At 39.0% G+C, this 144,179-nt stretch overlaps 1 protein-coding gene across 2 annotated transcripts; it reads right to left on the bottom strand.

Annotated features, from left to right (window-relative positions):
• Positions 1-63,293: 63,293 nt before the first annotated feature.
• On the bottom strand, positions 63,294-143,558 carry HIBADH (3-hydroxyisobutyrate dehydrogenase; the record flags this gene model as incomplete). 2 transcript variants are annotated; one of them, XM_079538572.1, is made up of 8 exons in its annotated part: positions 63,294-63,452; positions 67,785-67,941; positions 74,959-75,035; positions 75,834-75,967; positions 127,665-127,786; positions 131,643-131,752; positions 136,176-136,336; positions 143,477-143,558. In XM_079538572.1, 8 exons carry the CDS (start codon positions 143,556-143,558, stop codon positions 63,294-63,296), a joined length of 1,002 nt encoding a protein of 333 aa, XP_079394698.1. The 2 variants fall into 2 exon arrangements, with proteins under 2 accessions (XP_079394698.1, XP_079394699.1); XM_079538573.1 differs by having other exon boundaries at positions 143,498-143,558.
• Positions 143,559-144,179: the final 621 nt, after the last annotated feature.

Raw genomic sequence — 144,179 nt, 5'->3', positions numbered from 1 at the left:
CCAGCCCCAGAGTCTTGCCCTGTTGCTGAGCCACCGCACAGCAGCTGCGGAGAAGAGGGAAGAAGAAGAACCAGCTTTGTGTATTTAGTTACAGTTAATTATAAGTTTATGACCTTATGATGTAATTGTTGTATCCCTTGCTCAATACACTTTTTGGGCAGAGCATGCTGAGCCTACAAAGCGGGTGTATTTTATGGCTGCAGTGTTTGCTTGAGCTGCGTAGATAAGAGTTGTAGAGAGGTCCCTTGCAGGACAAGGCAAAGACATTCCAGCCTTGTGTTGGCAAGGTTTGAGTTTTTCTGCCAAAGGAGAACAGAGTTTTGATTTCATTCCTGTGCTTTCAGAAGCAAGGAAAGCTGAGGAAGGGAGTAGGTATCAATAATGTGTAAGGAAAATGAAATAGGTTTTAAGGGAGCTTTGGCATTTGACATTTGTTTCACTCAAAGATTTTCAAATACTGCACTGTTTTGTTTTTTTTCTTCCCCCACACACTTCAACATATGATGCCCATTTTATGGATAAGTTAACTCAACCAGAAGGTGAACAATCAATAGAGTCACTGCAGGCCTATGAATAGATTCAAAGACTTCTGAAACCTTAATCCACTTGATTCCGCTTAATGCTTTCAAGATGTATTAATAGGACAAAAAGATGTGCAATAAAAAAATATCAAACTCATTTTAGGAACTGTAGCTCTTCTGCTTACAAAACTATCCCACATAATGAAAAATAAGGAAGCATTAGTTTGAATTTCCTTGGAAAAAAAATGGAAGCAGGAATTTGTGCCACATCCTGGCTGGCATTTTAATCCCATCAAAGCCGAGCTTTAAAAATGGCTGTTCTTTGCTTATCGTGCTTTCCTAGATGCACAGCACAAATGTGCTGCGAACACTACAGAACTAATTGAACAATCACAGCATAGGAGGTCAAAACCCAGCAAACAGTGTAGCATCTAAAATGACTCTAGAGGATTTTAACAGATGGACACTTGTAAATCTAACAGGATTTCCTACTGGTGAGAATGCCTTAGGTAAAATTCAGAATGTCTCATTAAATTGTCAGCCAGCTAAGAGGCATTGCTCATGTGAATATGAACAGCTATGCAGCTTTACTATAAACACACACAGCCATACGTTAACGTAGGCAAGAAAAGCAACACTTGGACGTGTGTTAGGTTAGAAAACCCTTTCAAAACTGTAGGAGGATCAGATGTAATGTTTCTGGCTGGGGTCCACTGGAGATACAGGTGGGAAATGAAGCCAGAGGTCAGGGTTTTTGTCCATTCTTGAAGTTGCACAGCTTTACCACTGCATGCCCTTCCATTCAAATCTGCAAATCAGTGCAGCTTAGATTTCTCTAATCCCTTTTGCTATGGCTTTCTTGTAACCTTCAGCAATCTTATGCTGTTGGTGAAATGTGTTACCAGACCCGACATAGGTATAATAGTGCTCTCTGTCTCCCAGGTAGATGCCCTTGTGCCAAGAATTTGAGGGCAGGTTTGCACAATGCAACGACACAGTGGTTACACATTTCCATTTTTACATGTCTGTTTTACACAGTGCCAGTGATCTGGATAAGAGCAATTAGTCTGCTTCTCACCGAAACACTGCGTGTGCCCCTTTACCTCATCCAGTAACCCCACTGCTCACGGGATCTGTGTGGCTGTTGTTCAAATCCACATTCCTGTACAGCCCCACTTTCTCGGTAAGAAATAGTCTCTGCTAGGTTTATTGGCATTTCTCACAGTATCTGAGTTCAAAGAAAATGATTACAAGTTAAGGCAGAGCTCTGTTCTTTAAAGCTCCACAGTGTATAGATTTGTTGAGTGATATATAACATAGAACAACTTCCAACTGGGGAAAGCTTAACACAGCTCGGGCTAGCTTGCTGATAGCTGCTCAGCTCCTAGAATTACTGCTTACAAATCATAAAGGCCCCAGCTTGAGTTTCATGGCGGGTGGGGGTGCGATGTGTGCTGCGCACACCACAAATAGAGCCACAGGGTGGGTAACCCACCAGGTCCCAAACCCCAGCCAAAAAATCTGGCCACTGCCTGACAGGCAGAGTGCATGCATTCACTATCAGTGGCAGCAAAAGAGCTTCGAGTCAAAAAAGAATCGTGTGAAACCACTGAGTTCAGTCATGGGAGTGTTCATCTGCCAAATCAACAGGCTCAGGATCTGTTAAAACTGCCCTTCATTGCTGTGATATTTTTGGCAAGGGAACAGCCCATAAATATAAACAGATCACTTCTCTCCTCGCTGAAAAGCAAGCACCTCAGAGGGAGGAAGCACAGTGCATGTTTATCAGAACTATAAATTCTGCACATGATTTTAGAACTAGCACATGGGCAAACTGCATGATGGGGAGAAGAGATTTGAGGAAGGACAAGTCAGCTATGAGAGGAAAATACATGTAGTGTAACCCACAAACCACAGAATACACCTCTGTTGGGGACTGTTTGCTCTAATGTGAGCAGGGAAACTGTGCCAGGACAGGACACACAGCTCTGTGATTATCGATCCAGTCCTTCAGCAGAGAATAGGCACAGCAGCTGTAGGCTGAAGCAATAATCTCAGAGCTGCATTGCCACGCAGCATCCAGTCCAGTAGCCATCATCACCAGCTTGAGAGCCTTTATTTAGTAAAGCACTGGAACAGGTTGCCCAGAGAGGTAGTGGATACCCCATCATTGGAGACATTCAGGGTCAGTCTGGATGGGGCTCTGAACAACATGATCTGGCTGTAGCTGCCCCTGCTCATTGCAGGGCTGTTGGAATAGATTGCCCTTAAAGTTCCCTTCCAACTAAAGCGATTCTACGATTCTATGATCTGCCCCACCATCCCTTGCCCACTCTAAGGGCTCTTGCATTTGGTCTGGCTCTGGAAAAAGAGGACATGATATGTACGCAAGAGAAGGGGTCAGGTGCCTAAACCAGTACAAAAACTGTGCGTGATGTCACTGTAATTCAAGGGGAAATAGTGTGTAGCATATTCCTACACTAAAGAAAGCAAACGTAATCTTGATTAGAGCTTCAACAAAGTGGAGCGACCACAAATGCCATGCAAGATACATCATATTATGTCATATGAATACTTCATATTTAATACAGTTGATCAGAAGTACAAATTATTTTTAATAGAAAATTGTAAAAGACTGCAAATTGCAATTTTTTTTAAAAAAGGATTTTGATTGAAAAAATGAGTAAGTTATTAAATCCATTGTTTAAGGACTAATTTCTGTTAGAGGCTGCTATTTTTTTCCTCATGTTTAATTTTTTTCCCCCAGTTTTCCCCATCTTAACTGCCCATCTTTGTTTGAATTCTGCCATCATCAAGCATACACTTGTACTTTAACTTCTATCAGAAACTTGGTGTCTTCAGGCAATCTACAGTCACTCTTTTTGTATTTCAACACCCTTCTCCTTTCTTCATAATTTAAAAATATCTTTTTTTTTTTTTTCTCATGTCTAGCCTGAGCCTGAAGGAGAGAAGGAAAATCAATAGAGTGTTAATGACAGAAGATACGCTAAATCTTCCAAGTAAATAGGTCCTGAAAACATACATAAACATGGAGTTCCTATATTTGTTTATCCCTGCCCAGTATGTACTAACTGCTCTTCTTCAGGAAAATCTCTTCGACTGGATTCCTCTACTCTGCTGTTTCGAGGCTCCATGTGGAGTACTTTGTCCAGGCCTGTAGCTCTTGGCACAAGAAAGATTTAGAGCTGTTGGAGTGGGTGGCCATGCAGATGATTAGAGGGCTGGAGCACCTCTCCTTCAAAGACAGGCTGAGGGAGCTGGGCTTGATCAGCCTGGAGAAGAGAAAGCTCCAGGGAGACCTCATTATAGCCTTCCAGTAGCTAAAAGGAACTTGTAAACAGGAGGGACACCAACAATCTAATAGTTACAAAAACAAGGCAGAAAGGTTTTAAATGAAAAGAGGGGAGATTTAAGTTTGAAATTAGGAGGAAATTTTTTACTCTGAGGGCAGTGAGGCACTGGCACAGGCTGCCCTGTGAGAAGCCCCAGAGAAGCTGTGGATACCCTATCCCTGGAGATGCTCAAGGCCAGGTTGTACAAGGCCCTGGGCAGCCTGAGCTGGTGGGTGGCAGCCCTGGACACAGCAGGGAGTTGGAACTAGATGATCTTTAAAGTCCCTTCCAACATAAGCCTTTCTATGATTCTATAATTCTAATCTTTAATAGGGTGCGTAGCAGATAAAGTCAGACTCACTAACCTGTAATTTCCACGATCTATCCAACAGTCCTTCCTAACATCACATTTATGACCTTGATGCCATCTGGCATCAAGTCATGTGTAATCAGTAAGTTACCTGTATAATAATTATTAAAGCAGTTTTCATACTGAAGTTCATTTAGACCTCCTGTGTGAATATTGTCTGACTTTGGCAATTTCTTGCTGCTCAATTTATTGAGTTTCCTGTAGCCTGGGTCATTAACTCCAGAATGTAAAAATAATCTTTAAATTCATAGAACAACTTTATTATAAGAACATCACTGATCTCCAATTAGTGAATGCAAGTGCAAAGGATTCATTTATATTATCTTCTGATTGTTCCTTTTGTAGTTTGTAAATGTTTTCACTATGCCAGGTCTCTGGAAGGCATCTTGTTTCCAATGACTTTGTTATTATTAGTCTTTTATGGCTGTAACATAAAATCTGAATCCAGATTTGAACTTTCCCAGATTTTAGATGGTCAGATTTGGATTGTTAGAAAAATTGAATCAAGATGTGGGGCCTGAGGGATAGCTGTGAGCCTAACATTTCTTGCATACATGGCTGTGCTTTGCAAGGTGTGTCAGCATGGCGTGGCTACAGGTGCTCATTTTCAGAAACCTTCTACATTTGATTGCACGTAAGAAAGAATTGCAAATGAAAGGTGGGAATGGAGGTATTTGCTTTTTAGGTGTAACCATCATAGGGTTACACACACACACACACACACACACACACACACAGAATAGAAGGCCTCAAAGTTCTTTACTGTTGATGATCATGTAAGAGAAAGAAAGGATCCACCTCTGAGATAAAGCCTGTGTGTTTATCCCTTGCAAGTCTGTTGGCTGTCAGATCTTGGAACATCTACAGGAAGCACCTACACGTTTCTCTGTTGTGTTACAAGCCATTGTCAGCTCATTCTGAACAGCTTCTGAGCTGACTGCCAGCCAGGTAGCTGCAGGGAGGGTAGTCCCCTAGCTAATTAAATCCTTCTGAGAGAAAGGTATATTACCACTAAGTTGTGGTGACACCGCTTTTGACTATCTTGTGGTGTAGAATTATAGCTGTTGGGCTTATACCACTTACTACCTTCTGCAGACAAATTTAAGGTTCCACCTTTAAAGTATACTGAGGCTTCTGAGTCTCCTCCAAACCAGCAACTTTGCATTAGTATTCTATGAGCTGCTAAAAGTAAAGATTACTTCTCAGACAAGTGTCCGTCTTTTTAATTTGCTGTCTTCTCCTTCACTGTTATGTCCCATGTGACTGCCCTCACTGTGCCTTCATATTCTGTCACTGAAACAAGACACCAAAGTATTGTGTGCTTTTTCTGTGGTATCATTTCACACAAGGGAGGAAGATAAGAACAACCTAGATTTCCTTCTAGGAAGCTGGCTTAAAAAAAAATATCAAAGCAGTGGGAAAGGCTAAATGTTGAGCTAGTTTTTTCTTCCTAACCACATATCTCAGTTAAGTAAACAGTAAATAAACCCAACAACAAATTCTCATTGAGTGATGTTTCCCTTACTTGTCCTATTATTAACTGTCAGAGAGATAAGAAAGAAGGGAACAAAGAAAAGAGGATAGAAACTGGTCCAAGAGGCTTATCCAGGGGGGAAAAAAAGCTAATTTGCAACTTCTGCTTTTATGTTTTCAGAAAACTCATGGCTTAAACTTAAGTATAGCAGTACTGAAGACCTGATTGACTGCACGTCAAATGCAGTGAATAACTCTCCTCTGTAAAGAAAAAAAGCTTTTCTGTAATTGAACTCTCACCAAGAAGGAAGTTGAGAAGATAGGGAGAGACACAACTCCTAACATAATTCATGTATACCCAAGTTTAAAAGATTATTCAGCTAAAGAACCAATTTTTTTTGTCTTTGTGTTCGTAGAGAAAGGAGACATTATTTTGGTGGAAAGGTTTTACAAAGAGGCAAACTCTGAAGAAAGCCATTGCACTTTTCAGTAATGGTATTTCTTACAACTAGTTAAAGACAGTAAGATTTATGTTTTAAGAGAAACAGAATGTAGAAGCAATAGAAACTATATGAAGCAGAAGAATGCTTAGATTGGGGTAAAAACTGGCATTAAAAAAGTCAGCTGCAATTGAAGAGAAGCTTCAACATATATTCAGACATGTTTTTTCCTGAGCACGTCCAGTGCAGCCAGCAAGGGCTGTCAGCAATAATGCCCTTCCCTTTTGCTCAGGAACCCAACTTTTCTCTGAGAAGTGAAAGACTTTGGACAAAAGCCTTTCTCTGATCCCTGGGCCATGCATATCTATCCTCTCTGAAAATCCCTACTGACCCAGACTATGAGGGAAATTCATCCACTTCTGTTGAAGCTGTTTTGATGTGCATAGGTTGGTCAAATCTGCATGGTGAGGAAGGAAGGAGAAAGACTGTTCTACTCTACCTCAACAGCCTCTCCAGCCCAAGGTGTTTACAGGTGATTACAGCTTTTACTGGTAAGGAGAAGACTGAAGCTTATTACCCTAAATAATGTTTAATGCAAATGCAATGTAAATCAACCCCAACAGGAGAAAGAGCAGCTTTCCCACTCTAGAGACCTGTAAGAGTCAATGGACAGATAGGAAATGACCTTGTACAGTATGTATTCAGAACCTCTTGAAGCACTGGAGGCACCTAATATAGCTGTGGCAACTAAATCCTCTTGCAGAACCAGCTGTAATTCCCTACTAACTGAAAAACAAACCCGTTTCAAGTAATTATACATGTATTTACAGCTTCCAAAGGGAAAATAAATACAGCAATTAATGTAATTTACAAAAACAAAGTGCCTTGCTCACATTAGGAATGACTCACTCGGCAAAAAATATTTTCTGAAGTGATCAATTTCCTAGCAGTTTAGAAAACATAGAAAGAATGAAGTAAATAATGATATTATGTTTTTAAAAAGGTGCAAAATTACTTAATGCAATTAGGATAACAAAAGTACTTCAGATAAAACCACATGCTGAGTTTCTACTCTAGGAAGGTTTTGCCTTTGTTTCTGAAATCAGTAGACAATATAGCACATCCAAGATCTGTGGGCTGTGGCACATGCATCCATAATAGAGATCACACACAATGTATGTACTGAATCTCACACTCTAATCTTGCATCAAGGGAAATGCTCTCTTTGACTTCAGTGGGAATTGGAAACACCCTTAAGGAATAAAGAGTACACCAAAACAGAAACCAAGCTTAGTTTAGATGTAAATCACAATCCTGCCATAGAGTTTATGCTCAGTTTAACCTATTAAACAATGTAAGATGAGCAAAAATTACTAATTTACATACTGCTGATTTTGCAGGCTTCAGAAGCCCTGAGTATGAAATAAATAACTTGCTCTTAATAAATGTCTACTTTCAGTGTGTATTTAAATGTAGGAAGATGTAAATGATGTATTTTTATTGTGTTGCTGGTTACCTTTCTATTTCAATATAGATAAATGCAGAAGTTTAAAATTACAATGAACTGCCTAAATTATTTTCTCTGCTCATCACAAGTAATACATCGTGTAGACTATGCTATTATGGAAAATTCTGAAGATCGAATCAACTGTATCAATACAATCAGTACTTTATTTCCCGAATAAATGGCCTGGTTGTGTAGCTATGCCTGTATCATAAAAAATGCAATGATAAAATTGCACAGAGGAAAAGAGTGGAAGCCACAGTACACAAGTTTAAGTAATATTTTTCTACACTGTTCTTCATTAGATGGATTTCCTGTGTCAGTACACCACGCTTATACCTAAAAAGAGCACTCTGAAAAGAGAAGATCATTCTGAAGAGCCATTAGCACTTGGGAAGTGTGCAGCTGATGGATGCTTTTTTCTTTAAATAAAATGAACATTTCTTAGAACCAGTGCTTCCTGAGTTAAAAAGATAAATTATTCACGTTGCAAGACAGGATGTAAAGGACTAATTTATCTGACATACTAGGGAGCATTTGGGAAATTGGTGATTATGAAATTTGTTTGCTTTTCTGCTGGCTAATTTGCTGATATGATAAATTTTTATGAAATGTTCCTTATGTTTAGTAGGTAAACTGTGGTCATTTTCTGCATAGCTGCTTGCTGTTGTGAGTTTTCATCTCTCTTTCTCTACTGGACCCAGACTGTGACACTTTTCACTGCCAAATCTCAATTCCATGTACAAAACTGATCAAATAATTGAGTACACAAAAGCCTCTAATCTATTCTCATTCCTATCATTAGCCTTATTTTGTTTTCTCCCTCTTACTATGTTTTCTTCCCAATTACTTTTCCTGTATGTGTTTTTCTTGCCCTGACCATGAAGAGCTGAGGGAGTCAAAGATGTGCTCAGTACCCACAAATCCATTATCTCTATGCAGGGCTGAGTTCATTGCACCCATAGCCATCTTGCCCCAGAATCATAGAATAATTTGAGTTGGAAAAGACTTTAAAGACCATAAACTCCCAAATCCTCAGCTTTAGGTCACTAAATCAGGTTGTTCCGAAACCCATCTGACCTGGCCTTGAACATCTGGCATATCCTCAATTTTTCTGGACAGCCTGTTTCAGTGCTTCTCCACCTTCATAGTAAGGAATCTCCTTCCACTACCTAAGCAAAACCTACCCTCCTTCAGTTTAAAAGTGTTACTCCTTGTCATTACGTTATGCTCCCTGACAGAGCCCCTCCCCAAAATCTTTCCTTTGTAATGTTCCCCATGACTGTAGCTGCCTCAGGAGAGCAAACATGGGTTGTCAGGTCCTTAGAAAGCATTTCATAAACAGTCAAAACTGTTAGGGGACTATTAGTATTACTGGGGGCCATTAAAATGTATGAGACTATAGTCTGATGTTCTTCTGAATACCTGTCATGCTTAGAAATGGAACTACAGTAGTTGCTCAAGTTTTCACATATCTTCCTTCAGTAATCCTAATGGTCACGTATTTCTTTTTTCTGAGCTCCTGCACCACTGGATTTTTGCCTTCTTCCAGGATTGTTCTCTTTGGCTCTGCCTTACTAGAAAAATGAATAATTTCTAGCAACAGGAGCTGGCAGTGGGGTCAGCTGCAACAGCGCTGTGGCCTCTCTTGAGTGCAGACAGAGAGATTCAAATCTGAGAGAAACACAAAACCCATCTGTGAGACACTGGAAACCACCACCTTGTTTCACGTGGGTAAAAAAGCTTTTGGGAAAACAGTGACTTCCACATCTCTGAAAATGTGTAACTACTTTTTTTTTTTCTTTTTTTTTTTCCTCCCCCTGAGGTCAGGGCACAGCAATCCCCTGAGCTGAAAGTGATCTGTTCCTGAATATGAGCTTCTGCAGTTCTTTGCCACTGTGCAGGAGATGAGCTCATGCATAGTGACTCATTCTGCATGACCTATTATTTTGAAAAAGTCAGCATTCAGAGGGTTGAGAGAAATACCATAACTGATAAATAGCAAGTGAAAAAAATACATAATGCATTTGGGATTTGGATCTCACTGAAAATGAGAGAAAAAAGGAGAGAGGAACAGCGGGAAAGAGGAACGCATATTTGTTAGTCTAAAAGAATTAAAGTTCTCCTAAGCTTTTAAAATCTCCCCTCTCAATATGATCTCATCTTATTTATTTTTTTATTTTCTTACAACAAAAAATACTGGACATATAATATGGATTATACTATGTATGCCAACCCATAAACATTTTAAAAATATCATACATGGGACACCTTATACTGAATCCAGTTATCTGGATCATTGCTGTAATCTACTTGGGTATGGATTCAGTTATTTAGGAAACAGATGTTGATTTTATTTCAGATATAGCTCTGGAATTATTGCTCCTTGTTTAAAAATAAGAAGTTAAATTAGGTTTGAAGATACAGTATGTTTCGTTGCGATTTCCATTATAAATCCTGTAGAAAGCATTTTAATTCCTGCATTCTTACTTGCAGAGAGATTTTTTTTTCTTTAATATAGAGAAAAACATTTTGTGCTTTTAAAGCAATGTCTATGAATTAAACTTGTAATCACCTTTCAGATTAAGTTGGTAAACTGGAATGGATTAAATGGATGGCAGCACATCTGCAAAAGTGTGTCTGGAAGCAAGCTCAGTAAGACCACAAACTACATAGCCTTTTTATTAGTGGTGACTAATATTTTTTGGAATGGACAAAGGCCTGATTTTTAGCAATTAAACTCCTAATAGATATAACCTCATTAGGCAAATTTGTGTGCAAAGAACACTTGGCTTTAGCTGTTTTTTCCTTAAAGTTCATTTTGTTTTCCATCAGCTTTTTATCTGATCAGCAACTGCATGATGAAAATGGCTGTGTGAAAGGCACCTAGCAGAAGTTTCCCTACTTTCCTGAGAAGAGTCAGTAAGTGGGGCTGACTGTATTGGGCTCTCTTAACGTTTTCAGCATTGCATGTTGTTATTTTCAAAATCACCATTTCCAGATTGCCTTCCTGAGCTGATTCACAGAGACAGGCAGATGCTGGCTTTAGCCTTCATTACCGAAGTGTCACAAGGAACTAAGACATTGAAAGTATCTACCTGAAGATCCTCCCTGAGACAAATTCTAGCGTGTTTGAAATAACAGCACTTTCAACTTGGCATTACCAGTTCTTTACATTGTTTCAACATAACCCAATATTTATGTCTATACTTTATATGCAAAATCTGTCATTTACTAGATATTTGAAAGTCTCTTCATGCTACCAGTCCTTATTATTTTTCTGAAGCAGACAGGCGAAGTAGACAAGACTTTAAAGAGGAAAATTGCATCAAGCAACAGAAGATGGAGTTCTCTAGGGTAACATACCCTACGTTTCTTGCTGCTGCAATTGCCACAGAAACAGAAACGCCACTTACACTGTTCCACCTTGTCTGTGATGAAATATTACCACCTGAGGAGATTTAGGGGGTCAGATGCAAAGGCCTTGATCTCACCAGGTGCTGAACACCTGTAGTGAGGTCTGGGACCCAGATCCCCAATGTATTTAGACATATCACATCCACCAATTTCCAAAATCACTGTGAGCTCGATGCAGAAAGATTGCTGAAGATTTTAGTGCTACTGGTGGCAATGGTGATGAGGAGACAGTTGGACTAAATGATCTTGTAGGTTGTTTCCAACCTTGTGATTCTATGACTCTATGTGAGCTCTGTGTGTCTTTAAACTCTTGCTGAAAGGGCTGATGGTCTAGAACTTAACTTGTATTCCACTGATACGGTATGGAACATTTGCTGTTTAAATGATAGTAAGTCTGGGCCCTTTCTAAGTCTACATGGTAATTTTCTGAGGTTAGATGCGTTTGTCTGAGGCTGCTGAGGCAATACATATGTCAGCACAGCCCCAGGCACATTGGTTTAACTTGCCCAGTTCTCACTGTTCTCGTATCCTTACTTCAGAACTACCACTCGGGTGGCTGAGGAATGATATAACTCTCATTTGACACTGAAGCTAGCAGAAACTATCCAAACCAATTGGTCAGATAACTGTCTACATCTTAAATAAAATTTGGGATTGCTTTTAGATCTGTTAAGGGATTTCATTTTTTACAGAGAAAGCAGACTGGGGCAATAATGATCAAAGTAATATTTACCCCTTAATAACTACCTATTTTTACACCAGTGCTAGAGGTTAATAGCACTGTTATTTACTCCTCTGCCAAAAAGTACCGAAGGATGTGAAATGTAGCAGTCAATAAAGCTGAGCCGTCAGATAAATAACATTCATATTACTCCCTGACAAATTCTTTTGCTATTCAGGGATATAAATAACACTAAGAAAGCGATTCCTACATTACAAGTTTACTGATGTGTAAAATGTAATTTTAAAAAGAGCCCAAAGCACCAGGAGTGTGGCTCACCGTAACATGATATATAGAAGGTGATACATGGCATATCTAGCACCTGTAAGGAGAAGAAACTGGGAGAGTGAGATATCTTTGTGAAGGTGGGATGGAGCTGTAAGGCAGGAGAGAAAGAAAGAGAGCAACTCCCATTTAGAGCAGTGAAGATAGTTTTGTGTAAAATAGTACTGTTTGCACTTATACATGGGGTTTTTGAGTGACTCAGTAAGGAGAGAGCTATAGGTAGGTAGGGACAAAGGGAGGAAAAGAGGGAGGGAAATAAACAGAAAGATGGATAGGTAGACAGGCAGACAGAGGAAGGTAGATAGATAGACAGACAGAGGAACGTGATTCCTAAACTAACCAGGTACACAATATTGACATTAGAAAAGATGGATGAGGAAAACATACATGAAATGAGCTGGGGTGAGAAATAAACGTGGGAATTGTTTTCAGTGCTGTAAGTGTTTCATGTGAACATGTATCCCTTGGCAGAGATGGAGAAAGATGGAATCACTTCATCCAGGGGAAAGATACAATTCCTTTAAATTGGTCTACCTCCTGTTTCTGTACCATTTGTTCTTTCAAAAAGCTTTTTTCTTTTTACAGTTCTTTGGATTCAAAACTACCCTGGCATAGCAACTTCCATGAAGTATGCTGAAAATCAGTGAAATCTTTGGCTTCATACAACATAGCTTGTGAAATTATGGACATATGTTTAGGATGGAGAGGCCCTGAAGCCCTGCCTGGAGGATGGCTTCCTGCCTGTGCTCTAAGTGCTGTATAACATGGCCTACTGGGTGACTGCTCCCAAAAGGTTTTATTTTAGAGCTTATTGAATAATTACTTCCCACCCCACAGTCTATGAATCAGGTGTTTACAGGAGTCTCTTGTCCTGCAAATAGCTGCATTGTATTCAAAGCTGCTTTATGTCATTAAAGAGAGTTCCTACACTCTGCTACCCATCAATATGTGCAAATTATAAAACTTTCAACTTTCTGAAAATCTGGTTTGGAAAAATGTCAGTCTTGCCTAATGTTTGGTGCACTAAATCCAACAAAGACTCCAGTGATATTGGCCTTTTGTAAGATAAAGAAGAGAAAGAAGGACAGAGAGAAAAAAGTGTGGACTGCCTGCTATCAACTGTAAAGCTGCTCTTGGCAAGTGCTGAGATAGCAATTCTGGAGTAGCACTAGATTTCTTTTTTTTCCCCCCCCCCCCTTTTTTTTTTTTAATGAGAGATAATAAAAAGATAATCTAGGCTTATTGTCCATGATATTAATATTTTGATATTTCTTGGAAATATTATGTTGGCATTTTAAGGTCTGTGTTTCTGGAACAATTGTACGTGTCTCCTGAATTCCAAATGATCAGCCTCAGAGTATTAACAAGCACTCAAAGAAGTGAGAATAAGAAAACCATTTTTAAAATGTCGGTAATGTCTTTATCCCACTAAGAAAATTTATAGCACAAAATAGAGGAGTGTTTAAACCAAAGCAGAGTAATGATAAAAATCAGCAAGTGTACTCATAGTGTGCAAATAAATATTTAAGCAGCACATTTCAATCAGATCTTGATACTGTGGGACTATTTAGATGAGAGTGGAAAGATCTCTTCAGACTTTTCCCTAACAATTGGAAAAGCATTTTCGTAATTCAAATAACTTCATATTCTCTCTTCTTCCAAGAAAATAAATAAATTACTCGAATTAATATTAATTAATGCTATATGGAAAAGTAGTTTGCAGCAGAGGAGTGAGACCTCTCTAATTCCTTTTAAAATGTGTTTCAGACATGGTAGCTGGCATAACCAAAAGGATAAATATTGTAGACTTTAGGAACACATCCCTATGAGAAGTCAAAACAAATATAACGTAGACCAGGCTTTTGTCATAGATAAATAGTTCTTTTTGTAGCAAGCCCTAGAGTATTTAGAGCAACCCAGCAAAGTCCAATGAAGTGTCAGCTCAAGCCAGGAGCATTATTATTTTTTGTCAATTAGGACCTTCATCACTTTCAGACATCACTGAAAATATTACCGGTGATTGATACTGATGGCAATGATGATTACTCTTGCAATAAGCTTAATTAAAATAATGAAGTACTGTTGCACAGAACTTGGTTGCTGCACAGGCAGGATAATGTATAAGCAGCACAAGGAAGCCATCAGCTCCGAGAGTGCTTCATATTTCAAGTGTGACACAGCTAGGGAAGCAAAGAGGCATAGCATATTGTTTGACCAATATCCCTGCTTCATCTCCTACATATATGCATACACAAATAATTGCAGGAGTAAACACTGCAGTGATTGCCTCAGATATTAATCCTGGCTATCATAATGGAGTACATATACTGGTCACACTGGTTGTACTGCTGTTTTTATAATATACCGTGTGCATCCAAGAAACATTTTTTGTCATTATTCTTCAGGGATCTTTTCTCTCTGACCTCTTGGTTATGGCACTTTAATTGATCTTTGTCTGCCACAGTAAGTAACCCACACAACCAAAGGTTGTAGGAGACCTGGAGGGAGGAGAGTCATTTCCGACCTCTCTTGTTCTAGGTACCTGATGTTACAAAAAACAAGCAGTAAGGTGTAATATCTTCTCATTACTCTTAGATAATCCACTGAAGCTACTTGCTGTACAGTTAGGAGCTCAGAATGTATAAATGTAAGCTCTGAACTATCCAGGCTGGCTGAGATGGTTGCAGGCACAGATCTCCCACAGCATGGGGAGCAGCTATAGATCATGGGCAGCTGCAATCTCAGAACAGAAAGATATGGGGATAGTGTTATTTACAAATGCATATTCTTTTTGAATTGGGTTAGTTAAATAGTAAGCTATAGTAAAAATTCAAGGTCAAATTTTATTGTAAGGGGTTGCCTAAGAAAATTTGTATTTTCAGCTAGTGTAGCCTAATAATTCAAAGTGAAGGAGAAATAATTTAGAAATGATTTAAAGAATGCCACATACATTTTATTAGCTAAATCTAGGATACACAGTTAGAAGGAAATCTCATAAAAGACTAAGAAAAAGCCTTTTGTGAACAGAGGAAATGCAACTGTGCGATCCAATCAGGAGCTAAGTCTAGAGTTGTCACCACATTTTGACTCTGAGACATTCTAGTTTTGAACATTCTGTCAGTGGCCCTTCCTTTTTCTAGGTCAAAGACTGATGATGTTCACTATTGTTTTGCATGGAAGCTTGCACCTTGTCCCTTTGTAGCTCATGAAACATGCCAAATGTTCTATTTCTTCCGTTACTTTCAACTTACTAAAATTCATTACACACTTTCCATTCACACCAAAGTTTTGAATATAACCTTCCTCTTCAATGAGAAAATACTGTAATGCTAAGCAGTATGTTGTATAAATTACACACACTGTATGTGAAAAGAAAGAGACAGATGATGTTCCGGAAGGGCACGACATGGGCATTTGTGTTACTTGCACAGACTTGAAGAGATTCCTCAGGCACGGGGGATGAACCACCCTCCCCAAAACTGGTCCTGTTCCAATACTCCCAGTGTACTCTCTCAACTGATACCAGTAAATGATCTTGCCCCAATAAATTACCTTTTCACATTAGTTAAGCCTGGATTCTGTGTAAGTTAAGAGGAATGGAACTACAAAAGAGATATGCAATCAGTTGAACACTGATGGCTGTAAAACTGGTTTCACAAAAGATGGTATCAGGGTTCAAATTATCTTGTGCATACCAAGAAAGTATATTTGGCTTTGCAATGAGATGCTTTGCCTATTAAACACAAGATAAAGTGCCAGTTGCGAAGAGGGAAACCACCTCAAACCTCTCTGTTGTTAGAGACAATCACACACATTGTGGTCTAATACTTCTTAACGAAAAGATAAATGGTTCAGCTAAGACAGATGTGGTTGGCTAAGCTCCTGGTCTCATCAGAAAGCAGGGTGACATTTTCAAAAGGTAAATGTGAACCAATTCTACAGTAGGTAAGATCTCTGTGTTTTTGCATCTTGATAAACCATAAAGATTCTGAAGAAGAGGTTGCCTCATTTAGGCCATTTGAAAAAATGGGAGAGAAATACATTAAGCAGGAGTGGAGCAGCAAAGAGAGACAAGAATCATGGAATCATAGAATATTCCAATATGGAAGGGACCCACAAGAATCACTGAGTCCAACTCATGGTTCCACACAGGACCACCCAAAAGAGAAAGAGCAGTGGAGTGTGGGTGTGCATGCCCAGGTGTATGCTTGAGAAGCAGGAATGCTGGCCATACTGCTCTTCCTCACTTATTCCAGAAGGGAGAAGACTTATGCAAGTGAAAGTATTCAGAGTACAGGCACAAGAGAAACAAGAAATTTATTCAGTGAAAATAATAATAATAAAAAAATCTGTTGAGTAAATCAATACTTAAAGGTAGTACAGGGAAGGAGTAGGAAAAAAAAAAAAAGAGAGAAGAAAAGCATCTAAAACACTCAAGACTATATAAATTCAGTGACAATACAAAGCCAGACAGCTTTAGTCATAAAACAAACAGGAGCTAAACTTTAAATAGGCGTATTCCATACCACATAGTGTAATGGTGAACAGTAAAGTTGGAGGGGGCTGGCGGGGGGCTGCTACTGCTTAGGGACTGGCTGGGCCTTCTTTTGCTGGTAGTGAGCTGTGTAGTTATTTTTAATCCTCTTTTTTTTTTTCCTCTTTCTTATTAAACCAACTTTATCTCAACCAATAAATTTTTATTATTGTATCTTTTCTGATTCTCTCCTCCCATTCCAGCCTTTTAAAAATTATATATATATTTTTACCTCTTTGATACAGGCCATCCACATTTCTTGCAGTCTTGACATTTGAAAGCAGATCTCGTGTTAAATATTATGTAACTGTTTTATCTCAAAGTAGAAATTTAAATAAATTACAGAGAACACATGAGAGCATTTCTGGCAGAGTTCTGTGGGAATTGGGTGTATGCTAAAAAGTTGTGTTTTTAATTTAATGCAGAAAGTACTATTGTGAAGCATCTTTGATAAGGATGGAGGAATTCATTTACTATGACACGGGCAGGTCAGGTAGTTTTGTGATCCTGATAATGTGATGAATTGGAAACAGTGCAAAAGTATGCAGTTTAACAGTCATTTACAAGGTCGTATATGTAGGAAGAAATCACAGAGAGAAAATATGCTCTAAGCACTGGGAAACGTGGTTTTGGAGAGGACTGAGAGGTCACAGCAGACAGATAATTAAATGTGATTTCTCAGTATAAACTATCAGTAAAAGATTGTGCTGTTTTGATATATAACTGAGAATAAGAGTGTGATATTGTCTATAAATACAGTATCAGTTCAGTCATATTACGCCATGTTTCTTTTTTAGTGTCTTTCCTCAATAAGGATACTAAAGCATTGGTTACAAGAACATCTTCAAGAACAATTTGAAGCTGGAAACATTGATTTATAAAGGAAATTCATTGTATTTAGTTTATAAAGGTAAAAAATTAAATTCTAACCTGATTTTTATTTATAAATATCCATCAAAAGAAAGAATTTCTAAGTAATTATATAACACCTATCAATTGAAAAATGCACACTGAGATCCAGGCAGCAGAGGCCAAAAGTAGAACAAAAACTTAGAAATGTGCAGATTTGGAGGTGAACAAGTTCGTTCCTATAGCAGGCTAACAATAGAGGAAGAAGTTTCCTGCCACCTGATGTTTCTAAATTGAGATCAGATTGTCCACTAAAATTTGTGCTTCAGATGAACCAAAACAACCTATCACCATCTGAGGATCTACAGTCTGCACAAACAGCTCATTAAGATGATGTTTTATTGCTCCAATCTTCACTGTTTATCGATATATCAAAAGAGAACCAGGAGGGCACATAATGGATCAGGCTTTGTCAGCATTTATTTGAGGAAACTGATCTTATCAAGTACGAAACCAAAGAGAAGGTAGAATACCATATTTCCCTACATATGATATTATACAGAGGTAGGGGAGGAAGAAATGTCACTCTTTGTAAGGGTGAAGATCAAAGTAGCAATGCTGCAGAAATGACAGCAAGATTTAGGAACAAGAGATAAGATCCTACCCAAATCAGATGAAAAAGCAATATGCTGATAATAATTCTAAATGATAAAATATGAAGTAATGCATATAGGAAAGATTAATTTGAACTACCCAAACTTATCTGGTTCTGATCTTACTGTAGCTACTCTGTAATACCAAGTTAGCACCACCTGAAGTAGAAGAACAAAACCAACAAAAATGATAGAGACTGAGCCTGGAACTATGGCATGATATAAATCTTACCGGGCTTCTTTTGTTTTCCTATTTCAAAGATGACATAACAGAAATTGGAGAGCTTAGAAACAGCTAAGGATGATAAGAACAATAAGTAAAAGCTTCTTATTTTGAGAGGCTTTATCATAGAATGGCCTGAGTTGAAAAGGACCACAATGATCATCTAGTTTCAACTCCCCTGCTATGTGCAGGGTCACCAGCCACCAGACCAGGCTGCCCGGAGCCACATCCAGCCTGGCCTTGAATGCCTCCAGGGATGGGGCATCCTCAACCTCCTTGGGCAACCTGTTCCAGTGTATCACCACTCTCTGAGTGGAGAAGATGAATTTAACAACTTATAATAGGATATAGCATCATGTCTAGTATAAAGACGATGGGATACTTTGTACTTTTGTCTACCATCGGTCTTAATTCAAAAATGAAAGGTAGTCAATAAAATTAAAGGGCAGCTTTGTGTGTGTGTATGTATACAAGGCATGGACACATATTTTAGCCAAGAAGGGAGAATATATATTGCCTAAAAGAATGGCAAGCATCACCTTAAACCAGAAAAAAAATATTTTTTTCTTAAGCATGCAAATAAAACTTAATACCCGAGGGCAAAAGCAAGCCAGCCAGCCAGCCCCTAGATGACAGATGTCTAACAAGCATTTTCTCTATTGTAGCAGTTACTCTGTAAGCCCAGCAGTTCATCGCTCTTTAGGAGAACATGTTGAGAGGAAGGGGTAGAGAACAACAAGGTGTGTAACTCCCATTCAAAGCCATGGGGAGGGGAGGAGGAGAGGTGAACGCCAGACTTACAGATTGTTGAAAATCTTCCCACGCCTGAAGTTAAGCACGTGCTTAAAGGCCTTGGACTTTCATGGTACAGACAGGAGCCTGGCTTAAACAGCTTGTGGAGTGGATGGAGTGTAGGGAGCCCTATGCTGCTGTACAATAAATCTGAAGTCTCTTTTCCGGTTGTTAATCTCTTTCCTGTCTGTTAGCCTCAAGGCACAGTGAAGAGTTAATTGATTTTCATCCAGGAAAAGAGGACTTCACTGAGAAGTGCAGTCATGGAATTTTTTATTTTATTTTAAGCACCAGGCACACCTGCCAGGCCTCCAATTATTCCTCAGGAGGAGAAAGTCTACTGTTTTTCCTGTGAGGAAACCCTCTGATCCAAGCACTTGTCAGAGGTTTGTACTTCATCTATGCACTGTGTTAATCTGTCTTCCCTTTTAAAACCCAGCTGCTGGTGGAGGAATGGGGGTGCCTGTCTTTTTGTATAGATGTTTGGTAGCTAGAGCGTTTAACCAGAGAAAGAGAAAGCCAGAGCTGGTTTCCTCCTCAGCTGGGGATGCTAAAAGCCCTGCTGGCTGCTAAGGCTCTTTTCAGTTTTACTTATTGCCAGAACAAGGGGCAGTGGGCACAAACTAGAACACATCTTCCGCCTGACCATGAGGAAACACTTCTGTGCTATGCAGGTGACAGAGCACAGAGGCTGTGATTTCCTCCCCGGAAATCTCCAAGAGCCATCTGGACACCTTGCTCTGGGCATCCCTGCTTGAGCAGAGGTTGGACCTGCTGGACCCAGAAGTTTCTTCCTACTTTGACCAAATCTGTGATTCAATGAAGTGATGGGGGTGATGATGTTTCCTGACCTGCTAATGAAGATTAGGAATCTGGAAATGCCTATCGGGCCGTCTCCTTATTAATTTAGCAAGCAGAGTTGGTGCTAACACAGCATTAGGGCAGAGACAATCTCAGAATTATTCTGTGTTTCTGAGGAGAGTTGTAATCTGATGATTAGGAAGCACCAATAGAGCCAGGGAACTGAAGAGAGACATTTTGCCTCACTTTTCCCAGGATCATTACCATGATGTTCAACTTCTAAAGGAGCTGCTGAGGCATCAGGGTGCTGCGTCATTACAAAACATGGATCATTTTTGGTGAAATCAAACCAAACATTCTCCTGCATAGACCACAGAGTACTCTGATGAATCACAGAAATCTACTGCAGAGGAGAGGTGCTGGTCTGAGGTTTCTCGATTTGTTTCTTGTTTTGACAACACCAATTGCTGCCTCTGCTGCACTACCTTACACATAGATTAAGCCTTAGGTGTTCAAAACCAGTGGAATTCTTATTTCTGGCATCTCTTTACTTTTTGTTTGGTTTTCATCAGCCATGGTCTGAGTTGCTACTGAAGTACTCTGCCAGAATAATTTTGACAGTATTATACAGGGAAATTAGACTCACTTTGCTGAGGTTCAAGAAAATAAAAATAACCAAAAAAAAAGTGCAAAATATTTGTAATATAGTCAACATTGCACAAGAGACTATAATGGCTCTACCTTTTTTTTTTTTTTTTTTTTTTTTTTTTTTTTTAAATACCAGCATGAGTTCTGTTGTGTGTCTTGTACCCACTAATGGATTTTAACTTTATTACTATCCAGTTTTATTGGAACTAATCAGAAGACTGTAGGAATGAAAGGACTCCCACATTACTGAAACAGTTAATTTTTTTTAAAGCCAGGCTACTGAAGCACAAGTTAAAAGGGAAGAGCAGATGAAATCCATGTGCAGGTCATTTAAGAGCTCAGTCTCATTTTTGAGATATAGATTATCCAGGACAACATGAATTCAGCTTTTCTATGTAATGTTGTTTCATTGATTGATCCCTTAGGCCAACAGGATTTGGCTGCAGATAGATATCTAAAAATGAGTTTTAAAACTTTACCATCTTTTAATATTTGTACAACCTGACAAAAAAAAAAAAAAAAAAAAAAAAAAAAAAAACCTGTCAGAGGATCTGTCTTTTCTCAGGTTCTGATATCATGGCAGCAGATCCTTAGCAGAAATGAGTTTTTTTTTTTTTTTTTTCTCTCCATACAGCTGAATGGTAGTTGCCACAACAGCACACAGTGAGTCATGACTCGTAAGAAATTCCTGGATGAACAGTTGCAAAGGTGAAATGAATGGCTAACACCTGCCAAAACCTGCATGTAGAGTGCTGATGTCATCAGCAGGGCCATCATTTCACAGGCAAAGCCTCCGCTCAGGTCTTGACAGGTAAGGGTAGGAGGCTATGACCTTCAAATGGTCTATTTTAAGATGCATTTTTCTGTGTGGTCCTTTTTAAGTCTTGCTGAAGCCTGGGCAGGGCCCAGCCTTTTACTCATCAAGTCCTTATTTATGTTTATTTATAAGCTTTTCTATGGAGGTCATACTAGTAGTACGCGAGTGCATTATGTATATTAATGGCCTTGTCCTCAAGCTATGCTGGGAGTGATGAAAGTGTGGTGCCTCCTTTTAACCGCAGGGAACTGATGCATAGAGGGGTGAGGTGATGGGCCAAGGTCACACAGTATCTGAGACAGCAGCTCCTGCACCCCAGCCTCAGCCTTAACTGCTGTTCTCATTGTGTTAAGTTGCAGCTGTTCAGTTCTGTTGGAGCTGATGGCATTCATAACACTTCCCAGGGACCAGTCTAAAGTGGTTGCAATGTACCAGTAATGAAGTAGATGAACAGACAGACACACAAGCACGCCATACTATTTGCTAGGATCAAAGCCTCATGAAGAGTTTCACAGACAACCTTTAAGCTCTTCTGGCACGTTCCCTAAGCAGAATGGAGACATTGTCATCTAACAAGCAGAACTGAGGATGAATCTCTGCCTTTCCTTAGGCTCAGCACAGAAGCATTGGCAAGTTGTTTAATTTCACAGCACCATACTGTAAAACAGACATCCTGACACTGAAGCCAACCCGCCATAGTCTTTTTGAACAACATATTCAGATTAAAAGCAAGCAGCAGCATCCCAAACATTTGTTATCCTAAAATACCAAAATGTGTGTTAAAAAACCATCCAGCCAAGCACTGGGAATACCCAGTTAGCATCACAATGATACTTAATGCAGTATCAGGAGCAGCTACAACAGCAAAGTATAGTATTTGCTCACTCGCCAAGGCCACCATTTCAGGACAGCCCTGCACATGGAACTAGTTACCTACATGATAGTAAAACACTAGCAATTTTTATTATATTGACCTTAGTAACTAATCAAGAAAATGAGAGCACACAAAGGAAAACCTGCTCTGATACTGCAAAAAGTATCTCTCATCTCTTAAAAGCCTATTGTGTTGCAGCATCAGAACAGATAGCTCAGGCTAACCAGCAACAGATTTAAGGTTTCAGAACACACAGCAGCTGAAAATGAAAGTAATGTGAAGGAAGGCGATGTGTTTAGCCTCAGGAAGCATGGAATTAAACTGTCTGCTGGTAGGAGGTGAGAGGGGGAAAGGCTGGGAACACAGCAGTCCCTCATTTCAGCAACAGCAACACACAGGAAGGTGGGAGGGGGGAGGAAAGAGGGGGATGAAACCACAGCAAGTTTTCCCTTCGGTGCACCTAGCAGGAGATTAACAAAGAATATGCTTAATTATTGCTTCCTGCCCACCTGCCTAGTTCCTTCAAGAACCAGAGCTCTCTCACTCAAATAACATACACTTCCTTGGCAAATGCCCTCTTAATGGAAGCAGTTACAAATTGACCAGGTCAGTTCACTTCTTTTAACTAAAGAGAATTCCAGTTACTATCCTTTTTTTTATTTTTAAACATACTTGCTGATAGATTTTCAGTTTTCAAGGATCACAATCCAGAAGCCACGCTGGGGTAAATCAGCGTAACTTTTGTTCAAGGCAGCGATATCATATCCATTTAGACCAGTCAGTCATCTATCAGTTCTGGATGATCAAACTCACTGTCCTAGTTACTGCCTTCAGTAATTGTGTTATCCTAGTGGTGCTAGATTTATTTGGTTAATAATTCATGTGTTGCCTTCAGCTTACGACTCAGCGTTACACAAGTGATGTGCAGTAATTAACTACCTTTAAAGCACCTTGAGTGCTGTTGGAAGGAACAATAGCAAATATTTAAAAGAATATTTAATATCACGCACTGCCGGCACGCATGCTGGGAAACAAACTCGCATCCCAGAGCCTACCCTAGGCCAATCACAGGAGAATGGCTTAATTGGTTAATCATATAAATTGCAGTCACTTAATCATTTTAATCACCATCAGCCAATTAGCTCAGAGTTATGGGCTCTGAGGTAACAGTTATGCAAATGTTTGTTCCACTGCAAGCTATTAGCAGCCATATTTTCTATATCAAGCTGACAGTGACTGATGTGAAGAGAGAAGAGAAGAGCATTTATTTCATATAAACTTCTCTCCACCTAGAACAGAGCAAATTATGGGAATGACCTTAAAGTGGAGCCGTTGTCTTTTCAGCATAGAACATAGTCTCTGTAGATCATGCTGGTGCAGGCTTGCTGATGTGCCCACCTCATTTTTTGTGGAACACTACAGTGATTGTCTCAGTGTCCTAGCATCACTATCACAGTTACTGAACTGTTTCACTACTAGGATAGAAATACATGTTAGCATTCAGCTACTAGAAATCTACAATAATGAGTAGTTCAACAACACTGGACAATTTTCTGAGACAGGGGCACAAGACTTTCATTGTGTAAGTTTGGGTTCCACCTGCTCCATTTCTACCAAAGTGACTCCAAGGTCTCATCTTCATTAGTGCAGTGGCACTATGCTGGCTTGAGTAGAAACACTTACTACGCATGATGAGGATAAAAAGTTAGACACAGGCCTTTTTCAGAGGTGAAAATGGTATGGATGAGATTTTTCAATATAATAGGGTTCATTTGCACTGTCTGGATAAAAGTGGGTGACACTGCAAGAACTCAGGCACAGGACTTACAGAACAAAAGGAGCACGAGTGGTACAAGGGGACCCATGGTGCATCAGAGCTGGGACACGCAAGGCATACTTGTGATCCAAAGATCAGCAGTATTAGCTGTTCAGGTAATACACTATCAGTCTGTACTGTTGCTAACTCTGTCTCACTTGATACACATGCAGAAGTTTCAGAAATACACTGCAGCAATTAAATTGATAGGTAGAAGGAGAAAGTCCAGTGATACTATTTCTTACAGTATATATTTATATATATAATACGTATATGATACGTATAGATAACTATGGTGCAACTAACACGATTCTCTGAGGAAACTGGAAGTCTCAGCCTGATTTGCCATCGAAGGAGTGACACATCTCTCGGAGAAACACTACACAGCTGGAAAGTTTCATACAAAACTCTACAGTTAAACTGCACAGTTAGAAGAGCGGCATGGTTAGGATGGTATTTTACAGGCTTATAGTTGAAAAGATTATCACGGTGGAAAGAGACAAAATAAATAAATGAAATACTCACCCACATCCTAGGCTCACAGCAGAAAACTCCACAGAAAAAGGATCTCTAGAAAGAGAACCTTCCTAGTGGCAGTCAGCCCTTAAATGGGGTCTAGGAGAGGTGCAGCCAGGCTCCAGCCCTTCTGGTCACACAGCTGAATCGCCTTCATCTGTGCTCCATGGCTGACTCAGTGCTTGCCTCAGGTGGTCAATCAGTGGTTCAGGCCGTGACTCAACAGTTCCTATACAAAAATGCACTTATTATACTTGATGTGAGAAGCCACAAGCAGCCCATTTAAAAAAAAAATGCCATGCTACAGTCAAGAAACTGAGCTAAAAGTTTAAGGGCAAGTTTTCCATGAAGCTTCACTAGCTTCATCGCAACCATACCATTTTGGTTTGATTTTTGTTGTTTCAAAACATTCTGGGTAGTAAAGTTCCATAACTGAGAGACTAAAAATAGTGATTACATATGTATGTGTATCACACATACCAGTTACATATTATGGCTTAAAGTAAATATGTGTTCGATGGATATGGACAGAAAAGATTATAAACAGATCTAAGCCAAGGTTATTTGAAACCAATTAACCTGTTGGTCTTTATAATTCAAATTGTAACAACCCTTATTAGCCATTTATTAGTCCTTTTATTACTCATTAAAAGAACCTCAATGTAAAGCGTTATCATTTTGGCCATTTAGATTAACAGCCCATTTGGAGAGTCCTGGCAGAGCAAAGGGCCAACTGCACTCTGGGGTGCCTCAGACCCAGCACTGCCTCCGGGTGAGGGAGGGCTGTCCCACTCTGCTCTGTGCTCTGCAGCCTCATCTTGAGCACTGGGTGTGTGTTTGGGTTCCACAATGTAAGAAGGGCGTAAAACTACTAGAGGTCATCTTGGGTACAAAGGTGGTGAAGGGTCTAGAGGGCAAGATGTATGAAGAGCGGCTGAGCCCTTTGTTTGGTCAGCCCAGAGCAGAGATCAGCTGTGACAGCGAAAGGGCCCGAGGGAACGGCGTGGAGCTGCATCAGCGGAGGGGCAGGTTGGGTGTCAGGAAAAGATTGTTCACCAGGAGGCGGTGGAGATGGAACTGGATCCACAAGGCAGTGGCCATGGCACCGAGCTGCTGGAGCTCAGGAAGCACTTGCACAGTGCTCTCAGGCATAGAGTTTGAATTTTGGGTGGTGGTGTGCAGAGCCAGGAGCTGGACTTGATCCTTGTGTGTCCCTTCCAACTCAGGGTAATCTATGAGATGATGTATGAGTTAAGGGTAACTTATTTCTGGACTGAGGGGCTCATCTTGTCAGATACAGAGAAGAAAAATCAAACTCTCCATTGATCACTAACCAACACAGGAACAACTAGTGACTGGAAGCGCTTTGCATGGAGTGTTTCCTCTTGGGTGCAAGGGAAAAGGAAAGAAATATATTTCAGAGTGTCAGTGATGCTGCAAATAAAGGTGCTATGCACGCATTTGAAATACCTCGAAGAACAAAGCTCTGCAGATAGGCTGCCACCTCTGACATGCAAAAGTATATGGCAAAGCTGGGGAAAAAATGGCCGATACCATTGCAGACAAGTCTATACATGCAAAACAACTCTGATGCCAACCAGTAAAATCTACAGAACAGGCAGCCAAGCTGAATGGCAACCACCCAGAGGGCAATCCCATTCATAATAGCTCTGTGAGCTGGGAAAATATTTGCATACAAGTTTTATGGAGGAAATTGAAATTGAGATTAAAGCCTTGATCTAATAAAAAGACTAGGCCAAACAGTGTTCTGTGCCTGAGGAGACGAGATACATTTGTGGCACTGCACACACAAACACGGCCTGAGTGTCTGGGGAATCAGAGCTGCAGGAAAGCCCAGACCTGAGGCTCAATCCCAAATAAAACCAAGTTGGTAATGACACTTCCTTTCCTTGCAAAGGAATGACATGGCTTATTTCATTCTTACAGTGCCCCAGTGTTATTGCATTTTTTTATAATATCATTTAGGAGAAATCAGGTACTTAAGTAATACTTCTACATTTCTGTCTTTAAGCAAAATCTTACCTTTCTGTAGCACCAAAGATGTTACCATTGCTGGCATTACCTTTCAGCTGTGTTGACAGGGTCCCCTGGTCTTTGCCATGCCCTCAGCAGAGAGACTTATGCCTGATAAGCACTGCTTCCCGTCAAGGTTATTCTGCAGTTTCGCAGACACACTGCCCGAAATAAATTAATAACAGAACACACCTATCAATATTTATTACAATTACTTAGCAAGAATATAAAACAAAGGCTTCATACACCGACAATGTCTTGTCAGACTAGTACAGTGACTCCAGGACCAGGCTCCCAAAAACTCCACCCCCCTCCTATCCCCTTGCAAACTATGTCATGTCCCATCAGAAGGTTGAGGTTGCTCTTCTGCTTCCATAAGGAAAATGGAGCACAGTCTAAACATGAGATCTTCCCACAGAGGAATGAGAAAGCTGATAGGACTCTAGTTTGCCTTACGATAAAATATTTCCTGGTGCCAAAGGGGACTGTTGTCAAGGATATTCATTTATTCTATCAGAGTGAAATACTCTAAAATCTTTCTAAGGCCATAACTCGTATACCAAAGCATATGTTCAAGATAGCAGTTGTACAAAACCACTGCAATTGATAAGTAAGTGGTCACATTACAGAACATTGCTTTTCAGATATAAAAAAAATAGGTACAGCTGTGATTTTGGGTGTGTGATTTCTCTCTTTAACAACATTAAGGGGAAGAAGAGTTGTGTTATTTTTTTCCTAGTGTGTCAAATGACCATTACGTTTCATATTTTGTGGCTGCTACTGAAAAAACATATTTTTGTGTTTAAAAGGTGTCTTAGTGTCTCTTATTTTTCTTCTTTTTTCCTCATTTCTTTATAAGCTTTATTGTTTCCCTGGTTCTTCATTCACTTCACAATCAAGCAGTGTGCAAGAAGTGCCAGATCAGGCTTCCTGAAAATTAAACTCAATTAAGCCAGGTGGCCTTTGATTGCTAACGATTGATTAGAAAGGAAAAGACAGATCTACAGCAAGCTCAGTCAATAACCGAAGATTTTTTTTCCTTGGTAAAAGAGACTCCCTTACTACCTATTGTTATTTTAGGTATTCTATTAAGATGCCTCTATTCATGTTGCTATGACTAGATAAGAAAGGCTTTTTTATTCTCTTGGCAAACCTGTCACTTAGAAAAGAACATAATGCTGCTGGTGGTTTTACTGATTAGTGGTAATGTTGACTATATTAAATACAGTAGTGATGTTAATATATTGCTGTTTAGGTGATGCTTGCTTTCTGCATGTGGGGAGGTCACACTCTACCACACTATTTGTTTTGATTAGTGTGGTGAGGGCGGAGAAGTACATCAGTGTGTAACCCCAGAGCAGGAGTAATCTGCAGGTAGGAACAGCACTGCACAAATGTTTTCTTTTTGATATTTCTAGCCTTACAAAGAGTATGATGAATCTTTGACCTGACTTAAGCAACAGTGTGCCTAAGGAGTGGCTTGCATCACAAACTCAATCAATATTTGTTTCAGGCATTTTATTCCAGACAGACAAGTTTTCTGAGGTTGTGAATAGCAGAAAATACAGCAGGCGGATGGCTAACTCCAGGAAAGGGCTGTGGCAGCAATGCACAGCACCAGTGGAAGTGTAGTACCTCAGGGAACAGTGTCTTAATTTTCTGAATTGTAATTTTGGCCTGAACTCCTATTTGGATGCTGCTATATTCACTAGCCTTAGTATCAGTCATAATTTAAGTTGCAAAGTACCTCTGAGAAAAATGATAGTCACTTCTAGTTTTAGAAGCCCAAATACTTTTGAAAATCTGATAATCAGCTGCACAGTAGAACATCTTGCAACCCACCACCAAAGCTCAGGGAACAGGCATGAACAGGGTTTTCTCTTTTCCTTCCTCTCAGTCTGATCTCTCTGTCAGACATCCTCACCAGGCTGTGGGAAACAATGAGCAGCTGAATCACATCCAAAAGCAAGGGAGGGATGCATGGAAGCAGATAAAGTAATAGGTAAAGAAAACCATTGGGAAGGTGTTTTATGATGAGAGTGAGTACCAAAACTCAAAACTCTCTATCAAGCACCAGTATGGCCTGCGTTTATCCAGGGCATGTCACTTTGCTACAGTGCAAAGGCAGTGTACAACAGCAGTTTTATTGAGGGCACAGGGAACCACAAATTCCCTACTGACTTTCTCCCTCTGCAGTGACTGAAAATATGGAAGTCTAAGGGTGACAGGGAAATTAAGACAAAATCACAGCTGTACTGCTTAAGAAACTTAGGAATAGAAATGACACGGTCAAATTAATGGAGGTGTTCTGTTGTTCAGATCTGGGAGCATGGAATACAAGCCAGGTCTGGGCAATGGATGTTAAAGAAGCAGTAAAATGAGTAGCATTAAAAGTATAAAAGGACTATTATAAACTCCTGATGTAGCCTTCTTAATAAAATCTGAAAACTGGCATTGCTTCCAGTAAGGGCTACTGAAAGTGTGACTGTGTTAGTTCAGGTGGGGCCAAGAAGAGGGAAAGGAAGAGAAAACAGAGCATCAGGAGAAAGTGTTTTTCTTGTCTGATTTTGGTTTTTATTAGCAGAGTTTGTAATGGAAAAAAAAAAAAAAAAAGAGTAGCTGGATTCCTCCACTTCATGTAATGAAGGGGAGCCTGAAGAGTTCCCACAAAGAAGGACCTTGTTTTTCTGACATGAGACCTTTTCCACCTTTGATTCCAGAGGTTTCAGGCCCCAATTAACAGTCAAGACAGAAGTTAAACTAAGAAGACAGAAGAGCTTCTCTCCTTATCTTTATGCTGGCAGTAGTGAGACATCATCTGACTTCTCAAAAAACTCTTAGCTCATTGAGGCAAAGAAAGTGACCTTGCTTTGGCTATGGACTAGAAAAAAGCAAGCTACTGTTACCTCACAAAAGTCTGACTCACTCATCCTCTGGAAAGGTCCTTGCCTTTTTCCCCACTGACTGCATCAGGGGCCTGAGCAACATGCCCAACTAAGGTGCTGTGTACCTGGAGGCACTTTGTGACAAAACATGATCTCTCAGTATGCTGTGGATCATTCTTGCCTGTGCCACTTCCATCAAAGATAATTACTTCTTATTGTTGTGTGCTAGGTTTCTGGAAATGTGTTACCAGTCCAAAATTCAATTCTGGAGGCCTGTCCCTGTCCCAGACTAGGTGCTAGCGGCTTTAGTCTTTGGTTATTACCAAGAGAACCCTGTTCTGTCTGTTCTTTTCTCATAAACTGTATTTTTAATTAACTAATGAATTTTCCTCTGAAAAACTCCATCTTCTTTCATCACTCTTACTCCTTTAGCCCTTCAATATAAGAAGTAAAATGATTGAGAACTAGAAATAAAATAGATAAAAATGAAACAGCTGTTGACCCTGATCTTTCAACTGTTCTTTTCAATTTTCAGTTACTCTGGTAAAGACCTTTAATGAAGAAAACAGAGTAGTTTTATTATCTTAACTAATTCCAGTCATTTTCTTAGCTGTGTAATGTAATGTTCTGTTATTATGTTACTGCAGATTGTTTTCTTAGAAAGAAGTAGGGTAGATACATTTGTGACTGGTCAAGAGATTTGGTTTACTGTTGTTCTCTCTAATTGAGAAAGTAAAGTAGAGAAATGATTGAAAGACCATTTCACACCAAGTTTGAGTTGGATAGTGGATTCACGTTGACCTAAGTCCGCAATAATACAAGTGTGAATTAGGAGCACTGTGTTTAATTAATTTCTGCTTCTTCAATGAATGATAAAACATATTTGTCTGCATATATTTATCCATTTACAAGATGTAACTTCATGAACTGTCAGATCAGCTTCAGAGAAATCACATGATCTGATGACATAAAGAATGAGGTTGGTGGCACTGAGTACGTCCCCTCCTGCTCAGTGTGCAGCATCTTGCAGGATTAATCCCAAACTGAGGGGAGTTATGGTTCACATTTATTAGAGTGAGCTGGTCGTTATAAGAAACAAGACGCATTTCAAATTTTGATTGAAACTAAATTGGCTGCTGGTCAATTAAACAGAAATTAGATCATCACTCACTAGGCCAAAGGCATCAACAGTAGGTTGATGCATTTCTCAATAGCAATTTCTTGAAATCATTCTCAGCTGTAATCAGAGAAAGAAAGAGGTTAATTTCTCTGCTTTCTTGTAGCTCTATCCCCTGTGAGTCCAAGATGTGGCAGCTGTGGTCACACTCTGGTGCATGAAAGCTCAGAAGATTTGAGGCTGTGCACAAGGAAGCCACACAATGAATGGAAGGAATGAGATGACAATTTGCAAATTGTGGTTCCTGAAGATACACACAGGGTCTCATGCCTCCCAGACTGGGAAGAAAAGAAATGTTTTAAATAGACAAACAAACAAACAAAATAATCTCACCAACGATGAGGTAGAGTATAGAATAAGAGTAGGAGTTTCTGTGGATTTAGCCCCATGGAGATGAAAAGAATGTGGTAAGACATTACAGGACAAAATATCCTAATCATTGCTTGAATTTTAACAAGTAACTATGGAAAGAGATGAGGAATCAGCATCAAGGTCACTAGTGCAGTAAATACAGTAATTGTTCACTGAGGAATATAGTTATGTCAAGAGCACTTTGTAAAAGTCAGGAAAAGCAGCTGTTTGATCCTGTGTTCATGAGTAATACGTGTCTTACAGGTCTGTGACTGCTTACTATGCATCATACTCCCTGTATTTCCATTTTTATTTTATTTTATTCCACATAATTACAAATGGCTAATATTCCCACAAGTACAAAGCTACAGGGATGTACTTTCATCTCGTTCTGAGGGCTTTGTGTCATTTTAAGAATAAGAAAACCTCCCACAACTGGATCAAGTGTTTGCTCTGGAATAAAATTATATCCATAACTATAAGAGAATGTCTCCCAGTCCAAAGGCTGTCTGAAGATACCTCTCAAAGATCAAAGGACTGTGCAAAGCACTGTATGTGGGAATCTATGTGCACTTTATACTCTCTGCTGGATAACAAATGCTGTGAGCACTGTTGCAAAAACTTAAAGATTTTCCTTTTGATTGTGTTAACCTGGTTTGTGTCTCCATCATCACCATCTTTCCTTTACTTTCAAATGAAATGACATGAATCAGAGGTAGAAAAAATAATACTAGAAAATTGTTCATTTTAACAATCCATTTCAGTAACATAGTAAGTGCCTTGAAGATTCAAAACAACTTACCAGCATATTTACAAAAAAAAAATCCTACCTCTAGGCTGGTGTTGGTCAGGTACCAAGGACGAAGGTTAAGCCAGCATAGTTCAACAGCAGAAACTGTCATTTTTGAATTTATGGAGGATGAAGGAAGGTGGACCAGTGTTTTCAGTGAATATGGCATTGGAGGCCAGCAAGGAAATATGGAAAAGTACCCATGAAGACAATACAGTACAGAAGGTAACAAGTTGTGCAAGGAGCCAGGGTGTGCAGACTGAGAAGGAATCGTGGGATGAGAGAAAGGAGACATCACATTGGTTGCAACACTGATGTCAACAGGCAATGAAACAACAGGCAGATGACAGAGGTTGCCCAGTGCAGTGAAGGTTCTGTGGCAGGAGGATTCTGAAGTCTAACAGAGAGGCTGCAGGAGTCCTGACCAAGAACCATGCTTTAGAAGGGAAGAAGATGTCTCAAGAGTCATAAATGGAACACAAGATCCTCTGCCAGCACATATCTATGAGTACTGGTAAATATTCCTAGTACTGGTCTCGCAAAAGGATGAGTGCTTATTACTACCATTGATTACTCCATGAGCTCACCTACTAGAGGTCGAAGGGTTCAGCTCTGCTGATGGCCCATAGAAGCATCAGTGTGTTGCCATGTGATGAAGTTTGTTTTTCCATGAGCTTTCCTGAAAGCCCTAGGAAATTACTCTCACAAAACTGTATTTAAAGGACTTTATGAATACAGCACAGCTAATCAGAGGATAAGCTAGGAAATGCCAGAAGTGCCACAACCAGTTGACTGTTACTCCTCTGAGTGTCACAGTGCCCACTAATAAAATGTCACAACCAAAATTATAATAAAAAAAGCAATCAGATTTGTTTTAGTCAATCATGCTTTGAAAATGACTGTATGGCAAGGCAAGATGTTAAAAATTCCAAACAGAAGCAATTGAGTAGGAAAAAGAAAATATAGCTATTTGCAAATATGCCTTCTTCTCCTTCACTCTCCAGAGCAAGAGTGCTCCTAAGGGACCAGTTAACTTCAGCATGTGTATGTACTGTTCTTTAGGTCACAGTACAGCAGACTGAGACATAGAAGTTCAAGCCAAAACTGTTTTGCAATTAAGGAAGTGTTGCAAGGTGAAGTTGTGAGGGGAAATAATAAAAAGGAGGTCTTAAGTATCATATATATATATTTTTACTTCAGTGGGTCTAAAGCATATGTTTTATTCTAAAGTACATGCTCGAGAAATATTGTGTTGAATGAGGCCAGATGCAGGTGTTTAAGAGAATTCATGAACAAAGAGCAAAGCCATGTATGCTACACATTGTTCAGTACTGCAGTGCCTTTAAAGTTCTCTGGCTATCTGAGGGCAAAACTGATATAAATCACATCAGACACATGAAATAGGAATAAAACTTGAGAAAGGACTGAGTGAGGAGCAGCTCTCACTGCAGGCACCTTACAACTAATGGAGGGAGACCCTGCTTTATTACAAGGAATTGCTTTCCAGCAGGCCAGTGAGATACCAGCAGAAATTAAGAGACTTTTCCACAGTCTCAGAGAACACTTTGGATTGAACTGTTGTCTTCCAAGCTTTAGCCCAAACTTCACAGTCCTAAGCAGTTGTACGTAAACCCCTCCATCCTAACTATAAATAGGCTTAATGCATTTTAAATGGAAAGATTTTGAGAATTGTGTTTTCTGAACAATACAGAACAAAGCAGAGTCCAAGTATTAATCGCTCCAGCCTTGTAATTAAATGCAGACATACTGTACTCTGACTGTGATTCTTGAAAGCTTGCCCACTTGATTTTTTTTCAGTGCAATAAAAAAGAACACCAAATTTTTGAGTAAATGCAGTTTGCAATAGCTGATGTGACAATAGGTCATTGGCATCATTACAATTAGAAATGCTTTCATGCATTAGCTGCAAATGATAATAAAAAAAAAGTCGGTAGTCAAACCACTGCAAATTATTCTGCTTATTAACATCCAGTATTCTTTAAAAAGCAGTTAATGCTCATCTGTTTATTTTGTGGTTCTGTTGGGGAACAGCCCTGGGATCTGCTTTGGCACATGCCTGCCCACATGAGCCCGTGCTCATAGTTGGATGGATGTAAGCCTGTCTGGCCCAGAAGCCAAACCCTCCAATCAGAGTAGTATCATGAGCAATGGTGTGTCTTCATCAGTCTGGAACAAAAGCCAGGCTATTTGCTCCCAAATCAAAGTGTCTGCAGCCAGAACCATTGTCAGTCTTCTTCCATTCATGTCCCATGATTAGTTTTTCCCCAGCTGAAAGCAGGTAGGTGCTATTGTCCCTCTCCAGACCTGACCTTCACTGTTGGCTTCATCTAGGAATTAAATGCATGCTGAATATTTATGATTTAGCTGTGCCAAGATCAAGCCTTTACTTCCCACTAAAAATGAGGTGGATGGTTTAATAAACAAGAAATCAGTTCCAAAAACTGAATCAACACATTACATGCCTTCAGGGCTTGGACCCCCTAGGCTACCTTCTGCTTTTCTTTTATTTGCAACCTGCACATTTTCTTTGCAGACCTAAGGCATTCAGTTACAAACAAAGATTTGCAAACAAACAAACAAAAGCTGAGATTTTCTTGCAACAGCTTATGTATTCTTAAATCAGATATCAGATTTGATGGGCCACAGTAGATTAAGGGCAATAATTTCCATTTTCAGGGCATTGCTTCCATGACCACCTATAGGTCGATGAGTCCGCTGGGACAGCAAAGGAGCCACAGTGCTCCTATTTTTGCTGTGGGGACCCTCTGGTGATCCCTGGGAAGCCCTGTCCAGCACTGAACCAAATTTCTACACTGTCAGGTAGTGATAGAAGAAAGGAGAACAGTTTTAAACTAAAAGAAGGGAGATTTAAATTAGATATGAGGAGGAAATATTTTATTTAGGGAATGGCAGGATGCTGAAACAGATTGCCCAGAGAAGCTGTGGGTTTCCCATCGCTGGAGATGTTCAAGCACACATTGGATGGGGTCCTGCGCAGCCCCAGGACTACAATAAGCTGCATCTGAGTAACAGCCAAGATCAGGCCAAGAGTTGGTAGGTGTAGATCAGGGACTGGACCAATAAGGAACATGTGGTGCTTGAGTATCCTCTGCTCTCTCTTCCTGCATCTTCTCCTCCCTTTTCTTCTCTGAAATACCTGTGCAATCAACACATGCAGCATATACCAATTGGAAGTATTAGTGATCTGTGTGCAGCCACAGGGCCATGATCTCATTGCAATCATGGAGACATGGTAGGACACCTCAACATGGTTGGAATGCTGTCATGGATAGCTAGGTACTTTTTAGGAAAGACTGACCAGCAAGGCGAGGTGGGGATGATGCTATTTATGTGAGAGAACAACTGGAATGCATTGAACTCTGCCTACAGATAAATGATGAACGAGTTGAGAGCTCATGGATGAGAATTAAGGGGCTGGGTAATGTGGATGACACTGTCGTAGATGTTTAACATAGGCTGCCAGATCAGAAGGAGGAAGTTGATGATGCCTTCTTCTGAAAGTAGCTGAAAGTAGCCTCAGAATCACAGGCATTGGTTCTCATGGGGGATGTCAACCAGTTTGATATTTGCTGGAAAAGCAGTACTTCCAGGCACACACAATCCAAGATGTTCCATCAGTGCATGGAAGATAACTTTCTGATGTGGGTGATGGAGGAGATGTGTGTCCAATGAGGAGAGGTGTGTGCTGCTGGGCCTTGTTCTTACAAACAAGGAAGGATTGTCTGGGAATGCAAAGGCTAGGGGCAACCTTAGATGCAGAGACCACGAGATAGTGGAGTTTAGGATTGCACACGGGAGAAACAAGGCAAAAAGTAGGATTTCAACCCTGGACTTCAGGAGAGCCAGCTTTGACCTCTTCAGGGACTTGCTTGGTATCTCACTGAAAGGTAAGGATGTCCAAGAGAGGTGGCTGGCATTCAACCAGCACTTCTTCCAAGTTCAAAGTATGTGCATCCCTAAGATTAAGAAATCAGGTGAAGGTGTCAGGAGGCCTAAATGGATAAACAAGGTGCTCATAGAAAAACTCAAATGGAAGAAGAAAGTCTGTAGAATACGGAAAAGTGGTCTGGCTACTTGGCAGGAATATAAAAACATTGTCAGGGCATGCAGGGATGTGACAAGGAAGGCTAAGGCCCATTTGGAATTACATCTGGCAAAGTAGGTCAAGGACAAGAAGAAAGGCTTTGTTGAGTGTGTCAATAGGAAAGGGAAGATTAGGGAAAATGTGGTCCTGCTCCCGAATGAGGTAACAGAGGATACTGAGAAGGTGGGGTTATCAAACTCCTTCTGTGCTTTAGGCCTTACTGCTAATGCTGCCTTTCAGGAATTCCAGACCCTAGAGGCCAGAGAGAGTCTATGAAAGGAATGGTCTCTTCTTGGTTGAGCAGGATCTGGTCAGAGACTGTCTAGGCAAACTTGATGCACACAAGTCCGTGAGCCCCAATGGGTTACACCTGTGAGTGCTGAAGGAGTTGGCAGAAGCGACTGCCAAACTGTTCCTATCATCTCTGAGAGATCATGGAGAATGGGAGAGGTGCCTGAAGATTAGAGGAAAGCCAGTGTCTCTCCAGTCCTCAAACAGTGCAAGCAATAGGACCAAGAAAACTACAGGCCAGTAAGACTCACCTTCATCCCTAGGAAGGTGATGGAAAAGTGTGTTCTGGATGTCATCTTCAAACAAGTGAAAGAGAAGAAGGTTAGCAGGAGTAGTCAACATGGATTCATCAAGGGGAAATCATGCTTGACTAATTTGGTAGCCTTTTATGATGTCAGGACCAGCTAGGTAGATGAGAGGAGAACGGTGGATGTCGTGTACCTTGCAGCAGGCTTTTAACATTCTCTCTCATAACATCCTCATAAGTAAGCTTAGGAATTGTGGGATGGATGAGTGGATGGTGAGGCAGACTAAGAAGACTGGCTGACCAACAGAGCGCAGAGGGGTGGGATCAGTGGTGCGGTGTCTAGTTTGAAGCCTGTAGCTAGAGGTGCTCCCCAGGGGTCAGTACTGGATCTACTTTTGTTCAACATCTTCATCAGTGACCTGGATGAAGTGATAGAATGCATCCTATATAGGTTTGCTGATGATACGTTAAGCTTTACCTGAACTACTGTGTTCAGACATGGGGCCCCCTGCACAAGAAAGATTTAGAGCTGTTGGAGTGGGTCCAGAGGAGGGCCACAAAAATGCTCAGAAGGCTGGAGCACCTCTCGTATGAGGAAACGCTGAGGGCTTGTTCGGCCTGGAGAAGGCTCCAGGGACATCCCATAGTGGCCTTCCAGAATTTAAAGCATGCTTATAATCAGGAGGTAGACAGATTTTTTCATGGTTTGACAGTGATAGGACAAAGGGGAATGGTTTTAAACTAAAAGAGGGGAGATTTAAAGTAGAAGTTAGGAGGAAATTTTTCACTCAGACTGTGGTGAGGCATTGGCACAAGATGCCCAGAGAGGTTGTGGGTGCCTCATCCCTGGAGGCGCACAAGGCCAGGTTGGGTGGGACCCTGAGCAGGCTGAGCTGGTGGCAGCAGCCCTGCCCACGGCAGGGGAGCTGGATGATCTTTAAGGTCCCTTTCAAACCAAGCCATTCTATGATTCTGTGAAATGCATATTGCCAGTGTCTGGGGCCACCTCTGTCCCCCCACCTTCACCATCTGTCCTTTGACCAATTTACCTTCTGTCTCCAGATTCCCACACAGAGAGGGGCTAAAACATTGCTACACTTGCATCCTATGCTAAACAGACTTCGTATCACAATGGTTTCTGCTATACCCCTGCACTGGCTGGTAATTTGAAAGGTGCTTTATGATCCCTGCAGAGCGAAATAAACTCGTGAGAGGTAAAGCCTTGAGCCTGAATAGTGCCATAAAGCTGTTTAACTCCAGCCAGTTAGGCAGTCTCAAATAGTATCCCCTTGGGGGCTGAGTACATTCCTGTGGAAGAGGAGACAGAGGATCAAGATGTTCTGCAGGCACTGTGCTACTATCAGTGTTGGGACTTCTGCTGTCAGTGCAGATCATGCCCTTTGTTCCTCCATCCTTAGCCCGCTGGTCTGTACTTCAGGCACAAAGTCACTCTCCAAGATTGTGAAGAGGTCTTCTGACTCTTACTTGGACTTCCAAAGCATCTCTAAATCTGATCTGATCCTTTGCTGACTATCCCAGTACACTTGCTATTTTTTTTCCCCTCAGTATCCAAATATAATACAGGTAGTGAATTAATTGATGGTTTTTCTTCCCATAGCAGTACCGTCACATTTGCATTCTGCCTTAGATATTCATTATAAATAAGACACTAAAACTGAGGAAGCTGCAGGTGTTTTAGGGAGTCTCTGATACACTTGAGAAATCTTCCCAGTAAAATATAAATTGTTTGCTTCTAAATTTATTTCAGATCAGAATAAAATCATTCTTCTGATGCTGTTAAATATAATGCAATTTCTAAAAAACGGTGGCATGCTCAGCCAAGAAGCAACAGTATCATTCCATATAGGTAAACCAATCCTGCAGTGTCTTAGAGATCCTTTGTAATAAAAGTAAATTCTTAATATCAGATCTATAACCAAACTGTTTCAGGCCCATAGGAATGCAGGGAGAGAGCTGACTTCTTCAGTGAGGGTTGCAGCCATTATTTTGGCAGCACTGAATCTAGATTTATGGTATTCCATTAAGAAGGAATGCATTAACTCTACAACTGTCACCACTGCATTGATGTCAAAGGAAGTGCTCTGCCTGGCTTTGCTGACTTGATTGATGGAAAATAGTATATCAGTCTAGTTGCTCTCTCTCTGATGAGAAAGGCAAGTATCCTGGATCCCTGAAGCTAGAGGAAAACTCCATTTTTTCCCCCTCTCTTGGATAATTTTCATGCATTCTTTGGCCCTGGCCATGGAAAATGAAAAACAAGACTGTTGACTTTTTTCACATTGTCCAGAAAGGGAGCAACCCAATAGGCAGACCAAAGCAGTTCTCCTTTTCCACTCCAGTTCAGTTCCAAGCTTGAATGTTGCACCAAGCACTATCACCATAGCAGGTGAAATAGTGAATTCTAGCAACTACAGATCCTAAGATAATCACAGGTTGAAACCCAGTCAAAATCTTGATTGCAGTGCAGAGATTTCTCACTATGTATCCACTCTCCCAGCAGGCTGCAAAATTATTGGATTCATCTCTGGCAAATACTTAAAATAGCACCTATTCCTGCAGCACATTAAAAAGGCATTTATTTTTGCAAAACAGGGAAGTCTTGCTATTGCTCTTGAGCAGACGGAGAATTAAGACACACAGGAAATGTCTAGTAAGTAAAATAACCAGGGCCCATTCCCGGCCCCGAGGCCAAGCAGCACAGCGTGGTTCAGCTTTACATATCATGGTCTCTTCTTTCCCTTCCCCACTCCCTCAAAATGAGGGTATTTGAGTCAAAATTGCCTGCTGGGAGTAGTCCCTGGCACATGCTCTCCCCTGAAGCATGTCTGTGTGTTGTCTGGAGGAGCAGCAATCAACACAGCCAGAGCTCTGGTGCTGGTGAGTGTGCAAGCAATTAGAGAGCAGGGACAGTCACTGGCCTGTGTGCTGCCCTGCTCCGTCTGGCAAGCAGACAGCTAAAGGAGCTGTGGGCCCTGTTATGGACCCATTAAGGACATGGCAACACAGAGGCATTCAAGCCCATGAATTTTATTTTTGAAACTCTCCTTTAGCCCTTTTGGCTACATTTTGAACATCAAACTACTTCAGGTGGGTAACGTGCTGCGTTGGTGCTGTGGTGATCTGAGATGTTTGCTTTTCTGCTCTGAAAGACTTTGGTTTGGGTGACATTCGTTTCTCAGGGAACAGTGTACAGAAGAGATTGGATCCACTATGGGCTTGATCAGACCTGCAGATGAGATTCCCAGAGGTGTGCACACATGCATGTAGAACCCAAGAGATAATGCTGGGTAAAACCTTTCAGATCCATCTAACAAACATAGGCAGAGAGTTTTTGTCCAAAACGGTGTGTAAGAGGTGGATATAGCAATAGAACATATTTTTCTGATTATTTTTCTTTGCGTCAAAAAATAAATTCATATTACAGAAGATGTAATTTTATCAACATCTTGCCCATTGATGGTTTTGATTCCATCAGGATGTTTTGTTAGTTTTCTTCCTATGTTATTATTAGAAGTTGTCCCTGAAGATTTAAATGTTCTCTTTACAGAAATAATCTCCATAATTCATAATATTTTTGGCCTGAAATTAGACCTTCCGCAAAGCCTTCCCATCTCAGCTGAAAGATTAGTCTCCCTACTGTCTTGTTTCACTGCCCTCTTCTGTTACTTATCTGCTCATACTCCTCATCCAGAGCTTTTGCAAAAGCAAGTGGCGTACAATGAACTCATTAATCAATGTTTCTGGAGTTAAGATGTAGGGAAGTCTCACCCTTGCACATCTTCTCATCATTGCTGTGCTTATCATCATCTTAAATTGGTTTTTCAGACAGCCACTCACCTCACTTGCTATTTCTTGCTATGCCAGCATCACACTCTCTGTAAGAAATCACAAATTATGGCATGTAGCGAGGTTCCCATTCCATTCAGCCAAAATAATCACTTAGAATTGTTACCTGTATTTCCCTCACAGCCTCCTGAACAAATGACTATTTCTAACACAAAATTTTACATTTTCTATCAGCCAGATTTCATCCCAGTCTCATGCTTTTATTAAACTATGTTAGTTTATTAAACTACGTTAGCTATTGAACTCATTCAGTTCACTGAGTTTTTTCATAAATGATTGACAAAGATCATTCTGAAAAACCATCATCCCTTAATTCTTTACCATCCAAAATGTATGTATATATTAGGTTTCTCTGAATTGCCTGAGTAAGAAGCGAGACTGCAGCTTTCTGATGGTGCTATGGGAAGAACACTTGTATTCACAGCATGTCAGATTCAGTATAAAAGACATAAATGTAGCTGTGCACAGAATAGTTGAAAAAAAAAGGCCTTTCCGCAGCAGGGGGCATTTTCTTTGTATTTGCTGTGCCACCATCTTGCCTTTTTTAATGCACTTAGTCATCACTGTTTGAGAGTCCCAGACAAAGTGATTCAGCAGTCTCAGGCAAAACATAGCGCAGATGTGTTTGGTCAGTCTGCTGGTTAATTGATAACATATCAGCTGGCAGCCCGAGGGGGAACTGGCTGCAGATGTCCTGTACTGAGAGCCATGTCGCTGTGATGACCTTTAGGAGTACACTGAACTTCCAATTTTGTATTCTTGTACAGAACTCAGATTACCTGATGAGCAGTTAAATATTCTGAAATAAATACGCTATGCATATTCTCGACTATTGGATTTTATTATCAAAATCTGAAATTTCCAGGGACTTGTTTTTAATGTAGCCATAGAAAGTACAGATGGAATGAAGAAGTGAAAGCTTTATTTGATAATATATATTTTTAATTGTTTGCATAAACCCTTGTAGGAAACAACTCTGCAGCAGCCTAGCACACACTCTCATCTTTCAGTTTGATTACAGGCATCCAAACAACCACTGGCAAGACTAGCAGAATGCAAACACCTGCATGTCTGCATCAGTTTCTATCGCCGTGACAATTCTCTGTGTGAAACTGGCTCTTTACAATAATACGTGCTCTACCATAACAGACCCAGTCAGTTTGCTACAATGACTCTTCAGAGGATTTAACTTTTTATTATATCAAATCAAAAAGAAAGAAGCAATGTGACTGAATAGCTGGCTTTTGATCTAAAACACATTTTATCCGTTCATTTTTCAACTGGCTATCAAGACTGTGCTGCATAAAGTTTATTTTAGCTATCAAAAAAGCTATCAAGAAGCGTCACTCATTTTAAGCAAATGTTCCTATTGTAGTGTCAGATTTACACGTTTTTCTGGCTCTGTCTGACTCAGGTAAATTCTTCATGGAGATCAAAGAGATAAAGTTTCTTATATCAGAGAACACACTTAGATCAACTTGCAGTACTTCAACGAAAGCGAGTTTCCCTTGCTGGAACAACTTAAAGTACGTTCCTGATCCCAGTCCTGTGTTTGGGCTCTCAGGCCCAAATACTCTGAGTGGCTCCAGAGATACAGAAAAAGCCATGCAAATATTCTGAACTTGTACCCATATAAAAACAGATCACCATGATGAACGTTTGACAGAAACTGAAATTACTAAACTTTCCCACCAAGAACCCAATACATCACTCAGGATAATTTGTACTGTCTTCAGTGGGCTCTAGGTTGCACACTTAATGAGCTGTGTAATTTTTGGTATATCACAGCCATCTCCTACAGAATACTGCCCAAACTGTAACATATCTTCACACATACTCACCTGTTTATGGAAATGAAAGGAAAATCAGGTAAAGAACTTTAAAAACTGTTTTTAGTGGAAAAAAATACAGATCTATCCATCAGAACATTTTGTGAGAAGTTGTCTTTTACACAAATATTACAAAAGTTGGAGGATCCAGAATGGAAATGGCTAGGTTTTCCTTGGTTACTGAAATGTTTCATCTTCTAAGCTGGAATTTTTTTTCTTTCCCCTGCAAAATGGGTTGAGCTTGAAGCCTCACTTCAAGGTAAGATAAAAGCAAATGCCAAACACTGTTTTTTTCTTTTCCAAAACAGAATTTCTGTTCTCCATCTAGCCCTACCTGCATAAAACTGATGGCAGAATTGACCCCTCAATCTTCTATTTGCACAAGCTCTTTGATTTTGTACCACATTATTTTGTGGGACAGTATTTCCACCTGAGATGATCACTGTAACTCATGATTTACTAGTCAACAGTGCTTTCAAATAGCTAAATATTTCTTCTAACAACTTATTAGTAGTAATGATGACTATGGTACAGCTGTGTGATTTGCAGTCAAATAGCTTTTTCCACCACACGCTCTATAATTTCTGAAGGGAAATTGTCTTGGACACCCTTACCTAAATGGGGCCTCTTCTGCAATTGTCACTTAGCAAGCACTTCTGTTCTGTTGCAAAACTTCAATTTCTCTGCTCTAGATGCTACAGCAAATGGGCAAGCTTGAAGCATGTGGGATGTTCCGTGCCACGATCAAAGATAATGTCGATCTACTGCTATATTGCTCAGACAAGTACCACCAGCTCATGTGACAGAAATGTACTGACAAAGTTAGAAATCAGTGCGTTGAAGGCATGTGTTTCAATGGATTCCCAAAGCGCTAACAGTGTATGTCTTTAAGTGATGTGTGGATAGTTTAGATCTAAGCCTAAGAACAGTCTAAGTAGTTACACAGGTTTTCTTACCAAGTGGCTCTTAAGAATGCCCTATGAGGACTTGAAAAGTTACGCTAAATTGGGATCAGTAAGGCTACTGGAGGTTCTAAAGCACTTTCTTCTCTGCTTCCAAACCTATTTCTACATCTGGGATTAAAACCAAGCCCCAGTGAGACTATCAGATATGAACCCTTGCCATCCAGATCTTAGCACTAAGTCTCACTCAAAGATATCTCTCTTTCACAACCTGGGGAGAAGCGTCCCCTTTAAAGATGAGGGCAAATATGAGAATTGCAATAGAACAGATGATTTCATGAAATTTTCACAATGTTGAGATGAAATCTCATTGGAGACCCTTAGGGGATTTCTCTGCCTTTAAACCAGAATCTGAACCTCAGCCAAGGTTCAGCCTTTAACTTGAAATCCAAACCCTAATTTAAAGGTGATCTTGGACCACATCTGTTCACCATCTTCTGAGTTTACATACTAAAGAAATCTCAAGTTGACTTTGTTCTTTGTAAAGGTGATGTGCTGCTGTTTGAAAGGTGAAGAACAGAGTGATTTCATTTTATTATTATAGTAACTTACATTTATATAGTATGTTTTCATCCCAGACAATCCTAAAGTGCTCTAGAAACTATACAAAGGAATCTCTTAATCTACTTCTGAAATACAGCACTTAATGCAATAACGCATAGTGGTTTAAGAGAGGATGTATGCCAGAAGTCTTTAATGACCACAAGCAGACAGGACCTTGGTTTTAAGTTTCACCCCAACCATGGTAGCTCTATCAGCACAGTCTCTTAAACTCCAGGCTGGGTCAGCAGTTCAATTCCGACTCCAAAGAGAGATTGCCACCTACTAAATCATGGATGCCTTATTCAGCAGCGCCGGCACATTCCACAGAACCCTTCTCTCAAGCACTCCTTGGCCACAAATCCCCTCTAACCTGTAAGATATGATATGCCTATAGTGGAAAGTGTAAGGAGTGGCAAAGCAGGGAGGAGTATCAGAGAAAAAATGCTTGCCACCCAGTCTATACTTTCTTCTTGCCAGACTGGTCAACATGCCAGATCTACTTTCAGTTATCTTATTTATAAAAAGCCCAGAAAGAAGCTTACTTGAAACATAATACTGCTGAGGCATAGTTGCTAGCACATAAAGGTTAATCCATAAATCACATTAATTCATGTATTGATCACATCATCTTCTTTAAAAATAAGCATAACAGCCCCTCTGGTAATATAAAACATGAAGGAAAAAAAAAGTGTACATCTCAAATGGTACCCGGATTATCTCTCTCCCCAGAAAACCTAGATTCAACTTGTAACACTGACAATTCACCATTTGTTTTTCATAGAGTGCATCTGCAAAAATAAGTTTCTGAATCAACATTCATATTTTGATGAAAGTTATCAAAAACATTCTTTAAGAACTGTGACACAACTCAGATTTATGTCCTAAATATTTTTTAATCACCAAACTTCTAGAAATATGCAGAGATGAAAAACAATCCAGGCAATACGCTTACGGTATGTATGTCCTACCACAAAAGAGCAAATAATGAAAAAAAGTACTGTCATAATAGCAAACAAGATCAGCAAACAAGGCCAAAAGAGGTTTCAAGCAACAAGGCTTACACTTACTAAAGCTAAAGGCTAAGTTTTTCAAGAGTAAGTAGCAAGTTGGGAATTCTCATTTTTGATTGCCCAACTCTAGTTTTCACTAAAGATCTTGAATTTGGCACTCCTATTTGGCACTCCAACTATTAAGTTGGAAAGTGAAATAAAAGGAAAGAATGAACTGTTTTTGTGGATTGTATCTGTGATAAGAAAGTGGAAGAAGCAAATACATCTTAACAATTGCTGCAAGTTTTAAACTTGGCCATTATCGCTTTCCAAGTAGAAAGCCATGAGAATAATACAGGAATTGAATCCACTTGCACAAAACTAGAAGGCTACAACTACCATATGAGGCGAAGGCAGCTGCAGAAGAAGGATCCAAGAGAGAAGGAGGAATAATGCTGGAACTCAAGAACTAATGAAGTCAGTCTCATTTCATTCCCTTCAAACTGATCATACACTTTTACTGTAAAGTAATTTCATAAGAACTTAGCTTGGCCCCCCCAAAATTAAGAGTATTATAATGCAAGAAACAATATCAAGTCAGCTTTTTCTTTGGTAAACAATGCAAAGCCTTACTGTGCTATTAAGGTACACAGTCCAATTACTAAAACACGTAAAATTGAAATAATAAACATGTAGTTTTGATTAAATGAGGTTATAAAAATTGTGGTAATAAAGTCAACATCTGAATCCATCATATTTATGAAAATTAAACTAGAAGAGCATGCATATATTACTTAAGCAAGCTAGCATTACCAAAGGATTCAACATTTATTAGGGAAAGTTTTCTTTTCATCTAAAATGATATCACCCAACACACGAGCTCCATCATGTCTTCAGTGCTAAGTAAGTGAGCTTAGTGGTAAATGCCTTTAGTAATTCTCATTGTTTACTATTTCCTATCTTGGACATTTTCATTATTTTTGGTGCTGCAACGTATTAAAATAATCATAATTTTACCCGAGCAAACAATGACTATCATTTTTGCACACAGAAAGTGCAAACGAATGATGCCAGTCTGCCTTACTCACACTGAACTCAGCAATGCACTTTCTGAGCTATGAATACCTGTTTCTACGAGAGACTGCTTTTAGCTGATGCTGTTTGGATTTTAGCCCTGAAGCTTTCCCAGTTTCCAGGCTTTTGCCTCTATTGGTTGCAACAGAAAAATAAAATGCAAAATCAAAATTTCAGGTTAGTCTTCACATTGCATTTGGAAAAATGCATTCATAAAAATGTGTATTTAGAATCTGAATGATCCAAAACAGATGGAGCGCGGATAATATTCTCCCTCGTGTTTCCATTTCTATCCCAAGTTTGCTTCATATGCAAAAGCAAAGGGTCATATATAATGCAAATGGTAGTAAGAAGAAATGCAGTATCAATGCTTAGAACCCATCATGTGTAACAACACCTTGAGGGCCACTGTCAATTGCTGAAAGAAAAAAAGGGTGCCTGCTGCCTTGGGATGCATATTTGCTCCATTTATGGCCCTTCTGCTTCCTTTATTAGCCCGAATTGACACATTTTCCTTGATCTCTTTCTCCTGCTCCAGAGATCCATTCAAAGGTTATTTTCCCGATGAGGAAACAAGTCTTTAGGCAGATTTGTTATCCTGAATTTAGCAACTATAAGGCTAATTCATCCTCTGCTTGCAGAAGAGATATCTGCTCATCAGCTGGCCACCACAGTTGTTTTGTCCAACCCTTTCCTGTAGCCTCTGGCAACAGATTTGTGTCTCCAGTCTTCCTATCAGACAAGTTAGACTATCTCCTCTAAACCTTGACCAGTGATGTCCGATTGCTTGAGGGTTTAAAACAGTTAAAAGGGGTGTGTTTTTTTCTTTCTTCTTAGTAGCTGCTATTAGCCTTATCCTTCTGTTTCAGCGAGTCTTCTCCCAGCAGGGAAACTGCCTGCTGCAGGGTGCCTTGTTGCTTTCAGAAATCTCTAATTAGGTCCCTATCTGATTTAACAAGAAGTCAGTCCTGTCCCCAGTCATCCTGAAAGCTTTACAAATCTTTGCTTTTTGAAGATCCTAGTGAGAAAACAGCTTCCCACCTATCCCACAGCTAATCTTTTCCACTTGCTTTGAAGGTGTTTACTAATACTCTACCCTCCTATCTAAATAAAATCAGAGCATTTACATAGGAAAACACTGTAACATAAATTTTCATGCTCAAAGGATGGTTGGGAATGGTTCCTTACTCAGGGTAAGGCCCTGAACTGGCAATAACAGGGTTCATAAGACAGATACAGCTCTGCTAGCACTTGGCAATGTCTGGATATTATTTGAATATCAGAACCCTTGTTTTTCTCTTGCCTTTTTTTTTTTTTTTAAAGACTAATTTATTTTATTTTAATTTTTATTTTAATTTCTTTCATTTTAGTCACTCCCTGCCTGGGAAGTACAGGAGGAAAATGGAAGGAGCAGCTGTTTGAAAGCTGGAAACACAGTCTGGAAATTGAGACAGTAGAATACAGGCATTGATTGTGTGCTTGAGATCCCCCTGGGCTTTTAAAAGGAAATGTAACATTTCCAGAGTCTGAAGAGATTATTTCTGTACATATAACACAAGTGGTATTAAGAACAAGAAGTTTCTCTGATAGCCAAAACTGAAAAAGCAATAGTGATGTTTACCCCCCTTAAACTTCTTTCATGGCTTTCATCCCCAAGGACAGTCCATCTTGACTCAGTGATTGCCTACGTGGCCCGCCTTTCTGTGCAGTTTTCAGCTCATGTCAGGGACCAGATAAGATTATTTCACAAAGTTATACAAAACAACTTATGAGAGGTGCTGGGTGCCCTTGTCTCACAGGGCAAGGTCTGTAGGGAACTAGAAAAATGAGTAGAAAACATGAAGAGTGCAGGAGAGCAGGAAAAATGTCAGCCTGTGCTTTCCTTGTTGTCACATTCTTCCCTCCAGGTCCATCACTTGCTGTGTATGACAGGAGTCAGAGCAAGACAGTCAGATCTATGTGGTGTTTATTCTTACACAAGACTACAATTCAAAGGGAACAATTTTGCATAAATTGTTTCACTGCAACTATACAGTCATTCACACAGAAAAGAAATTGCAGTACTTACACTAATAGCCACATTTCCAAGTGCAAACTTTGAATTTTAAAAAATTTATTCTGCAGTCAATTCTACCAGCTCAGTTTAGTGCAAACAGGGAGGAAGAAGTGCTGGAGACACAGCTGAGAGCACTGATTTTGTCAGAAAGAACTTCAGCTCTAGACACCACTGAGAAGAAAGACCCAGAAATAGCTTTCATTCCTATGACATAACAGTAAATGCTGAAATCCATCATGAGTGCACCTGTATCTCACATCTAGCTATCACTGGGTATCTTGTACCACAAATTAATAGTACAAAAAGCTAAAGACAAGCCACCTAAATTCTAAAGGACAAATCTATTGAATGGTTGTTACTGTGAAGTCTCTTCTCCCAGGTAACTAGCGATAGGATGAGAAGGAATGGCCTCAAGTTGTGCCAGGGGAGGTTTAGATTGGGTATTGGAAAAATTTCTTCTCAGGAGTGGTGATGTATTGGAACAGGCTGCTCAGAGAGGTGGTAGGATCACTGTCCCTTGGAGGTGTTCAAGAATCATGTAGATGTAGCACTGAGGGACATTGTTAGTGGGCATGGTGGAGGGATGGACTGACAGTCAGTCTAGATGATCATAGTGGTCTTTTCTGACATGTTCTTTATAAGGCCAAAGCCCTTGCTTAATATTGAATTCAAATAAGACAAAAATTCAAGGATTCTGTCGTCTATGACCCTGACTATGAAAACCAGTAGCTGAGTGACTGAGCTAGAAAAGGCTGTTAGATGCATTCTAAAGAATGAATTTGTCACTCTTCCTCATTAACTGCTTGATGCCATCAGAAAGCATTTTATTTGCCTCACTTGACTTCCTCAGGATTCTGTGCTGGTCACTGGTACAGAGCTCGTTCCTCTGCCAGGCTGCAGGGGCCACCAGCCTTGGTAGGGCTCCCTGCCTTAATCAAGCCTCTCTTAGCCTCCTCTTTGGATACCCAGCTGATTCATGCCTCCTGAGCGCATCCGTTACATGTGCTGTCCACATACTGGGGCCACGGCCCTGCAGCAAGCACTGGGAGGCCAGGTGGGCTGGGTCAGAGGGGCCCTTGGCCAACACAGTGCTGCTGGCAGCCACCCCATGCAGGTGATGGTCTGGCAGTGAAGCTGTGCTCCATCTGATGTAATCTGTCACTCTGTGGCCGTCCAAAGACGTCTTTGCCTGTGAGAGAGCATGTGTGTAGTTAACACCCTCCAGGCTGTCGCTGTTAGCAGTATTACAAATGTGGGCTCAGCACAGTTGGCCAAAATACTCCTGGAACTTTTGCCAAGATCACATCCAGCTTTCTAATGTGCGCATATCTCTAAATATCAAAGCTTATCCTAAAAGCGACACTGGGACATCAGCGGTGCTAAAGAGGACTGTGAAGATGTTGATGTGCAAATGAGCAGTCTGGCTAAATCTCAGGTTAACTCTAATTTGAAAGCTACTTGGTATAGAAATTGTTGGACGCAGCAGGTCACTCCTTCGGAGCTAGTTTCTGCATGTCAATACACAGCATGTGCTTGTGGTGACTGAGGAGGCAAGCTAGCAGTAAGCTGGCAGTAAGCTGGCAGGTGGCTCTTTAGGGGAGGGTCTCCATGAGAACTGAGATTTAATTTTGGGGGGTATGAGGTCTGCGAGTAAAGACATGGCAAAATTCCTGCATATTGAATGTGCAAACTGACAGTGCAGTATAAGTGAGATTTGTCACCTGGCGATGTTTTGGAAGCATGTGGGTACATTGCAAGGGCTCGCACATGTGCAAGTCACCCTTTTGATCTAAATCAGAAGAAAGAGGCAAAGTATAAGGCTAGCTCATCAGCACAATAAAAACAGAAACCTGGAGACATATTCACACATTAAAGCTATATTCAAGTCACCTGTGAGAGCGATGAGCCAAAAAGAAGGGCTGAGAGGATATACTCATTCACAGTGTAACATACAAAAGCTCTGTGAATGCTCAAAGAAAACAAGCAATCTATTTAAATGTATTGGGTCTGTTAAAAACTTGCATTCTGCATTAAGGTGATAACAGAAAACAGTGACATTTTGCTGCCTGGCTCTTACCTCCTGCTAAGTACATTGTGTTATTGCCAAACGGTGACAAACAAAATTGAACATTTCTCCAAAGGTCACATCTATCACAGCTTTTATTTTCTCATTTGATTCAGTGTATTAGGGTCTTGTTATTTATTCTATTTTATTTGCTCATTGAAGCAAACCATTCCTTCACTGGATAGAAACCAAATGTTATTTAGAGAGTTGAGTGAGTGTTTCACAGCAAATAGCCTATCCAGCCAGTTCAGATTTTCTTTCTGGTCATTATTTGTTTATGATCAGCTTGCTATTTGTTATCTCAGATTAGAGGCAGTACTTCAGCCTAGATCAATGGAAGATTTAGACTGCCAGGCATGAGATCATTGTACTTCAACAAGTTATGGCAAATGAAATTATTGCCAGCTGAATCTGGAGTATATTCTTCTGCGCATTAGCAGAAAAGCCTCCAAACAGGACATTGCAGATATACTTGGACTGAAGTCTGCACTTCACTTTGATTATGACTATCACTGCTCTCAAGGCCACGCTATAAAGGGAAACAGACAAATTTGTAGCACCAAGTACAGATTCAGACAAAATCTCTTTCCTGCAGTAATAAGCATTAACTTGATAGCTATACCACTGCATGCTAGGATGAATTTCCAACTTAGAGCCCGAGCTGTGCTCACTGCAACTCCCTTTATGTATTCTTTTGGGGCACCATTACAGAGCTTTCACCTGGATGTAATTTTGTTTCCCTTTAGTTCTGCTTATAGAATGAATAGTACAAGAAGATCTTTTAGAAAGGATGGCTTGGTCTTTCACAGAAGTTTTGGGCACCTCTCTGGTTGCGTTGGCAGAACACTACATTGAAGTCGTAGGGTTCTGACCTGATCCCAGGGCAGAGCAGAATGCACTATCTCATCACAGAGCAGCGTGCCTGACTTGTCTGTGGGAAATGCCTCAGATGAGAACATGCAGAGAAGCAGAGTTTGGTCCCTGCTTCTCCCCAGAGAAACTCTGCCCATGGGAATTTCATCAATGTGTGCTATTGGGGTGGGAAAACAGCAGGCAGTGTCTTCCATTTGGAGTTAAACATCGTTATTGTGGAAAACTAACAAAAATCCCTGGAGACAAAAGCTGGCTTATGAAACACACACTTTGAGAAATTAAAAAATAAGTATCTACTACATACAAAATAGTACAGCATTTTTACCCTGCCATCCTTAGACCAAGCCACGGCCTAGCTGCAGAAACCACTCAGCGACAATCCCAGTTCTTTGAACACCAAAAGGGGATCTCTTATGGGAGCATCAGGATATTTAAATTCATCAGTTTTCCAGCTATATGCAAGACAAATGCTCCCCTATGATACGGCTGCTAACAGCACCACAGAGCACTGACAGGTCAGGCAGTGCAATCATAATGGTAGCAAGCAGTGACTTCACCTTTAGGGTCTCACTGATTTCTTCCACACACCTAAGGCTGCAGGGGATGGCAGAACACTGCTCAGCATGGCCACATCTGCAAACGTCATCAACGGCTTGTTCTCATTTACCTCTTCATCTGTGAAAAGTTTAAATAGGGCAGTTTCATAACTGGGACCCTGCAAATCCTTACTTCTAGATATTTAGTATTAGGCCACCAACTTTTAAGTTGAGATGATTTGTACCTTTTGCATTTTTGACACATCCTATCACATGGTTATAAGATGTAGAAGTCGACTTCATTTTTCATGATGAGTGTTTCCTGCAAAATTGTTTGTTTCTATGGTAGAGTCATAGACACATAGAATCATTAAGGTTGAAAAGATCTCTAAGATCATCTTTAGGATAAGATTTTTATACAAAAATCCTAATCCTTCTTGTAACTTGAACAGCCATATTCTAATTTGAATTGCACCCCCCAAAAAGAAAAATCAGCCGCATGTGAGAAAAATTCATGCCCTACTGAAATAAATAGCAAAATTTCCATTAAATCTGCAAGTATTCAGATTTTCTGAGTTGCTTATGGTAGAAACGTGCCCAAGTGGCACAACTCAAGTCAAAGAAGGAGAAAGATGTGCACATGTATCAGTTGCACCCACAGAGGTTTTTCTCCTTCACATTCGTAACAGTGCAGTACATCTCAGGTCTGCCTTACAGCACAGCCAATTAGTATGCCTAATGCTGCCACGATTTTCCCATGCAAGGAAGGAGACAAGGAAGGAAATTCTTTAAGATAAGGACTTTTTTTCAATATTAAACACTTTTTAGCAAACATGTTGACAATATTCCTTTAGTACAGTACAGATTGTTTGCCTTTATGGCATGCAGTAAATTAGTAGGACCTATACACTGTTTTTTATTACTTTAGGTAGAAAGATCACAGCCTTCTCAATGTAACTGAGCAACTGTAAATTACTGTTAACAACAACATGAGAGAGAAGGAAGTGGAAAACATTAATGCTTGTTTTCTATTCTTCCTTTGTGGATTTTGGGAAGGGAAGCTTTTAAATAAAATGAATAAATGAAATGAAAGAGGGACTAATGGGTTGGAAGCCCTGCATCTCTACCACGGCTGCTGAAGACTTTGTAGCTCACCATCAAAGGAATTCTTTGCAACTCGTGGGGTTGTCGGCCATTACGTTGTTAAAATACATTTTTCACAAATGCAAATGTATTTTGAAATCTTTTAAAGTCTGAGTCATAAAAACAAGGTCTCACAGAGCATAGATTTTAACCAAAGTTGCTGTATCTTGTTTCCACAATAAAAACCTGGTTATCTCTGTTGAAATACAAAGCTAACTGGGTGCTGCAAGTCTTTTAACAGAAAAGCAACTGGTTTATATTTAGGCTGGTATCAGCATGCTTCCCAGAGAGAACACTTACAAATTGCAGGATATGGTTTTGGGGATGATGTTTCACCAAACTGAAGATACGTTTCAGTTTGGATCTCTCTTTGGATGAGAGAAAAGAGAATCCCCATAGAAGTCCATGAGTGTGGTTATATACAGAATCAATGTCAGTAAGTAGAGGATCAGATCCATACTGCTGGAAGGCAAAGGCTTGCAATCTCACACTGATCTGAGGTGGCACAGACAGATCTCAGCTGTTACAACAAACAGATTTTCAACAACAGTGAAAAATCAACTCCTCTGGCAAGGAACTTCTACATTTCCAGCAAGTCTGGGAAGTTCAACAGTTGGTTTTGAGGAGCTGGTGTCCACTGTCTATGTATTTTATATATGGAGTTATCTCCAGACTGATTGCAGGGTGCTCTGTGTACAGAAGCCCCAGGAGGAAGTCAAAGTGCGTGAAGCAGACCTTCTGTCTATTGCTACTCTTTAAACAGACGATGCAACATGTGTAACACCTGTGTGAATATTAGAGGCTGCAGAGTACAAGAAAACAGAAGTGCAGTTCAAATGGAGCAGAAGGGCTAAGGGAGACAAAGCATGCCAGTTAACAAGAAAATGGAAAGGAAAAAAATCAGTGGTGGCTGAATCTCAGGTTGGATATTAGAAAAAAAGTTCTTCTCAGGAAGAGCAGTGATGCATTGGAACAGGCTGCCCAGGGAGGTAGAGTCAACATCTCTGGAGATGTTCAAGAAATGTGGAGACGTAGCACTGAGGGACGTGGTCAGCGAGCAGGGTGGGATGGGTCGATGGCTGGGCTAGATTATTTTAGGTTTTTTTTCCAGCCCTAGTGATTCTATCATTGTTTTTAGGATGAGAGTGATGTGTCTCTGTGGATCATGGATGTGTACATTTATGTGTGACAGAAGAAGCCAGAAAACCATATGTCAGACTGACTGTGGGAGGAGGCAAGAAGAGACTGTATTTTTACAGACTGGTGCAGAGGCAAACAGCAGAGTTGCTAGAGAGGGAGAAATGAGAATCAGCAATAGGATAAACAACAGAAGGCTTGGCTTATGCAGAGTACACTGAAGATGCTGCCTTGTCCACCGTGGAGGTGACATGAAGTAATATGAGCAGATACGGACACCTAAGACATGGATGAAGACAGAAGAGGGTTCCATGTAGCTCAGAAAGATGCATTTGTTTGGGTACTGAAGTGTGAAGCCATGCAGGGCGGGGAGCCCATTGCTGCCCCTGGTTGGCCTCTGGAGGTTGATGGGAGTTGGGCAGCAGCTGCAGTGCTCAGGGGCAGGGCACCCCAATGGAGGATGTCGCACCCTGCATCACAGCTGTGTTCCACTCAGCCTCACTTTTTGCCCTCAGCCATACTCAGCACTCAGAGCACCAGAAAAGCACAGACTCCAGTGCTTTGCAATGCACAATGTGCTGGCGTGGTCTGAAGGGGCTAAAGACAAAATACATTTATGCCTGGTATTTGTATCCTTAAGCGTAAGATGTTATTACAGCTTGCTGGATAGCTGCGTATTTTACCAAACCCTTTAAAATAATTCCAAGAATTTGACACATTGGTCTCCAAGAAGAAAGCAAAGAATTCCAAGAGGTGTTTTACATGCTGTGAAATTGCAGGTTCTTTCCTTTGTTCTAAATTTACTAGTAATTAATTTCCTCTAGCAATCCCATATTTGAATCTTGGCACTATAAAACGGAGGGGCTGAACACAGGCCTTCAAAGGCAGACAGCTGACGGACTAAAGCAGAGCACCCTGTAATAATGTAGATCTTATTTTTTGAGGAGGTGTTTGGGTAATGTTTCTATCGTAGCCTAAGTGAAAAACTAGCATCTGGCTGGTGAAATAAATAAATGAAAGCCAAAGTGGGATTTACAGGGAAGAGTTTATAACTATATTTAGCATGCCTGAGAGAATGATATGTGTTTTCCTCAGTCCAGCCTTCTACCCTGTTTTTTCAGGTACAAAGACACTAACCTATGTTCACTTGTCAAGCAAAAGGGGAAACAGTGTAAGCAGTGAAAAAACAGATTCATCGTGCTTACCCTGGAGTTACCTGGGAGGTACCAGTCAGGCAGAACTTCATGATTAACTTTCCCGTGTCTAACATAGGTATTGTGTTCAAAACTCATGTACCTCCATGATACCCCTGACTGTCACCCCAAAGTCTGTGAGATTGTCAATGCAGAAAGAATCTAGTTTATCATTTTTGAGATCTTCCCAGCTGCAGCAGATTTACTCTGAAAGTGCTGACAGCAGTTTCATCAACACTTCACGGGTTCTATTTGTCCCAGTTTTCTGGTTTTGTCTCTAGCAGAAAAAGCTGTGGTTTTACTGCTTTCTTGATTCAGAAGAACAGCAAACCATTGGCCAGGGTGAAATAAATGGAGAAGTAATGCACTTTAAAATGCAAACGATACAGAAGTACGGTGCTCTTCAGTGCTCGAGGGCGAGTCCCACCATCTGCTCTGGCTGTGGCTAAGGCTGACCTCCCTTTGTATTAGGGAAAAAAAAAGCAACTGTGCAATCAAAAGAAGTTTAAACAGGGAAAACCTAACTCCCAAATTCGCAGGCTGCACACAGCTTCTGCACACAAACAGCGAGAACAGCGAGCATCCAGGAGGAATTTATTTTATTCTGAGGTGATGAGTATTTTACAGCCCAGAGCAATCCTCATCGGTGAACCCTTCAGCCCTGGGATCCCTCTCACTCACACACCCATGTCTGCTTCACAACACTATGTGTGCTCTTCATCAAACCAAGGATGAAAGCCACCAGCAAGCAGAGGGAAGTCACTTTCTTCCCAATTTCCAGGTATGAGCTGTTTGTGCAGTTCCCACCCTCCGGCATTAAAGATGCTCAGGAAACACACCAGACCTCTGGTCACTATTCGCGTGTTGACATCTTTGCAGGGAAAGATGCTGTTTCTAAGTCATGCTCCCCATTCTCACAAAGCAGTTTTTGACTGAGACTGCTGACTAAAAGGAATCCAGTAGCTTTCCTGCAAGTAAATACCTCGTTAATGCTGGGAGTAGGGCTTGAGTGCAAAGACTGTCCTATGCAAATCAGAGCTGATGAGCACTTAACTAATCTGTTTACAGACCAGAGCTGCTGGGCAGGCCTCAGCGATTTTCTATCAAAGCAAAGAACCATTCTTTATGGGCATCTGGTTGTCCCTGAATTGGTAGTTTAAGCATATACCCTTGCTTCAAAGAAAGATCAAAGGATTTATTACTTCTAAATGAGTGCATTATTTCCACTTTACTTTCTTGTTTGCAGTGTGTTATTAACAGCACCATGGCAGGGTTACCTCCAGACTTGAGTTTCTCATAGATTCCAGAATGCGATTTTAGATGGTATATATAGCCAACAACATGTAGGCTGTTACATGGATGGAGAAGGAAGTAGGAAACATATTAGAGCAGCCAGTTATGGAAAATGGATTAAAAAAACAAAGCAGCTACAACTTAATGTACAAAAATGACAAATTATCATTTGAGCTTTAAAAGAACACAATGTATGTGTTTCAAAATGACAGCCACAATTCTGCAGACAGCCAGTTCTGGCTCCTCCTCATATGAAAAGTAACACACATCACTCCTGCTTGCAGCAAAAGCCGAGATACCGCAGACATGAAGTAGCACAACGACGGGTTCAATGAACAAATTCCTATTACCCCATAAATGCCTACCATCACCATCCTTTTGGCTTACTGTTTATAGCTCCGTTTACTTATTAAGTCTGGAAGAAACAAGGGAGACACATTCATTATGTGCTTTCTGGCACTACTGGGAGCACATGGAAAGCAAGTAAGACCTAACATGTTATTTACACTCACACTGAAGGCCCATAGTTAGCTCAGGCACAGAGCTGAAAAGGGAATTTTCAAGAGGAAGTGCAGAAGTAGATTCCAGGCAGCAAGGGCCAAGGCAGACAAAGCTGCCAAAACTATAGCCACAAGCGGCCCAGGGGAGAATTTGGAGAGGCTGGTGTGATGTTTATTGCTCAAACTTCAGCGTTGGGTGGTGCAGTGGGGACAGGAACTGCATTCTGCTGCCTGGGAGCTCAGCAGCAGTATCTAGAGATATCTGCGGACTAGGTGTCTCCACCTTTATCACAGTGCCAGAGGGAGCCCATTGCAGTCCCTATCTGTTTTACAAGGAGCCACCTCACACTGATTGGCCTGGCAAGCCACACAGGCACAGGGTCTGCTTAGTTCTCCTCTTTTTATTGCACCCACACTCAGTTTGCAACCACATCAGCTAGCAGTTCCCTATCTAGGACAAGCAGAAATAAAAAGCGTAGCACTGGGGGTTGCGACAGAACCTAGAGGCCTTGCAGGAAGAGCATCATGTTGGTTTTAGCTCCTGTGATAGGTGTAAACCTACTGATCTCCACTGGTTTAGCAGTGTTGTTCTCCTTTTCTCCTGGCAGGGACCAGAAGTTGGCTAATTTTTAGCATTAACTGCAAAGACAACCCCAGCAAAGTCAAAGGCAGTGATGGAGTAATGTAATAGCCCAGTTTAGTGTCCGCACCACAGCTCAGAGGACTAACAAACTCAAACAACTGATACACTGCAGGCTTCTGGTTCCATGCAATCCATAGCTGCAAACAAGCAGAGCTTGCATTGAAGCCTGACTGCACAGGAATCCATGCATCTCTTAAATCCACATATCTGAAGCTCCAGCTTCCATCACTATTAAGTAGCATCAGTTAGCCTTCCTTGTGAGCTGCAGACTGATTGGAAGCTGGTGTTATTATTACACAACACCAACAGTTCACATCACAGTTAAACATAACAGTCAGCAAATGCTTATCAGTAAAATCCTGTCATACATAGTACAGACATAGATACTAACACATAAAGGCACTGGAAATAGCTACCCACAGGCTAGAAGACTTTTTTTTTTTTAGTGTACAAAATTGTGTAGAGAAAAATGGAACTAGAATATTTAACCCAATACATATCAGTATGGCATGTAAGGATATAGCACTAAGAGACGTGATTTAGTGATGGCACTGGGGAGGTCAGGTGGATGGCTGGACTTGATCTTCATGCTCTTTTCCCACCTAGATGATCCTGTCTTATGGTTTTATTATTCTAAAGCTATCCAGAACATGTCAGGAATATAGTGGGAAGCTGGGATCTGAAAGATAGCCGTTGAAAAGTCCACAGTTGTGTGAATTACAGGAGACTGAGCAGATAAGATGGTTCAACAGAACCATCAGGCAGGGGATACATCCTGGGCATCGTGCAAACAGAGAAAGAAGCAGCAGATGATGCCGAGATGATGCTATAAAGCAGACAAAAGCAACAACATCCAATACATTAGCTCACCAAATATTGGTCATTGAACAGCATCTACAGTCATGGAAAAACAGGCATGATAACTGGAATCCTCCTACTGTTGCCCACAAACCGTCCAGCTTAGGTATTGCAAACAGCTTACACAACACTTGGGCTAGCTGCCCAGGTATTCACCAAGATTCCCAGGAAAGTCTCTGGGACAAAAGAGCTACAGATATGTAAGCAAACTGCAGCCGACTCAGGTGTGTCTACAACCAGTGACTACAGCCCAGTTAACACTGGCATCATCTGGAAGAAGGCACTAAGAACAAGTATAATATGCATTATTATAAGTATTCTTTAAGTTACTTTCCAAATCACTACTGCTTTTGTTTTACTTGTCTGGTTTTTCATTTGAATTTCAACAAAACAAATTTTCAATATGCAATTAATTTCTTTTCTTAAAATACTGCAGGCATTTAAATGCATTGTAACAATACTTGCTTTTCTTTCCAGGGTAGCTGTATTTCAGGTATGAGCAAACTTACCTTTGTATCAGTTGCATGATATATAACAGCGCTCCAAGTTTTTTTGAAATCCGTAAAATTCATAGAACGTATGTTAGCATATTTATTATTTCCAGGCCTAGCATGTAATTTAAGCAGAACACTGTTATCACCAATGAGAGGCTCAGCAACACCAAAGGAAGAAACACACTGAGCTACCTCCGACCTTAAACGAAAATCAAGATCTCATTTCAGGCCAAGGTCAAAAGGAAGAGTTGGGTGCCAGCGCAGAAAGAGCCAGACGGCTTTTTATCATACAGTTGCTATAAGAAGGCATTTAGTACTTTAAAAAGGTTTATCCACCTGTTTCAATTTACTGCAAGTGCTCACCATCTATGATGAATACTACCACCAACAAAAAATCATTGCCATATGGATGCCTAATTCTATGTCATACATCTACTGAGTGCACCAGCCATAAAAATACTCATTCTCTGTCCACCTAAGAAAATTTTCTAACTGTTGTTATTATTCTTATGGGAGAAAAAATTATGTGTGACTGTGCCAGCAGACAGGACGGTCTGTGACAAATCATATATAGAAAGCAACAAATCTTAAACATACCAGTAGCCTTTAAAGACCATACATCCATTATGCTATCGCACACAATGTCAAACACGTCTTGTAAGCTTGCGCTTTTCTAAAACACTGCTTATTCATTTGTAGACCTTGAATTAAATTTCTCCCCCTGCAGAAGTATAATTTTTCAGTTTTGCAAGGCTTGCAGCAAGTTCTAAGAACTTGATAGAGATGTCAACAAAAAAGCTTTGCTTTGTAAAGTCCCATGACTTTGAAAGGATCCTATCAATCCATAAATGTAGAAAGCCACAGAGGGCCCAAGCTCCACGCATTGCTTCAGTGAGCCATGAAAACACAGTGCAGACTTGTACACTGCATCAAAGTTTCTACAACTTGTAAGACAGTTTCCTCTTGTAAGACAGAAAATATTCTCAGCTTTTCTTGAGCAAAATGGAATTATATCTGGTTTTATATGGAGACGGAGACAGTAATGATGACATAAAGGCAAATCAAAAGCAGGAGGTACCACTCCAGTCTTAAAGTACCTTTTGAGTAGGGTCTGGATAGTTTTGATCTTGCTGATCAAGATGGAGAACTAAGATTGCAGAAAGACATCAATATCATAGCCCCTGTATGATGGTTTTCTCTGCTTGCTCCATGAACAGGCTCAGTCTTTATGTTCTGCAGATCACTTGGGAACATCCTTTCATGTCAGTTGTAACATTTATACAGCTGAAAAGGTGGGCAGCTCTGTTCTCAGGCTGGAAGTGACAGCAGCTGTTTTGTGCTCTCAGCAGCTCTATCATCTGCTGCAGGACAAGGCTGGGACACAGACTGGCAATATCACCTCCAGCAGCTCCAGCAGGCTCCTTCCTTTCACAGCCCACACCCCAACTTTTCAGAATCCTGATGCCATCAATGTGGCACAATCCCTGCCTGAGAGATGCCCTGAAGCTGCATCTTGGCCACAGTTGCACTGGAACTACCCCGCCATTCCAAAAATGCTGTGAAATCCTGGCAGTCTTGTAGTTAATGGCAACATTCCCATTGATTAAACCAGAGCCAGACTATCACGTATAATACTTTTACTTGGTCAGAATGCCTCCTCTTCCACCTGAGGCTTGTAAGAGCCATAAATAAAGTTAAAGCAACATCATACTCAGCAGTTTTAATAGAAGGCCTCCTCTGTTAAACGACCACCAAAAATAGTTGCTTAAGATGGTTTATACAGAATCATAATTGAGAGAAGGCTGCTTAGGTATTTTTTTAAAAACCATCACTAGTTTTATTGGTTGACAATGTTTTCCTGCTAGTCAATAAATGCATTTGATATAGGTGAATTTCCAAGCAAGCAGGATGGGAGGGCTAATTTAACATTCCAAACAATTTTAAAAGAAGTTACCTCAAGTTTCCCTTTGGGACATTTATAAAATATACAACTAATTTGCTGTACCTAATTTGTGTGTATGCACTGGGAAGTAATTAGTGTAGAAATTTAACCAATTTCACTGTCTTTCTGTTCAGCTCAATAAATTGCTGTTTTCAATGCCTGTTTCTGGCAGTGACAACAGTTTTAGTACTTGCTTAATTTCCATAGGCCAGAAGTATACCCCATGCAGAGCAAAAGATTACACACACAGGCAGATGCAGAATAGATGTAGCTAGCATGAATACCACCACCACTATATGTATCCAGTAGTACAGTATTTCCCTGCAGAATTAGGAAAACTATGTGTATTATACCAGAAATTGTATTACTGGCTTGAGGTACTGGACATTATTACAAGTTTCAAGGCACTTTCCACAGTAAGATTTATGGTAAAAGTTGTTTTGCTAACTTTGCCAAACTAACTGCTTGGTCTAAAATTTTACATGCTGGCTGTCTGCCCCAGAGCTGGCTTTTGTTTGGTTTGGTTTTTGTTTTTAATTTCAGCCAAAATCCTCCTCTAAGAAACAGATCAGAAAACATTTAGTTTTGTTGGTTTGCCAAGAGAGCATTCTGGCAGTCTCTACTCCAACGTGAGCTTCAGAGTAGGAATTTAAAATTTGATCAGTGGTTGCAGGAGAGGAGAAATGGACCCCAAGAAGCCTGAGTTAGCCCTGAGCAGAAACATAGAAGTAGCTCAAAAGTTTTTACATGCTTAACAAAGACTTTATGATTTCGGAAACTAAAAGTTTCAAATGGTCTGTCTCGCTAGACATATTCCATTCCTTATGGCTCCTAACATTTATATGTGCATCTACCATATTAAGAAAGCAAATAGTTATGCTTCCTGCAAGCAAACACATTGATAGAAACTGCTGCACCAGGCTGGGCTGGACACTAGAAGGATACATCTATTAGAAATCCTCAGCAATCCGGCTACCAGACAGCTCTCCAAGTCAAATACAGAGGAGACTTAACCAGACCTCTCCTACCATTCTTCGTCTCATTCATTGTAAAACTGACAAGCAAACAAGGATCCTATCAGCAAAAGCATCCCTGTAGTCTCAAATTCACTATGAGACTGGGTCCACCCTTTGTGTTGTGTGAGGCAGGAATGCTGTAGGAAAAAAAACACCTCTATGTGATCTTGCAGTCAAAGGTTGAGCCACACACCTCTAACAGTGGTTCCACATTTGTGCATTTTCCAGCACTCATGCGGTTGACTTGGTAATTTTAATAGTTTTTATTGCGGATAGTTTTGTGTCAGATCTCAAGGAATGAATGGACTCAACAGCTTTATCAAATGAGAGAAGGACAACTATTAAAAAGCAGGATTGCTCCTGGTAGTCTTCAACTCGTACATTAACAAGCCCCTAAGCTCTGAATAACCTGGGACATCATAGTCTTTGAAGCAAACTGAAAGGATACCAGATCAATCTGTAGTTTAATGACTTCATATAATGTTACTAACAGGTTAAAATGTAACGTTCAAGTTATCAAAGTCACTGAATTAAGCTAATTCAAACACAAAATTTTCTTACCTGAATGCGCACATATAAAGGGATCTGTCACAGAACCCAAATTGGAATGTAAATGCATAATGGACCCGATTGAGCTTAGAACCTGTGAGTCAGTATGGATGTGAACACTTACATTTACAAATTTAAGTTTATAATACACCTAATAAGTAATACACCTGTATTTTGCCAGAAGCAGTGAACGGTTAAGGTAATACGTAGGCAAATATACTACTGTATGCATCACACAGTCAAGAGTTCCTCAAAAGCCTGTTACTGAAAGATAACTTGTAAAAACCCAAGCAAATAAAAATATAAGACCACTTAGTACGTTTTTAGTGAATTGTGTGTGTGCAAGATTGCATCAAAACTAAAAGCAAATAACCATAGAGCAAGTATTTACCAGCATAGATTTTTATTTCTTCTCAAAATAATGGGGTTTAGGTTTATATTACTGCAGTAGTTACCTAAAGCAAATGCACACTTGGTTAGAACTTCTGGAAAGTGCTGTTTTTGAGCTCTGAAAATGTGTGACAGAAAACGTGTGACAGAATACAAGAAAATATAAAACTGGGTTAGCAAAATACAGTAAGAGTTTTACAGCAGAGACACGCATACCATGTTATTTTAACTAAGTCTACCAGGCAAACATGCTGTAACAGCTCTCCACTTAGTAACATGTGCCTATAAACTTAATCTGCAACCTGAACCCCAGGTAAAATTCACTACATATCAATCCAAGGCTAGTAGGTCCAAGGAAAAAAATAATAAAATCCATCTCAAGCTGTGTTTCTTCATTGAAAAAGAAATCTTCCCTTTTTCCATACAGTATTCACTTTTAGTTTTGATAGATCACTATATATCATTAAATCACTATATAACTTTACTCTTCAAGATTCACCTAAGTTTGCGGTTGTAACGTAAATTATTTTATATGCAATTAAGTGTTCAATAAAAAAAAATATTCATTTATTTATTGCATCTAGTGAAAAAACTTTTGATGGTTCTTATAAAACGAAATCACTGTCTGGCTAGTTGCCAAACAACCCCTTCCTCTGGCTCACTCTTTCAAGAATTGATGAAGTCCCAGAGTTTGCTGTGATTTAGACAACCAAAGATTATTAGTCTGTATGAGATCAGAATGCACAGTATTTCATTAAACCCATATATTTCTCAAATGAGCTGTAAGGATAAAAAAGTGTGGTTTATTATTGTGTCCATTGCCAAAGGACAGCTCACAAGCTTTCCTCCTCACGTAAAAACTGGAACACAGCTGAGAAATCTTTCAGGGCATAGCCTTTTGCACACATCATCCTGTAGATCTGATGTGCCTGGGATCCCAAAGGAACTGGAGTCTTTGTGTTGGTGGCAGAAATCTGGGCCAGGCCAAGATCCTGAGAAGAAGGAGAGAGAGAAAGAGGGCAGAGAGGAAGAAGGGAAGGAAAGGAAAACAGTCAACAAAAAAATGACAAGATTATCAATAGCCATGTACATACAATATGTTAAATGACTTTCATTGTTAAGAGAAGTCTACTGTATAAGATTTCAGTCCTGGAAGAAAGAAGTCTTTGTTTAGTTTTTAATTTTGAAAACAATAACTCAATGTTATTCAACAGGAAAACAAAACAAAACCCAACCCGAAAACCCAGCTCACACACAGCTCTACAAAGAAGACAACTTCCTTCAGGACAGAGGGAATTTTCTTGATCACTGTGCAACCTGATAGCAAGGCTGAGACTTTTTTTTCCTCCACTTTACTACACTATCTCCAAAACTAAAATTCTTCTGGATATTCACTTAAGTATTTCACATACGTTTCATACTGGTTGAGTGAGACATTTTTTTTGCTAAAAACAGGTTAAAAACAAAGCTGGAGGTATTTGAACAGCAACAAAATTGAAGCCTCTCATTTTACCTACATTTACTGTAATGTGACCATGCAATTAATGAAAGAATGATGACGGGAAATAGAGACTAATTCGATTGCATTTTTAAACACTAAGTTTGGGGCAAAAAATGAGGTCGTCAAGAAGAATAATTTGAAATCGTATCCTCCCAGAGCATTTGGTCAACTATATCTACAATCCAAAATAAACAGGAGAAAAATGAAAGGCAAGTACCAGCACAATGACTAACTAAAGTTAGAAAAAAATCAGCTTCATGCTGGACAGAAATGACGAGTCAGATTGGAGGATGTCTTAAATTTTAAAGCTGAATCAGACATGAAGCTTACTGACGAAAGAATAGCTAACAAGGGCCTGGATACAGAAACAGATCTCTTTCTAAGTATGACAGTAATGCCTGCTCTCAAGGTTGCCTTTATAAGGTATTGCAAGAGGATGGAACTTAATTATGAGGTCCATATTTTAAGAAAGCTGCAGAAATACTTCTCCAGAGTTACTAGTGTGCGACTACATTTGCTGTCCATCCAAGACTGCAACGGCTCATAGAATTCGCACCTTTACTGGGTTTAATTTAAAAATATATCCATATTTATGACAAATAAGAAGAACTGAGAGACTGTAGTAGTGCTGAGAGCACTTTTGGCTTCTCAAGAATGACTTACAAGACAGGTCTTTACTTTCTGTGCATCTGTATTTGAATTAGCACAAGGAAATTCAAGATCTTACTCTATTCTCTAAATGTCACTTCGATCTGTAAATCGGCCCTATAAAGGTCATTCTGATACAAATCAGAATTATAGTTACTCTTCCTATTACCCTTGAATGACTTCAAGATCTAGGAAAATGGGAAAAACATACGTATCAGATGCCACAGGATTCAGATAAGATTCCTCATTTGCATCACTGCAGATCATTCCTTTTTGCCTAGCAATGACTGATGACTTAAGTCTAAGAATAGTGACTTTAGCCTAATTTACAGTAAGATATTCCACGATGTAATCCTAATCTTGTCCAGCCCCTCTTTGTGAAATGTTGCCATATTGTCCACTTCATTCAAAAAATCTTAAATCACTTCATGTAATAGGAGAACAGCAAAATCATCCTGCTCCAAACTAATGAAGGTCCTTAGTTTCAGTAGCAGTGGTTTATTTTTCTCTAAAGGGGCTTGCACAAAAACAGTCCCTGAAAATTCTCAACAGACTGCTAGCACAAGGACAATTTTATAAAGCAGGTCTGTTTGCTTTTACAATGAAATCTGGGCTCCAAGATGGCTGAAATATTAGATAGCATCTCTGCGCTTACTTGAACTAGGACTCCTGACTCCAAAGTCAGGAAGGTCCTAGGGGTTTCTGATTGTTTGTGTTTAAAATTTCGTTTTGTTAATGGGAACTTTGAAGGAATAAAAACACAAATTGTACATAAAGTTTATCTTTAGCTTTAGGTTGTAAAAGATCTTTTCTCTCAAAGCTGGAGATTCCTTGAGTGAAATAGCAGAAAACAACTCTAAAGGAAATTTGTCTTTTGCTGACCTTTCTGAAGAAGTGAAAATCAGAGCATAATTTACAGGTCCTCTCATACCCTACGAAGTTGATAAAATCTTGCAGATGTCTTACTGTACCAACTATTTTGCTCACTTTTTCTCAGCTTGGAAAAGGGAAACAGATTCTCTTTCAGGAGACAGTTGCAAACCTATTTTAAAAAAGTGAAAAACAACAACAACAACAAAACGATCCACAAAAAATGGTCACAGTAGAAATGTGTGGTTCCTTAGACTTATTTTGGAGCTGATGTAAACGAAACTTTGTCATTTGAAATATAGCACAATCAGTCAAGAATACTATGATATAAATCTTGCTTTTCTCAGGATTCAAGGACAACATTTACTCAGTAACCATGCTGCGAATATAGTTGGCTTTTGCTTCTTGTAAGTGGCAAAAGCATGTTTTGTACTTCCCAGACAAGAGTCCCCAACTCAACTTATATACTACATGATCTATCACATACCAGGATGAAAGGGATCATAGAAGTCCTCTGACAACTAAGGAGCAGTGCCTTAAAACTGGTCACTACTTCACCGTGTAACATCACAAACGTGATCAGCCTTCTCTTGGCTCCTTACTCATTCAAGTAATTTTCTATCAACACTGAACAGGCAAGAGAGGAATTTATTGTCTTTCCCTCTTACTGAGGCAGCCTATAGGCTGTCTAGAAGACAAGACGGGCAGGTGAGGCATCAGAAAAAGAGCAATTAAAAATATCTGAGAAACAATCCTCTTATGTGTTGATAATACTTTAAACAAAAGCTGACAGTTTCAACAAACAAGCACAGGCCAAGCTGCTGTTCCTCCAACGAAGATCTTAGACAAAGGTTCCTCTTAGAAGCAGAACAAAAGGGAGAAAAAATTCACCATGTACACAGAAAGTTAAAAGGGAGGGGAATATGTCCCGTCCTATTTGTATTATGAGGTTAATCAAGACAAGAGTAACAGTTAAGAACCAGAAGAACAGAGATTCCACCGTGAAACAATGCACAACAGGCAGAAGGGATTTTGAAAGCTGCACGTGATAGAAACAAGAGCTTTGAAACACTGCCAGGATCAGGTTGCTTATCTCCAATCAATAACCCTGGCCAACCTCAAATGCATAATATGAAGCATTTTATAAATCAGGAATTTTAATAATGTTTTCTTGTCTCCTATGTCCAATGACATGAACATGACATAAAAACTGCTGCTTTCCAGTATTTTAACACATCCCTCAAAGACATGAAAGCTGCTGGCTGTTGTTGCATAAACTTAGAATACTTCACACCAGCCATCAAGGGATGAGATCAGAGTTCTCTTCCAGGGCTGTTTTTGTAATTCACCTTAGGCAATCATTGTGTAAAAGCAGAAGTAGTTCAAAAGTCAGTGCCCTACAGTTCCTCCCTCCAACTGCATCCTCATCAGCATGATGCACAGCCCTGACCTCCTTGCCTACTTTCCTCTGGCCTCCAAGGGCTTTGCTTTCCCGACCACAGAGTGAGTCAGGACCATGCTTTTCCTCGAACAGCCAAGAGTGTGGCAGTAAGCATACCCTCCTGGGATGGGATAGCTGTAAGTTACAACTTCTTCATGCTGAAAAGGACCTAAAACCCAGATCTCTCACTTTGCAGACAAATAATTTAAATCACTGGGTTATTACTTCTAAGAAGGATTACATTTGCCACCACTGACAACAATTCAAGAGAGGTCACAGCACAGCGCAGGCACCTGTAGAAAATCAGTCTGCAGAGGCTGTGGGTTGAAGCCTGTCTGCATTATGCATTTCACATGACCTTAGACATTCACAACACCTTAGGAACTGGCTCAGCAAGGAAGAGAATGCCAGAAGGCATTTGTGGTAGCACAGCATAAGGTATCTGGAAGAGATTAGGCCAAAGGTTTTAGATGCTTTTGCCATTATGGGCAACTAATTTGTTCAGCAGGGTTTTCCTGAACTTGAGCTGAGGCTCTTAAGTTCCAGAGCAGTCATGCAAGAGCCACCTAAAAAGCTTGCTGAGCACTTGCCATACACACGAGTCCATCGGGAGCTTAAGGACAACTGAGAACTGAGAAGTGCATATCATCTCATTGAGTGGCTCTGCAGCAGGAATAGCTAGGAAGAGGCTGGAGATTAAAGGAAAGCCCACTACACTACTCGTTAATTCAGAGCTACAGTAATAGTTTGAGATGTCCTCTGTCGATGCACACACATTTCCTTGTAATCATAAATTTTCATTGAGAATGCTTGCTAGAAGCCCAGAGAGAAGCAACTATACCTTTACATGTAAGCATTCTGTACCTTAGCCATGAGCGTTGTTCCAAAGCCTCCTTGATAATTATTAGCAGATGGTACTCCTTCCATCACTCCAGGAACAGGGTTGTACGTATCGCTTGACCAACAGCGACCCGAGCTCATATTTAGAATTTTGGCCAGCAGCTTTGGGTCAAGCCCTAATCTGTCAAAGGTCAAGGAAGAGAACTGTTAATGTCAAAATGCGCAAGACATGGGTGACTTGTTTTATATTTTAGGACTCTGCCATCATTTCTCTCCCTTTACTACAAGCCATGAAAAATGACACAGTATTGATATTGGGGGTAGCAGAGCTGTATTTTAGATTAAAGACCATCAATCCACCATTTAAGCAGTAGGTTTTCAGAGCTTTTTTCCTTTGTACTAAGCAAAGTGTCTTCAATCTAGCAATCTAGCAATTCCGAAAGCGCAAGCAAAATAAAGGCCTTGTCAGAAGTGCAGCTCCCTTCTAATTGTTACAAGGCATTCTGTTCTGCCAGTGACTAGATCACATGCCTCTTTTTTGTAACAAAATTGTACTATCTAGAGCTGAACAAAGCAAATAATTGAGAAGCAAGTACCAAACCTGATATATTTCTAAAAATATATATATTACTATTGTATACATCTGCATTTTGCTTCGCTATGACTTGATCGTCATTACATACTCTAGCTTATGAGGCAAGTCCGCCTCTTACTGTGACATATGCAATCTATTCACAAACATACATCATAGTTCTGGGTCAACTGTTGATAAGGTTACTGATCCTGGTAAAACAAAGCTTGTTCAAGTATAAAATTTGTTCTAGAATGGTTCCATTTGTTTGAAAAGAGAGCTGATGGCATAAACTGCTGCTCAGTGTAGACTGAAAGTATATTAATATTTTAGAAAATTAACTGTTTTATGAATTTGTATTAATGCTGATATCAAGTTGCTAATATAAATTTTACTCTAATTACATTTATACCAACACTAATCAACAGTAGTTTATCTGATCCTGTAGAAATGGTCAGTTACAGCTGTACAAGAAAGAAATCAAGGTAATTATTTCCAGTAGCAATCAAAGATGAGAAAAGCACATTTTAAAATGAATATATCAACCCCCCTTTGCCAGGGACAAGAAAACAGGATAAAAATAAAAAAAACTTTCCCACAAAATTCCAGGGGAGCTTTACCCTTTACACAAGTCCTTACATTAGCTTTTACCACAGACTTTTTGCAGATCTCCATAGCCATTGGAATCCTAACACCCCTCCCAGGCTCTGCAGCTCTCTAGGTTTTAATTTTTAGGTGATTAAATCTCATTATCAGTGGAATAGTTCCTAAATTTATCTATTTATTCCAATAGGATTTTAGGATTTGAAAAACAATGTCTCAGGCAGCAATCTCTACAATATGCTTCCTGTTCCCACAACAGCACAAGACTCTGTTTTCCTAATGCAAAGCAAGATCACTTTCTGTACTGCAAAGATACCTTTGTAGCATCACTGCTGTACAGCCTTATTTATGACTTGCTGCACCAGCCCCTGGGGCTGGGCTTTATCCTCCTCCCCATTTACTGAAGTCCTCTGAAAGCTTTCAATTGCCACTTCTTTAAAAAAAAAAAAAAAAGAAAAGTATTTTCCAGCACCAATATGTCCTCACAGTGTTTTAATTGTACTTTTATCCTGTATAGCGTATCAAAATCTTCGTCAACAACCTCTCAAAATAAAGGCTTTAATTGTTGTCATCAAAAATACCAAAACCAAATGCAACCGAACCAAACCAACCAACCAAAAAACCCCAGATGCACTGGGAGCACACAATGCCTGAGCTTTCAAGCACAAAGCAGCTGCTTTTTGGCCAAAAGAAATCTTTTGGTTTGTTTGTTTCCTTATAGTTCTTACACCCAGATCAGTATTTTTAGCAGTGCAGTGCCTGCATGCAGTGATCTGTAATTACAGCTACAAGTACACGGCAAGGCAGAGAACCTATTATTTCCAAATGCATACAACCCTTCCCAAAAATGCTCTCCTCACAGTGTACCAACTACCTCTCTGTGAAAATACATTTTAAAAGATAACTGTGTGTCAGACAGATATGTAAAATACCACCTGCATTACATCTGGCACATTTTTGCTCCAGCAAAGGAAAAAGGCAGACAGCATCAGTTTAAATCCCTGCTCCTTCAAACTCCGCTGATCTTAAAACATCATGCAGATTCTCTGCAGGAGACCTGAACCTATTTTTTTTTCTCCTTTGCAGCAAGTGTATCATTAATAAGAGCAAGTTAGAAGTGCTTTGCATTTCATCTTTCTAAGGATTCATCCAGTGGTGCATATATAACTGACAGTTAAAATTAGACATATTAAAATCAGTTACTGAAGAAGTCCTCTGTCTTCCACTGTGCCCAAGGCTTGTAATGGTCTGAAACTAGCTAGAATATACAGTAATTGTCATTCAGTGAGAGTCTATCCTAGAAAGTCATGCTTCAGTGGAGAAGACTGAGTTTCCATTTGAAATCAACAAATTAATCCGAGACAGGTATCTGAAAGGGCAAGTTTAATAGGAAGCAGCTACTGGGCTCTCAACCATGATAAAATGTTATTGCTGTTTCCCTGTAAATTGGCTGGGAACATATGATACTCTCTGCATAAGAGCTCCATTGCTGCTCAGGAGATATACTGCTCAAGCTATCAAAATGATGACAGTCTGCCAGTCCCCATAACAACTTGCCATTGGATGTTGCAAGAGCTTGTTCATGTGCATGTGAATTTACAATTACCAAAATATTCCTCTCCCTTATAAGCATAAAAGAAGTCTACGTATTAACTGTACTTCTAATAGAGCACCAAAACAATTCACTGCCTCAAATTACAGCTTCTTCAGTAACACTCCTCATGAAACAAACAGCAGAAACTAAGCAATGAGCACACAAGCAACAACAAAAAATGCTTCAAGTAGGATCCCTTTGAGCCACTGCTCAATATTTAAGATTTACCGAGCTTTGGCAAAATAACATACTGCATTTTTCACACATACCTCCAGGAGTTCAGTCTGGAACAGAGAGAGAAACTCACAAGACATTTCACAGAAAAGAAAAAAATATATGCCGTCATATTATGGTGTATATGTCTCATTTTATGGTGTAACAACTGTAGTAGCTGAACTGTTGATTCACATCTCAAGGTGCTTGGGAGAAATACCGTATGAAGTTGCAAAATATTCAAATGGAACCTTACAACCTTTCTACCACAGCTAAAAATGATCGTGCTACCGGTGTTTTAAACAAAGTAAGTGCTCTGAAGCATCATTAGTAACCTTCAGAGACTTAAATAAAGACAGCAGAGACAGAGTTCTCAGGGGAATTCAGTTTTAAGGCCTTCTTTCCAAAATTTGTGATGGGAATGCGCTCAGGGCTACATGCCTCAGGCTGGTGCACAGGCCTCTCTTATGCTGCTGACTCCCATTTCTGCTCATCTACAGCCCAACTAAAACCAGATCTGGAGGCTTGGCAACACTTGGCAAAGTTCTTTCACCATCTTTGCACTTTAAAGATCTAAAACAGCAAGGAAGCACAAACTAATATACAGTAAAACTGCTAAGGAAACAGCAGTATTTTTGACAGATTTGTCTGGGTACCAGAGTAGTTCCTTCTAGGGGAGACGACTTCCTCTGCTGTTAGAAGCCCAACGGTGATGCTGCAGTGCCAAAGACCACTTACTGCTGTCATGGTCCTTCATATCCCAACCCCATTAAACTACCTTGTACTATCTTGTGTCAGCAGAGAAGCCCTTCCCTGAGCCTCTGCAGGGACCAAGCACTGCTTGATGAGCAGCAGCTTCCATCTGACCCAAACACAAACTCGTTATCATCAATAACTCATTTCCAAGCCTTACTTTGCTAGTATTAGACATTGCCACACTGGAACTCAGAACTCAGTAAGCTACTGACATTCAGATGAGAAAAAGAAAAAAAGAGTAAGAAAAGTAGTCTCTGACTGTGGATAGTTTCAACTAATGATTTTATTTCTTATTTGTGAAGCTTACACATATTCTGTGCATTGATTTGACACAGTAATTCACTATGGCATTTTGAGATATGCACATTACTGAATGTGTTTAAAAACAGTTTGGATGCGGTGCTCAGGGACATGATTTAGGAGTTGTTTGTTAGAGTTAAGGTGGTATGGTTAGGTTGTGGTTGGACTTGATGATCTTGAGGGTCTTTTCCAACCTGAGCAGTTCTGTGATTCTATCATCCATAAAAACATGTCGTAAAATCTACTTATGTGAAATTTTTCTACTGAGGAGTGTCACTATCATGCTAGAAAATCAGTAATACAAACGAAAATGTAAATTCATTTCCAGAATGTCTGCCACAGCTTCAAAACTTTCAATGGCAACATTCATAAAGCATGAAATTAGTGGAAAAATAAAAAAGGTATTTCAATGGTCAGACCTAAGACTGAATTTTTTTTAAAATATTACTTATGGAATCCAAATCCAATAACTTCCAATGAAAGTGGACATCTACATTAGTAAAGGAAGACGATATTGAGTAAAGTCTAATGGTAAGCAAATATAAAAAAAAAAAAAGCAATTCTGTAGAAATATCACCTTTTTTTTCTGGGAGCTCATGGGGATTTTTGTTCATTAATGCCAATTTTCCTTCCTCTGGACAATATTCTATCTGCTACTTATACAGAAGTATGGAAAAATTCTGTAATTTCAAATATAAATAAAACAATAACAGATGTAATTTAAAAATCTGAAATGAATGAAGTGAAAATTGAGGCCACACGGTTAATGAAAACAATAGAGAAGTGGTTTATTAATAGTATAATGCCATACTGTTTTGAAGAAAGAATATATTGATTTCTGGAAGGTACTATAATATGACTTTCTAGTGACATCTGGTTCAGTCAGTAATATTTTGAATAACTGATCATCATCCAAAGTCCTTAAAACTCAGGACTAGAATACAGCAAATATACATGATGCATGACACAGCGATTTTATATTCTATCTAGAAGTTAAAAATACATATGAGCTCCACTGTTTCTGCTCTGAGGGTATTTTTGGGTTTCCGGAGTCCTTTGCTAGGTCGAGTCAGATTTTATCAGTTCAGCTTCCAACTCTCCCCAGGTAGCCAAACCATTTCTCACTAGTTAGTCAACCCACCCTTAAAGCTTTATACTTTAAAACAAACAAACACAAACAACTAACCCATCTTATAAAAATTGAAAACTTTTAACAAGTAGAAAACTGTGACTTGCATGTTAGAAATCTGTATGCACCAGGAGTGGAAAGCTCTTATTCTACTTGTACACAAAAGTCATCTCCAGGATTTAATCCACGGCACATTAAAATCAGTGCAAGGGTCCTGAATTGCTTTATGTTACTGCCTACGTCTTAATCTCATTTAGTCCAAAACTGCATGAGGTGTCTGTGTTTCATATTATTCAGGTTACAATCAGCAGGTTTCTTCTACAATAACTACAGTTTCTTCTTGACTGCCAACACTGTAAGCAAGGAAGATCAGTAAATCGTCACCTCGATAGTGGATTTTTGCTCACAAATACTGAACACAAATTCAGCCAAAATTTTCACTGGAAGCCAATAAAATGAAAAATGAAAATTCCAAAAATCTTACTACATGGCTGCAGGCATCCATTTGTTCTGTGCACAGATTACATGCCCAGAATACCTGTGTTTCAAACCTCTTGACTTTATTCTTTATTTTTAATTTTAAACATAGTAATTTCTAGAAATACAGACAAAAAAATTAATGAAAAATCAATTACATATGTTTTATTAAGTGAAGCATGACTTAAACCAGAACATGATGAAAGCTTTACACCATACTGAATTACAACAGTTGTATACAATGCCACTGTTTTTATTATGGCTTAATACAGACGTGCCTCTGTATCTTACAGACTCTCAATTTTAAAATGTAAATGGTACAGGATATTGATAAACCAATTAGCACTGATGCAAAGCAAATTCCTCTTTTATCTCAATTACAACATGACAACTTAATAGGTCAAGATAGTCTAACATCTGAGACAAGGGCAATTCAATAAAACAACTGCATCTTGATATGGTAATTAAGAGGAAATGTGAATCCATTACACTGCCTTGTGTATGTGCACACATGTAGGTGTTCTTTTTTATTTATTTAAGCATTTGATGCCCTCTTGTTGTTTTTACAGTGCAGCAAATCCACATGAGCACACGGTCCAAAGCCCAGTTGATAAGTATCTACGCTACCTATAGTTTTAGCTGGCCAACTGGAAGGATGCAACCATGCGATGAATAATTGGTGAAGAACCCTTAAGAGATACACAACTGGAAGATAATCTCTTCAAACACAGAACTGCATATAAATTTGCAAATGTTTTAGATCTGGCCAAGAGAATTTAGGAAGGTTCAAATACTGCGATACTGAAGCAGTACTTGCACTTACTGTATTTAAAAAATTTCAAACACAACAGGAAAAATAAATTGGTTACAAGTGGAGAGGAAAAATCATTTTGTTTCATATAAAGTATAATATATTGCTTCTTACAAGTCAAATGCATCACCTGCTAGAAATGAAATGGTAATTTTAGCATTGAAAAGAGCAGAGTGGAACATACTCCAGCTCTTTGACAAAGCATTAGTTTTGGAAATTAGGTCAAACCACAGTGATAAACTCTGACAGAAAGGTTATTTTTTTTATGCACTGATCTTAATCTGATACATGCACTGCATAAGAACTTTTACTTTACAATATATTTTGGAAGATTTCACAAAGTTAAACAAAGCCAACATGAGCCACGTGAGAGAATAATATTCAGAATACACTGCACATTAGCTTAGAATCTGAATACCTATCTCTATATTACCCCCTATGCATGTGATGTACGACAAACATTACTGTATAGAGCACTATACAATACACTAACAGAATAAAGTCTTATCTTCAGATGCAGAATGTAACAACCTTTACAGTCAACGCAAGAGAATATTCCTGTTCTGAGAGCCCTACCTTAGTTAAGTAACACCTCTAGCATGCTAATGGCTTTTATAAGAGAATTTCTGGCAAAAGATTTTCGATGCCATCCAATTGTCACTGTCTTAGCAAAAGTCAACTGTAAAACACAAGACTGTTAACACAGAGAAAACACTTTCAATCCAATACAAAAATCAAACTAACCTGATTCCAAGATTCATAGTCTCAGCAGTTCCAATCATACTGATGGCCAAAAGCATGTTGTTACAAATCTTTGCAGCCTGAAAATAAGTTTATCAGTCAATTAGTTTTTGCATTTTCTAATCAAAATGCATTACATTTATGCATAAGTAATACACAGGGATCTTTTAAACTAAATTGGGGATAGTTTTGATTAAATATGCTCAGACACCTCTTCTCTAAAGGTAGCATCAGTAAGCATAAACGTATAGCAGTACAACACACCAATGAAAGGTGCCCCATGCTACTTTTAGAGATTAGGAAATATTTTTTTCTTAGTATAGTAGCTCAGTTTGTAAACATGGCACATGAGTTCTCTTTATCCTTCAGAACATTCAATAAATCTAAATTTGGAAGAAATAAAATAAAAATCTGTATCCTTTTACAAGTATAATTTAACAAGACAATGTGAAAAAGCACCAGGTCAGATGTTCTGGTACTAAGCTAACTTAGGAGGAAGTTTTTCACAAAGAGGGTGGTGATACACTGGAACAGGTTGCCCAAGGAGGCTGTGGATGCCCCATCCCTGGAGGCATTCAAGGCCAGGCTGGACGTGGCTCTGGACAGCCTGGTCTGGTGGTTGGTGACCCTGCACATAGCAGGGGGTTGAAACTAGATGATCACTGTGGTCCTTTTCAACCCAGGCCGTTCTTTGATTCTATACAACATACTTGAGAATGGTGCCAAGATACTATTTCATCATGGTTGAAAAATAAGGAAACAAGTGACAAAACATAATACAAGGCATTTCATTGTGGAACAGAAGAGTAAATATCACTCAAGAAAAATAAAGTAGCCAAAGTAGAAATCTGAGATAACTCTCAATGCCTCAGCATTACCTGTCCAGTTCCAACCTCTCCACAGTAGACTACATTGGAACCCATACATATTAGCAACTCTTTGGCAGCATCAAATTCCTGTTCCACTCCACCAACCATGAAAGTAAGGTTTCCAGCTCGAGCAGCTCCAACACCTGAATCAAGACAACACTGGATTTAACACCAGTACTTTTAGAAAGTCTTAACAACTTCACCTGACCAGTAAGGGTCCAATGATGAAAAATGTATGCATTTAGTAAGTATATATAGTCTGAGTACTTACAGGATTGCATATCTTAATTCTCAAACACTTCAGAAGACAAAGCCATCTTAAAGAAGGCTGTATCTTCAGCAGTAATGGCAGACAATTAACTCGTAAGAATTACAGAAAACTGGCAATGTGACTTTTCATAATTTCATACGAAAAAACAACCAACCCTTCCTGTGACTTTGCACCCCATAAAATTCATTGTAACTGAATTGCTACGTAAAATGTGTTGCCAAACTGCTCTTCAAACATGACTATTCACAACAGTTGCTCAAAATTAGCTCTTGTTTTATCAGCTTTTCCAAACTCTGGGCTAAGTTTTTATCAATGCTTGCTGACTGGTAACTGAACAACTAAAAGTCACAGACATGTGAAACCTACTGCTTGCCTTCTGACATGCCACGGTTTATGATGTTCCTAATCAGAAGCAAAGTTCTACTATGTTTCAGAAACCTTATATTAGCTTTCTATGCATAAACATAACAGACAATCATATAAAGTACTATGTAAAACCAATGTAAAACAATTGACAGGCACACACACATACAAACACACTATTCCTGGTTTTATTCAAAAAAATCTATCCGATTTTACCACAGGCCAGTAGGAACACCCCATAGTTCTTGATCATATTCTTCTTAAGCACAAAAAGAGCACTTTTTTTTCCCTATGTGATATTTAGCATCTGCATGAAATGTTTCACTCCTTAAAAGATGCCTAATTCTAATACAAATTACTCTTATAATGTCGATTTCCTCAACACCAACAGATTTAATTGGTAGAGCTTCTACGAAAATTTACCCCAAACTAATTAACATATCAGCTTCCCCACTATTTTTCACTTCAGCAAGAAGTATAACCAGTATAAATTCTCTGTGTTACGCATCAAGCTTTTGCCTTTTAGGACGTACAGCTACAGGTTATGGCCCCTTTGATATAAAACACTAGTTTTATTTGAAATAATAATTTGAAATAAAACTAGTTAACGGTGTTCTTGCAAACAGAACGTCCAAGTAGAATGGTTTGTTCTTTCTTTATGGGGTGGACCACTCTGCTTCTACATAAGTCAGACTGTTCCCTAGCTATGATTCACAATTCTTTTTCATGAACTAGCTACCATCACATCCGTAACAATCCTTATATTGAAGTAGTTTCCAGGCTGTAAGTGGAACAGCCTGCACTGTGCTAGGTGTTGTGCAGTCACAAATGAAAACCCACTCCCAAAATGGAATTTCACGTATTTTTCTTTGCACTCATTACCTCTTGTCTTGGTACAACTAAGAAAGATCTGCCTCTCTCCTTCTCATCAGACATTTCTATATAATAACATCCCCTTGAGCCTTCTCCAAGCTTCTCCTCACACGAAAGATGCTCCAGTCCCCTTATCAGCTTAGCAGCCCTTTGCTGGACTCACTCCATTACTGGGGAGTCCCAAACTGGAATGTCTGGAAAAACACAGACCCAAAGCTTTCAACTGATATATACAAAACATGCTGCTCCTCGATAAGCACTTTAGTACTGATATATCGACAATGGTAAAGACTTTTCTGCTCTTGTTAAGACACCTTATCTGCAGCCAATCCTTAATCTCACTTGAACAACTCCTCCCCAGCCAACTCATGTGGCAAATACAGAGAACTTGGCAAAGAGCAACGCCTAGATTTAGAACTAACACAAATAGGTCATTGTCATCTTGTTGGCTACCAATTTACTATGTACATGACCGCAAAGATTGCTACATTAATAAACACAATGATTTTCATTCCATTCCTCCAGCTATTTTTATTCAAACCACATAATGGCCTTTACCACTAATCCTGTGATCTGACCTGCAGCAAATTAAGTAGACAATTTAAGTCAAAGCTTACAAACAAAATCCAGTACTATCCATCATAGGTCAATAGCCTTGTATCTAGATTACAGACTGCTAAATAGCTTCAGAGAGTCATTTATTAGAGCAAAATTAATGCTGACAATAGTTTTCAGCTGGTTAATCTTCTGACAGCTGCACTCTCTCACTTGTTCAAACACTTACATTTCAAGTAGAAAAAATAAATTAGCTAACCAGAAAAAAAAGAGCAATTTGTTGTATAATGCGGAAGGCTTGGAAAGTTCTGTTTTTAAAAACAAAAGCCTATATAGTTCACACTAATTTTTATCATTGAGGGCCCTCCCCAGTTACTAGCTGTTTTATCAGAATTAAACAAGCAATGCAGCAAGTCTATAACACTGGTAATTTCTGCAAGGTTAGGCAGGGAGGAGCAGAAGAACTGTAACTTCAGCTAAAAATGGAAACAAGAATACACTGCTCTATTTCAAAAATCACAGATTCCTCACCAACAACACAGGCCAGTGAAGTATTCTCAGTTTCTAACGCTGATGAGAGGAAGGAAGAAAGCAATGCAGCTCGATGTAATAAAAAGCAAAGCTAATGACTACTTTTCACGTTTTGACTTCTGTAAGATTTCTTACCACCTCAAACATTACCGTGCCAGGTCAAAAGTCCATATTCAGGATCTGTTTGTTCTTTCCAAAATACTGAGAGCTTCTTCTTGTCCTCAGGGAGCAGTTTCTGAGAAACTGTATTAGCGAGCAGCACGTGCAAGACCTCCTCCTCTGCAAGACAGGGCTACTGGAGCCCATGGCTGCTGCCCTGTGCTCAGCCTCTCTGTAAGAGCCCCCCAGCCCACATGCAGAATCCTCTAAGGAGGTCATGCCAGCAGATTGCACAGAGTAGCTCAACTCTGAGTCAGTAAATCATAAGACTATCAGAGTGTTTCCCAGAGATGTAAATTGACAGGAACAGGTTTGCAGATAAGAGAGCTAGCCAGTGGGAGGGACACACACACACACACACACACACACACACACACACACACACAAAGAATCTGGGAGAAAAGCACAGTGAGAAGTTCTAGAGTAGGTCTGCAATACGTATACCCACGTAGGGACAGGCTTTCCACTTGGGTACCAAAAGGTTTTGGACAAAATCTGGAAGATTAATGTCTTGTAATGAGAACAGGTAAATAGAGAGCAGCTCCTTAAAACATCCTGTCACATCTGCCTGAGTCATTTGCAGGGCAAGGATTAGTGCAATTCACGTGGTTCTCACTGAATGCCCACAGTTTGCCCAGTGAACCTGACATAGAGCAGCTCCTAAGTTCACAGTTTTATATGAAAAAGTGAATGGAAGCTTAGGGGCCCTCATATGATAGCAGCAACTGGCCACAGCTGTCCTGAGACAGTTTGGATTCAGACAATCTCAAGTTTTAGGCTCCCAGCCAGGCAGCCTATAGGTTCTCCAGCCACCAAACACTTCCATATCCATTTTTCCTTGCTTATTACAGCTCCTGCAATATTTAGTACCTTGGAAACAATCCTGTAATTTGCAACGGATGCCTCCAGCTCCAAAAACAAAGGCCCTATCCCTAAAGCTACATCAGTAAGAGGAGTTTGTCTACAAGCAGTTTGCTTATCATAAAAAATAGAAATTACTAGGAAAAAGAAAGTTAATGAAGATGGTACATGAATGTATCTGCTTCTAGTTTCAGTTGTGTTACATTTCCAAAAGAAGAGGAGGGCACAGACAAGTTAAAAAGAAGGGTCACTGTAGGGCTGTGCATTAGAGGAGGATTCCAGCTACACTGCTGAATACAGAGAGCACCCAACCATTCCCCTATGCCACTTAGATCACTGTTGTGTTGCACCTGCAGATAATAACTTCTGCTGTTGACAAAGTTGAGAAGAAAAATTTAAATCAAACATGAATGAAGCTGCTTTGAATAAGCTAAGGATGAGGGTTATAAGATGAAGAAGCTCAGAAGGCAAATATCCATTTCAACGGTGACCTATTCAGCATACAGACTACTGAGCAAGACATAATTTCAGCAACTGGCTTACGACCCAAAATAGATGTAAAAATCAACAAGAAAAATTAAAGTGTTAAAGTTTGAATGCTCTCTCCTATTTTACAGTGTTGTACGTTCAATGAGCAAAGGAACACTGGTCCCTTATCCCAACATTTTTGCAAAACTGTAACCCAAATGACTATTGTTTCCCCAAACAAGCAGTTTCTTGTTATGATTCCTCTCTTACAGTTAGGTGAACTTAAGAGCCTGCATCTGTCTATGTGTGTACGTGCTTATAAGTGCAAAGCAGTGCCTTTTAAGTACCTGCCAGCTCAAGAGAAATATTTTGGCTTGTGCAACTCGCAAAAAGTTAAACCAAAATACACAAGGAAAGATTAACCAGAAAGGTTACTATTGTTTTGTTACATGTATAAATCAAGAACCAACTAAAAGACAACTGTAGGTACAGGCAACCAACATGCATAGGCAACATCAGCTACAAATCCTTACTGGAAATAAAGGATATTTAAAATTATTTTAAAATATAATTTCATATACAATTATAATTATATAATACTATACAAATTATACAATTATATATATTATACCGTAAGCGTAAAGTAACCCAGAGGAAACTACTTATCTTATCCAATATAAACAGGAGGTCATTCCTTTCTAGTCTCTTTGTAGATGAAGTGTTACGGGCTTAATCTATTTCTAAGAAATGAGTAAACAGAACGACCTCAGGTAATTAAAAAAACAAAACAACACAGAACAAAACCCCCCACCGCTCCAAGGGATCTCATTTCTCTCCCTATTACAAAAATCAGCACCAAAGGTAGAGCTATGAAGCTATTCTATCGCTGTAGAACCGAAACAGTAAATCACTTAATTTGCTCCAAAGAACTTAAATGTTTTAACCAGTCTGCCATCACCAGAGATAAAGAAGAGGGCCGATGGGACCGGGCTGCGATGTGAGCCGTCTTTAAAATGCAATTGTTCTAATCATTTTCTACAGATGCAGCCTCACAAGGGGCTGCTGTCACAGGGACCATTTACGACTTGTTATGGTGTCTCTATTGTTTACCAGAGACATTCTCTAAAAAGGCGACAGCTGGGACAGAAAGCTGCTACTCAACGAACAATATAATCCCGTGAAAGTAATCAACAAATTTAAGGGTGTTAATTAACTTTACACTTTATCATGTTCAATTAGTTGTCCTTTCTCGAAAAGATTGCCGTGCACAATCGGTTTAGAGCATGCCATGTTTGATTTGTAAGCGATCACGGTCTCTGTTCCTTAGCCCATGTCAGATGTCCTCTGGGGTGCCGGTGACACAGACGGATGGCTCTGCACATGCTGGGGGTGATGCGCTGTAGCTGGGACCAGCAGCACGTCAGCCCGGCCTCGCACAAGCGGAGCACCACGCGCACAAAGCCCCTCTGCCGCAGCACAGGCAACAACCCAAAGTTTGGTTTTTGCCGAAGCACAAAGGCACAAATAAACGGGCAATTTTTCATCATTATATCCCGGAGCATGGGGCTTGTCTTTTAGGGGCACGCTCGGGATCATTTCCTCCCAGCAAGACCCTGAGTCGTGCTGCATTATGCGCACGTTCCTACATTTTACATAATGCACGGCTGCCTCTCCGCGTGGCAGCTGAGCAAATGGGAAGTTCTTGTGGATATAAAATTCTGCAGTGACTTTTAAATGTCCATTCTGCGTTTATGATGGCAGGGATTCTAGCGGAAAGTTAATTTAATTTATTACTAAAATCTGCCATTTTCCCTTGCACGCACCGGTTTTGCTTGCTAATGGGACAAGGCAAAGCTCATGATGAAGCGATGGCATAGTTGGAATTACGCCTTAATGAAAGCCATTGCTACCTCACTCTTCTGATGAATAGAGCCTCGCACCAGCATACCTCATGAACTAGTGATGTTTGAACAAAAATGGAAATGGAGGTTCAGGTCAGTGCTTTGAAGATTTATACAACGAGAGCTCAGTGCAACTCCAGGAGAAAAAGCACGCTTGAGGAAGTAGATGCATCCCTTTTACAGCATCACCCAATTATAAAAGCTGCAAAATTATGGCTGTGCAAAGAAAAAAAACGAGTTGATTTTTATTCTGTAGCAACAGGCAAATTAAATGCTCATTATCATAATTATTAAAGCACTTACGTTGTACATAAAAACAAACTGAAAAAAGAAAAAAAAACAACAAAAAAACTGAAACAATAAAAATGAGAAGAAAGCCCCATGGAAAAGTTGTTAACTCTGAAAGCTAATAATGGACTAGGTTAAATATTTAAGAGGAAATTATAGGCTATATCAGAAATAGCTGAAACCACAAAACAAAGCAGTAGAAAACATTAGTTTTCTGCTCTGAAGAAGATCTGCAGGGAGAAGGGAAGCGGTCGATAGATCCTTAAATTGGACGCAATAGCTGTTCTTCTATCCCAAGTTGGCAGCTGCTACATTTGCAGCCCTGGTTCATTATTTACCCATAATGACCATCAAGCTCCAGTCAAAGTCAGATCACAACAACTGTCAGCAGCTCTTTTAATTAGCCTTGTTTGAATTCAGATAAATATCACAATGGCCCAGCTTCTGCTGAAAAAGCAACAGAAGACTGCAAGGAGTAAGCTGTGCTGAATTCCAAACAAACAGTACTGTGAAGAAGTCTAGCAAACAAAAGTTTATTTTTTTAATTGAGGAAGGAATGATGATGTGCACGCTATTATTTCTCCCTCATACGATATTCATATCGCAGCCCACTGTTCCTGTTTACGTGCGTATTCGTGCTTCTCAAATGCCAACTCAAAGCATCACTCCTCAACCTATAAGGTAAACTTCAAGAGATGGTCTACAGTTACTAATTAAATCTCTAACCTCTGTGAAATTGTATGTTTTGAAAAACTGAATCAGAATTAAGGAATGCACATATTAACAGGATTAACCTCTCTCCTAATTTATCTCCTTCTGTTTGTTTATCCTCAGGGAACATAATCTTCTGTTGCATCAAGCCCCTCTCATTCTCCCTGTGTCAGCAGCAGAATAATAATTCCCTCCTCCTCCTCCACCCCTGCCTCCCAGAAGCACAGGCAAGAACGAGGAGTGGATCAGGCTGTGAGCATCAGCACTAATGCTCCACGCAGCTATTTTCATAACAGCAGCATAGAGTGAAAGAAAGATGAGAGAGAGGTGAGCAATATGCTACCTGTTCTAGAGAGCCCAGCGTGAGAGAGTAATTGAAACATATTGCCTCCTAGAATAGTACGGAGACAGAAGATGGGGCAGAGCACACTTTAATACCCGTTCTTTAGCGCTTGCGTTGCTCTTGTGGTTAGCTATATTTTGCTAGATGCTGTGCAAAGACAAAAGCCAGCACCAACCTCTCCCATTCCCTATGGCAACCGAAGAGGCACTAGTGTACATGCAAGGACCCATAGGAACATTGAAGGAACATGCTGAAGGAATCAGGGTACATATATGTGAACAACAGGAACACACATGTGTTACAGTGGTTCCAGAGCACAGAAAAAAATATTTAAACATCTTCAGGAAGGCAGTGTAGAGAGAATGATGAAGAAATAATAAAACAGGCAAAACAGTAATGAGAAGCTTTATGCTTTAGAGGAAGCACTGAGTGGAATTCCGCAGGGATTACTGCATGAACTTGGCCATGGACACTAGCATAAAAATCTTCCATCTGATTTAGATGTATTACAGAAGGATGCCAAAACACAGAAAACAATACGTCCTCTCAATAAATCATGCAAAAACTGAGTCGAAGCTATTGTTAAAGAGGCTTAGCATGAAGCAAATGCACCAGAAAAAATTATGGATGGTATTAAGTAGCAACTGACACCTCCAAAATGATTAGCCAAAGAAAATAAGATGCAACAGACAAATGCACACGGAAGGTGCTTTAACCTTGTCAACAAAGTACAAGCTGAAAGAAAGGCCTGATGAGGCTGTTCTGTTGGCAGCACTGTGTTTAGTTCTAGTTATTGGAATGGCAAAGTGAAATACCAGAGTACCTGGAAAGTTACCAAGGAGAATAGTTCACAGCATTGCAGTAAGAAAGAAAATAAAGCACGATCGATTAAATTAGCAGCTTATTTTTAATACCCCAAATTCTGCATCAGAAACACTTTTGAGCAGTAGTTCATGCCAGTTATTTCTCATATGCCCTCTCTTTAATCCATACTCCACCATAAAAAGCCCTGGAGAACAGGAAAAGCCCTTGGGCATCCCTGCTGGAGTACCAGAGTTAGCTGTTCCTCAACATCTATGAGTATGGTCTAAATCTCATTTAGGGCCACAAGCCTGTACAGAAATATTAAAACTTAACACCAACTGCAAACATCTACCATCTTGGGCTAACTGCATAGGATTTAGCACAGTTCAAAGCAGGTATTTAAGTTTTTATCCCAACATCAGCAAGAAGGCTGGCCAGCCAGTGCACAACTGAAGTGGTATGTTCCAGGTATCCCATAAGCCAAGTGTTCCAATCAGACTTTGGGAGAGTCCAAATGCAAAAAGCACATGGCACTAAGCTATTTCGTTAACCGTAGCTGAGTTCTGAGTAAGCACAACATCAATACAAAAGAAACAAAGAAAATAACCCAAGATCTTCTTGGCCAGCACTACTGTTTGAAATTCTAGGGCTTCAGTGAAGATCTGAAAATGAAACATAAACATGCACACAGTTTCTCAACTATGTGGGCCAGTGCTATCCCTCCACACAACTGATTTTCAGCAGACAGGCTCCAGCACAATTCCCATGCTGGCTGGATTACGCATTACATCCTAGAAACAAAAGAACTTCTCAATCGCATATTGCAAAAACAAGAATATTTTATGTTTAGCATTAGAAAGATGGCAGAGCCTCATCTTTAACATACACTGATGGCTCCACAACTCCTCTTTCTTCAGAATATTCCACACCGCATAGAAGATCAGCAACTTAAAAAAAAAGATACTGTTATGGAACAATATGAGAAAAAGCTGAAAGGGATGAGCATTTGCAGTGTCCCCTTTAGAAAAAGCAAAATGCTGGAAGAGCGATTCCATCTGCTCTTGCCAAAACCCACAAGCAATACCCAAACAAACAACAGTAACCAAATCACCACATTAGCTTAAGGTTTGTGTGGAACAGCAAAGGCCACAGAATTCCACCTTGGCATCACAGCTTTCGATCTCATCAGCCTCAAGCGAGCACCATATAGCTGCTGTGGTCTCTGACCAACAAAAAGAGACATTTGGCCACATTTGCTGAGCTCTGTAAATTATAGAAAGCAGTTTGCCATACGCCACCATGTCTGCAGATTTTGCTGGTTGGACCTGGATGTCTCTATCTAGAAAGCATGAAACACTCATGTATAATACCTTAAAACAAAACGCAAACATGTCTATACTCCACTGTGGAATAGATACACTGCAGCCAAAACCCCACATTTACACAGCATAACAAGGACTTTATGAAAGAAGAATAAATCAGGACATATTTTTAATATATTCCTCTAGTAACGGTACTACTGTAACATTATTCCTTTTTTACAAAAACAAAAAAACACTTTTGTCCTTTGCACTTTTCTTTACTATATTACGCAGATTGGCCCCCAGAACCAACAAAACAGAGCAGCATTTTTCTTTCTTTCTTTTTTCTTTCTTTTTTTCTTTTTTTTTTTTTCTTTTTTCTTTTTTTTAAATAAAGAAGGCATTAAGCACATTGCTAAGAGAAAAAAAATTAAATCACACTGAGTCATACATTTAAGCTGCAGTTGCTCCACAGGTATGGGTTCTAGTGCTCTGCTTAGTAAAAAGTACCCTTTTAAGAAAGCCAGCTGCAGAAGCATAAAGTCACAAAGATCAGTTTATGTTGACGCATTCATTAATTCTTTCTTGTCATATAATAAAAACATTGCAAAAAACAAAAATCAACAACAAAAAAGAAATTAAAATGGGGGTGGAAGAGCACAGCATACCTAGTCCTAAACATTTCTGGTTTATCTAAGAGCTGAAGATGTAGCAATGCCACAGTCCGACCCCAAGCAGTAGGAGCTCATTTATATTTACAAAATGTATCTAGTTTCTAACAGCATCAGTTATCAGCAATCTAACGAAATTCTGAACAACACTGGGCTAGACAGTCAGAAAGAAGGGCTAGACGTTATTTTAAAAGTATCAAATATTTTCTGCTAGATACTTGCCCAATCCAGAGTTTTAATTTTACCTACTTCAGGTACAGTCTATGACTGGACAGCCGATAAGGTTTTACCAAATGAAATTGGAAAGAAACACTTGGAAAAATAGCAGGACTGAAGACTGCACTGAACATTTTTGAAATAACTTTTGGCTTTTGTCCCTTAAAGTGCTTTGCATGGTATGAGGACCACAGATTTCTTCCGTCAGGTGCACAGTGCACGGCTGCAGATGTGCTGAGCATTTCTGCAACCACCCTGTCACTGAATCTTAATGTAGGATACAGTAAAGAACCCATACATCACCTTTCAGTTTCTCCTTTAAAATACACGCTTACTTTTAGAAAGCCTAACTTTATAACCATAGAGTAATACAGGATTTTCTGCTGCCTTCTTTCAGCATATTCGTGGTTAATTCTAGAATTTTTATTCCACACTAAAAAAGAAAGTAGAAAATGCAAGATGACATCTGCTACAAGAGCAGATGAAATTGGAATGATCCAGACCTTCCATTTAAGGCATCTTGTAGTTTTTTATTTTTATTTTTAAGGCTGTTCTCATATCTATTTCCTGTTTAGGAATCCTCTGCACATAATTCTATTATTATTCCTTTGCAAAATAGAAAATATGTATCTTCCATAGAACTAGATTTAGCATTGCCCTCCAGCCTAAAATGTAATGTACCATTCGATGTTCTCAAATTTATTTAACGACTCTTACCCAATGAATTCAAATTCTGTAATTTAATTATGAGCCATACTTCTTTACATCACACTAATTCTAAGTTTAATATGGAAATATTTTTAAAAAGAGACGCTATTTATGTTATTACTTTTATTGTTTCAGGAAGGACAAATATGCAATCGTATGGTTTAAATTTACCAATCTTTAAATGCTCCAAATGCTGCATTTTCATGAAACAAAGCACATTTTCACACTGAACTGTACAACATGTCAGCTGAAAGAAATTCACTATAAGTATTGTACTTTTTGTTTTTCAAGTAATTGCAACTACTGCTGCGCTACAACTTAAGAGATTTTGCACAAAACCAAATTAACCTTTTTTCTTTAATGTAAAGGTATCTAAAGTCAACACACACCCTGGTTTTCCATAAGAAGAAGAAAATAATAGTACTGCATTTGCCTATGAACAGAATCAAGAGGGTAACAAAGTTAATTATTCCTCATAATCAGTAATTATGATTAGATAAGAGAGTCTTTGGTAATGAACTGCTCTAATGATGGAGGACCTCCATCCTAAGAAATATAATAGTACATTAACATAACTGTGTATGCAAAGTACATAGAACCACCGCCACAGTTAACTTGTCATTGAATGATTAAATAGGAATTCATAATTAGAAAAATCCACAGCGTAATTTATTGGCCTTCCCGACGGTTCTGGTTCATTAGAAGTTGATTACCAAACAGTGACCTCTAGTGGCCCGCAGGGCTGTCATGCCACCTTGTTTCTCCTAGCAGCTCCTAGCTGCTAGTTCACCTACAAACCTCACCAGAAAGAGGCAATTCGAGGAATTTAAAATGTTTCCCTCGATAATTCACCTCTTACTTTTATTAATGTTAACGGCTTCAAAAAAGGTTTCCCTTTCTGAAAGCAGTTATAAACGTACACACTGACACAAGATAGATATAAATGTACGTGCACTGGAAAACAAAACAGGCAAAAAGCAAGTCTAACATAGCTCTCGTGTTAATTCATACCGGTATACTGATTAAACTTAATGTTTTCTGGAGCTATTTAAAAATGTCCACACTTGCAGTGCTTGTTAGAGACTCTGATTAGCTCAGGGTACCGTACCTTGAGGCCAAGGGCTTGTGAGCAGTGCCTCTAAATGCTCACTCCTGCACTAAAGCAAATGATATTGGTGCAGACAGGCAGGGCAGAGGCAGAAAGCTCACGAGAAATAAGCCCTGTGTTTCATAGTAAGGGCTGAACAGATGCCTTGCAATGCTTTCAACTCCCATTTCATTTACAAGAACACAACTTAAGTAAGATCCGCAGCTAATTGCAAAATCTTTGCAAGCAATAGAGGGTGGGATTTCCCCCTCACTCAACATCACAAACCCACTGGTAAGCAATTTGGGAAGTTTTTTAAGTTTTCCATTAGGGTATCCACACCTTTTTTTTTTTTTTTTTTTTTTTTTTTTGCAATAGGACAGCAACTAATTCTCTCTTTTTTTTTTTTTTTCAATCCAAATATTTTTTTAACAGGAAAGAAGCACATCTGAAACTAATACAGAAGTTACTCAAACACAGTGTTAAACAAAAATCCACGTTCAGGGAAATCCAGGCAATTTCATTTCAATTGTTTTCATTTTGCATCTTGTTAGTGTTGGAAAACAGAACACTTTAGAAGCAACATGCATGTAATTTACTTCTTTTTTTTTGTTGAACATAGAAGTGGATACAGAAATAATACTCTCCCATCAGGGAGAAGCTAGAAGATAAACTGTAGAGTCCTTTTTCACACACAAACAGATTTCCCAGAACGACTCCCGTCTCTCAAATGAGGTGGAGCTGATGGTGCCAGTGTGCTGGAAACCAGTTGCAATAAAGAGACGAATGGACAGAAATCTGCACCCCTGATTTTCCCATGCACAAGTGAGAGAGTGCATGTGTGCGTGCATATGTGTCCACATGCTGGATTCTGGCTGTTTGTGGCGATGATTTAATATAGTGAGTGGATAATGAGCTGTGCTCCCCGCAGCAAGTGAATCACCATTTAATGCTATTATCAACAGTTCATGACCCACCGGCATGAAGTGTCAGCCTGATTAATCTGAACACCACTGACCCCGGCGAGGGAAAGCTACCTTATTGTCAGAATTTAATATATAATAAAATCACAGGCAGAATATAAATACCCGATAAAGCAAAGCTGATAACAGAAAATACTCTTTATTCTGCTTTTCCTTTTGCACTTGTTAAGGTCCAGTTAATTTATTTATTTTTAAATAAATATTTTTTGTCTAGTCAAGCAGGAAGCAATCCATTAGGACCTATTATTTTGATGTACAACAAAACGCCTCAAAATGGCTGTCCAAACACAAACCCCAGGTTGATACAAATAAGAAAGAAAAAAATTAGAATAAGCCAGTCCAGTACTTGCTACTGTCAATTCATATCAGGAAATGATCAGAAATTGTTCGTGCTTTTCTAAGGTCAACGAGGCAATAAAAATACTGATCTGTAAACAGGAACAGTTTGTAGAGTGATGCTGTATGACTCATAGAAGAACACTACATCCACCAAATAAGACCAATATGCATCAGATAGACTAGAAACTTGTGCCAGCTATATCATGAATATAAGGGGAAGAAATAACCAAGAGACATTTACAGTGAAGATTTCTGCATATACAATTCAAAATCATCATGAGAACCACTCAATGCAATTACGAATTTAACCATTCTCCACAGAGAATAAGCCACAGAAACAAGGAAAAAAGCCCTATCACACATCACAAGGAGGTTAGCACAATGCTGCTGTCTTCTACACGCTTCCTTCTGATTCAACCCAGTCACAAGTCTGATAAAATGTAGAACTTTTAAAATGTCTTTTGTGAATCCTATACATCACAAGATATAATTAAAGTTGGTGGGAGTATGTGTAAAATTACATGAACTTACACAAGTATAGGAACTACTATGGCTTATTGTTAAAACGCCCTACTGCAAAATAGGTGAAAACTACTGCAATTATTTTTAAAATGAAAAACAATTATTTCACATCTCACTTTCCACTGTTACCACCTGGTACTCTGAAGGTTATGGGACTTTCAGGACAAGGGACTGAAAAAGAACTGGGACTGAAATCCCCAGATCTGCCCACATATGGATAGAATGACGGTGGGTGAGACAAGAGACTGATCGTTCCAAGTATTAACTTATAACAATTGGCAGCCAAGTGAAGGGGAACGTGTCAAACCGACTTGACTAAAACTTGGACAAAACAAGAACCTTGATGTCTGAGCTCCCAGTTAAGAGCTCTGCTGGAAATGTAAAGAAAGAATAATGGAATTCTGGACACTTATGCAGGAAAGTAATTTATGCTGCCAACACGGACATATGTTTAAGCTTCACTTTTCCATTCAGAAACCAAAACATTCTTGTATGCCAGTTGACTAGTAAGAGTTGGCTTATTTCGCAGAGGCTGTTCTCAAATAGTGCTAGCTGCAGTGTGCCCAAATGGGTCAAGGCATACGATAGCTGCTTAAAATCTCTTCTGAACCTCCTTTTATAATCTCTTTCTGAGTAAGTTTGCCACACAACAGCAGAGATCCTTGGTGCACTCAATTCCTGGAAGCGTTGAACCCAGGAATAAGGAGCCTTAACACAGAGAGACCATGTTTAGGTCTCCATCAAGGAGAGATTGCACATCTGTTTGCTAGGATGTCCAGAACCTTCTCATTTATCTGCAGCTGATGACTATCTTCATGACCAAGGGACTCTTGTAGATCAGCCCGGCTCTTGCAGTTAGCTGACTTCCTGCTGTTGGAAGGCTCCATGGTTTTTCTCTTCTGTACCACACGTTACTATTTCCACAGTTCCTCACTGTGCACTTGCACTTGTTCTGCGAACCCCTTTAAAGACCCTGTTTGAGTAAACACAACTTTCACTGCATTTGCCTCTTGGAGAGGTGGAGGAACAAGGGAGCAAACATAATTTTTCCCTAATCAGCTGCATGATAAAGCCAAGTCCAACAAGGGAGCACAAAGCAAACAAGGGGACAACAACACCTTGCAAGAGTTTCATCTTCACAGAGATGGGGAGGCATAGCTGGGTCTTATTCATATGGATAGAGAACAGTGTGGCATACTGCCCAGGAACACTGTTGAAAACAAGGACCTAAAATCAAGTAGAGATTCAGTAAAGCAATGACTGATTCTAAGTAAAATTAAAGAACAATGAAAGTAAAGGAACAGATGAGAGATCAGTTTTCAACTGGTGATGATGGCTGCATATACAGTGGCACACGTATGTGCTCACAGATGAGGAAAATAGAGATAAGGAAGATAGATCATCTAGAACAAGGAATCTCAAATTGATTTTTATCTTATGAAAACAAAAGCTATGACTAGGAAATACAAACATAGTACATATAAAGCAAACTTTAATAGCAGTAAATTAGAGAAAAATAAGAAAAACACTGAAGTATGTAAGCCTGTTACAAAAACAACAACAACAAAGAATAAAGCTAGCATGGAAAATGTAATAGTAGACAAGATTAAATTGTTACTGCTCAGAGAGCAGTCCAAGCAACAAGGGATAGGCACCCAGTGAGGGCACAAAAACATTTCTTCCTAAGAGAAGAATATTAGCATCAAAATCTAAATTAAAATGAATTACAAAAACCCTATGCGGAGAAAACAACCTGATAATTAGTAAGCCTTGTGTGATACATACATAAGAAACAGGCATCCTCCAGGATAAACTGTTGTCTCATCTTGAGCCATGTTTATGTTCTGTTCTCAACATTTTACACAAATCAATTACATCAGAAATGAATTGATTCATGCACACTGAAGAAATGCAATACTGTAGAAAGAACTCATAGGGTTGTATTCCAAAACTTGTCACCTTCAAGTATTCCCTAGAATACTTTGACATGCATGTAAATTGTTCAGTAGACGGTTTTAACTTCCTCAATCAAAAAAAAAATCACGAGGTAAGTACCTGGAATAAACAGTGCAATTTCATGTGTTTTGTACTTCGTTTACAGCTATCTATTAAATGCCCAAAAAATGTTATAGAAAGAAAACAGTGGCTAAAATAATTTAAATATGCTTTTTTAAAAGCTCTTAAATCAGAAGAAAAAAATAGGGAGATAACATTGCAGTTTCAAACTAGCTTTTCAATTACACCCTGAAATGAAGATGAAAAAGAATTGCAGTTGTATGATAAAAGCACAGAAAAAAAAATGTTCATAAGTGGTTGCACTGTGATCTTTCCGCGCTTATTCTTGTCTCAGAACATGTAACCAGGAAGCTGCATTTTTTTTTTTTGTCCCCAGAGATCTGGACTTTCATTCATAAGTGACAGGGAAAATGGGAAGAATAGGTGAACTATAGCAACTTAATTCTGAATAGACACTTCATTCTAATAAACATCCTTGAACAGCAGAACTTCCTAATTTTGGTACTGTCTCCTCTAACAGGAGAGAGGTCATGCATGAGTATGGCTCTCACTCGTGCTGTACCCCTTGTTAATTAGCACAGTACACTTCAGTGGGCACTTTAGGGGGGAAAAATACAGAAATATGTCCATAGCAGTACTCAATATACTTAGCTAAATATCCAGAGCCTCAGGGGGAAGTCAGTCTGTGTTCTCTGCATACAGGCATCTCAAGAGGTTTTGATGACACCCACATCACCCTTTTCCTGGAAAGTGGGTGAAGGAGGAAGGCAGAAGAGAGTTGTTGCCTGATAAACTTACAAAGCATACTTAATTCTATGTATATTTAAATAATTGTTCAAAATGTGAATTGAATATTCTACGTGGCATCAGAAATTTAATGCATGAACCAGCTACTGAGCAACTGGAATAAAAGTATCCACATCAGAAATTACTAACACTGGCACAGATAATACACAGACAATTATCAGATCTGCTAAACACAGCCTAACGTTACAGTCTTACCAGGGAAGTTAATGATGCCTGATACAATGTTTGAAATGCCAGCTCCTTAATCACTTTTGGTTAAACATATAAGGGTACTTTTGCCTTTCAATAATTCTTAATTTCTGTGGAGCAGTTTTTCAGACTGCATTCCTTATCTCAGTGCAGCCTCTATATCCATCTCAAGTAAGATTCCTCATGTTCTTTGTGCAGAAACAGGAAAGCAAGCAGATCAGAATCCCACACTGAATCCAAAGATACAGTACTTTGTCTTAAAAAAGGCTTTTTTACATCCTGTATCAAGAGGTAGCTACAACTCAGTGTATGAAACAGTGAAATGATGATGTAAGCATTTGAAAATATCACCAAAACTCTCTTCCTCGGGAAGCTGCTTAATGCATCAGGAAAGCCTGTTCAATCAACAATACATCCCAAAATTTGAGCCAATTTATGGAAAAAAAGATAAGTGACCTAAGAAGGTCATCTTCAGAATCAGATAAAAGCACAGCCAAAGGAATTTATTTAGAATATAGGCTTAAAAGGAATACATATACATCAGATTTGAAGGTTTTTCCCATTCCAAAACAATGTACGTAACCAAAAAATCAGGTGGCATGTTCTCTAGTTTTTGGGATTTTTTTTTTTTAATCTGATGGACACAAATTAGTGATTTGCTCATCCATCACAGCTGTTTGAACATAAATGCTTTGAGTTTACTGTTCTAGAAGCTAAACCTTGCAAATTTTGTGTTGCAGCATTGAGGGAGTCAACAAAAATTGTAACTTGTAATGTCAGCTTGTTTCATGAACAGATACAAAAAATAATTAAAAGGCTCAAGGGGACTATCCTGTTTCTTTCAAAGAGAATTTTTTTTGCAAATACTTATTGCATACTAAACACGTAGTAAATAAGAAAAAAATAATTAAAAATGTCACAAGTCTGCAAAACAGAGTGGTCTTTGTTTTGCCACCTTGTCTGATTTGTTCTCCATTCATGGGGACTTCTTTTAGAAGAGAAAACCCTTTCTGGACAGTCTCTGAAATGCTATCACAAAGCATTCAATAAAAAGACCCCATTCAAATCAAACAAAATTATTATTTAGTGAAAGAAAGACTCAGCACTAAGCTAATGTGCTACAGCCAGTTGAAAAACTGGGTGGCTGGGATGGATCACAAAGCTGTTTCACACTGCTCTCACCAATACAGAGTCCTGTATTGGTGCAAGGCCCTTCCTGCCAGCAACTGCCCCGACTTCAGTCGGGTACAACATCCTCCTTCATGAAAGACAGCCTCTAGCCTGACCAAAGGCAGAGTGCTCAAGTGCAGACAGGGAACCTCAGCCCACCTGCTGAGACATGAACCATTACAGCAGTAATGCGGGAGTGCCTCTGTTACCTTCACATTATGGAGTGGGTGGGGAAGAGCTTCCAGCCAGGTTGCCCTGAGCTGAGATTGCTAACAGAGCAATGCCACAGCAGAATTAGGCATGCCTGTTGCAGGTAGTGAAGTTTCCAAAGGTGGAAGGGTAGGGGTGGATAAAGGTCATCAAAAGTTAAGTCATAATCATAAGTTACAGTACAAATGAAGTGATAAGGGCAGAAAAGAGTACCAGTATCTACTGGTCATGTTTACAAAGGCTAAACATTACTTTCTAGTAGAGAGTGCAATAAGAAGGAAAAGACTAACACCCAATTTTGATATACTGCTTTTCAGAAAACAGGCAGGAGTTAGGGCTACTGGATTGGCAAAGTCTTTGCATGATACCTCCTCAGAACAGCCCGAACTCTAATACTTGAAGAACAGTAGGAAACATCTCTCCTCCAGCCTTCCCAAATGAAAGTGAATTAATAAATTTGATGAAGCAAAAAGATCCGTAAGAAGTTAGGACATTTTGGTATACTATGTCCAATAAAAATCTTGTTCCCTCTGTTCATAGTGATTTGCATATATCAAAAAAAGGGAGTGCTCAAACCACAAGCCTATATGTTAAACAGCGGCACCTACTACTGTCAGTTGTGGCAGCTAGTAAGTGGGGAATGTAACACCAACGGGACAGAAAGGATAAGCTGATGAGACAGCACAGCTCTTGTAATGGTTTTGTTCCTATTTTGGAAATTGGATGACCTGGACTCTAAACTTGTGGTGAACTAGAACTTTCCTAATTTGAAAGGGGGACCAATTTTAAATCCAACTTCTTGGTGCTTAGCATCTGAGGCTCAGGAACATCAGAGTTAAGCAACTTGGAACAATACAGGAACAGATTTGATTTTTTACATAATTTGATGGAGGATGACTGAGGAAGCGATTTCTAGAATCACATGCTCTTTTCCTACCTATACTGAATATTTTGTGCACACTGTTCAAGTAGAACAGTTGTTGCCTGGATTACACTTTCCTTTACAGTGTATTTCCACAAACTGCTCCCTTTAACTGAACGTGTGAAATCCAGAATACAGCAGGATTAGTTCAGATAGAAGGAATACAGGAAGAAAAAAGCTCCAGTGTTTCATTTTACAAATGTATCAAGTCCATAAAACGCATTTATGTCACTGAGAGGGCATGCTTGGTTAGAAACGTAAATATTGGTATTGAAACCCAACATGTAGAAACTAACACCAAGTGAGAGATTTCCAAACAAAATGCTGGAGAACAGGTTTGTCCTGTCCTTGTTTAAGGATGGAAAGAGCTTTCAGGAGGCTCACTCTCAGCGGCACAGCAGCAGCCATTTAACAGAAGCAGGCTTCTGAAGCATCTTAACAACTCTCACTGGTGACTTGTTACATCCTCCCACCGGTCCCCGCAGGTCCTGTACCCTGACAGGCAGGATGAAAAGCTCCTCTAGCGGGGCCGCGGGCTGTCAGAAGCCACCAGCTGTCCTGCCAGGGCTCCGCCATCGCAGGGGCCAGCTGACAGCCTGGGTGTTGCTGGCCATGCTGAGAAACGTGCCACCCAGCTGCTGTGTGGTCACGTCCATCTGGAGATCTCCAGCCAGACAAATCTCTGGGCCTGTCAGCTCTCTTCAGCAAGCCTTGTTATGCAAATTCAATTACTCAAGTGTGCCCTATTACTGCTGGCTAACTGCTCCTAGAACCGATCTCACACTGACAGTCAGCTCACATTTTTACCCACCAAAAGTACCTCATTTATTCTTGCTCAACTACTCCCTTGTATCATTAAGGCAGAACAGACAAAGTCCATAGTACTGTAACCTCTCTGCAGCGGGTTACTATTCCTTGCAAAGAGCTTAGAGAGAAATTAATTTGAAAACATAAAGCTTCTAATCAAACACGAGTTAAAGCCACATTGTCTACATAACTTACTACTGGAAACAAGAGCTAGTAAACTCCGACAGAATTCTAGTTCATGTGGCAAGTATTTTAAAAAGCAAACAGATAAACACGAAACATTACTGAGGAAGAAACGTGCTCTGTTTGAGGTATTTACTTTAACAGAGGGGCACAGGTAATGAGAAGTAGAATTTCTCATTTTCTCTAGCACACCAGTGTTTGGATTTGTTCAATTAGTGGGACTGCTGCAGCAATAACCACCTACTTCTTTCACATATCTACTTATGGAATCTAATTTAAAAGTAGTCTGAGCCATTAGAAGTTTTCCCCAGTGCAGAGATAAGGATTTTACTTAGAGGACTCATAATGTAAATATGGCAATGTGTAATAAAAAAGTTAGTTGAAAAATTAGAAAGGAAGAGTATGGCATCATAGCGTACAGTTTCCCCATATATAAATAAAAGTTTCAACTCAAAATATTGCCGTGACATTGCACGCCTTCATTTAGAATAATTACTCAAGATCTGTCATAAGGAGACTGTGGCAGATAGTGCAGTTTGCTACAACAAACGAGTGTGTCTGTATCTAGCATATAAGCCAAATCTCAAGGGTTTGTTTTCCAAACTGCCAACTAGCAAAAGAAATATTGTTAGTGAGCAAGAATACTGATGGGATTTTCTGAAACAAAGAATTCAACTGTAACCAGTACAAAGCAACAGTATGGCTATTTGGCTAAACCAATAAGCTGATTCAGGTCTCAGGACAGAAGACAAGTCAAGCCAAGTTTCTCTAACACCAAGCTCTTCACCTTCATAGGAATAAAGTTGCATTTCTAAGTGTTGATTTATCTCTCAATGCCTTTCAAAAGTGAATTTTTGGAGAAGGGCAAAGGATGAGGGGAAGACATACTTTGAAAACTTAAACACCTACACTCAAATGGTCTTGTCTTTAAAAGCAACGGCTAAACAAATTTTAAAAAAATCAGTGTTGGAAGAACATAGGGAAAATACTGAAATGCAGTTGTGAGATTATGAGTTGATTAATACCTAGGAACTTGAGCTATTGTGAGTGAAGATATGAGTTAAGCTCTGGGAGAAAGAGGAAAAACGGCACAGCACACTGTGCTGGCAGAATGCTTGGCATGAGCAAGGCAGATGGGGGAAAAGATACGTTTGAGAGATAAGCATTGTTGTGTTAAGTCTTGAAAGGCAAAGATAAGCGATGCAGACAGAGATCAGAAACCAGGACAAGGATTTCAGGAACATATTTAAAGCAGTTTGCAAGAAATGCAGTCTTTAGGTTAAAGATAATAGAAGGAAGACAAAGGAACATGAGAGGCCAAGAAAAAAATGAAAAAAGCAAAACACCCACAGTTATCTGAGATAACTGGGTCATGGACCATGGTCATATCAATAGCATGGGAAGATTTTAAAACAAATCTAGGTGAAATGTCAGCAATACTTAAAACTTAACCAACTTTGTGGAAGAAAAAGAAACTCTAGTCACATTTGGTAGTGAGACTGGACTGTGAATGGGATTACTAGTGACTGTGGAGGAGCAAAACCTTTCTAAGACTGCAAAGTGGTGGGAGGGAGACAAAGATGTTTGTTGCAAATCAGAACAATTAATAAAATGGGGAATCACAGAATTGTAGGGGTTGGAAGGGACCTCCAGAGATCATTGAGTCCAACCCCCCTGCCAAAGCAGGTTCCCTACACCAGGTCACACAGGTAGGCATCCAGGCAGGTCTTGAACATCTCCAGAGAAGGAGACTCCACCACCTCCCTGGGCAGCTGAGAAGGACACTGGAAAACGGGTATCTGAATTCAGAATAAAACTAATACTAACAGAAGTGATTTTGAAAAAAGCCGTTTTGCTTAAATTTTTATAAAGACATCCAAATTCAATTAAGCAAGGTGACTGAAGCATAAAATTAACAGCAATAGTGAAGGGTCCTCACAAATGGTGTGAATAACCCCAAAGAAGTCAAAAGGATTACCATTCTCAGAGATTATTTTTGTTGATTTGGGCAGGGTTAGAATGAGACAAAGAAAGAAAAGTAGAATGGAAATGCACATCATTGACACATCTGGTTTTGATTGAAGATCATTGCTTTTAAAGGAGATTTAAAAGCCTCACTCCTAAGAAGCCAACTACATTCTGAAAATCAACGGAGGGATGGGCACTAAACTCACTTCTATACCTCCTCATCCTCTCCTTAAAGAGACAGCATGAAAAAGCATTTGTTTTTAAAACAGTCAGAGAAAACAACATCTAAATGAATTTCATTCTGCCAGTTCTTACACACGTGCCTACGTTCTATCACAAAACCCACGACACCTCTATTCAGAGATAAATTAGCACTGTGGGAAAGTTCAGATTCATTGACACCTTCCAGATAAAAGTGACAGCTCTGATGACATCACCCCCAGTCTACTGATGTCTGACAAAAACCAAGCCAACTCTATATAAAATTTCTGTAACAATAATGCAAATACCACAGCCAGACTCAATCTATTCTTCTTGATTTATGTGACATTAATACTTCAAATCAAGATAAAAGTGTATAAATGGAAGCTGAAGAAGCAATACTAAGACACATTGCATTGACAATAAGACAAGGACAGATAATCCAAAGAAAAGTAATTCAAGAAAATAGAGCAGATATCAAGTCAACTAACTTGTTCACCTGAGAAGCTGTGGTGATTTCACACCAGTAGATAGCTAAGCTCCAACATGCTATTCTTTCACTTCCCTTCCTCGAAAAGGCAGGGAGAGAAAATATGATAAAAAAAAAAAAAACAAAAAAAAAAAACAAACAAAAAAAAAAAAACAAAAAAAAAAACAAGAACAACCACCTTGTGGTTTGGGATAAGGACTGGGAATTCACTCACCAATTACTGTCATAGGCAAAGCAGACTCAGCATAAAGGAGATTAATATAATTTATTACCTATTGATAACAGACTAGAGCACTGAGAACTATAAAAGCAAACTAAATCCATCTTTTCCCCATCTTCACTCTTCTACCTTCGCCCCTCCAGCAGTACAGGGGAACAGGGGCTGCAGTCAGTCCATAATGCTTCTCGCTCCTTCATGGTCACTCTCTGCCTCTGCTCTCTGTGGGGTCCCTTCCATGGGATACCCTTTCAAAATTGATCCCACACGGGCTTCCCACAGGCTGCAGCTCCTCAAGCGCTGCTCCAACACATGACCATACCACAGAGCCCATCCTGCAGGAACCACTTCAGCAAGGGTACCCACAAGCGACAACTCCTCTAGATATCCTGTCCCACCATGGGCTTATCCCCATAGGCTGCAGCTCTGGCCCAAGACTGCTCCTGTGGGGGCTCTCCATGGGCTGCAGTCTCCTTTTAGCCACATCCACTGCTGCACAGAAGGCTCCTCCATAGGCTACAGGGAACTCATGGCTCAGCTCTGGCCAGCAGCAGGTCTCTTCTGGAACAGGGGCAGTTGGCTTTGGTCTGACATAAGGCAGTGTTGGACTGTGCTCATAGAGACCACCCCTGCAGCCATCAAAAGCTTGCCATATAAGTCCAGTACACAAGTACCCTCAAGCCAACAGGATTCTATGTGGCTTTCTATTTCCTCAGTCATGGTGTGCCTTATTGTATGTGCTCAGGGTAGTTAATGTAACTACCCTGTAAGCCAAGCTCTTAATTGTTCAGTTTCTTGCTAAGAACAGGGCATAATTATTTCCCTACCAACAGAAGAAATGTAAGTAGTAATTAAAAAAAAAAAAATCAAGTAGACAGAACGAAGGCATGCAGAAAAAGCTCCTTTTGTCGTCTTTTTCCTCTCTTACCTCCTTCCTACCAGAAGCAAGAAGAGTTGCACCACTCATGTATTTCTAGATCAAGCTACAAAAGCCCCATACCTTTCCTTCAAAAATGCCAAAGAAATCATGAAGTCTTTTCATGAAATTCTCATGGCGAATTTTATCCCTGCATTATGCAAAATTCTGTGATGTTCATTAGAAATACAGCTTTAAAGCTCACACAGTTCAATGTTCTCATTTAAAGCAACTCAACTGCTCTCTCCCATATATACATTCAAAAAAATTCCAGAAGCAAAAAAAGGCTGAGATTTTACATGAGAGTAACATGAAAATTATTCATTCTTAACCTCTGTCATTTCCTAGGTTTTTGATGCAGTGAAGTATGAAAATGTATATGTCTCAACAATTTCTGTTTAATTGTGTCTAATGAAGCTGTGGGTGTTCTTGGCAGCTGTACATACTGATTTAGTCCTTTAATCTAACAAGCTTCTGCCCCAAATGATAACTTATGGCAGTATGTTCACTCCATAGATTAAAACTGCACTGAATTAGAAAAAAATAGTTCTAGTTGTTAGTTTATTGCCTTTCAATTGTCCCAATGTCCTGTTATCATCATATCTTTATAAAAGCCAGGCATATATGAGGTTTTATTCAGTCCATGTACTCTGTATATACTTCTACCCATGTGCACTTCTGGAAATGCAATTTTGAAAATGAAAGGAAACTATTATTATTATTTTCCTATGTTTCAAATTCTATTGCACCAGTCTGAAAGTGTCCTCCATTTTAGCTGCATCCTTGTAAAAGCATTACAATCAGAATATGTTACACATAAAACTGGAGTGGCACATCACTCATTACTGCAGTGGAATTACATTTTAGCATTACTTTTTAGGACTTGCTTCTCATAGACACCAACATTTGTTTTGCACACTGATCAACATTAAACAGAAATTTTTGCTAATTAGTACGCAAGGATAAAGTTAGTGGTGTGAAATAAAAGAAAATGTCTTAAGTGCACCCAGCTAATTCAAAAATCAGGCAGCAATGAGGACTTAATTGAGTGTTTTTTCCTTAGTGATTACCAGTTTGTACATATCAACACTGAACTGTATTTTACTCCATGCTGCTTGATCACGTATCTTAATTTATTGCCTTCCAATTTAATGTAATGTACTTTTGTCACCGTATCTCCCTAAAGCCAATGTATCTTGCTATTTTTCACTCTCCAACGATCAGAGTAAGTCTGAGGGACTTATAAAAGATTTGTCTTAATTTTTTCCCCCTCAACATAACTAGTTTACTAAATGGTGGGTTGTGGGCAAAGAAATTGTAATATTTTTAGACTCAGTGGCAGCAGGTGGCAAAAGGCACAGAGCAGAAATGAAGGTTAAGACAGCTGTAGTTTTCCTATTCTGAAAACAGAAACAGATCTTAAAGAGATTAGAGAAATAAATCTCTCTAGATCAGAATTAGTTCACCTGGGGTCACTGCCAATAATTAAGGGGCATTTTAAAGGGTTAAAAAGAGTAACCTTCCTGTCTAGCCAGACTTTTCTACTCATCCAAGCTGCCAAAAAAAGTTTTTTTTTTTTTTTTTTAAATAATTCTATTTGAGTACTCATCCCTTCAACACCTACCATGTTACTGCTGGTAGCCAAGTTGAATTTTTTTTCCTGGGCTCACTGAGACAGTGTTGTGAGATAAGAGACCATTTGTATTGAAGCTGATTTCTGCTTGGTGTTGCGATCCTTTCAACAGCAGCTGTTGGGCATCTGCAGTCTCCCACATTCCTAGCAACTACCACACTTCTTCTCAAACACTATTCTCGTAAACGAATTAAGAATAGATGCAATTCACAAATACTATACAAAGCAGACTTCCAGTGGGCCTAGAAGAAAAGAATATATGCGCGTGACCTGAATGCAAGTATTTTTAGTGTTTCATTTGGTACAAAATATTAGATAATCTGGCTCAACTGCTTCTGCAAAGCGTTATCCATTTCTATCACAATACAAACCAAAAGAGAAAGAAAACAAAGCAGAACACATACTTTCCTAGCCTCAGTTCATTATGAGCAGAGTTCTGAATGTTTTCTTTGAAAACCATTCCTTTATATACGTGAGATTAATAATGGAGTCTGTAAGGTCATTCTTCAGCAATTTTCAAGTTCTCTGAAAACTGAAGTGGTCAAGTCAGAAATATAATCAAGTCAGAAACAGAAGGATGTCTATGACAAGTGTTCACCTTGTAAAGACACTATGACAACTAATTTATTCCAAAACAGATGGGAGCTGTTATTTCCATATAGCAAGCTTCCATCTAACTCGCACTAAAACAAAACAAAACAAAAAAAAAGAACAAATATAGTTAATCTGCAATATTTTAACATATGTGATGAATGAAAAGAATAATAAACACTTTCCAACATTTCACAGAACTTGTCAAAAAGTGAACTGCAGACCTGAGACTTTCAAAAGAAAAAAAATTGCAGACACAGGCAAGGATGCAGTCTAATGGAGGGACCTGTGAAGTGGTGGCAATAAAAATCTTTGGATTATGTAGTTAAGACGACAAAAACAAATGTTACAAGGCTAAACCTCCAAAATATACAACTTTTTTGACTATGTGAAGCAATCAGGTGTTGCTTCTCCTATCATTAGGTGAAAAATCCAGGGAAAGGTTTTTTTTTTCCCCACTGTACTTTTCTCCACAAAACTTGATATTTACCCTCCATTCTACCTATATAAAACAAACATTTAAAAAGACTAATACACGAGTAGAACATTTACTATTGAAATATTATCTGAGGATAATGATTGTATTACAGTAGTAAACATTTCTTAAAAACGCACTACAGTAATGGAGATCTGCCTGGTGAAATTCTGAACTTGACCGTTTGTATCCCAGACTTTCATTTGTGTAATCTCACATGATGATATTGCATCACTGAAGCTGTTTCACTACTTTGTTAAAGAAATTCTGGGCACGAAATAAACAAATCTACTTTGTACACAGACTTCTTTCAGGACTGCCTTTTCAGTTTCACATTTAAATACCATCAAGAATGGGTAATAGAGACTCCATAATCATACTGAATTATTTTCCAGTTTACAACCTTGTGTCAGTGTCCCTTCATTGGAGTTCTGTGCATATGTACAGCAACTTCTACACTTATGTCAGATAAGCAAGCCAACTACAAAACAAATTAACATACACTGAATGTATAACCAATGCAACAAAGTTCCCACTCCTTTTTACAGTTAACTCAGGTATTTATGCAGTAGAACAGTCTGACATCTAAGTACAATTTTATTCTACCATCAGTAACACAGTCATCCAACAACTTCAGAAAAATTATCTTGAGAAAATCCTAGTTCTGTTCAAGTCACAAAGGACAGAAGATCAGACACAATGGAAACACAAGAGCACTCCTGATAGCAAAAAATTATAGTTACTACCTTGATGAAGAAAGGAGAAATGATGTGTTACTCAATTATGAGGCCAATGCCAATCATAAACAGTACCTTCCATTTCGACTATGTTCTCTGGAACAACAAATCCCTCAAGCAGCATCTCTGGGGTCACATATGAAATAAGCTTATGCTAACCAAATCTAAGAAATTTGGATTTGGCATTTATTTTTCTTATCTGTGCTAAAAGCCCCATTTTCCTTAGCAAGTTTACTTTGCCAAAATGGATTAATATTTGAGATTTAAATTTCAACCATTTAATGGACAGAATTATGTCAGAAGGTTTAAGTGAACCATTACTGGTATATTCTCAGTCATGACAAGCCATCTTTTCTTTATGACAAAATAAACTCCTAGTTCCCTCACCGTGTCTAGTACCTGCTACTGTACTTTGATGAACTGTAGAAAAGAAGTTATGACAATCATGGTAAGATCTCACCAAGTTTTAAGTCACAAAACCTATGAGTGAGGAGATAAACATCCAGAGATGGCTTTAAGTAGTTTTGCAAAAAGGAAACCGGGAGAAGGAAAGTACTGTCACCCAGGAGCCTCAAGTAACAACTAGAGATCTACAGTGAGATTCATTGTATAGGAAGTCTTTCTTGCCTGGGAGAAGAATGTTCGCTTGAAATATTTCACTAGAGGAAGTTAAAATGAAGCCATATGGCCACCTGGTCAAAGCAAGGAAGAGTGGGCCAATGGAGAGCTATCATTAATGAGGTCAAGAGACACACACAATTAAACTGTCAAGGTGATAGCTATGCCACAGATAAGATAACCTAATAGAAAAAAGAAAAAAGAAGGTGGATCAGAGAATTTAATCTTGTGGAGTGACAGGCAGGAACATTTTAGTCACAGCTTTCAATCATCCTAGATAAAGAAAGCTTCCTTCTGGTACCTTGAATGGCTTCTTTGCAATTTGCTTTGTCACTGTTACGATCAGTTTTTCTATTCTAGCTGCTTCCACTTTACTGTGGGGTACAGCCTGCTGCATCAGTTCCCAAGCAAAATGAAGTTCTACAACAGGCTCATCTTAGCTTCAAAGCAGGAAGCATTGTATTAAATTTATTGCCACTTAATACTCTCCCTTTTGAAGTTCTGCAGAAAACACAAACCAGGGGTCACAGATTCAGGACAGCAGTACCATGCAACAAATCATGTGCCAGCCTCCTGCAGTTCTCCCCAAACCCCTACCAGAGAAGGTCCATCACAGTGGTGGTCTGATAGCACTCCTTTCACTAGAACAGTCAAGTCCTCCTTCTTGTCTTGTAACTCTGTTCTCTTGACTATGCTGGTTAAGACTCTACTCTCTTTGCAATAGCTGAGGGATCTAATAAAAATTATAGATGCCCTGGCCAGGCATCCCACAGCCACTCTGGATACTCTGCTAATTGCAACAAGTGCAAGTGGATGATAATCACTAGAATAAATACTCTCCCGCGCTCTTAGAAAGGACAGAGATGGAAATAGACATATTTTATCACTTTCTTCCTTTCCTTATCAATAGCAACATTACAAATCTGCCTGCATACTGAATTGTATCTCTTACGCATAATGACTTAAATTGATAGTGCTGGACTTGGTAATGATGTAGAGATATTGCCAAAAGAGGATACAACAGGAGCATTTCCATAAACATCTCCCCAGCCAGATAAGGCAGTAGATGAACATCAATACAGTCACCTCAGTTCCTACAGTAAAATTGTATTAGCTTACACAAAGAAGGGTGCTTGTGTCCTAGTTATTTTGGAAGTGATGCTAAATGTCAGGTACCAGAACTAAAGAGTATGTCAGGAGAAATGAAATATTTTGTGAGGTTCATCACTCCAGTGAGTCACTGTGTTCACCCAGGCAGTATTTCTCCAATACGTTTCAAATCCCTACAGCAAAGCTTTCTTTACTGGAAAGAACCTCTGCATCTATGCATACCATTGACTACATTAAACTGAAGAGGCATATAAACTCCTTCCTACAGATCTGTTTGGGAGATTATTTCCCATGAGAACAAGATGTATTGATGTCACCAAACCAGTCAGATATCAGTTCTTTTCATCACAAGGTATGAAAAAACACCTCTATGATCTGTATTTTATCTGCAGTTGGAGATGGTCCACGAGTTTCATCCTTATCTCCTGTGTTTTGGCCCTTTCACTGAAAAAGGTACTGGCCATTTACATAACATGTTAAATATCACTCTCTGAAGCTCTCACACAACTATTTTTATGATCTCTAGGAAGTCATTGGGAAAGCCAATGAAAACACATGGGCTGAAGCACTAGGAGTACGTGAAGGAAAGCTCAGAACTACATCTTTGTATTTATTCTTAACAATCACCAATCATTCTCAAGTCAGCATCAGTACTCAAATAAAAAACAGCTGACTGAAAATAAATGCCACTTCCAAAAAGTATTAATAGACATCAAACTGTGGAAATGACTTGAAGAACATGTACTCTGTGTTATCAGGGTAGTGAAAGGGACAAATAAAGGAGAATACCAGATATACAAAATTCTGCTAGACCTCTGGCAGCGGATTATATGCACCTAATGCATGGCTAGCTAGAAATCTGTCTATCCGTCAGGCTTTGGACACACTGTAATAAGACAGTGCGGATACAAATCAGGCAAGAATTCCCACTACACAGAAACGAGGTGAAGGAGAACAACGTCTAGAAGAGCCATGGAAAAAAAAATCCCACTACACAGCACAATGCATGAACTTCAACCGATACCAAAAAACATAGCATCACTTCTGTAATAGTTTATGTAGAAGCATATTCTTATAAGACCCCAGGACATTAGTTCCCCACTGAACTGAGCTGATTTCACAATCCTTACTATTTTTCTGGAGATGTTCCTATTGTGGACCTAGCTAACCATAAGACATTTGTTCCCTTTGGTAAATAAAGCTCCCAGCAAATACCACTGCAGTTCACCAATACTAGATGTATACACACAAAATAGAGAAAATGTATAGCAGTTGCTCTAAGATCATGGATGTCAATCCTGTGAAAACAAAAAGAAAGAAGTGTATCAAGTGATACACTATTTACAATACATTCTGAGCTAAAACAGATTGTGTGGTTTTCCCCACATGTAAATAAGAATCTTTATAAGCTAGAGCTTAAAACGTAGACAGCTAATGTATTTTCTGCTTTAAAACTAACTAGAAACAGCTCAGTTATTATGGCAACAGACAGAAAAGGAAGGTCTGTAACACTGAAGTTTAAAAGCTAAGTAATTATGTGCCCATGTAATGTTTATAGTCAGAAAAGGGCTTGACTATTTGACCTGTAGCAAAATATATCGGTATTGCTGATAAGACTAGTAATGCATACATGCCTTCTGCAGACAGTGTCTCTGTTGATAAATTATGCCAGACATTTTTCAGAATTGGTTTTACCTTTAGCTCAGTTAAATGATCAGTTTTCAGTTTCTGGGATCCTACTATTAGAAGTGCTCCCAGGTACCTTCTATTTTTTTTTTTTTTTTTTTTTTTAATTTTTTTTTTTTAATTTAAAATGTTACTTTTATCTAGCTTGCATCTAATACTCACGTGCCAGTTCATGAAAAAAGTTATTCCTTTGTTCATCCATTCCTAGAATACCATCAGAGATAGGATAGCAATAACTTACCTGGCAGGCCTCCAGGACAGTATTTTTGCTTTATCTGGCCACTTAATATCTTCTAACAGTTTAAAAGGTCTTAAAAAAAAATGTATTAAACAGCTCAGCATTACTCTAGCAGAACAGCAAGGTGCTTACTCTTAAAAGCAATGTATAATTAAGTGAAAGGCAGTACAGCATAATACAATTTGATCTCATTACGTTTGCTGTCAGACAGAAAAAAGAAAAGAAAGCAGCAAACTAAATTTCCAGGGAAAGATAATATACCATAGTTCTTAATATCCTCATGTTGAGAGGGTTACTGAAGTATCCCCTCAACATATGTAAAAATGTGGTCACAGTGCCATAAATTCAGTATGTGGGAAGTGTTGGTACTAATTACTGGTATAGAACCTTGACATTACATATTGCAAAAACTAAGCATCAACTAGACCAGCTCTCTGACAGCAAAGAGATAATTATTAGGCTTCTACTCTCACAGAATTCCCAGGTCTTATTAATTCCAGTGTGTGCACAGACACACAAAACTCAAAAGAATGGAAGCTTCTCTCACTGTGATATGATAACCCACTTTAAAAACAACAACAAAAAAAAAACCCAAACAACACAGAGGAAAAACTCCTTTGTTATGGGCTTATTTATAGCTATCCCACTTTTTTTTTTTTTTTTTTTAATTTTCACAGGAGCACCTATAGATGCGATTGACTAAATATGCCAGCAGTTTCTTGCAGGCTGCACACTTTGAAAGAGATCTACTTGTTACCTTTCCTTTAGTATTCGTCACCATCTATTCAAGACAAAGACAACCCAGCAAATTCGTGACTCAATCTGCTTGTTCACTCCAATGCAGTGAAAATCACGTGCTCAGAGAAGTTGTGGGTTCATGTATCAACTTGTCCTAATTCTGGATTCCACACACATCCCAAAGCCTGGTTTAGAACTAGTTGGGTAACACAAATATTAAGTCCAACACATCACTGGATCACTGTTAGATATGCTAAGAACAATTCTATAGATGATGTCACACCCAAACAAGAAAATTTTAGGCTAACTTAAAGCCTCTTGGACAGCTAGGCTGATCTTATTTATCCTTGCCCTACGATTTCTCTAGAGAATCCAACATTTTACTTGCCTCTCCATTTTTACTGGTGAAACACTGATATTATGCTGAGAACACAAATATCCCTCATTCAATGTGTTATATGGAACAAAGGGCTTATAATAAAGCAATGTCATAGGCTTTTTTTCCAGTGCCTAATCACACTTATCTGCATTTTTCATAACACTTTATATATATGTTATTTATATATAAATAATTACAAAGTCTTCTCAGTACTGTAAGGCATTGCAGTGTTGTAAATTTTAAACATCAAAAGATTGTGCACGGACACAACAATTGAGATCACAACACGATTAAGTTACTGTCAAACTGAAAATCTATCAATTCTCCTTTCTGTAAACGTTTATAGTTGCAGCAAAAATTAATTCACTGGATAATCATTAATGTAGCAGAAATAATCCAGCAAGAAAATAAGGTGCACACTACTACAATTACTGTCATTTTATGGCTTCAATACATATTTGTGTGGAAGGCTGAATGCAGTAAACACAGAGAACATCTTATTACTCAGTAATGCACACAGTCAACTACCTCATTGGCATTATAAAATTGTTATTTTGGGTTGCTGTTGTTGTAAGGAAATTTTACACTTTTTGTTATTCATTTTATTGGCTCATTTCTGATGTGTACGGTAGGGCAATGTAAGATAAGAGAAAAGAACAGGGATATAAATGCACACATGCATACTATTTAACTTGCCCTACATATGCCAACACCTAAAAAAATACAGTTCATAGGTGAGAACTTTAAACAGTTTACGAGCACTACTACTAGCTTTAAATATTATTTCTGACATCATTAAAAAGAGTCAAATAGGAACACAAAATGATATACTTAAAGCCTGAACCATTTTTTTAAACCAGTTGTCACCCTAATTGGTGTTTTATTTTTAAGAAAACAAAAAAGTACAAAAGTGCTTATATCAGCAAGATTGTTTACAAACCCATAAAAGACAGAAATGCTTGTTCTTCCAGAATGTATATTGTTCCTTCAGAGAGGAAACCCTTTGCCTGTTGCCTAGGAGAATATTACTGCTTTTGCACTGTAAAATTAAATTAGTACTTGGATGCTGAACAGGTTGATAACATCCTGTTCTGTGATGCAATCCATTCCTTTCCCTGTGAACCCTTCCATTTATTTGTGACAGCAGTCATCTAACCATTTGTACTAGATAAAGAAAAACAATACATTTCCAAGAACTACATAGCTGAGATTTTCTTATTATAGTTATTCATTGTCCCGAGAGGAATAAGATCTGCAGTCTCACCACAGTGTGCCCAGCCAGGTACAGCCCTGAACAAAGATGCAGAACAATTTAAGTGCAGTAGAAAGGTTGTAACAGGACTTACTTCAGGATAGTGTTCGTAGCTATTTTCAGTAGTACTCCATTATACAACCAATGTCAGCTGTGAATCCTGCTTTAAAAGCACGTTCTGCAGATTTCATTTCTGGAACTGGTGAAAGCTTCTTAGCTCTTACCTTATCATCAGTTTACTGATCTGTTTTACACCTGGTTTGCAAAATTATGACTCTCTAATCCTAAAAAAGGTGAAGCCAATGGTCTTGGGCATCTGCTGTAAAAGCTGGAGGGTGTTTTCTACACAAGTAGCAGTAACTTTGTTCTCTACATTTATTTCTAAGCACGTATCAGCAGGAGTATTAACCACAGGTTAGAAATTTAACATGGTACCATTAATGTGATATCTGCATTTTCCACTAACCAATGTTGGGCTAAAAAAGATAATTGGATTTTGTTTTATTTTAGTAGTGGGATCCCAGTGCATCTGTTATGGATCTAAGAGTCCTTGGCAGAGTGCAGAATTTTTTTATTCCCCTAAGAAAAGACCTTTCTGTAATTTTTGAAATTCATGTAGGGGTAGAAAAAACATCACTGGGATCATCAACTGCAAGAAAATCATACGCACAGACACAACTTTTATATATGTATATACACACACACACACACAATCTTATAAATTTCCACTTTCGACAATAAAGTATGCAAACACTTTTCATATTTTCTAAGGACCACGTGTTGCATGCTTAAGCATTTCCATTTTTACTGACCCAAAAGCTAAAATCTTCTACAAACAGAAAGAAAAAAAAAAAAAAAAAAAAAAAATCAGAAGTGTCTACATAGGAACTAATTCTTGTAAAGTTTAAAGCAGTAAGTATACAAATACTATAAAATCCAGCCACTCTAAAAGGGTGGTTGGTGTAACTGATGACAGTAATTAAACATTCCCATTATATGCTTTTATTGAATTTTCTAAGTTAAAATGTTCTATCAAATCACTTCAAAAATGGGCAAAGCAATACACAACATTAGCACCTTTTTGACTCAATATGCATACACGCATTACTTACATCAAGTGAAAAGTCAAAGAGAAATCTCTTTTCTGAAGACGTTCAAATGCATTTTATTAGTTCGTTCCTCTCCCAATCCCCAATTTTTTTTTTAATCAGGCTAACTCAGCGCAGTGGATCTTAAAATATACCCATATTGTTTCTTCCTTTAATCCAGACATTCCTGCTCTATGATTCTCATTATTGCTCCCAGTAGCAGTGGTGTCACACCAGACTGAGCTGGCAGACGCAGAATCAAAACTGTGTTATGATTAAACAGGTCTATAAGAAAAACACTCCAAGTTGCAGAGATTCTTTCCTCAGCAACCATTATTTTTAATGAGGCCAGTTTACTTTTGGAATCTTGGCAAAAAACAGTCATTTACTCTAGTCCTAGAGCAATGACTGCAAACTGGGCAAATATAAAGATTACATGCAACGTAAAATCTGCATGTGCATATCATTACACAAGGAAAGCATGATGTGCTGGGAAAGAGGCCTGTCAAGCTATCGTGTTTGTTAATGAAAAGAACAGTTTTATTCCAAAACAGTCTACTGTATCAGATTTGATAGAGCAAGTGTTAACTAAACATTGTGCTTAAAAGCTTTGATGAGAAAATCTAACACGTTAAACCAAGAAACAGTTCAAGGACAGCAGGAGGCAATTCCAGAACACAGGCACAATCTATAAAGGCAAAGTACCACAGCTTTTTGATGTTAAGTAAGTAGCAATATCAGTATACAACAAAGCTTAAAAGCAGACTGTTGTATCAAGTTTAAAAGTTTAATATCCAGGGTCAAAAGCCTCAATTACCTATTCGAGTACTACTCCTCTTAGGGCACAGATCAATGTTACTTTTAAAGACTTATTTGCTTAAAGCATTACCTGAATGATCATCTTTTTTTCTTATTCTTTTAGTATCTGGATTTTTAGTATTTTCATTATGCTGCATCTCAGACATTCAGACTAAGGCAAAACACGTATATTTGGACTTGAACAAGGTGGGAGGTCAGAGACACTTAATTTGAAAACATACATTTCTTAAAATGGGCTGTGTCCATTAAGTGCACTAAGAAAAAGGGCAATAGCACAAGAGGAGTGGCACTTAGTAAAACTGCAGGTAAATTACTGCAATAGCATTTAGGCTGAAAGCATTAAAGTACACATTCAAAAAATACAGGAATGGGGAAAAAAAAAAGTCCCTCTTACGCAGACTAGGGATTTATTACACTTTTGACTACACTATTGTATTAAATTTGTCAAACAGGCCACATGACACATGTTATTAAGCATGTAATAATTTAGTTAAGTGATGAAAGATGATTTCCTAGTTTTTTGTAAGGGCCGTGTGCTTTCTTTTATCTGTTTCTAAAACAGTATGGAAGGTATGATTAAATAGTAACTAAAAAACATTTGTAAGGCAAAAGAAGATTCAAAAACAATTTCATAAATTTGCTTTTTTAATTTCATCTTGGAGATATCAAGATACCTTTACACTCGATACAAGAAACCATATGGATTCCTCTACATATACTCTTATGTCTCTGCACTCCACAGCTTTTAAGAAATCACTGTGAGCATCCCAGCAGACAAATCTAAGTTCATTCATTAACTTAAATAGGAATACAGTTCTGTTGTTGTTGCCTTACCAAAGAGTAAATACTCTGGTATGGCAGTTTTAATACTTAATGTTTGTAAACAAAATGTAGCACTAAATCCCTACTGTTTAAAGGAATATTAATGATCATATATTATAAATTAAGCCCTAAAACCTAGAGAAAATAAATAAATGGAGTGAAGGGGAGAACCGTACTCTGTACCAAAGTTCTCATAAATTATCCAGTGCTCATGGTGAGCAGGCTAGGCTACAATGCCACCTGGTGGCTTAGAAAACATACCAGGATTCTGTGTGAACAGAGCTTAATGGTTTGGAAAATATGCAATATTCTATAAAAATACCAAACATGGCAACAATGTTTAAGTTAATTATTTGCATTTCTTAGCTAACTAGTCTTTTTTCCTTTATTGTATTGCTTCTGTTGCAGTGTTTTATTTAGGTTTTAAAGCTTTATAATGTTCGAATCTAACCAGCTAGGATTTTACAGTTGTTTTAAATAATGAGTTGAACTTGCTGATGAATGTATTACACTGTACACATACACACAGCCTAATTCACATAACCATTAAAATTGAATTCTTCCCCATTTGAGGAAAAATCAGATGCAGCAGAAGTCTAAAAGGAGGGTTACTGAAATGCTTTGTAAAATTACACTGTATAATTAATTCCATAGTAAGAACTTTTTTATGGTGTGTGTTGGTGACCTTTTATTACCATCAAGTTCACAATGCTGGTGGGCTGCCTTTTAATCCCTCCGCAGACAAAGGCCCTAAATAAACACAGATTCCTTCCTGGGAAAAAGTCCTCTCTGGTTAAATGGTAAGGAAATGAGTAAATCATTAGTAATCTTTAAAGCCAAAGCTATAAACTCAAGTTACCTTAAGTTAAAATGAAAGTGTCCTGCAAGAGTTTCAAAGTTCTGTCACAGATAGAAATCTCCAGCTCTTGACTCCAGACTAGGCGCCAGCTGATAAACAAACAATTTAAGTCAAGAGCTGGAGAATTCCCAGCTTTTTCATTTAATGGCCTTGGCCAAGAGTATTTATTGCCTCCAGTTTTATTCTCACTTAGCTCTAAGAGGAAATTTAAACTCATCATTATCTTAAAGCCCCATATGGGCCACAGTCAACTCACCTGATAGAGCTCCTTTTACTCTGCACAAGTTCTACTCCCCACTAGAAGTGATGTAATAGTGTAAACTAATTAAAAGTAGTTTTAGGCTGACTTTTTAATAGACTAAATAAATTTTGTTCAATATGGTTTATATTCCCACTTTGGGCAGTAACGATTCCAAAAAGTTTAACTTCACAGTTTCCAGTCTAAGCTACTAGTAGTTTATTCCATAAAAGACAATTGAAACAAACAAACAAACAAACAGCCTTTTGCACAGGAGCATCCAGGTGTTAAAACAAACTCCTTTGGAAATTCTTTGCCATAAATTCATTCCCTGGCACCAAAAGATGCACAGAATTGTGAAAAAGCAGACTGCGTAACATTTCTGACACTTCTAACAAAACATCTCAGGAATGCTAATTCGTATGTAATTAGAACACTATATTTAGAACACTATATTTAGTATTTGTTCTGGTTTTAGAATGAAAACAAGCAAAAACATGGAGGTAGAAATTAAATTTTAACTAGGCACTGGTGGCTAAGCCAAGGTGTTGAAGGTAATGAGCAAATTCAACATGGAAATACTTTGTCCTAACAGAAGAGGAAGATAACATGATCCAGTGTCTCAGGCAACACCTTCCTTCTGTTCTAAAAGCTTATATAATACAGGAGGAGGTTACAATTCCTTAGTAGAGAATTCTAGTGCTTATTTCAACTCAGAGATTTTTAAATCCATCATGAATTAGATTCAGCACTTGTCATCTCATCTCTGACATCTTCCCCAGATAAAACCCATTGGTCTTACATATAAAGGTTTAGAATCTTTCAGTTAAGAAATCAATTTCACAATTGTCAAAGACAGAGAACCTTAGCAGAAAGTCTACCATTCCTAAAGGGTTAATGGAACTCAAACTTGAAGCCAGAAGGTTGTATTCTCCTCCCACCCAACCCCCTCCCCCAGAAATACTTTCCTAACCTGACTTGGCTGAAAAAGGCAATTAATTGTTCCAGTGTCTGCCAAGACTTCTTATTCCTTTAAAAATGCAGATAGTGTTTGAGACAGCTGGCTATTCCAAACCCAGGTAACACTCCTAAATGTGGAAAGAATGAGGGAACATGAATTATGATTAGTATCTTAAATGGATTTAAAACAGACAGACTGACAGACATCTGAAAGCTACTGTATTTCAAACATATATTATTTAAAAAGGAAAAGATGTTATCTAAATGTCTGCACAGCTACTCTAAGTATAAGGAAGCAGTTTAATGCAAATTGCATTAAAATGTGTAATTAGTTTTTCCATCTTGTTAGGAACTAAAAGCGCAGGCAATTTAAACACATGCACACACACAAAGCAACCACAAAGTGACAGACAAGAACCCTTCCGAGCCTGAGCCATTGCAATTCCTACAGAAAGTATTAATTTTAGGTCAAGTTGAGGTCACTGCAAGGCAGAGAAAAGAAACACTGAAGACAGTAGTCTGCCAAGTATCTGGCTTAGTACTGAGAACAGAAATGCAATTAAATCCTTATTTGTTTTTCTACAATACTAAGAACTCTAAAAGATACCACAATGCTAGGGAAAACAACAGAAAATCCAGAAAATTAATCTCGCATTTCTGCCAATGAAGAAGCTCACAGTAAGAAATTGCTGGCTGATCAACTGCACTTGGAGTCAATGTAATAAGAACATTAATCGCTTGCATAATAACGTGAAACATTCAAATATTATTAATTAATAGCTAAAACACTAATTTATACTTAGCATATATAATTTATATGAAGTTATGATTATACTGCATTAGTGTAATAATAGAAATTACTTTTAGAAGAGGCAGCAGTTCCTTTTATCTCGTGACAGTACTTCCATTATCACCAAATACAACAGATTGTCTTCTTATAACTTCTGGCTTATAGGACATACAAGTCACAGGATGTATTTTTAAGAAATAATCTCCTGTTTGAATAAACAGGGATACCAGCCTGTAATATTTTTTTGTGCACTTTTCAATAGTCATTCCTATTCTAGACGTACAGCACACAGGTTAGATGTGAGCCAATATTAGTAATTTCTAAATACTAATTAGAGGGTTTTACAAATGTGAGAATTAGCACAAAAAAAAATCAGGCAATCCTTCTGTCCTTTTCTTAGTTTGCTTGCTTCTATTTGTTTAAGAAAAAAGTCAAGAGTGCAACACTTAATACAGTGGCTTTATGCCTGAATTAAATTGCACCCTCCCTACCCTTGATTTTCCTGCAGGTTAAATACACTGGAAGCTACAGAGTTCTCTCCCATTATAGTACTTATTCATATTGACTGTTACATTTATTGGTTTCCACAGGGACTGTGTGAGGCAAAGTAATCAAGTGCTGAACAGATCACATCCCAAATTTTACCATATACACATTATAGAGCTGTCAGAAACGGCATCCTCAACTTGGGAAAATTAGAAAAAAACATGCAAGATTCAGTTGAAGCAACGCATGCAAATGACCATGATTAGGTAGATAGTTTCTTAGAAACTTGGCAAAGCTGCAGACAAAGTTGTATAGTTTCAGCAACCTACATGAGCATTAGGAACTATGCTAAAGCCACACACCAATAAAAGAAACACTCCTAGTTGCTTCTTTTGCAACTGCAGTCTATGCCAGGTACTTACAGACAAGTACCCTTCAGCTAATAAACCTTCTCCAGTTCTCTTTCTCCCATGAAGTGCTGTATATTCTATCACTGGAAATCCAGGGCAACATTCAGAAATTAGAAAACATGCTTTATTTCACGAGCCAATGCAGGAGATACTCAAGTCATTATAGAATCAAGTAACAGAGACTCAAGAATGCTCATTCCCAGTGTGACCTCATTACAAACAGCAGAATACATAACACAGAGGATCAGGGAAGAATGGACATGATTTCTGCTTGAGTTATAGAATTAGGAGGTGAGGGATTTTAAGATGAATCCAATATTGCTGTACTGAGGAGACACGAATACAGTAGTAACAAAACATAACTTGTCCAACACATACGATTCCGCTTCAAAATCACATTTGCAGAAGACATTGCTTTGAAAATAACCATAAAACTGTGAATCCATACTATCCCATTTCCAAGAAAGGCAAAAAGGAGCAGAAGGCATTGTGTCAAATTATACTTCGACAAGGTTTAAATTACATATCAACAAGACTAGATATGAAAAACAAAACAATAAATCCTTGTATGTAGGTGACACCAAACAACAAATCCTCTGTGTGTAGTCCAGGATGAAGGATATTTCCAAATAATTAATACCCTTAGATGTACTGATCCCCTTATTGCTGAACTACTTAAAAAAAAAAACAACAAAAAAAAACCAAAAAACCCAAAAACCCTCAGATCCAGATGCTTAAAGGGTTTTATGCTACACTGGAGCTTTAGAGCTGTACTCGGTCACAGGCTCACCTATAGCTACTTCTAATGATATGGGATCCCATGACTGCACATAGCTTAAATTTCTTGATTATAAGCAGTAAAGAAATATCAGTGACAACATTACTTAGTTTTGATAGTGAAGTGATAACACACCTTGTGACATCTGCTGCACGAGGAAGCTTCTGTTTCCAGAGTACAAAACTGAATTTGGTGGGTTTTAGCCTTCAGTGCTTTTAAATATTAATGCCAGTGATTTAAAAATAAACTAATAACATTTGAAATGAGCTGTCTGTAAAACATTCAACATTTGGAACACTTAGGAATTTGTCAACATCTGGAGCCAGGAAAAACAAACACAAACAAACAAAGTCTTGAACGCTTCAGTGGGATCCAGTGGCCCACAGTTCAGAAAGCTGCTGATACTTGTCTCCACAACTAATTTTACCTTTGTCTTATTGACAAGAATACAAAAGCAGACAACAAAACACAAATCAGTTTTATTATGTGTTTGTCCAATCAGTAAAAATTACTCTACTAATCCGAACGCACTACCTGAAATAGATGACCTCAAAATGACGAGGACACAAGAAGTTGCCAAACCACATATCCTCTTCTCACTTTGTTTTCCATTCAGTAGCTTTTTCTTCTGTGTAATTCAATAGAAGAGAAAAAAAAGCTATTGTAGTTTGCTGCTTCTTGCATAATGTGATGAAAGAACTGACTCAAAGACTTGTTTTCTATTCTCAACTGTATTATTTGGTCTAATAAAAGTTTGTCTCTCTGTACGCAGTCCTCCTCCTTTGTATTCTTAAACCACCATGTAAAAGAACACTGGCACTGAGTTACTATGAGTGCTACTGAGTCATTATAGATATGTTATTTGCGTGGCAAGAATTTAATTAGCATAATACTACAGTACTTCGGTAAAAATTTATTACTAGAAGGAGCCAAAATGCCTCTGTGGTTCAGCATTTAGGAACATGTGAAACTGGTAATGCATACCACTTTTAGACTTAGAGGATTAGTGCACCCAAGTAGTAATTCACACGCATCCCACAAGCAACAGCAGAGCCATGGCAAATGCCACTCTTAGCCGCATAGGGCTATATTTGACTGACAACTGCATTTGGCCTGTCTTTTTCCAATTAAACCCCATCTGTTTGCTTTGCTGGCTTCAGGCTTCTCAACAGAACATCTACAGTATGTTACTGCATCCACTTCCCCCAAAGTGTTTGATGCCAGAAGCCTGGAGATGCTTCCTCGAAACACGTTGTTGGGAGAGGCAAACAAGATGGGTGTGTGGGTGGGAAAGGATGTTTGGCATGTGAGTACTGGGAGTGACTTGAAAGAAAGCATGGTTTTAATAGCTTTGGCACATCCACGGAAGGGTTAAGTGCTTACCAAAAAAAGGTAATAAAAGCACCATTTTTCTTTCATTATATAGTCTGACCAAAATGTTTCTGAAACCAAAATTAAATGTTATGATCCCTTCCATTCCCCAACTTCTACGCTCAAAAATAAAGAACGACCAAACTGATTTAAATGAAATCCTGTACAAGAATTTGTGCTTGGATGAAAATGGGGCATTTGAGCCTGAAGCAAAAGTAAAACCACCAAGTTATAAACTTCTCAAAGGGAAGGTTTATAATGGATATGCCAACAGACCCTTAAATATAGTGGAGCTGTTAGATGCCAACATATATATAACTTTAGTTTTTGTGGTCAGCTAATGATAAAACAGATACAGTGCAAATGGATACAGTAGAGTTCAGATTCAGTAAACAGTAAGGGCCAAGAGTGCATGTTTGCATTTTTAAACAAGTATAGTATAGATTTGATGCTGGCTCTGAAAAAGCCTATAAGGGACATATGGACTTTTAAGTAGTACACAAGCCATATTCTGAATTCTTGAGGCCTTGTAAAATAAAACCTACTTAACAAGCTTTGCTACCTACTGTTTCAATCCTCTAAGAGTCCTTTAACCATTTTACCAAAACATGCTTCAATCAAATTTAGTATAACTATCTGCTAAGGAAAACAACATGCTAAGTAAGTATACATAATCACCTTCCCTAGTATGAATTGCTAAGCATACTCATACAGTGCAAAAAAAGTGTCAATGACAGAACAGTAACAGATCTGCCATCTTTTTTATTACATGTCAGTTACTTCATCACTAATAGAAATGCCTTCCTGTAGCCCCGTTCTGTTCAGCACTGGAACATGTGTGTGCAGTTATATGTCTGTTGGCCCTGGGAAACATTTATTGCATTGTTCCACAGCAGTCAAGCCTTACATCTTATGACACGTAAAGGCAGTGAGTGATGCTATTAGCATTCACTGTGGAACTTCAATCTTGGAGCAGGTGGGAGCACTCAGAAACAGCCAGGATTCAGGCCAAAGCTGATGAGAAGATGCTCCAGCTTAGGAAGTTCTCCCGTTTGCCAGATCCAAATCAGCTTCTCATTTGGTCTTCCACTACAAAAATCTTCACAGTGCCCTAGTATCACCCCTAACTTCCCACTAATGTAAGCCCTAAGATGAAAATGTCTAGAGATAGGAAAGCTCTAAAATAAAGCTCCGTTACAACAGGGCCTCCTGCGCTGATAACGCACAAGCAAAAAGGTTCTCACCCCCACCTGCCAATTAAATTCTCAAGGAGAAATAAAAATATCTATTCTTCCACCATATTCAACACATTATTCAGGGAAAAGATTACATGGCTGATCTCTCATACAGTTTTCAGGCCATTATCAATTGTAGCAATTTGGGAAAATAGATTAATATCAGACAAACATGAGACATCAACCAAGTCTGAAGACGTCACCACATATAGTCATATACCTGCATGTACTATCCGTAGTTAAAACCTGAATTTATGTTGATTACTGAGAAGTCTTGAATTTAAGCAAAACCAAGAGATCTAACAAACGAAACACAAGCAGAACACTCCTCAGCTCAAGTAATCTTCTCTGTACTCACTGAGGCAAGTACATGAACAGCCACAAGCCATGCACTCCTACCATATATTCTCAGAAAGCAGATTGAAAACAAAAAGACAGCAAAAAAACCAAAACAAAACAACACGTTTCTGACAGCACATTTGCAAAGCAGCTAGGATCTAATAGTTTACAACAACTCAAATAAAATAAATGAGTAATCATGTCAGTTTAATATTATTGCCAATGATCTGAATTACATATTAAAAAAGCCCCAGAAGTTTACGAAGAGTTAAATACCATGTAAAGATAGCATCAAATCATTATGTGATTTAAAATACATAAAGGACTTAATAAAGTGATACACCATGTTTTACACTTCCAATTTTACTGGAGATGAATTCAATATTTTTCCACAGTTCCTCTTCAGCTAAATTAATTACAAGAACAAAAGAGGTAACTACATTTTAAGAGTTAAAGTTGAAGACCAAGCACAGCACAGCAAGTCACTTTGTTTCCACTTTGGGTTGCATGCTGTGCTTTGCATTAAGAGAACCGTAATTAGAAACTCTATCTTTCCAGTTCAGGAACTCATTTGTCCTCTGCATTAAAGGAGATAGAAGGAGTGAACTAACAGGATTAAATACCGTTGAAGACGCTGAAAGGTGAACATTTACACAGTTTGTGTGCTCACACCTGAATTCTAACTGCATATCAACAGTGAGAGACCATACTGTTTTTCTTATGCTTTTGTTTTGTTATACAAATCACAGACTCCTTAAATGTGGCTGAAGCAGAAAGTATTAAGAAATCTTGTTTTTACCATGTGCTCTTTCAGAATTAATCAAGAACAAAAGTTTAATCTGTTGAATTGTCTCAAAGCCAGCAATACTAAAACAACATAAAAATTGAGTAATATTCAGGTATTCGTTTGAAATACAAAGGGAATTACCTTTTTTCCCCCCCTCTTTAATGGCACAACTTAAGAAACCTGTCAGAACAAAGATGCTCTCCACTTATAAGGCAATTTTCTACAAGCTAGCAACTTACAATGATTTTCCCATCTAAACCCCCCCACCTCACTCCACTCATGACCATGATTTTTAAAAACAGAAGTAACTCATAACACTAACATCATTCAGACGAGGGGTAACTGAAGATCAACCTTCCTTTCCTCCTACTGATCTTGATTCAGCCATTGAAAGAGACAGTGAACACTGTACTTTCAAAGACCAGCCTCAAAGGCCTCTGCACCATTGACGAAGGGCAGCTGACCCAACAGCAAAGTCTCTCCTACCTGCTTTATTCCTTTCCTTTGAAATAGTGTGCATTTAATGGGGCTAACAAAGGAGTCTTCTTCTCCTTTAAGCAAAAAAAGAGCAGTTTCAGCCTGAAAGTGTCCCAAGACACTGGTTCAGGTTCTTTGGGATATTAACATTTCTTCTTATGTGTTCAGTGTAAGACTTACTGATTTGTTTTGCAGAATAAGACAAATTAAAGCTTGCCATTTAAGTCTTCAGAGGCCAAATCCACTTAACCAAGTCAGTTTCTTTGGATTGGTGTGGGATTATATTTTTTGTTTAAACAAGAGGAAAGTTGCACCAGCAAACTGAAAAAGTACACTGGCAACACTGAATTGTTGCAAGTACAACAGCTTTTAATTAAGACCAGAATAAACTGCGTTTTCTCTAAGGCACCACAGGTGCTTGCAGCTGGTGAGGAACGTCCTCAAGGTGAAGGCTGCAGTGAGGGCGTAGTGTACTTCTAATTCTGCTCTGTGCTACCTGCTCCACTTTATCCATCTAGCTCCAGTGTGCCATGGTGTTGGGCTCATTCCTGGTGTGTGCCATCCACTTTTAGTGCAGCAAAAGTAGGATTCAGAGGGAGACAGGGTGTTACTAAGAGCTGGTGCTGGTCATCCCCACCATCCCAAGCACAAGAGTTGTGCTAAGTTCCTTAACAAGATGAAAAAAACACTCTTTGAATCACACACTATGTAATGAGCAAAAATAGAAGATGATGCTCATGGACATTTAAAAGCAGAACAAATCTGGCAGAAAGCTTCAGAGTCATCAATGCATTCCAGAAACATTTCCAAACACCACCTGTACCTCCTTAACTTTAAAAGTTCCCTAGAAGAAGTAAATCTTAAATAAATAATTGATTAGTTTTCATTTCCCAGGACTTACAACTGGCTGAAACTTGAAGAGCTTTCTTATTCTGTATCTCTCTCTAAATGCTTGATGGGATGAACCACAAGTAAACAGAGGAGCTATTATGAAGTCAGTAATAGTTTACATGCAGCCATGGGTATTAGAAGCAGTTTTATTGAAAAAAGGAATGTTGGCCATAATTCCAGAGTTATCCCTTGCTCTTTTTCAAAGAGTGCCACAGGGATTTTCAACTTCTATCTGGACAATTTTCTTTTAACTGTTTTTGAGCACCATGCGAGTACACTACTGAATTGTAGACATTAGAGATGGAAAAAAATGTATTAGATCATGTAGCCATCCCTCCACCAGTTAACAATTTTTCCCTACAGAACAGTTCCTAGCACTTTGCCCAGTACTGTTTAAAGCATGTTGAGATGCTTGGCTTTAACCATCCCCTCTGGAAAGTTATTCCACAGAGTGTGAAGAATGTTGTTAGGAAGTTTTTCCTGGTAGACACAGCATGCATTTTTCTTTCCTTAATAATTTCCAAGCCACTATTCCTGGTTATATCCCATTGGGCCTGCCTGAATAACTCATCTTTACACCTTTGAATAAATGGAGACAGATATGTTTCCCTACACATGGGTCACTAGTTGGCCAGACTACATACATTTTCAAAGCCAAAATATACACTGTACTTTAATAAAAAAATATCAGTCATTCCACCCTTTAAGTCATTGTAGGAATGATGACTCTCTCCACCCCAGTATTTCAGATGACACCCCCAATAAATCTGTTTATTCTTGGTTGGTTATATACTATCTTTATTTCCATTTTGTCGAGAATGTAAAGAAGTGTAATGCCCACAGAAGAAAAATACACTCAAAGTCAGCACATCAGTAATCAAAAGAACTAACCCTTCTGCAATGGAAGCTACTGCCAACAAAGTGATTTCTGCACAGGGTTTATATTTCCTCAGAGTCATTTTGACAACATGTATATTTAAGATCATCACTCCTTTCCCTCTTCTCTCCAAGGAAACAGACTTCTACTAAAGAAGTTTTATTTTGACAAAAGTTGTAAAAGTTTCAAATATTGCATAGGTATTGGGAATCAGAAGCTTTTTAAACATCTCAGATTTCAAAAGCATTTCTTTGTTGTCATTTCAGCCTCCTTCAATGACAGTTAGCCTGATACTTCTCCATCTGTTGTCAGTTACTTCCTGCATGAATTTAGCTTCATGTATGTTTCAGAAACTCATAACATTTTCCATAATACCTTAACATTAAAAGATTGCACACTGAATTTTTATTACCATCCCAAAATCACAAAGCTTTGCAACAAAATGATTAAGATCAGAAACATTTGGCAAGAATGTAAACAGAGAAACTGAGAAGCAGAAGTAGTGAGGTAGAAGTTCCATACTTGGGAGCAAAGAGAACATTGTGGCAAACATGAATATGCATATAAGGGATTTAAAACTAAAGCACAAATGCAGAAATAATGATGCAGGCTACTTGACGGTGTTTCAAGGATTGTAACATATTCCAATCACCTCATCAATAGGCCAAAAAGGCAAGTACTAACAAAAAACTCCCCACCACTAAATACAGAGAATTCCTTCTTTCATGTCTTCCATGTAGTAAAAAAGTACACCATCTGTCAAGTTAGAGATGTTACAATCATTGAATCACAGCATGGTTAAAATTGGAAGGGACCTCAAGAGCCAACCCACTTCAACATAGTGCCAAGGGCAGCGTTGCCCAGATCAGGATGCCCAGGGCCCCATCCAACCTGGCCTTGAACACCTTCAGCAGTGCAGACTGCTCAAAAAAGCTGTGGATGTTTTAGCGTCTTGCCAACCTCTCAATGAGAAATCTGACATCTAATATAAATGTCACCTCCTTTACTTTAAAACTGCTCCTGTTCAATCAACTAACCTAAATCAACTAACCAATCAACTCCCATGAATTCATAATATTGAATTTCTCTTTAAAAATGCATAAAGCTCAACAAATACAGAGGATCCAACCTGGGAAAGTCAGTTTGAAGAGCAGTTCTACTGAGGTTCTCCAACAAAGGACAGATCTATAAAACCAGCTTTATTATGACAAACCTATCATTGATGCTTCATTAGAAAATATTTTATAAGCCAAGAGCTGCAGCATTTGAATCACTTATTACCATTTTAAGACAGTGAAAAATATCTTACAAATAATCTTTGCAAGCATACACAGACATACTCCTAACCTCTGTAAGTCTCTGCTTCTGTTGGAGATGACACCACAGTGATCCTTCAGTGTTAGGGCAAGAGAAACATTCAACAATTTCTAATTGGCCTGTTTCACCTTTTCCATCATGTCATAAATTACACCACTGATACACATTCATTTCTCCAGTTTTGAAATTGTGTCCTTATTCTTCCTTAAAAGAATAAAATCTCAGAACAACAACGAGATCTCCACAGCATTTCTAGACATTGTTTTACTTTGCTCCACGCTAAGGATAGATCCAGCTGAACATAAGTAAGCCTGCAACTCATTCTTCCAGGTCTCACATTTTACTCCATTATCAGTCACCAGAATTCTCAATTTGTCAGTGTTTTTTGTAATATTCCTTCCATCTCTTAACAGTTAGCTGGGGCTTATGGAAGCACTACTGCAAGATGAAATAATTTGAAGTGACAGCTGGATTAAAAACTCCAACCCATGGTTCCTACAAAAATGTGTTTATTGCCATTTTAGCATAGACTCCGCTTCTCTAAGACAGCTCTTGTTAACAATTAGCAGTGTGACATTTTCATGGATTTCTACCTTGGCGAACGTAGACGGCAAGGGGAAAGAGCTATCTAAGTTTCTACAGAACCATATCTAAGCAGCTTTCAGTTATGTACTTGTAACTTCAAAAACATAAAAGCTAATCAAGCTGATACATTTTCCAGCAAAATGCAGCACAACATATTTTGGACCAAACAGGAGCTGACAGACAGTATCTGAACACAAACACTGCTTAAAGTGAAGAAGATACCACACTGGAAATTAAAAGCAATAATCCACAAACATTTTATCCACTGTACTTTAGACAGTCTGTATTTTGTGTACTGAATCCAAACAGAGACTGATGTTACAGTTTGCAGATATGTGCAAAAAAAAACCAAACCAAACACTAGAAAAGTTTGCTCTGAACTGCACAGTGAGAATTAAACTTTCAGTGAGAAGACTAACTTGACCCCAATCTCCAAGTCTAAATTTAGACCTCTTGCTCAGCCAGTACTCCGTTTCAGTGGCAACGGAAGTCAGTTTTAGATATGACTGTGATAATTTGTGCATTAAAAGCCTTTTACATATACAAAGTTGCGGAATCTAATCTTAAAAAAAATATATGTTTGCTCCTCTAGATTTAAAAAAAAAAATTAAACTTGGATTATGAAGACATCTTCTCATTCACATGCACTCACAAAGAGTTCACAAAGCAGGACTGCACTGAAAGCTATGACACAGCTTTCTCACGGGGACCAAGGGATCCTAATCCCAGGACAAGCAAGTGCTATGTCTAAACAGCATTAGCAGCATAATCTGCATGCATTTACTGGGATGCAAAGTATTTTCCAAAGTTAGTCAATGCAAAATAACACTACAGAATGAGCTACATTAGCTTCCACTTAATGGGTCTTGACCATAAGCTGCAGGTAAATTCTATAAGCCAATCATATGAATAGCACAGCATTACTATATTGGTAGCACAGGCCCACTTGAAAGAGATCAAGGGAAAGAATCTTTCAGGAGTAAGGATGCAAGCAAGAGCCAGATTACAGTAGCTATCTTTAGGCCTTAAAACACTTTGTTTGCAGTGTCAGAGTAAGAATAAAAATCAGTAGTATTTCTCCATGAAGTTAATAGATAAAGCTATTTTCAAAATATTATTTCGTTTTTGAAATAGTTTCATTACAGTGCAGATTCACACTCATGTCCATTAGGCATGCCCCAAATACTCAAATACACAAGTGGAATAACCTGCCAGTAACAACTAGCAAGCTCACAGGTATAAAAATGACAGCTAGGCTCACTAGGTTCCTTTCACCCTACACATTCTCTCATTGATGCTCCTGCCAAGGCTATTGCATTTTACATTGACGGAAGAACATCTGTAAATACACCAAATAGCACACTTTCTCCCTCCTTCAGAATATCACTTAACCTGAAATTCACATCAAACAGCAAATAATTTGTATTTAGATGAACCACTAAACACCAAAACAGCTATGTGTATTCAGACTAGTCAATGGCATTGTGTAATATAAACCCAGTCTCAGCACTAACATTTCCCAAAGAAACAAAACCCAGAAGACAGCTAGAGTTGCTCTGGAATAAAACTTTACTTTCTTTATTTGTAGATTCAGCATAATCAGCCTTTAAGCAAAAAATTATAAGTAAAAACAGGCTACAGATGTGTACCCCTCAAAAAAAAAAGTAACTCCCTTTAGGTATTTGAGGGAAAGGGATTGAAGAGAACCACATAAAAGACATCAGAATTGCCCAAGGAATAAGAATAAAGCTATGCTATATTTAGAAGAGGATCAGATATAAACATGCCACCCACAACATACATTTCTCCATGGTTTTTATTCCTCTGCAGAGAACTTATTTAACTTTACAAAACAATGTCTAATATTTTGGCTGTGAAGAAGAATCTCGTCTTCCCCATTGTGATCTCGAATATCCTTTGGCTCTTCCTACTTCGTATTCACAACAGAATTGAGATGAATATTTTGATGTCTAGTATGTTACCATATCCTACTTCAGTTTTCACATGAAGATTAAATAAAATGGTTAGGTTTTGATCCTCATCTACACTCATCCTGATGACCTGAAACATCAGCTGTACACTTTCTAGTTTGTTCATCGTGCCTTTGATAAATGACGTAAAACCAAATTCTCTCATACTCCTACATTTTTATTATTTCAGGTGTAACTATTTGAATCATCTTAATTAAGACAGTAAAATAAAACTAATTACATTATTATTATTATTATTTTTTTTTAAGAGTGAATTGTGAAAAAAGAAACAAGATTTTCTCATACAAAATGAATTTTCCTCATCTTCTAATTCAAGGAGTTTCAGATAATAATTCAGCAACAACAACTAGCTATGGTTCTGCTTTCAAAACTTTGATTTTATGCTTCTGCTCTCTTTCATCCACAAAATGAAAGACTTCCCTACTCTAAGTTATTATTATTATTATTATTATTATTATTATTTTTACAATAGATGCAGTACTCAGAAATCAGTAGTTAGCAATCTCCAGCTTCAAGAATAAACACACACACACACACACTTCAACCATTATGAATCGGAGGAAACCTCCTACTCTCATTTACTGAGAACGAAATCCTCTTTTCTCCTTTCTCTTAGCTTTAATTTATACAAAATAGAACTGCCCAACAATAACCAAATAGCTCTGTCCTAACAGACATAAACACATGGAGACTGAAGTGATGTGAACACCTGCATCAGAACACAACTTTCTGAAGGAAGCTAAATGAAAAGGACCACGCAACTTGTGAAACTCAGTTAATCCGGATCTATCACAAAAGCAGATTCCTAGAGGTAAAAACATTCCTAAAGCAACTTAAACACCAAGCTTTCTCAACTGCTCCAAAGTCTGAAGTACAACCACATGAAAGAACAAAAGATACACTGCACTGGAAGATCTGGTTTATCAGCCTGTGGTTCTTAACTGCTACAGCACTGCCTTCAGGCAAGAGATGACAAACAGAATTGTGCCTTGTTTCACAGAAAGCATTAAACTCTTTCCACAGAGGTAAATATCTGTCCATGACACAGGAAGCAGACAACATCATCTTTAATGTAATGAAACAAAAAAGAATAGCATACATACAGCAAGAAAAGCAAACCCGTACTAACAAGAGCACAAGAGCGCAGAGCGGCAGCTAAGATTGCTAACAAGACAAGACATCCAATGAGGTAAACTGTTAATGAAGACTTACCTCCAGAAACTGGTGCATCCATGAAAACAGCTCCCATTTTTTCAACTGCTTTAGCCAATTCTTTTGAAACAGTAGGGTCTATAGTACTGGAATCTATTAATAATGAGCCTTTCTTCACTTTCCTAAAATAAAGATTAGTTATTAAATATCTGATGCAATTACCATGGCAGTGACTTTTCTCAGCACGATAAATACGCATTTTTTGTACGCTAGTAATTGAACAGTTTTAAAATCCACTGAGCAAGGTCTACTCAGCATACATACTCCTGAGTGTACACTGCACTGAGCTTGAATGACTCAAAACACAGTAAGAACTAAAAAACACACAGGCACACAAAAGTAATTTTTTTTTTAAACTAAATACTACATTAAAAAAAAAAAATCCTACACAAAAGGAGTTCCCTAGGAAAACCTGCCATCTTACAAGCTTTAACAGTTTACCATATACAGATTACTGAAGATACATTCTAAGCTATGGAACTAAATGCTGATACTGCTTAAAATTTTATATACCTTAATACACCTTTCTTTCCATATACAATATTTTAAGCATCTTACCAGAATAGTCTGATTGCATTCTTTTATTTATTTTCACAATTTATTTTACATGAAGATCACAACTTGAACATCAAAAGCCCATTACAGACTTAAAAGCAAAGCCTGTAGAAAAATTTCCACGCTGACAACCAGTAATTTTATGCAGATAAATTGTATCTCAAATGGCAGAACATAAAAAGTTGCATACATGATTAAAAACAGGCAATTAACTTTTAAAATGCCTTCAACAACAACAACCTTCTATACTCTTAGCCCTTTTCCCATTCAATTGCACTATTATTTAACGTCCACTGGACCTACAAGCACTATGAAATCTAACAGCATAATTTTTAAGTCATAAAAAGGTGAGTAATTTAAAGCTACATGTTACATTAGACAAAGAGCCTTTCTGCATCTGGAGAAGAGGCTCAGGGGAGACCTTATTGCTCTCTACAACTTCCTGAAAGGAGATTGTAGCAAGGTGGGGCTGGCCTCTCCCCCCCCCAGTAACTAGTGATAGGACAAGTAATAATCAAAGCATCATAGAATGGCTTAGGTTAGAGGGACCTTCAAGATCACTGAGCTCCAAACTCATGCCATGGGCAGGGCTGCCACCCACTGGATCATGGTGCCAAAGGCGCCATCCAAACTGGTCTTGAACACCTCCAAGGATGAGACATCCACAACTCCCCTGGGCAGCCTGCGCCAGTTCCTCAACACCCTCTGAATAAAGAATTTTTTCCTAACATCTAACCTAAGTTTCCCCTCTTTTAGTTTAAAGTCATAGAAGAAGTGAACTTCCCTTGTGTCAGCAGAAATGACTAACACTACAGACCTTAAGTTTCAGGCTGGTACCAAGAAAAAATCATTCTAAGAAAGAGCGGTGGCTCATTGGAACAAGCTGCCCAAGGAGGTGGTGGAGTCACCATCCTGGAAGGCATTCAAGATCTACATAGATGTAGCACTTGGGGACATCATTAGTGGGCATAGTGGGAATAGGTCAGTGGTTGGACTTGATCTTAGAACCATAGGATCATTAAGGTTGGAAAAGACCTCTATGATTCTATACAGTGTGCTGTGGAACAAATTCCTGGAAACAGCAGGATGACTAAGTTAACCCTTAAATGTTCCATAACACCAATGCTCTCTTCAGAAAAAGCTCAAAAAGTGGAAAAAAAAAAAAAAAAAAAAAAAAAATCAAGGTCAAACCAGTTGTCAGTGAGGAAGCCACTCAGAGCAGCAATTAAAAACTGCTATCAAATGACACTTTCTTCTCTTGTGTATGCACACTGAGAAACTACATGACAGCTTTCTGTATCCTGTTTCCCTCAGTATTAGGTACTCAGAAGATTAACTGGTATAATGCAGGTAGTAAGTACTGCCAAGCAGTCTTCAAAGCACTGCCATCCTGGATACAGTTCTCCCACAGCTGTTTGCCCAGATTTATGGGACTGATCCAATTACCCTTCTTCCCTGAAGGGTATAAGCTATAGAGACTTAGATCTGCTCAGTCCTACTTTGTGCAGAATTAAACTACAGACAGTAAGGGAAGAAAGCAACCATTACTTCCTGTGTTGAAAGCAGCAAAGAAAAACTGCTCTCCGTTTCGTTTCCTTGTCACTACTCCTTAACATAGCCTACAATCAACAACTATAATTTTATCAGTTTTAGAAGACCTCCTGTACTTTTCTCATTTGTATGTATGTTTCTTCCTCTACATTATTAAGATGGATAGCAGTACAATCCTGCAAGATCTAGGTAATGACTAGCCTTAGTCGTTTTGCTAGAAAGCAATGAGCACATGGCCAGAAGAGGTTTTAAAATACTATCCATTTATTAATTTGGCAAGCCCCGAAACTATTTCTGTTATTAGTACTCTGCAAATAATGGATTTTAAGCTCAGTGGGAATCCCTCCACAAAAGCTAATAAAACCACTGCTCCAGACTAAACAAACTCTTCAGGTATTTTCTTGATTAATAAACAAGGAAAGGTAAGCCAAAGTGAACAGTTTTCTTCCCAGATCTGAAGACTGAAGCATACCTGAGCTTGGAAATAATAGCAAAATAAAACCGAGGTTTCAGACAAATTCTTACTTTTTTTTCTCCAGTCAAATCAGTCAGACATACAACTGGTAATCTGAAGCTAATTATCTCTAATCTATTTATCATGGTTTTTGGAACAGGGAGAGCATCTCCTTCTTCAAGAACTTTATGGCAAAACATAGGTCAGACTGAATCTTGAAGGAACCCTATAGTCCACTACTTCTGTGCAAGATCCATTAAAATCATTGAACCCTGGGCCAAGGCCTCAAGCTATTCAGAACATAGAGTTATTGTTAACAGTGTTGTATATAAAAATATTTTCAATAAGCCAAAATGAGAAAGTCACCTTTTATACTCAGAAAAGCCTATTATCTGTAAAGTAAGGAATTGACTGTAACATTGATCTTTGCTCTTAGGTATGAACAGACACAGACGTTACTGTAGCTTAACCATACTAGACAGTTTGGTTTTGTGTGATATACAACACTAGATTCAAAAATTTTCAGTGATCCTTCCTGTTCATTTTTGTATAAAAATCCCCAAATTCCTTTATCAACAGTAAGGAGTCTGCCAAGACTACAAACAATGAAAGTTGGGATTATAGAGTCTTGTCAGCTATTCTATGTTAACACACTTTTAATACAATGAGAAACAATTACATTTTTCAGAGCATTTCATTTATGAGATTTGATGTCAAGGAAAAGAGTAAAAATAATTGCTGTGAGCAATTATTCTACTTTCACTTGTCTGCAGTGCATAACCTTATCTGTAAGAAACACGAGCGCCTGAGAAGTTTGGTAAGTAAGTCAGTTGTCTTAAAGTCACGTAAATTGTTATTCCACTAGAAAAAAAATTAGATTTTAGCCACAAGACAATCAAAACAATCACAGTTTAAGAGTTCTCATGTAATTAGAAATATCAATAATAAAAAAAAGAGAGTATCAAATTAAGCATGCTGAAAGCACATTAAGAGTCACAGCAACAGTTACATAACACAATAGAAAGAGCAACAAGACAGCAAAGCAGCAAGGTCCCAGGTCACAGCAAGTAAAGAACCACTCAGATGCAACAGAAATAAGGGAAAGAAACTGCTTACCTTCAGGAGGTCTGTAAAGCCCTCAGGTAGATAGGGATCTCCAGTGAGAAACCCTTACCTTCCCTGCCAAACCTTAAATGAGGTATGGAAAGGGGTGGATCCTGGTTCTGTCCTTTCCGGTCACTCAGGTGCATTGTATTGCTTGCACCTGAGCTCCCCTGAGCTGGCCCTGCCTTCTCACCAGATGCTCAATCACTGCTACAAGCCCTAACAGCATTTCCACTACAAGCTATCATGTGACAAACACTGTAACAGCAATTTGAGTACAAGAGGGAATTCTTTAGACTACAGTAAATTCTTACTTTAGAATTCCATTTGCTCCTGTGTAAACTTCTATTGCATTGGGACTTGAAGGCAGCATAGTAATAATTCTGTCTGCTTTTTCAGCCACATCTGCTGGGGAATCTGTTACCTTTAAAAGGAAAAAAAAAAGAAAATTTAAGTAAGCTTTCCCTTTTTGAGAAAGAGCTGCCAAACACTTGCTGAGTTTAAGTATTTGCAATTCATTAGTAACAACTAGGCTAGGTAAAAAAACTAGAAAGCAAGATCTACCCTTATAATGGAAATGTCAATTAATTTGGTTCAGTAACATAAAAATTAAAATATAAAAATAAAATAAAAAAGGATGTCTGCTTCTCCAGGACATCTATCAGTGGAAATGTTTGTAATCCATTCATGAATCTTCAATTTGCTCCAGAACATGCCTCTAAAGAAAATACTGTTCTATGTTTCTAAGTAAGAACAACATTAAGAATCACAAAAATCTCTTTTTTTTCTCAGATTCCAATCTTTTGGAATTTTTAGTTCTTGGATTCCTCTCTTTTAACTGAGAGAGGAAGACTGAGGAAAAACGAAGGAAAAAAAAAAAAAAAAAAAGACTGTATCTCCAACCTCACCATAAATAACATCACATAAGCTAAATGAAGTTTCTCAAAATACTATAAATTGACATTTTTAAAGAAAAAAATTATCAGCTCAAGCATCATTCACCAAAATGTCTAAATAAATTGAAAAATACATTGTTAGAACTTTTAAGAAATATTTGAAGTACAATTTTATATGCATTTATTACTCAGTATGAATAAATCAGAATTTCCATTCTACATGGCATTAGGGCTTAAGAAATTGCAGTTCAAAAGCTTTCTAAAGATTGATTCTCTTCTCTAAGGTATACAAATGAGCAAAGAGATTATCTTGTTTCAACATTCCCTATCTGTTTATACCTACAGGTATTTGTTAACTTTTTGTGTTAGTTTTGATACTAAAGGCACTTATGTGAATACATTATCTTCTAATATACAATGTTTTTTTAAGGTCTTAGCACCAAAGAAAGCATTTTTGTACATGTTGGGAAGAAATGACGAATAATGTCTTAAATGACTCCTGTAATACAAGATAAACTTCTTGACCACTACTACTGTGAAATAAGTAAAAGAAGGGAAGACTGTAAATTCACTGTAAAAAAGTTCTAAAATAAAAAAGAACTTAAAAACGTATCCATTTTGTTTTGAAAGTGTAAGTTAATACTACACAAAATATCTGGTATCATCCACAGATAGAAAAAGAAAACATATCCTTGCCCAAAGAACAAACATTAGGAAGAATAAATGAGGCAATTATAAGCAGAAGAGATTCTATACCTGATTAGTTAATTTTATGACTTGTGTATGACACTTTTGCCTTTAGTTCAGAGTGTCTCTGGTTCAGTTCAGTCCCAATGTGTATTATTAGAGGAGTAGAGAGGAAATGTGTAATTAGAACCTGGATTTATATACATCTTCTTACTTGAAAATATTACCTCCAGTATTCTCAAAGGTTTGCAAGCTATCAACTGAAGATCTTGTGGTCCATTTTAATCTTTCAACAAGTTGAAAAATGCAATATTTTGCACACAAATTAAAAACTGTAACAGCCTCACATTTTCACTTGGCTGTACAGATAGGATGAAGCTGTTTCATTGTAGTCTGGCAGAGATAAAGAAAGCTCAGCCAACACAGATAGAAGACACAGTACAGTAGTCATCTATACAGAAATTCATTTTTCCATTCATATCTTTCAAAATGTGACAATTTACAATTTGTAATTTCAAATTACAAAAATGTATTAGAAAGGAAATAAAATGAGACTAAGAATGCACACTAACCGTGACAGAGCTTCTGCAATCACGCAAAGGAAAATCACTTTGCCACCTTGAAGTACATAGCAAAAAACATGGAAATTCAAGTGGGAATTGTTATTCTTGACTTCTTGATACAAATATAATTAGCAATCTCAGAGGAAACCTATCTAGCTCTTCCAACAAGCAGCATGCTTTTTTTTTTTTAATTTGGAACTTTCTGTCTCAGAATTACTAAGTCAACTTGAATCATCTGGATGTTATTAAAAAACATTAAGCATTCGAAGTTATTATGAATATGATTGTAACTTCGAAAAAAAACCCCACCAAATACTAATTGCTAACTACTAATATAGAACATACTAGGAAAGACTGGCAGTCCAAATTCCATGTATCTTCTGACATAAGTCAGTTCAAGCTAATTCTTGCAGTATGCAATTGAATAGCTCAGACTGTTCTTCACACTGGTCACTGGCTTATGTCCTCCAGCATGTACATCTGCTTATATTTGTTCTAAAATACTTCCCTATTTTTATCTTTATATTTACAGTGAGTCAATTAACAGTTGCCTGAAAGGCCATTCTCACTAAATACACTGAAAAATCTCCATGTTTAGGCTGCTTTACTCATCAGCTGACATCGGTAGTTTTTCCAAATTTGAGATATGACTCATAGATACATAAGCTGAGGCAAAGTAAGTAATATACATGCACAGCACTGTGAGAAAGAAAAGGTTAAATATGAGGAAAGCAAAAATACAGCAGAGAACAAGAGTGCAGGAAGTTCACTTGCTCACAGTACTACTCATTATTCCCCATTTGTAAACCTGCAGTTTTCACCCCAGCTGCTAGAGAGGTGAATAACTCCCACTCATCCAGTTTTTCCCTTACCAGTTACTACCAGCAGGCAGGTGGCTGCCTCCTTACATATACTACTTCCCAGTTCTTACTTCAGAGATAAGGAAATTGGAGTCATACAATATGCAGTCTTTATAATCAAACAACCCTCGTCTTCCATCTACCCTGGCAGTAGCACTGACTTTAAACAACGGACATTTGAGGACATTTACTGTTTCTTGGGGGGCATCTTTTCACTTCCGTAACATTCCTGATAGTTTTACCCTACCAGCCAGATGAAAGAAAAAGCAGTCCTTAGAGCCCAATGTTCCTTCTACATCAGTTTCTACAAGGCCCCTTGGACCCACAAGTTTCTAAGTTCTGAGAAAAGTGTTGAGGTAGGATTTACACCTGTAGATCAAAAAGAGGAAGTTATGTTCAAATATTTTCTTTAAGTGTGTTTTATTTGTGTTTAAGCCTACTCACGTATTCTATTAGTGATTTACAATCTTAAAACATACCTTTGGCTCTTAGAGCATTATAGATCACCTAATATCACACATGAAGTCTTGCAGTGGATGCTAAAGATTCTATTACTGTGGCAATAAGTTACCTAAATGGGCAGGCACAGTAAAGAGATCTCACTGCAGAAAGTGAAATTAGAACATAAGTAATTGTTCAAACCATTTCATCCGTGCAGCCTCTTACTCAAGATCTGGTTCATCACTGAAAGTCTCACCAACTTCAATGAATAAGAACAGCAGTTTAGGAAAACAAGCTGAAAAGCTTATTTTCCCATTTCAAGCCAAGATTTTGTAATTATTTCCGGGGAACTATAATTAATTATCAAGAGGTGCACTTTATTGTTTTATCTGTCAGAAATCTTGATGTTATCTCATTGTTTAAAATGGCTGCAATTAGCTCCAAAAGTTTACACTTTCATGGCATACAGTTCTTCTATCTAGATTTATCTAAAATTTCCTTGCCACTGATGCAAAATTTCTTCTATGAATGATTTCTGTATTGGTTTCTCCTTACTCAAGCACATTCTTTATTTCTATGTTCTGCATACCTACCCTTCATCCACAACTATCTGAACTGCTATAGCTTTGAAGTACGTCAAAGCCACTCAAATACATTTCAGACATTCAGAAAAGACAGCCCCAACCACGTGAGAAATGAAATGAGTTTCTGGTGTATTAACAGACTAACAAAAGCAATAGCACTGGCTGGAACAAGGCCAAGATTTCACAGGGTATATGGCAGGAAGGTAAGCCTCCTTAATGTGATCAATTTCCTTCTCCCCATTTTCCTTTTCATTCCTTCCTCTTCTCTCACTATAACCTTCCTCACCTCCAAGAAAATAAGCACTTAAATAATTAGGTTTTTCCCCAACCCATGAGGACAGCACCTTGAAGCAGCAGGAAAGCTCATATGTCCCTATAACCCTTACAGCTATGCCAGCAGGAATTTTTAACTAGGGTCATCTAACCTGAAAAGGTCAAAGTAGGAACCAGATGAAAAGCAGCTCACTGGCCATCTAGACCTGGGGGAGGAGGAAGCAACAGAAAGGAGGTGAAAGAACAGGCCATCAACTTACTCTCATAAAAGAACACACAACAGAAAAACACACACACACACAAACAAAACAGGTAGCAATTCTGGCTGACAGTATGAAAATAGCTTAGGGTGGAATTGTGTCTTTGCTCGATGTAAAATTTCACAGATTGTGATTGTATTCATTGAATTGTTTAGTTCTGAATAGGATCTTCACCACAACAAAACAAAAAAATGACCCAAACAGATTATTTAAAAACCATTACGTGTAAGCACTACTGAATACATACAGTTATCATCAGAATACAGGAAGTGTACTACTATACCTGAGCACCCAGGTCTTGAAATTCCTTGCAAGCTTCTGGGAAAACATCATATGCAATAACCGGATATCCATGTTTTATCAGGTTTTTTGCCATTGGATTTCCCATGTTACCGAGACCAATGAATCCAACAGGAGTTTTGGAAGCCATTGCCCTAGAACACACTGATTTCAAAACAATAGACATCAATATTTCCATATCTTAAAATGTGATAATAACACAACAAAAAGCATGTAATTAGTGTGCAACGATTTACACAACTTAAATATTTAAGCTTAAAAAGTTTGGAAATGTGAATCCTATTCCACATAATTTAAACTGTAAAGCTTACACTGAACCACAAATAACCATCCCAGAATGATTTTCATACTTGTCAGATAAAATTATTTTATTGGGGAAAATGTAGATGTTTCAAAAAGTGTAGTAATATTCAAACTTCAGTAACATCCCTGAAAGCTAAAATCACAGTTTCAGTCTGAGAAGAGGACTTAAAAGCATGCAGGCTTTTCACAGTTCCGTTATGTATCTAAATCCTAAACTGGATAAGCAAAATCATTTTTTATATATATTTTACAGACTTCTTTGCAACCTTGGCTACAGCCCTGGGATATTGCACTTGTTCTCTAGAAGTGGACTGAGGCCGCCACTTTATTTCCTGCAGCTCCTAACAAAAAGGCAATAACCAGACTATTCTGATCCTGCAGTCAGACATAAAGCCCAAATCTAAAGGTGAAATTCTCCGTAATAAATCACTGCCAATTCTTTGAGCCACGGAATCACTTGCACTACAGTTTAAAAGCAAATATTGAAAAATACAACAAAATACAGTATAAATACAAAATGATTAAATTTTTACTGGAATGTGTGCTGTATTCTATTTGCTGTACTACCAAGGTAGAACTATAAAGTATATTCTATAACCAATGGAAAGCATTGCACTTTCAGCCAGCTACTTTTTACAAGTAGCTAGTGACTATCAAATGCTGGATTACTCATTAGTTTTGCAGGCCTCTAGCATGCTGGATAGAAAGTAGTGTTGCAGGCATTCACATACTGCAAGCAATGTTTCACCACTTTTAACACTCCTGACCCAATGCCAGCAAATTTGGTGGCTCCTAGATTTCTTTGTTGATTACACAGGATAATTCCTCCTTTACAAGAAAGGAAAAAGTTATGCAGAATAAACGCTAAAGCATGTGGCAACAAAGCAAGCAGAATCAAGGCTAGCTATGGAACTACTGCAACTCAGAAGCACGCATACAGAAGTGCTTAAGCTGGATCTGGACTCTAAGAGGACTCAATGCTTAGTGAAGAATCCTCTCTAGGCCAATAACACTTGATTAATCATTTTAAAGTCTTTCTGACTTTAAGCTCCTTCTTAGCCAGCAACGGTCATGCTCTTTCATCTCCAGCACTATTTTGGAAGTGCCACATTTAATAGATCAAGTTTGTTGAGAGAACTTTGGTCTGAGACAGTTTCAACAGATGCCTGCAGTAATTATATAGCTACAGAAGTAGCACAATTTAAAATAAAACTGTACTGGGAAAACACTTAGTGCAAACTGAGATAAGTCACAGAAAGAGCACACTGCTTTTTTTAAGAAGCACTACATGCCAAATCTAGGAAACAAATGAACAAAGAGCTTAAAACACCACCATCGGTCACGGAGATCATCTCAAAGCCCCTTCTTCTCATAGTTTCTATGAGTCAGTCTTCCCAAGTATATCACTTCTATTGACTTAAAACTACTCTGTTTGCTAGCCAGCAGCTTCCAGCTTACTGCAAAGGTTCAAAGTCCTGGTTTTCAGCATCTTTTCTTCTTTACCCCGTAATATCAGAAGATGTTATTTACCTTAATTCTAGGAAAACCTTAATCACATGTGAGATACAGCTTCTCTCTCTCTCAGTTACATCAAAACTTCCACCTGCTTCAACGCGTGCAATTTTGTCTTGTCCTTCAAGGAAATACAGGGAACTGAGAAGGACATTTTGCTCACACTGCTTTGTGCCATTTCTTCACTTCACACTGCCTTACTTGTCTCCACCATCACCATGTCACCACAGAAGGCTGCTTTGTTTTAATGACTTCCCATGATTGCCTATCATCACATTCTATGATTAAGACACGAAAAGCCACTGGCAATCGGGCCATAACAACAGACCTGTTGCCAGCAAGTACTTCTATGACTTCTCAAAGACTCTCCTCTCAGTATAAATGTCTATGAAGCTAACTCATTCTACTATAATGCCTTCCTCAAGGCCCATTATTTCACAGCATTCCCAAAAGGCTTAGACATAGATCAGCTGTAATATGAGGCAACATCCTCACCAGTCCTAACAGTTTTGTCTCACTGTGTTCTACTGTTTCCCCTTTTGGCTATCTCTGTAGTTATCCCTTTTCTTAAAAATTTATGAATCAGATGTCATTTCCTTTTCTATGCTAATTAATATTCCGAACTACAGGAAAAGAGACTTCCTAGAGTAATAGTCCAATCCCTGACTCAGCTTCTGTCTTCTTCATTAACTTCTCACAGTCCAACATTAAATTGGCCACTTCAGTATTATATAATTTGATAACTCAGGTACTCAAACACAAGAAAACTGTTTTAAAAGATCGATAAAATTACCTTACAAACATACATACCAGTAAAAATTACAAACAAACATACATACCAGTGCTGATTTCAATCACATTTTAATCAGCTACTTCTAAAATCCTGGCACATAATATAACATAATGACTGCTTAAGCCAACGGGAGGTTGCCAGACAGACTCTTTAAGAAGACATGATTTTTTGGACTTTCATATTAGATGAAACTCCACAGGTATCACCATGGAAAGTGATATCCAGCTTGAATACCTAGATACTGTTTACATTACAGTTCAGGATACATGGCACATACTTGTTTTTTTTAAGAAGTGTATAATTCAAGAACCTCTGGATTCATACTCTGCAAATCCACATATATATGCCTAGCCAATCCCATCAATTGTGAAGTATTTGCAGAAATTGTCCTTGTGGCACTGAGTCCATTTTACTTTAATGAGAAAACCTACTGAGCTGAAAAAATGCTCAGTTCACTTCCAACAACTAACAGAGTACAGAACATCAATAACAGGAGCAACAGAAGCTACTTTGAAATAATTGCTGATACCACATGCAATTAATTTTCCTTCACTGGAAATAGGACTAGTAGCATTAGGTTAATTTGTACATGAAATTAATTGTTAGCAAAGCCAACTATAGCTACACTAACTCCAAAGAATTTTGGCTTTTTCTGGGAGAGTCTTCATTATTATTGAAGGAGTTTGTGCTAAAGGAATCCCGTGCCTGTTAAGACTGCACTGATGAGGATCTACTCACAATCCTCCCACCATATTAGGGGCTTATACACAATACAGATAAATATTTTGCATTGACAAGTTATCCTATAATATATACGCTTAATTAAATCTGTGTAATTGCACAAGAATTTCCCCTTAAAAATAATTTCAGAAAGAAAATCAGTACGAGTTCATGAATTTCAAAATGCTTTTTCTTGAACATACATCTATTAAGAAAGGAAAGTCAGAAGTGCACAGACAGCAACCTGTCTTTAATCCTGTCCTTAGAACACCTGGCCTGCCAATGACCTCAAAAGCTACTACATGCTATTTAAAGTAACTTTCTTTTTGAACCTGAGCAATGACAGCTACAAGTTTAAAAGATCACTTCGCACACTTCATTTTAGACTGTTTCCTGAGTTAATGATCCTTAGAGCTTTAAGAAGGGATTTCAAATCCATGGTGGAATTCACTGCAAAGAGTAGACTGCACAGACAATACAATACGCTGTGCAGAGTCCATCTTCCTCTACTCAAACTAAACAAAAACTAGTGGCTGGCTAGGATCACAGACAGTATAGCTGGAAAAGGTCCAGTCTGCCTGTACTGTACTCTAAAGCTGTACTCTAGGGCACAGACCAATGGCCAAGAACAGGCCCAAGAAATCAGTGACTTTTTGGATGTAAAAAATACATCTTGAACTATGTTCACCAAAAGTGCCTACCTCCTGGGCTGGAATTCCTAGCTCCCATGCCAAACATGGTAAATATAACTGGCACAGAGGATAAGAGCCCACTAATTCATCTCTGGTATGAATTCCCTAACCAGAGTGGCTACGAGTCATACTAACAATCCTGATCCCTCTAGATCACTAAACGTTGGGTTCTTTCCCATCCAATAGAAGAGAGTTAACAGGAGTATGAGAAGATGCCCATAGTGAGTTGAAGCTGAAAAAGAAGGCTATTTTTTTTTCTTTGGGGTTGTATGAGAAAGTACAGTTGAATGTGAAGTACTTTGACATGGACAGGGAAGCATGACAGCAGCTCAGTATGAGCCACTAAATGAAAGCTGTTGCCCCTGATTCAGTATATGGAGTTTTGGTACAACAAAAAACATCATCCTTTTCACTTTCCTGCTTCGAAAAAAAAAAAGGATCAGAGAGAGCTTCTGTATTTTGTGCAGAGTTCTCTATGGAAACTCCTACAGTCTATACTGAAGTAGATCCTAGAGGGAAAAAGATGAAGAAACACAGAAGTTAGGAAGGTTAGCTGTACTTGTGTAGCATCAGGTCTTTCTGCTCCTAGAAGCTTTGCCAATAAAATTTAAATTGCCCAAGGGTCACAGGCTTTTAAAGTTTATGCAATGATTTTGTGAACTGCACTCTGCCAAAATCATAATTTAAGAAGATTACAAGACTCTAAATTTGGCCAGCTTTACATTGAAAATGTCCCACTTGGTTCTCCTTGCCTCTGTAAAGGCTTGCTGATGAGAAACAGACACACTATCTTCTAAGTGTCAGTATTCTTACATCTTACATTTTTCTTATCTGTAGGTATAACTCATTAAATGTTTGTTAATGAAATAAAGGCAAAAACAGGTACTAAGTATTTTCATCTAAAAAGAACATCAAGTGTACACTTGATCTCTTAACTAAGTAATGCGCTGGGGTTTACAGCAGTAGGTCTTTCAGTTGTAATCCTTGCTTAGTAATTAATGCTTCTCTGCACCAGAGCATGGAATCACCCCACAGTTCACACCCAGCTAGTGCATCAACAGAAGCGTTATTAAACTGTTAAGTTAAATGGGTTCCTTTTACTCATCCAAAGCTGTTGGCAATGACATTTGCACTCTCTAGTAGTGTATCATCTTTGATGAACAGCTCCCTCAGATGATGCATTTCTTTCACCTGTAAATCTGTCTCTCAGCCACAAAAATCCCTCTTCCTTCATCCCTACTAGCAGTCCTCAGGAAGGATTTATCTACACCTAGCCCAAAAAAGTGCTTTCAGATCATGAACACCCTCTCCAAGAAGCACTTTTGTCAGCAACATCACAAGACAATACCTTCTCTGTCAACTATCCAGTTTGCCAATACACAAACATACATAAACAAGGTGCCTTCATCTATTTCCTCCCAGAAGATTTAAGTCTCTAGTATGTACAGAAGAAACAACCCACCATGGTTTGTTGTCCAAGAGCAATTAACAAACTAAGGAACATTCTGTAAGTGAATGGCAAGAAACCAGTGACAAAGCTGTTATATTGGACATGCTATGTTGTGTTGGACAGATTCGTCAGAGTGGACAGAGCTCCTTCTCTGTCATGGTGTTTCACTCAGAACAATGCTCATTGAAATCCCTAATCAAAATACAACTTTTAGTCTACTGAAAGCCAAAGAAAAGGGTTGCAAATCTAATAAAGACATTAGATATGAAGATACCTAGACATGTAACAGTGCAATAGAACTTAGTGGATAAGAAAGCTTAATGCTCTTCATCCCATAAACAGTTTTCAGAGTCAGAAGGACTTTCCATGCAGTCACTACTAAGACAATAGCTTAAACACTGTGGGTGAATATTTGTTCTGTGGGAGATACCAGAGAGACACAATTTCTCCTTATAGTCAGTTTCTTGATCAGGTTTTTCGGTCAATGACAAACTGTATTTTTCAACTTAAAGAGTCAGTGTGGTGGTTTTGGTTGCTTTTTGCAGCTGTGCTCACCACCAACCATCTTCATGTGTGCTGTGTTCCTAACATGAAACATGGCGACCAGGATATTGATCAGGATGGGATGCCAAAGCTCTTATGCAGATATTCCTGATGACTATCATATACAGAAAATTCAAAATGCATTGGAAGCTGTTGCTACAAAAATGGCAGTATCACTAAAGGTACTAAATGCACAAGCAGGAATCTTGTATTTAACTTTACTAGCACATGACCAATACACCTGCTGTACATGAGCTATTACCTGGCATAAGATCAGAGCTGCAACCATGAAGAAAAATCATGCATTAGGAACAGAGATAAAATTGAGCAAGATAACACTGAAAGCTAATTTCAAAATTAAGTGTCAAACACTTTTCATTGATCTTCTTAAAGGAGGTTTGAGGCCAAATCAGAATTTAAAAACTTACTTTAAAGTAATGATCTGAGTAATTCCTGAATCTCTTTAAGCGCCATGATTTTAAAAGCATATACCATACAAAATAACATATATCTTCCATTTTACTACTTGAAAAGTCTTCACCTACTAGTCTATTGGGAGCCTAACAGGACATATGTGAGCTGCTACTGATATTGGCTGGTTACATCACTTCCAAAATGACACTGAAAACACTGCTGAGGGAATGCATTCAGTTATTTGCTTCAGCGGGTAAAACTGTGTGGCTGTTTTCAAGGCTCAGAGAAGGAAAAGATTTGGGCACCCACTCCGCCAGAGCATTCCTCTTCCCCTAGCACTGAAAGGACACTGAAACGCATCCCTTCCCTTCACCACCAATTTAGCACTTGTGGAGCTCTCACGGGAAAAAGTGCTGCTGGGTCTGCCTCCAGGTAAGGGAAATAACTTGGTGCAATGATTAAGACGGCTGAACAGAACAGATCCAGATCGCTGGTACCGTTAACGTGTCAGTGGTTACGCAAAGAACACGAGTGTTCTCTCACTCTCCACGCATGCTATTTGAAGAAAAAGAGACAGAACACCGATGCAGCGAGGCCACTCCGAGCCCCTGAGGCGACCTTCGCACATCTGGGCAGCGGGCTCCGCGCGGCCGCACTGCGCCGTGAACAGCCCCGCCGCGCTCCCGGGGGTTCCATCCCCTCGGCCGCCGCTCGGCGGGGCGACGCGGGGCCCGCGCGGCGCGGAGCCGCCCGTGACAGCGCGGGGATCGGCGGCGCTGCCCGGCCGAGCCCCGAACCAGGCCCGGACTGCCCGCCGCCCGTGTCAGCGCGGAGCCGCAGGGAGGACGGGTCCTTACCCATCGCCGCGCGAGCGGCACGCACCCCCCGGTGCCAGCGCCACCAGCCCGCCGGTCCCCCGAGCACCACAGCCGCGGCCATGCTGCACCCCGGCGCCGAGTGACCTCCGGCCAACCGCCACCCTCCCCGGCACCTCCCCGCCCGACCCCGCCGCCGCCCCGCGAGCGGCAGCCGCGGCAGCCAACCACGGCCGGCGCACGGCGAAGCGCGGCCCGTGGCGGCGCAGACTCCTCCCCGTGACCGCCCGGCTCCGCCCGCTGCTCGATGACGGCCGCGCCGTGCCTGCTGCGCGCTGCTAGCTCTCCTCGGCCGGTGCCAGGAGCGGAGCGGGGCGGGGGCCGGGCAGGGGTAGCGCAGCTGGCGGTGGTAACTCAACTCCGCCGCCCTCGGCGGCGTTCCAGCGCTTCTCGCCGCTGCCTTCTGTGCCAAGGCCGTTCCCTGAAGAGAGGGAGCGGGCCGCGCTGTGGCACTGGGCCGCGGAGGCGTTTGCCTTTCCCCGGGGCAGGGCCGGCAGCCAAACGAGTGGGGCCTCCCCAGGCCCGCGGCTGTGGGGTGGCCTGTGAGAGTCTCCCGAGGCGGGGCCCGGGTTTTGTGGTGGGTAGGGTGTTCTTTGAGGCTGAGGCGACAAATGGTTTTGTGTGGGCCATTGCTCGTCCCTCTAACATGAAAACGGTCTGGTGTTCATGGTACCCTGGCTGTGAC

The sequence above is a fragment of the Tetrao urogallus genome (assembly GCF_951394365.1).
Source record: "Tetrao urogallus genome assembly, chromosome: 7".
Lineage (NCBI taxonomy): Eukaryota > Metazoa > Chordata > Aves > Galliformes > Phasianidae > Tetrao > Tetrao urogallus.
This window is presented reverse-complemented; position numbering and strand designations above follow the sequence as displayed.